Source organism: Varanus komodoensis, unplaced genomic scaffold, assembly GCF_004798865.1.
Source record: "Varanus komodoensis strain SLA01 unplaced genomic scaffold, ASM479886v1 scaffold12, whole genome shotgun sequence".
In the NCBI taxonomy this organism is placed as follows: Eukaryota; Metazoa; Chordata; class Lepidosauria; order Squamata; family Varanidae; genus Varanus; species Varanus komodoensis.
Window position 1 is genome coordinate 30058061 of NW_025335349.1, and position 143182 is coordinate 30201242.

The window sequence follows — 143182 nt, forward strand, 5'->3', positions numbered from 1 at the left end:
CGGTGTATGAATGGAAGTTCACACCTGCATGTTTATGGCTTTGTGGCAGTTAACACTGAGTGTGAGGAATGGGCATTGCCAGGCAGAGCTCTTCACAACTCCACGAACACAAAAGTCCTTATCTGGCTCTAGATGAGTGTACACAGAGAACAACTTAGAATTCCCAATGGACATGTGCATCAAAACACACATCTAATCAATTCAAAAGAATTTGATGAGCATAGCAATGCAGATGGAGCTGTACTTGCAGATTTCCTTTTCTGGACTGGCATGATACGTCTCTGTAGGTGCATTGGCCCAGTTCAGACACCACAGCAAACTCTTTTCGAATTTGATGAGAAAACATCACAGACAGTCTTGGGCTTCTTCTACCCCTTTCAGCTTGGCTGCACAGAGCTCAGAGAATTGTGCTTTTGGTTTAGATCAGCTCAAAAGAAGAGTTTTACTGGATCGGATCAAGAGTCCATCTTGTGCAGCATTTTGTTCACACAGCGGACGACCAGAAGTGGGCAACAGTTTCTCTGCTGAGGGCTGCACTCTCCGGTAGGTGACCTGTTTTAAACCCATGGTGCTGGTAGGCATGGCCTAAGCCACCCCTCTTCTCTTTCTCTTCCAAATCTTCCCCATTCTCTCTCCTCCTCTTCCTTCCTGCCCAGAGGAATAGGACAGATTACTGTTCCTAGAGGTCTGAACTCAAGGCATGCAGAAGGCTTTTGAAAGTAAGATGAAGGATGCCTGAACTTAGGCCAAGATCCTATGCTGGCCAAGGACAACAGTTTGCTCATCCCTGGATTAGATTAACTCCAGCTTGATCCATCACTGGGACCAAAAATCTTAGCTATGTTTCATTTGTAATGAGGCAAACTGGCTTTTCTCAACATGCCATAGTTAGCATTAATTAATTTATATGTATGTCTATCATTATATTCCCTAGACAACTCAATACAAAACTGGAAATCATTGAACATGGAATCCGTAGTTTCTAATCACGGGCACACCAAAGAAGAGTAGATCAGCGCACAGACCTGGGAGTTACTCCGGCTTAATCTCATCACACTAAACTATGGTAGAAACTGATGTGTGCATTCAGTGCTTGTGAGTCACTGCCTATCAAATGATGTCCGTGTGCATCAACCTAATTTCAGCAACAGCTAAAACATCCTCACTGGCACATTCGCCCATCCCCCGCCACCATTAAATCAGGCTATTTTTAAATGTGCTTCTTTGCCTCCCTTTTGCCCCAGACCAGCAAAGCCTTGCAGCCACAAATTTCACAAACGTAAATGAAAGAGGTGGCTGGGCGGGGGGGGGGGGGGGGGGCAGCAACCTCTCCTCTAGATGCCACCCTCCTAAAATTAGTTTGGGGTTTACTAGACACATTGACTTCACGCTGCGAACGCTGAGTTACTTTCTGTGTTAAAAAAATATTATTGTTTACCTAACTGTTCTTCAGTGAGAAATGTGTGTCTGTTACTTTAAACGGAGAGCGTTGCAGGCAGACAGAGTGGCTCCGGGTTTGTTTGCACCTCGAGATGAGGGAGGGAAAGGAGAGCAAAAGAACTGAAGAGAGCATCCTGTTGTTGAGTACAGAAGTGGGGTGGGGGGCGCATGAATGACAGAGAAGAGAAAAGACTCCAGTTAGGATCCAGGGAGGCCCAGAGCTGGACACACATAAAGGAGGCCCCGTGTTTTTCTAAAACCAGGTTCAGAGCAAATCCAGGTAAAACAGGTTTATGAGCCTTAACTAGGGCTGCCACGTTCCTTAAGGAGCTGTATTTTTATTTTCGAAGGGAAAAGCAATGGGTCGTGGCAGATATAGGCATTTTAGTAAGATTCCACGCAAAAGATGAGTTTTGATGGCTTTTTTTTTAAGGAATTCTCTGCTTTTTAGGGAGTATGGCTCTGTTTAATTTTGAAGGGGATCAGAGTTTTAAAAGAAATGTACAATTAACACACAACCTGTGCCATTCAGCAAAACAAAAGGGATAGAGTATACAGGCTAAGTTTACTTCTGACTCTCAAAGTGTATTAGTCAATGTATATTTTTGCTACAATTGTTCCATCTTTGGGGGCCTCTTAATTTACAAAGTGTGGTCCATAGCTGCCTCAGCAACTCATTTAATTGGGTAAATAATATTTTATTTCCTGATATGGAAGTGAGATGGAAAGGATATTTTGTGGGTGATGACATGGAGGTCTTGGGGCCGTTTCACACATTTTCTGGCAAAGCCAATTCTGTGTAAGAAACTACGCAAACCATATAGAGGTCTTTATAATGACCCTGCACATGTGTTCGTGATTGCACCCACGTTTTTTAGCACTAAAAAACACGGCCAACAATGGAAACAACTAATACGTAGGAATTTCATCACATGGTTAATTTCCAGGTAGCTTGAAATGTTTACCAAATTTCTAAACATACAACATACATAAATGCTAAACATTGGCTCCACCCCTTCACTTTCAATACCTGCTTGCAGACAACATGGCAAACTGGTTGCTGTTTTCACAGGCTTGTCATCACTTCTTGTCTTTCTCATCTGCATAGTCCTTCCTTTTCTTTCCACATATCTTGAGAGCCAATCTGAGGCTCTCTTGCCCCCTTGCAGCCTCACAGTGATGCCTTGAGTGACTATAGGGGGTTAGTCCTCTGGTTTCATGCCTGACACAGCTCTGACACTGGCTGACCTCCTGTACTATAAATGGCGATGACAGAGAAATTTGCAGTGGATTATTCATGTTTCTATGTATCCAATCTCTGGATTTTGCAGCAGACCAGCTTTTTCCAAGCAGAGCAGAAATATGCAGAGCAGTTTTGTTGTTTGAAAGGTAGGATTTGCACAGATGCATATTTGCACAAGTACACATTAGCATAAATGCACACTTTCAAACGGGAACAAAATTCTCCTGGAAAATATGCAGTTCCATCAACAAGTGGAGAATGGAATGAAAGATGCCTGAGAATCCACAAAACTCAGACAAAATGGAATAAACAAAATCTTTGCAGTACATCCCTAGTCCAGACACCTGGAACTTTGCTAGACCTTGCTTCTTCTATTTCACTTGCCCTTGAGTTGCTCTTTTTTGCCAGACCCAAGCTTCTATCTAAGACCCTGCTTTTGTGGACCACCCCAATACCTGACTGGCTTTGGCCAACCCATGTCTTAGGGGTGCAGGCTCACCTCAGCCTCTGCTAAGAAGGGGCTTGGCCTACGTAGGTCATGGGGTGAGAATGGCGATGAGGTTTTTATCCATACTGTATACTTCCTTGCTTTGAGCTATTTAATTTTGCGTCACTGAATTTGTGGCATATTCGTTATTTTACTGGAGGCTTTTAAAACTGATGCCAAATTATCACCTCATCACCTGTATATTCAGTAGTGGTCAATTCTTGGGGAGAAAAGGAGGAGAAGTTGTTATTTTCTTCTCCACACCCATTCAGGGGCATTTTCTATAATTTTGTAAGGGGGAAATGACAGCTAGAGCATTTGTCTGTCCAACCATCCATTCATCCATCCCAGTATTTTGTTGATGACAGTACCCAATTTTCAAAAGAGATGCAGTCATGTTTCCGGTTCCTTCCTCTCTGATCTAAGAATATAAGATGAGCTCTGCTTGGTCAGACCTAAGAAACAAGTTCAGTAACTCACCTTGCTGCTTCTGAAAACTTTGCCACTCCTAAAGTCAGTTTAATATTTGAATGGTTAGTCTCCAGTAAAAACAAGTACATGTCATAGGATGTGTTTATATGTATGAGTGCAGATATAGATACAGACGCTCTAAAACTCTGAACAAAAATGGCATCAAAAACATTGTAAAAACAAAATTAAAAAACACAGGGTCATAATGTACTCACATGCACAAGGACGTGCCTTCTAAAGCTGTGCATTTAAGGATGTCATAACAACCTGTGGCACAGAGAGACTTGAAATAGTAGGTGTTTTTCAGAAAAAAATAATTACCCATACAATGAAGAACACCTAAAAACTCTTATTTCAGCAGCTGGCCTGACTGAAAACATGTTACTGGAATCCAAATTATGTGGAACATGTGTTATAATTCCAAACTGATTCTTCTTGTGTGTTATTTCTCCATTTTTATGTAGATGCTGCAGATACAAAGCAGTATCTTTGTTAAAAACTAGTTACGTTTCAAAATAGGCAGGATATATTGCAATTGGATGATGGTGGTGAGGATAAAAAATAGGAGCAGAAGAAATCTGCCTTTCCAGATTACTGTAATCTGCTCAAACTGTTCTGTCTTTTGGTTTCTGCTCCAACCATTCCCTGCGTTGAAGAGGCAAGCTGCTTTTTGTACTTGGCAGCAGGTTTTGTCTTTCACAGCAACCCTGTGGCAGCAAAAACAGAAAATAAAGCTGCAGTTGTGTCCATATTTCATTTAAAAGTTAGACTGGGTGACTGTAGGAGGGTCCTTTTATTTTTCTCTTTGGTGCAAAACTGTCTAAATATTGAAATCCACACTGAACAAGAGTTTCGCTAGTTTCTGCACTGGGGAGAAAACAGCTCTATAGTATGTGCAGAACTCACCCCATGGCTGAATATGAAACATTCCCTATCACGTGCAGATCATTTAAAGCATGATTTTATGCAGAAAAGAAGAGCTAGATGCATGGATGTTTCATTTCAGTGATCAGTGCATTTGTGAAAATTGCAGGTTGAAGGGCCTAGTTTATTAACAGAATAGAAAGGCACAAATGAACATCAGCACAATACCTGGAACATGGCTGCTAGCTTTGGAACACCAGCTACAAATGCATCACAAGTTTAAACATGTGTCTGCAAACCCAACAGGTCCATAGCTTGGGAGTGCACTTTGATCCTACCTTGTTCCCGGATCTTCGGTGGCAGCGATGCAAAAAGTGTGTTTACACAATTGCAACAGCTGCAACTTCCCAACCTGGACTGACTTGGCGACAGTTTCTATGCCTGATCACATCACGAAGAGACTGCTACAATGCACCCCTGCATGCCTCACCTGGTGCAAAACGCAGCTGCCACACCATAAGGCCATCCCGCAGCCATCCTGGTTGCCAGTTGCTTTCCAGGCTCAGGGTGTTGGCTTTAAGCTTTAAAGCCCTGAATGGCTTAGGGTTGGGCTATTCAAGGGGCTGCCTGCCTCATTAGGAACCTTTTGGGTTTTAAGATCTGCAGCAGAGACCCTCCTAAAGGAGGCCCACCCATTCACAACGTCCCTTTTGTATGGGCAGTAAAACTAAGCAAGCTCTTGCAGCTTGCTCCATGCTGTTTTTTGCTGTGATGCTGCAGTTTCATTGTGTTGTTATCAGAGCTTTTGTTGTTATTTTAATAGCATAAGAACCACACAGAATCAGGCTCAGGACCCATCTACTCCAGTATCCTGCTTTCTGCTGAGTAGCCCATCTGAGGCCTCCTTTGGGAAGCCTACAAGCAGGTCATGTAGATACATCCTAATTTAACTCAGGGCCAAAACAGATACTACTTTAAACCTTATCTAGTGGCTGAGATCCTACGTGTTTAGACGATTTCCAGTGTGCCCCAGCCAACTTAAATTCCTGGAGTTGTAAGTCATTTTTCAGTCTAAACATGCATAGGATTTTGGCTCAATTCTTATTTTCCTCCATGTTTAAACTAGAGTAGGTATAAGGGCCCCATCAGATCAGGACTCTAGTGTGCCACATCATGGGGCTTTTAAGATCTAGTCTGAAGGCCCTGCACCTACTCTAAGTATGAAAATAGCCTTTTCTCTGAGTCCATGACTTTTGCCACATCTTGGGGCAGAAAGCCATGAATTCAATTCTGTTTGGTTTTAAGAGGTTCTTCCTTTTATCTCCTCTGAATTTCCTGCTAAACCCTTTCAGTGCATGACTCTGAATTCTAGGATTACACATGAGAAAGAAACATATCTTGACAAACCTCTACCATAGCCCCCATTAGTGAAATTTTCCCGGAAATTGAACGAAGTCTCATGAAGAGTCCCATTTCCTTATTGAAGCTCCCCCCACCCCATGATTTTTCCCCTGCCTGAAACATGGTGATCAGAACCATACACAGTTTCCCAAGTGTTAGGTAAAGGTAAAGGTAAAGCTTTCCCCTTGACATTACGTCCAGTCATGCCTGACTCTAGGGGGCGGTGCTCATCTCTGTTTCCTAGCCGAGGGAGCCAGCGTCCACAGACAGTCTCAGTGGTCATGTGGCCAGCATGACTAAACACCAAAGTGCACGGAACGCTGTTACCTGCCCACCGAAGTGGTACCTGTTTATCTACTTGCATTTGCATGCTTTCAAACTGCTGCAGGAGCTGGGACAGAACAATGGGAACTCATCCTGTTGTGCAGATTTGAACCGGCGACCTTTTGATCAACCAACCCAGCAGCATAGCAGTTTAAACCACTGCGCCATCTGCAGTCCCTTCCCCAGTGTTACCACAGCATAAATTTGTATACATTCATTTGAATGCTGCATTTTGGATATTTATTACTATCACTATTATTCTCTAGCGCTTTCCTAATCAAACCTTTTGCCTTTTTCACAGGTGCCTCTAAAAGCTGGACCTTGGGACTGAAGTCCAGGGCTTAACAGACCAGTTTCAACCCAATCACCATCTACAGATGAAGGGAGAAGTGGCAAATAGCCTCATAGTAGCCAGCCAGCATGGGCACATTTGAGCCCCCCACAGAAGACACTGCTCAGTGTAGCATCCTTTCACATTTTTAAAAGCATCATATAGTCAGGTAGAGGTTGGCCATGTAGAGTTATGCTCATTTTATTATTTTTAACTTGTATTTCACATCTAACTGTTATTTGCACATGAGAACATCTAATGAATTATGAGGCATAATTGATTGCTTGTATGTGGAGATTGACTGTTAATTGTTTGTACAATGTACAGATAGGTAATTGCAGCAAATTTGGAAGAAAAATCGATTCAGGAAAATTTCAAGAAGCAACAACTGTTATAATGCAGTGGTCATCTAAGGCTCATCCACCTCCCCACCTGCCAAGACCATGAACACCAGGACCTGAAAGGGTGTAGCTGAGCACTAGCTTGGCATTTTTAGTTGCCTCTCTCTTGCAGCTCCAAGATCTCTTTGTTAGTTAGGCATCACTATGTCAGACTCCATCAGTGTAGATTCGAAGTTCAGGTTCTCATGCTTTAGATGTGCCTCACTTTACACTCACTCACCCTTGAACCATATTTGCTTTTTTGTTGCTCAATCACCCAATTTACAGAGAACCTTCTGGAGCTCTTTGCAGTCTCTTTCAGTTTTCACCACTCAGAAATAAATTACCCTTGCTGACTGAGGGATTATGGGAGTTGCAGTCCAACAGATCTGAATGATACCTGGTTGAGGAAGGCTGCACTGAAATCTGTGGAACTTAACACCTGTGTTCAAGTGTTTTTCTGTACATATAATTAGTTAGAAAAGATTCTTAGATTCATATAACTAAGTATGAATCACAACCTGAATTGTTTTGAATCACCAACTTAATCTTAATCTTGATCTTAAGCAACAATGTTGTTGATGTTGTTGTTATTGCCAGATACCTAAGCAACAGTCCCAATACAGATCCTCAGAGAATTTCACTTCTCTCCATGGTCCATTCATTCCTATTCTCTGTTTCCTTTATTTAACCAACAGCTAGCCCATAAAAGAAGCTCTCCTCTTTTCCTATGATTGCTAAGTTTACTCAGGAATCTTTGGTGAGATACCTCTGTCCAAAGATTTTTGGAGGTCCAAAAAAGCTCATGCCCTATATAATGAATAATATAATGAGCCGCCCTGAGGCTTCGGCGAATGGGGCGGCATAGAAATGTTTTAATAAATAAATAAATAAATAAATAATCTTAATTTTAAACATAGTTTGTTTACACAGCCTGTTGATTTTAATCAACATGGGGACCCAATGGGTGAGATGCTAAACATTTATTAATTTATACATAGATTTTAGGATGACTGCTTATGAAGTGGTGAACAAAAATAAAACAACAGCATGTAATTCATCAAAAGCAAAGCAACATGAAAAAATAACAAAACAGCACAATTATAAAGTGTTCTTAAACATGATACACCCATGTTAAAACTAATCCTTAAAAACCTTACTAAATAAAAACATTGTCAAAGCAAAATTAAATGCATAGAGCAGGGGGCTCTATGTATTTGTAGCTTGTTGGATTTCCTCAGGAATGAAGTAACACTGATGGGGTGCTGCTTCAGAAAAGACCCTGTGAATACTCCCAAAATGGGTCTGATTTAGTAGGAGACCAGAGAGCAGGGTTTGAGATAAAGAACTCCAAACCTTGGTAGGTTCATAGGAGCCAAGGTGGTCCTTTGGATAAGAAGAAAGCAACTTTTGGGGGCCCATACACCCCCCCATCAATTTTTTCCAGGTCCAGAGACATAATTTGTCCTGCAGTCATTTGGGCCTGCACACATTTTATTCCAAATTTTCTCTTCATCCCACTTGTATCCTTTGCCAGCATCCTCTCTTTCTGGGCCCCCTTACTGGGATCCCACTTCCCTCTCCACCAGCAACCTAAGTGAGCACAGAGGCACCTGTGACCAAGCTGGGAGAGGGGTTGGGAATGAGGAAGAGGGGGACCAAGGTGGGAATGAGGAGCCAGAGGGGGTGAGAAAGGAGTTGTAGCAGGCACCCCTGGGCCTGCAGGCCCTGGGTTGTCAGCCCTCACCTCAGATTAATGGGTCCCGGACCACAGCGTTTAGAGGAGCATCTTAGATTGCACCTGAAGACACACTGGTAACCACAGTAGTGGATGTTGGATAGCTGTTTTATAATCTGACTGTGTTGCTTCTACCTACATCCTGGCAGCTGCTTTCTGAACCAAAGTCCCTGAGCATCTAATCTGGAAGTGTTACCCACACCCAGCAAATTAATTAAACAAATAAACAAAATAAGTCTAATAATACTAACCTACTTTACAGGATTGTAGTTTGGATTTCAGTACTAACGTGTATACCATAGTCTGAACACTTTAAGACAGCTGTGTTAATGCTTAGTGTCATTATCACCATATCAGATATTAACTTCTATTCCCTCTGGAGTTTCACCTAAGGAGGTTGTTTTAGGCCAGTCTTTGTGGGCTTTCTTTCTCTGTAACTGGCCTAAAAGCCAATATTCTGCTCTAGCCATCTTCCTATCGGCCTCTTCCTGTAGATACAGGGCACACAGCAGCAAAAGGAATGAAGTGGTCATTGTCCACATTCACATATTAATACAAATGTATTCAGCTTTAAAGTTGCCTATTGACTGGAATTTTGAGTTGGCTTAAAGCGTTCCCAGGAGAGAAAAAAATGGTCGTGGGGATAGTTTAATGATGTTGTGCCAGTCTCAACCAGCTTGCAAATCAACAATGAAGAACATTCCAGGGTCTCCTCACAAAACTGAACAATTTTGGTCAAAACCCACATGTCCTTACTTAACCTTAAATACTTGTCTGTGTACTTCCAGGAATGTGTTTCTTTGTGAAACATCTTTCTCCCCTTCTGAAGTCAGGAAAGTTTCATATTTAGAAAAGTGAGACACCAACGCATCCTACCCTGAGTAAGCCCCTTTGATCGGTCATGACACTGAATGAATAGTAAATACATCCTCAGACTTAGAGTAAATATCCAGTGGCATGTAACTCAGGTAGAAAGGAGGAAATTTTACACATGTTTGCCACAGACGCCTTGTCATTTCCCAGCAAATTAAAGGGTCTTCCATTGGACCTGTAAATTTAAATTTATCGTGCTAGTATTCTTCCATAATTAACAGCAATAGATGACCCCTGTTTTACTGCTGTATTCCATCCCTTGCAGATGAGAAGGGCTCCATGTTGTGCCCAAGAGACTGAAAAAGAAAGGGAGATTGAGGACCAGGCCTCTGATTTTGCTTGCTCTTCATGTTAGCCCTTCTTTAATACATTTTATTTTCCTTTTGCTAATATTTCTGTTAGAAAGATTATGCTCTTGTGGATCTTAATTAGCAGCTAGAAAGCCCTTTCCTGATACTGAAATCATCTCAGTAATGAAGGCCTCCCTCTCCCAAAAATGAATAAAAGGAAGCAACTCTGGGTGAGTAGCTTGAGTTTCCTCATTGTCTCATGAGGGTTGGAGTCTGAAAAAACTTGGCCTCGCTAATCGAATGTAACTTAGGGTGCCACCCCATGCGACTTCTGACAGAAAAAAGGCTTCAGGTTTGGTCCTTTCCTCCATTCCTTCCTCCTAAGGCTTAGCAACTGGCAGTAAGAGCTTGAAGCTACAACATGCTGCTTTTTTATTTATGTTGGGCCTCACCATCTTTGCCTTTGCTCCATCTATGACAGGAATGTGGCTCCCAAGAACTTCATCAAAACTGAATGTGGCCCTCATGCTGAAATCGGTTTCTTCTCCCTTTTCAGTGGCAGAGGTGACTTGAGTGAGACATGGTGTGATCCAGTATTCAGCAAAACCCTCTACTTGAATACAGTCCTGAACAGTCAGACAAATTGTATATACAATGCACAGTAATAAAGATTAATGTGTCAAAGAGGATTAGCTCAAAGATTAAGAAACTCCCCATCTAGGTTTTATATATAGGGTTCAATTTGATACATGAGAGTCTCTTGAGGCTAGTGGATATTATTGGTTTTTTTAATTTCATGCTTGGAGATGATGGATTGTACATTGTATTGTCTGAACCTTTTCAAGCCTGGCAGAGTAGTCAGTCGATAAAAATGTAAGTCAACAACTTGACGCAGGGCAAGCCTGCGAAATACGGCTTTTGGCTTCTGACCCAGGGACTGCATGCCTTAGTAAAGCAGAGGACAACATTCCAGCATAAAAATATCTTGCCACCCTGTGGCTTTTAAAGGAAGAAGTGTTGCTTCAGGGGCAGGAACTGGCTACTCTAGGAAATGCATTTCTCTATTGAGAATACATCTCATCAGTACTTAAAAGAGTGATCCTGCACTGGTCTGTTTCTGGGCACTGTCCAAAGTGGTGCTTGCTACCCAGAAAACTCTAAATAGCTTGGGCCCAGTTACTAGAAGGAGAGCCTCCTTCCACAGGTGCCTGCTCAAGCCCTCCCTTCACCATCTAAGGCCTTTCTTAAACCTTCTTCATGGGAAGTGAGCAGGGACAGCTTTTTTCTTTTTTAACATCTGTGGCACCCCCTCTCTGCCACACCATCCCCAGAGAAGCTCACCTAGTACCCACTATCCTGTTCTTTTGCCACCAGGCATCCCCATCCCTTCTTTCCCAAGCATTCCGGGAGTTTTGTAACTCACTTCAGTTTTACAATATGTCTCTGTACATTGGTATTTTTTGTCTCTCCCTGGGGATTGAACTAGGGACCTTCTGCATGCACTACCACTCAAATGATCTAAAGCAGACAGATCAAAATGGCACATGAAAGAAAAGCTGTGCAGTGGCATCATGGCTCAGTGTAGGAAAAACTGGACATCCCATGAGATGGACCCCCCCCCCCAATATGTAAGCTTCACGGTGGTGCACTACCCCCTGTTGGTTTGTTTAGGTATTTCTATACTGCTTTCCATGGCCAAAGTCCTCTAAAGGTAGTTCACAATTAAAGATGTATTCCCCCAAGGAAGATATTAAAGTTTCCTCTTTTAATTTTAAACTAACCAAAATTTCCTGTGATTCCCAGTTTGAGGAAGTGCAGTATGTTTAAATTATGGTTTGAGACAAAGCCACAGTTTGATTCTGGCTTTTTCACATTAACCATAATAATAATCTGAATTGTTAAAACATATGATCTGGCCAGGGCAACTTCTTCTTCCTTCTCTTTCTCCTCCTATATTTTTATTTACTTAAATTATACTGATAATTTTAATCTTATATTTGTAAACCAATGTATTTTTTGTATTTTGTATTTAATGGTAATTTATTATGTGCTATTGTATTTCATTGTATTTTATCGTGTTGTAAGCCGCCTCGAGGTTTCGGCAAGGGGCGGCATAGAAATGTTATAATAATAATAATAATAATAATAATAATAATAATAATAACCATAGCTTAAACAAATCACAGTTGCTTGAGTTCAGGCATCATTAGGAATGGTGGTTAACTTAAAAACAATAATGGATGCATCTGGCGCATAAAATACAGGAGGGGTTTCACACAAGTCTAAGGCATGTACATGTACCAGCCAACTGTGATGAAGCCTTGACATTTGTGTGCAGTCATTTATTGTGTATTCAGGTGAAATGTGTTTGCTTCCCACCATGCACACACACAAACTTTAACTTTTAAAAATTCCAAAGAGGTCTCAAACATGAAGAATTTTACTGCATGTATATGCAGTTTGACTATATAGAAAGACATTGTCAACCTCTCACCAAAAAAATAAAAATAAAATAGAGGTAAGATTTTATCAAGGCAGGTGCTGGAAAATGAATGATTTTTGTGCCTGAAATAGATTATTGATACTGATGCTCAAGACTGTTACTTCACAGAATAAATAACAAATTGTGGTGCTCAACAAGTGAATGCTTGAAATTGTCGAGAAGGGCCAGGTCCATATTCCATCAAAAGCACATGGAAATGTCCAGAAGTAATTGTTTTCAGGACAATTCCCTGTGCTGTTCAAGCCTTATAAAACCAAAGTTTACCTGTGGTTTATGGTGAGGATTATACAAAATGAAACCACTTAGAGGAGGAGGAGGAGGAGGTGGTAACTGATAACAGAACTCAGTGTTCTGTATGACATCTTGCTAATACTATACCAACCTAATTCATATGTTATTTTTAAGATGCTGTTTTCCATTGCAAAATGAAAGTAAACATTGGTAAGTTATAATGATTTTTTTCATAGCAGAGATAAGGGCTACATTATAGTCATGGGACACCGACAATTAAGTCTTTATTTTTTATGAAAATCTTGAGCTGAGCAGATTTTATTTGCATGCAGGAACACTGACATCTAGTGGACAACTTTCTAGAAGCAACTTTATTCTCTCTGCTTGTTGGTTTATCAACGTAGAAAGATACACCAGGCTAAAGGATCTAGGCAGAATGTGGAATATTTGGGGGCTGCTTCTCTCAAGTATGTTATCCACAGGGGAGTATCCATGCTGAATCATCCTCAGTTCCTGCCTAAACTAGCCAACAAAATGGAAGAGAAATTGGCATTCAGATTTTGACCACTCAGTTTTGACCATTCTAAGTCCTGCCCCAAAATTTCTGACGTTCATAATAAAATTAGCCATACTTTCAGCAGATCCTCCATATGTTCACAGTAGACTAGGTTTTGATTTCATTAAAGGTGCAATGCTATCCACATTTAGGTAGGGGGAAAGGCCCAGCATCCACCAACAAGCATTGTGTTTTAGGTATTCTTTGCACTATCTCCATTCCAATATTTTGAACCTTTTGTGGCAAAATCTGTTTCACCACAGCACACTGTCTTGAATGCAACCTTGAGTAAAGTACTCAAGTGTGAAAAAAATGAAGTGCCTACGTACACTTAAGACTACCAGTTCCATGGTGCGCTATGACCTAGAGCAAAATATGCATGCACAAGAATCCATTGCAGGTTGTATCTATGAGCCTAAGTTTGAATGCAGCCAAGACCATGGATTAAAGGAAATAATCACAAAAGTGCCAATTAAGGAATTAAAGTGCAGCTAGAGCTAGCTGAAATTCAAAATGGCCAATATGTCTGCTTAGAATATCTGTTGCTTGGGCCCAAAAAGCAGAACTGGAATAAAAGTTCCTCCTGCAGATTTTTCATTTCTTTCTGTTCTATCTCTAGAATATATTGCATTCTTCAGTATATTTTATCTCCATGCTGGTGGGCTACCATTGCTCTAAACCAAGGTTGATCTCCAGATGTTTTGGACTTCAGCTCCCAGAAACTCCTGCCAACATGACGAATAGTTAGAAATGCTGGAAATAGAATCCAAAATATCAGCAATCTGCCTCATCCACGTCTACCTCAAAGCCAAGAACACCCTGTTTTGTGAGGTAGGAACAGCGATGCATTCTTAATTAGAGGGGATTCTGCAGAAACCTTTTAAAAGAAGCAACCTGAATGCTTTATCAAGTGGAATTCTTCCATTAATTAAAACCATTTCAGGGGACCTCATTTAGGTGGAGCCTTTCTCTGTGACAGAATCCTTAGCATAATAGTAAATTCAAACATGCCCTTACTTGTTATACCAGGAAGGTTCAGTTGTTTCTGGGCAGCCTGCCCTGGAAAGGTTTCCCAGACATTGACATCCGATACAATTCCTGTACTATCTTCAGGGAAGGTCTTGCTGACCATACCATTATGCTGCTGAGTCCCACCGGGTAGCAAGACTGTATTGGGCCTTCTCCACTTTGGCACCCTCCCTCTGGAAGGACCTCTCTTGGTCCAAGGTGCTTCAGTCACTGATGCTCATGTGCTTTCCATGATTGTTAAACCTCATTTATCTATCCTGGTTTTTCTCAACCACGTCCAAATCCTGCGCTTTTATAATCATTTGTTTTATAATTTGAAGTAAACCACTTTTGGATTTTAAAAGATAAAATGACATATAAAAAATAAAAAATAAATTAAGCAAATTCATAAATGAATAATTATTGTCTAGATTAGTTTTGAATATCTGGCAACAGTGTGGAGCATGTGCTGTCTAATATTTTAGCAAAAACTGCCAGTGCACCTACAGTCATATTCTGTACCAACTCAAGTTTCCAGACCATTTTCAAAGGTATTTGATGCAATGATGTAATCCAACAGGGAGGCTTCCAGGGCATGGATTGCTAAACCCTGGTTATCACTGTCAGGTAAGCTTGTAGCTGGCATTCCTGCCTAAGCTGGTCAAAGGTACGTCAAGCTAGACAGGCCACTTATCTCTCCAGTGGCAAAGATGGATTGATGAGCCCCCTCGAACTATGAACCTTGTCCTTTACAGGGAGTGCAACTGCTCCAGAACTGCTTGAACAACATTCACCTGTGCAGGCAAACCACAGTGCCTGTACCTGGCCTGAACTTCCATTTGTGGACCCTCCTGGAGCCTAAGTCAGGCACCGATGTAGCGCTTCCACTGCCTCACTTGGGTATGATGGAGAACAAGAGTAAAATTGGGGGTCTTTCATCCACCACATGGTGATAATGCCATACTGTGTGTTCCTGGATGACCTTACCTGGCAGCTTCAAATAGATGTTAATCACAGTGGGGAAGTAGCATAGGTGCTGAGGAGTCAAGTGGAAGCCATCTGAACGTGGCCATCTGAACGTGGCCATCTTTGAGCAGAACACTTGCAAATAGTACCAGTTTGGGCTTGCCTCTCCAGAAAGATGCAGTACTCACTGACATTAAATGTTGCAGAGTTTATAGTTCCTATCTGCAGTTGGTTTTAGAACTATTCTGCCATACTCTTTCATGGACACTGTCCTCTTGACGAAATGGATAGAGTCCACAAAAGCAAACAACAGAATAAATGTGTTAGTTCTTAATACGGTTCTTTTGCTTCTCCTGCTACAAACCTACATGACCTCCATGTATCCAGATTTCAGTGGACATAAGTCATCTTTGTCTTTAACATCTCCCCTGGCTTCAGATTGCAGGGACTATGTGCTATGTTTGGGATATTTGTCCCCCCCCCCCCCATCCCCCTGCTAAAGATGTTTTTGAAGGCTTCAACCACACAGACACATTTACATGGCAAATATATCCTGGGTTGCTTCCAGCGGGATCCCAGCACTTACAATCAGAAGACATAGTGCAGCTATTGCCACTTCCTTTCCCTCATAGATTTTCTGTATTAAGAAAAAACACAGAAGCAGCAATGGGAAAACTTGGGAGAACTAGAAGTTGGAGATGCTGATGAAATTCCATAAATAGGGCAGGATAAAGCACAATAAAACTTCATCTGGAAACACCACAGTGACCTACCAGGAGTCCCTCCACGTATCCTCATGCATCAGGTTGCAAAAGATCCTGAACAGGTAAAAAAGCACCATCCTTTTCAAGCGGCTTTTCCCTACCAGGGGATCCCAAACAAGGTATGGACAACTCCTCTCCCCACCACTTCTGTCATTGTTGGGTATGCACCTGCTTTTTAATGCTACTTTTGTGAATTTAGTTCATAAAACATCATCTGACATCTTTCTCTGTGATTTTCCAGGGTTTCTCACAGATTCTTTTCTTTCTCACCTGAAACTTTCCATACCTGAAACTTTTCATGGGAAGTGTCAGGACTTGAAAGAAAGACCTGTGCTATGATCCCTTATCCATATTTTACAGGCAAATTACACCATGGCAGTCCCCACAGCCACACTCCCAAGGAGATCCCCAAATTCAAGTAGCTGTGTTGATCCAGATCAACAGTGCCCTTCTCGCAGTTTTCACCTCCACCAGGAGCAGGCCCTCTGTAAAGTCAATATGGTTTTAATTGCCCTTTCAAGACGAATCCCACCTACACCCCCACCCCCACCCCAAAAAAACTGCTTTGCAATGCAGAGAGCAAGATATTGCAGCTGGGCACATTCATTTCCCTCCAGCTTAAGCCCAGAGGCAACAGGAGCTTCCCAGGAGGAGTGGGTGGCAGCTAACATCAGCATCCCTGCTGATAACAGTACAAGTCAGGGGTCCCTGTGAACAGTCTCCTCACTACATCCCTGGAGAGGAGTTTCAGGACAAGCTGTTTCTGTACACGACATGTGGCAAGCTATTGCAAGCTGTCTTGGGCTCCTCACAAGACAGGGGAAAGACAGAATATTAATTTAATTAATTTAAGCCAGTTTTTATGCTCAGGATGATCTGGTGGAATAACTCAACAGTTCAGCTGTCAGAGAAGTGAGGAAATTATGCTGGGGGTGCTGAGGGAGAACGTTCTGAAACTTTATAGATTATTGTGTCATCACAGGAAGGTGTGTGTGAGGAAGCGGGGAGGGAGAGAGAGAACATTTGCAATTTGATCCATAAAGAAAACACACCCTCAAAAATGGAAGTACTTTTTTTTCAAGTATCTATTAAGTAAGGCAATTAGCATTGAGCAAACGGTTGCCTTTAATTACCAATGAATTAGCAAAACTGGGATACTGTTGCCTCATCTTCCAGTTCTTCAGTAAAAGTTTCTCATTCCCTCATATACCCAAATTAAAAATTTCTGATGTCAGGTGCAATTTTGTTCGAATCCATCCCTGAAATATGGAGGGGTGGGGTGTGTCTGTGGATGGAGGGACCTGAAAATGTTTGGTGTTAGGATGTGAGTTGAGCTAAAACTCTGAGGCCAACCTAAAATACTTTTAACAGTGTGATCTGATGTGTTTATTCAAATGTAAATCCCATTGTATTCAATGGGGCTTACTTCCACTTTAAGTGGGATTGGTTTGAATGAACCAGTTAAGCAGATATTTAACTCCCCCCCCCCCACCCCCTGAAATGTGCTTATTATGTCCTAGGGAGAAATGTAGACACCATGCTCTGGCAGGTTGCTGCTTCCAGAAACAGTAGTCTCCATGGTTAACCAGACTTACTCATGCTGTCCCCTTCCACGTAACTGGCTGGAGGGAAACGAAGAAAAATAGAACAAGGCCTGCCTACGTGTTATGGCATGGTGGAGCAACAGCTCACATGACGCTGCCATTTCCAGGGGCAGCCCCTTGTGAAGCATGCATGGTGCCCTTACTTTTAGAATCAGAAGAAAGTGCTGCAGCATTGAGGTTTTTCCGTTGAAGGCCTGAGTGATAGAAAACAGGGAGGGAAGGATCACAATTCTATTCACACTGATCTTGGAGTAGGTTTTATTAAACTGAGTGGGATTCACTACTGAGTAAATCAGGCATCAGGTAGGATTATACACGCAGAACAGTTTGTGTAAGCAAGAATGACAAGATGGATAGATCCCAATCCTGTGCAGGAAGTCCCCCCTCAGTTGAGCAGAGCTCAGTCCCAAGGAAGTGTGCATAGGATTGCAGACTGAAGGAATTATGCTGGAGACAGAAAGTCTGTATCCATGGGCTTCCATCCAAATTAATTCATACGTAGAATAAATTGGATTCAATGGGATTCAGCTTAGCACCAACTGAAGTCCCATTGTTCTCCATGGTCTTTCAGTTAGATCAAATCTGGATTCAGCCCAAAGTTACTAGAAGCCCTATCTGAATTACTGTTTTCTAACTGTTATACTGAAATTACCCATGCTTCAAAGGGCTTTGAAAAACAAATGATCAAGAATTTAATATACATGTCTACTAACAATTTACTATACATCTCTATTGTTTTCATTGTGGGTTAGATCGAAGTAGGTACCTAAGTGAAGGAAGATTTCGCAATGCCTTCCAAGCTATTTAATAAACATGAAGCTCTTATCAGTACTCCTTACAAAGAAAGCTCAGATAAATTGCTAAGATTGCAGGATAGTATCCATTCTTCCGAAGCCTTTGATGCTTTAGTTGCATGGAAATCTTTCTTGTTTCTTTTCATGTAGGTTGTTCCCCTTTTTCTGCACATAGAAGGATGACCTGAGATAGGAAGAAGATGTTATTCATACACAATTAATTTCAAAGCTCACTGCATTGCAGAAGTCATAAAATATATTTCCTTTTTAAAAGAAATACTGATTTTTATTTTAAATGCTTACTGTCAGAGGAGAAAGGAAGTCAGTCTTTAGACAGGATAAACTAAATCCCGGTTGCAGTGTGGATAGCAGTGTGGATTCAACCAATGCTCCAGAAATTGTTCTTCAGCTCTTTGTTCCAGTTATTGGAGGTAAAGCAAATATTCCTGTTTAAAACAATTTATCTTTTAATTAAACGTATCAGTCGTTTGCCATAGTAACACTTCCGTGTCTCTGGCCTTGTACTGATGTAATCTACTATACCTGTTGTACTGATTGTCTCCTACTGGCAAACCCATTCTCTGAGTGCACATCTTTAATAGCCGAAGTACTGCCCCCACAGTACTAACCTTGGCTTCAGGTATGTGAGGCTCCCAGCAAGGTGTTGCTCCAGTGTCACTTTGGGTTTTCCCACTCAAGATAAGCTTAGCATGTGGTAGGTGGCAGCATTCAAGTTAGCTACCACTCGTAAAATTAGGATAGTGGTTCTCTTCACCGTGCTGAGTTGAATGTTGCCCTTCTGGCACTCTCCTGGTAAGCAAGTTTAAAAAATCAGAAGAGGGAGGGAGGAAAAGAGGGGTGGGCTGGTTCAGAAAGAGTCAAAAGAGGTCCAGATGAAGTGGGGCTCTTCTGAAGCAGACCAAATCAAAATCTGAACGCTCCTGAAAGGATTTGAATTTGGAAGAACATAGAAATACAGATGGCAAAAGAAGGGGCGGCAGAGAATGAGGTGGCTAGATGGAGTCACTGAGGCAGTTGGTGTGAGCTTAGGTGGACTCCTATGTTGGGGGGTGGTGGAGGACAGGAAGGCCTGGAGGAATGTTGTCCATGGGGTTGGGATGGGTTGGCCACGACTTCACGACTAACAACAACAACAAGAAGAAATACAGAAAATGCATGCATTTCTCCCCAAGCAAACTATCAACTTTTCCCCATGAGGCTATTAAACTTCTGTATGTACTTTCAGTTTTGTTGCAGGAATTAGATTTAAGGACTCCACAAGAGAATTTTCCATTATTGCTTTTCTGATATATAACCTCTAGATGGCACTGTGGTATAGAAGAATAGCACAAATATGCAGGTGAAACAGGTTTTTCTTTGGCTTTTAAGAAATAATATCCCCCTTTCCCTAAAATAACCATTTACAAGAAAAGCAAAACTGATGGGTCACAATGGCACACTAAAGAACCTGCAAAAAACAGTAGGGAATAATGAGTGCACATAAATGCCTCCTATAGAAAAACTCAATATAAGGACAACACCAGTGAGGGAAGTGAGGGAAAGGGAGTGTAACATAGAAACACAGAAACAGAGCGAGTCAGAAGGGGCCTCCCGGGCCATCTAGTCTGACCTCCGGCACCAGCTGGCTCCACTCACGACATGCCCACCATGTGGACGTCCAGCCTATCCTTGAACACCCGCACCGATGGGGCCTCAACGACCTCTCCTGGAAGCCCATTCCACACCCTCGGGGTCCTGACTGTCAGGAAGTGCTTCCTGGCATCCAAATGGAACCTTGGCTCCCTGAGCTTTGCTCCGTTGGAGCTCGTCCTGCCTTCCTCTGCAGGGGAGAACAGGTCTCTACCCACCTCTGTGTGACATCCCCTCACATACCTGTATGTCACCAACAGATCCCCTCTGAGTCTCCTCTTCTCCAGGCTGAAGAGACCCAGTTCCCTCAGTCTCGCCTCATACAGCATCCCCTGCAAACCGGCCACCAACCTTGTGGCCCTACGCTGCACTGACTCCAACCTGGCTATATCCTTCCTGTAATCAGGCTCCCAAAACTGAACACAATACTGCAATTGCGGGCGCACCAGAGTTGTGTAGAGTGGTAGTAATACCTCTCTTGATCTAGAAGCCACACTTCTGGCTATGCAACCAAGGGTGGCGTTCACCCTCTTCACCACTGCATCACACTGCTGACTCATGTTTAGCCTGCAGTCAACCAGTACCCCGAGGTCCCTTTCACAAGTGCTGCTCTCCAGCCACTTGTCACCTAACCTGTACTTATGCCAGCTATTCCTATGCCCCAAGTGCAAGACCTTGCACTTATCCACATTGAACACCATCCTGTTGTCTCCTGCCCACTTCCATAGTCTGTCCAGATCCTTTTGGATCTGGAGTACCTGCTCCTCAGTTGTGGCCACTGCCCCAGTTTTAGTGTTGTCTGCGAATTTGATCAGCAGACTGTTCACCCCTTCTTCCATGTCATTAATGAAAAGATGAAACAGGATCGGCCCCAGGACAGAGCCCTGGGGGACCCCGCTTGTCACTGGCCGCCATCCCGATGATTCCCCTCTAATGGTTACCTTCTGCTTTTGGTCAGCCAACCATGCCCTAATCTACCGGACAGTGCTTTGGTGTATCCCAAAACTCCTCAGTTTCTCCACCAGGATATCATGGGGCACTTTGTCAAAGGTCTTGCTGAAATCCAGGTATACCACATCCACTGCATCCCCTCCATCTAGCCATCTTGAAACCTTGTCATAGAATTCCACAAGGTTTGTCTGGCAGGACCTGTTTTTGCGGAAGCTGTGTTGTGTGGCTGTCAGCCTCCCTTCCCTATCTAGCATCACTAGATCTCTCTCTATTATGAGCCTTTCCATTGTTTTTCCTACAATGGATGTAAGGCTAACTGGTCTATAATTCCCCATGTCATTTCTACTACCTTTTTTGAAAATTGGGACCACTGATGCCACCCTCCAGTCCTCTGGAACTTCACCCGTTCTCCATGAGGTCCCAAAAATGGAGGCCAGCGGGTGTGAGAGAACCCCTGCCAACTCTTTAAGTACTCTCGGGTGTAACCCATCAGGGCCTGGTGCCTTTGTAATGTCCAATGCCCTGAGGAGCCCCTCGACTCTAATCTGTGCCCCTAAATCCCCAGCCTCATCTAATCTCCTATGCAGATATCCCCCATCCTGCTTTGGGGAGAACACAGAGGCAAAATAGTCATTTAGCACCTGTGCCTGTTCCCTCATATCAGTCACTGGATCTCCTTCCTCCTTATTTAGTAGTCCCAGTACTTGTCTCCCCTTCCTCTTCCTATTTACATGCTGAAAGAAGCCCTTTTTGTTGCTCTTGATATTCTTGGCAAGTCTCAGCTAGTGATCAGCCTTAGCCTTGCGAAGAATCCTTCTGCAACGGGCCTCCTCCTCCCGGTATACCCTTTTGTCTATTTCCCCCAGTACCCATTTCCTACAGAGGTTCCTCTTTCATTTAATCCCTCTAACCACCTCCTTTCGCATCCATGGCGGCACTCTCCTCCACCTCCCCACCTTACTGACTAGAGGTATCATCCCTTTTGAGTGCTATCCACCCATCCTCAACTCGCTTACCTTCCAGTAACCCATCCCAGGAGACTCTCCCCAGTCTGGCCTTCAGTTGACCAAAGTTGGCCCTCTTGAAGTCCCAGCTTCTAGTGCTCGACCTGCTGCACGTCACGTGTAGTTTTCTAGTTGTCAGATGTAGCTTCAGATCACAGTGAATAGTTTTACCACAACTCTCCAACTGCAGTGTTTGGAGGAAGGATGCTGAACTAACAGATCCCAGGTCTTAATAAGTGCTCTCTCCCAGAAGCAGGAATGAATGAATGAATGAATGAATGAATGAATGAAATACACACACACACACATGGTTTGGTGCAGTCTGTGGAACCTAAGAAGCTATATCAGTTGAATTACTTTGGTTCTTACTAATCTTAGAGGCATTTTATACAGTGGTGCTATTTTATTGGTTTTAAATGTTGCATATTTTAATGTTGTTGTAAGATGCTTTGAGTAATTTTTCAGATGTCATTTTAAGATATTTTAACAACAACAACAACAACAACAACAACAACAACAACAACAACAACAACAGTATCCATTGCTCCAGGATTGTTGGAGTTAGTTTTATTCCGTTGTGAAAAGTGGCTAAGGCACAAAACCACCCCATGGAATTACTGCATGGAAATGCTACCATAAGCATTCATGGCTCCATGGTCTGAGGAAGAGTGGCAGAATGGAGTGGGAGAGTGAGAGTTATTAGAAACTGAGGTGAGGATGGGGGTCCCGGTGTGTGTATAGGACCCATCATGGAAAACCTAGAAGGCCTTGCTCTGTGTTGTGAGGAGATCCTCCTGAAGGTATCCATGATCACATCTTCCATGATTTCTTCTTTAAAAAGTGGGGGCCTGGCCAAAGACAGTAGGTGACAGTACTAGAGAGGAGTGGTCAAAAGAGAAAGGGTGAAGCGACACAAACAGCAAGGATAGCTGCAAGAAGTTCTTTCCTGCTTACACCACTAGTCCTGAGGCTCGGTTTCAAGTAGTGTACTTATTACTCACTTATTAAGAGAGATAACAGGAAATGGCATATTATGATTTAGTGTATCTTCTCTGAACAACAACAAGAAGAAATAGCATGAGACTACCATCTCTTTTATCCGCCATCTAGAAAATGATAAACTAATGGAAATTCTGAAACTAAGTGAAGGTAGGGAACAAGCCAAGTGAAAAACTCTTAGTTCCTTTTGTTAATTGTGTTGTGATGTTGTTATAAAATAAATTGAGGATTTATCATCTTTCTCTTGTATATTTACACACACACTAAAATCTTGCATAATAAATGTAACTGCTGAGAGATGAAATAGTCTTTCTTACAGTGCAGTCTTGTACATACTGTGCTGTAAGAACTCAGAAACAAGCTTCATTGAATTCAATAGCACATATATATGCCCAGGCAACTGTATTGCAACCTTAGCTAAAAACTGAATCCCCCTGTTAAAATGGGGAAATGTGCATACAATTATTCATATCCAAATCTGCACAAAGGTTGAGAAGAGCCATGCAGAATAGAGGTATAGTCATGCTATGACAGAAACGATCAAATTAAGATTATTTGGACAAATTATTTACAAACTTAATTATAGACATTTTATACTTATTTAACTGGGAAATTAACAGTCAGCAAAATCAAACAACAAAATGCCACAAACATGTATTATCTATTCAAAATATTTAAAAAAAAACAAAATTATGTTTAAAAAATCACCCTCATTGGTTCATCAGGGAAACCAGCTTTTCTTGGTCTATCTTCACGTCGGGTTCTCAAAAGCTGTTTGGCTTGTTTTTCTGGTAGTATCAGTGAAGCATCTTTTTAAAAAGTGAAATGAACAAGACTAGTTACAAGTTAAGCTTTTTGGATATGGGATAAAGTGTTTGGAAGAGAGAGAGAGAGAGAGACAATATACAAAGTGTTCTTTCATTACAGCACCTTCTCAAGAGGATATTACATTCCAGGAGGCATGAGTGGAATGAACCATTTTTAATAATAAATTAGAGCTTGTTTATAAGTTGGATAGGTTAAAGTAAACAAAACCTATACAGAACACAGCTCTTTACAAAGTGAGGAAAGCATAACAGCACCGTCTACTTGTGATCAAATTGATTTTTCCATCGGGCTTAATCCACAGGGATTTTTTTCGTCCTGTGCAAGCTCCGCTGAAATAAATAGTTGCAATGTGCTTGTACATCCCTCATACATTTAATGGGGCTCATGCCAGATCACATCCCAGCACATGTATAACACTTCAAAGGGTGCTGTAAATACTTTTGCTTTGACAATAGGGTCAAGCCAACAACCCTGTTTGAAATATCGAACAAAGCCATAGTAAAATGATGGCAGCAAAAAAGGCAAGCTGATAACATAAAAGGACCTTGTACAGCTTTATGCAGGAGTAAGTTCTCTAAATTGACAGGGACTTACTCCCAGGGAAGAGTAGAAAAGATTGAAGCCATGCAGCATGATCCTAAACATAGGGGGCTGCTTCTATTGAATTCAACAGACAGTAAGTACTAGCCCAGGAAATGTTTTTTGGATAACAGCCGGTAGTCTGTTAATTGATCGATGAATCTTACTATCCAGATGCTGAATCTTTTTAAGGCTGTGATCCTAAACATGCTTAAGAGCTATTGAATTCGTCTAGTGCTTACTACCAAATAAACATGCCCAAGATAGGTCTGATCTTGCTCTGCATTATTATTATTATTATTATTATTATTATAACATTTCTATGCCGCCCCTTGCCGAAACCTCGGGGAGGCTTACAACACATGGACTAACTCCTTCACAGTTGCTTAAGATGCCTGCATGAAAAAGCTGCAATGTAACCTGACAGCAGATTCCTTTGCTCAGAGGATCAGGCAGAACCATGGACAAAAAAAATAATACAAAACCACATGAGCCATTTTGTTGTCTACGGAGAGTTCCAACAGGTAGAAAAGAATATGCATAGCTTATACCTACCTACAGAAATTATTAGAAGGGTCAAAACAAGAACAAAAACTGTCTTCATTTTGATTCTGCTGTCTCTTGGTCTGCTCCTCCAAAGTGAATTACGCCCATGGAGGTATTAGCCTATTTGAGAGGCAGCTACGTCAGTCACAGATGTTTGTTTATCTTCGACTACTACGACTTAAAAGTATGGTTTAGAGGACATCTGGTCCTGGGGTTTGAATATGTCTATTGTAGGGTTCAAATTCTTTTAGTGCTAATGTGTTCCTCAGGAAAGGAAACAGTAAGGCCTTCTCTATAGCCTTATATTTTATTTATTTAACTTTTTTTAAAAAAAGAAGTAAACAAGGAGGTAGATGTCAAGCAAGTGCAAAGTACAAGTTGTGCTGTCTGAAGTGTGAGCACATTTATTGGGTCTGAAGTTAGTGCAAGCAACACGTGCACTGGAATTATTAGCAGCAATTGGTCCCAAAGAAGAATAGTTCCGCTCCAAAAAGAGGATGGATAGCAATATCCATGTCTCTTTCATTCTGATCATCTGCTCCACAGCACTGTTTTGACTTCCATCTCCCTATACTGAAAACAAGTTGCATTAAGCACCAGAGGTTTTCTAATGCAGAGGTTTAAAGAAGTCACTTGTTCTCCATTTGGCCTACAGCCATGGGAAAGGTTGTGGATGTGCCTGTGAGAAGCTCCACAAAAATATTTATTTCTCCCTTGGGTTGCCAGATTCAAAGCCAGGGAAAGGGAACAGTCATATGCCTTTACTTCTCCCAGTGAGCTACTGTAAGTGATAAGGCAAATAACCTTGGCTTTCCCTGCCTATTCCCTTTCCAACCCTATCATTCCACCTCCAATCTGCTTAAATTGATTAAAGCATTGGACTACTTCACAGCAAGAAGGTGACAGGGTGGATAATGAGGCTGGGGAAGAAAAAAGTTGATGAAACCTCAGTTGCCTATTCCCTGCCACACTGTGAGTAGGGTGGCCATGTGCTCACTACCAATGGGGTAGCCAGCTAATTTTGGGCCCTGTTCTGATGGGACACTCCACTTTAGACAGCCCTGTGTATTTCTTCATGTGGAAGCATACAATTTACATATCTTTTCTCCCCTCCCTACCACCATTTCATATTTTCCGATGGGAGGGTCAAACCAATATCTCTGGAGTGCTAAGCTGGGAAAGGATGCCCTAGAAGCTTTAATGCTGCAGTAAATGGGACTGAGATGGGGATCTAAGTAATTTTAGAAATCTTTTGTCTGTACTGTGGGTCTTGTAACTCACAGTGTTTGCATTACAGGAGAGAAGACTCTTCCCCTTACATTTTGTGACAGCTCCTCCAGCTACTGTTTTGAAAAGGGCACAAAGCAACATTCTTTGTGTGGGGAAGATGAAGGGTTCAGTCTTGCATTTCATAGAGTCCCCTTAACTTTCCTCTAATAATTCAAATATTGCTCATTTCTCCTCTCCCAGATTTGGAGTAAATTAGCAAGACTTCCTGATTCCCAGTGATTTACTAATAGGAAAAACAAAAGGCCTTCCTACAAGCACACCCATTGTCCTCAGCTTGCTTAAATCAAGAACACTTTAGAGGAAAGATGTAAATCTGTAATAATATTATGTGGGAACTCCAGTTCTGGCACTGAAACAAAACAAAATTCTTGGGCCATGTCCTCAGTAACAACTTAGTCCTTAATTCTTTGTCTTGGTCCAGAGTAATTGGCTGTTCACCAGTGGATTTTACAGACCACCCACAAGTATCATAATAAACTAATGCTAGTACTCTGCACACTGGAAGTGACTGAGGCCATTCACTTTCATCACTGAGGATTGCAACTTGCAGCCCCTAGGTGCATAACCATGAATAACCAGTATGTAGAACTCATCTACAGAGTTGGTACACCATATTGTTTAACCTGCAAGCCTATCAACTCAGAATCAATCTCAGTTCAGTCCACTGAACTCACTGTGACTTCTTCCTAAGCAGACATGCTTATGGCTGCACTATAAGAGAAGTCCTCACATAAAATCTCATTATAGTCACAAACTTACTAAGGCAATCCTCCAGTCTAAGTACAGTTATAACAAAGCTGATCTGTATTACAGATAGTTGTAAAGATGGCCAGAACAATGGAGGTAACATGTTTTCAGTGTTTTCAGTGCCATAGTAAAACATTTTAGTAGAAAGTTTCCAAAATCCCTATCACCATAATGCATTTATTAGGCCAAATCAAAGATGGGTGTGTATATATTGTGCAAAATTTTGATTTCTCTACGGCCCTTCATCAAACAAGATAGTGTGGGAGGAGGAATGCGGTTGAATAGTAAGAGTGAAGCCATACACATATTTATTTGACAGCAAAGCTCTCTGAACACAAAGGAACTGTTCTACTCAGTTTCTGGGGCTCCCTTCTGAGTAAGTTTGCAGAGGCTCGAGCTGCCTGCACCTCGGATTTATCCCTTTCCCGTGCTCCCCACTCTCTCGGTCTTTCCTCCCAGTCCTTAAGTCCCCTTCGCGGTTTCACGAACGCCACCGCAGCATCCTTTATCCTGCCGCTTTGTGACTACCGGCTGCTGATTGGCTGACCGTATCCTAGCAACCTCCTCAGCAGCCTCCCTTCGGCCACGCCTCCTCCTTCCTCTCTGGATCAGGCTGCTCAGCCGCGGCTCCCTCTTCCGCTTCCGCTGCTCGAGTTGCGCCTGATGTCGCGTGAGGCTGCCCGGCAGCCAGCCGGGGAGGTAGGGCTGTGGGTGTGAGGCTTCGTGTGGCCTGGGAGGGACGCTGGGGTGGGAACCGGGGCTGCAGGACACCAATAGGAGGAGGAAGAGGAGGAGGAGGAGGAGGAGAGAGGCCTCAATTGCCGCCCGTAGGAAATGCCCAAGAATGGCCAATTAGTACAGGGTCAAGTAACCATCCAGGGTCTGGGGGAGAAGAGGGCAGTGTGTTGAGGGGCGTTTCATATAATGGAAAAGCAGAGTTGGGGGTGTGCCTAGAAACTATATACAGTTCTGAGCTGAATGAAGAACAGAGCTTGATGGAGTCAGGCTGGACGAGTGGTGCCTGTGATTGTTTTAGAGTGTGTCTGCTTTTTTCTTAAGATAATTTATTTTTATTTCAGGTGGATTAATCTGTAGTAATCTGCTACAAAACCCTGATCCATGATTCATGAACTTAAATAGCAAGATGGTGGGGGGATCCACCCTTGTTGAGGGTCAAGGGATAGCTTAATTTGACCTCATAACTGGTTCTGAGCTTGTGTGTGAAATAAGAAACAAGGGAGCATTTTAAATATATAGCAAGGGGGAGAAAAAAGACAGAAAGTAGGTAGCATTTCTAACAAGGAGAGAATTTCTAACTTTATAGTTGTGCTTTTGGAAATGTTGTGGTTTAGGGTTGGGCTATTTGCTTTTGTAGAACTTTGAATAAACTACCAAAACAGAAGCATCTTTCTGACAGGTCCCAAGGGTTACAGCTCTCTAGCTTAATTTAGGGTTCACAGGAAAGAGGCTTGAAGCCAATGTGATCTTCTACTCCAATGTGAAACGAAAAGCACTGGACAGGTTGTTGAGTCGCACCCAACAATATTTCCTTGGGATTACTGAGAGCAAAATGCAATTGGAATTGCAAAATAAATTCCTCCCTAGACAGGTTGCTTAAAATTTGGGAAGAGGTTGGGAAGGTTAAGATTTTTTTTCAAATTCTCACATATGAGCTATAGGAAAAACAATAGGGGGTGAATTGATTAATAGGTCAGGTAATAAGACTGTACATAGTATTGGGATTGTAGGGACTTGTAGCTAACTTCATTTTTGAAGCCTTTAAGAAAAGGGATATACTTGATTTCAGGAAACAGATGTTTCAGCATTTTTTTAGGGGTGCCACAAATAAAAGGAAAAAGTGAAGTTTGTGCTACAAGACCTGATGAAGAACAGCCCAGCAAGGTGGAATGAGATGGTGATAAACTGGTGAAGACTACTAAACAAGCATCCTTCTGACTCATTTTGCTTTTGAGCCAAGCTATTGAAGGAATATAATAATAGTAGTAGCAGTAGAGCTCCAGTTTGCTACCTCATACATGGTTTAGTTTGACATCTAAAGAGGAGATCCAAAATCAGCAAAGGATGGAAGCAGCTGAAAGCAGCAGAACCATTGCATCTTCAGGACTGTTTGCAGAATGGGGTCTGGCCTTCTGGACTCTGTGCTCTGTCATGGTCCCAGTACTGATTACCTTGTGGTGCAGCTTCCGTCGATCTCGGAGGCAAGGACTGATGCAGGACATCTTGCGAAAGAGCAAGCACGACTGGCAGGACACCGATCTCTTTAGCCAGCCCACCTATTGCTGTGTCTGCTCTCAACACATCCTTCAAGGAGCCTTCTGCAACTGCTGTGGGCTGTGTGTGGATGAGGAGTGCCTGAAGAAGGCTGACCGCCGTTTCCTCTGCAAGGAGATCATAATGAGAGGCAGTGGTGGGATCCAGTCCTCTATGGTGCACCACTGGATCCGAGGCAATGTCCCGCTCTGCAGCCACTGCGTTGTATGCAAACAGCAGTGTGGCACCCAGCCCAAGCTGTGTGATTACAGGTAAAGCTGGCAGTGCAAATGTGATGGTTATGATAAGATAACACAGTGCTGGCAATACCGTTTGTCCCCTGTGTAAGCCTCAGACTCAACTAGTGCCCTATACAAGGCTCTATGCTGTAGTTGTTGCATCTTGCCTCACAACTCATGTCTTTTAGTTATTATATTTATAGCCTGACTTTCTTCCTACGAGACTACAAGGAACCCAAGGCTGCTTACATAATCCCCCTGCTCCTTTCTTTTTATTTTCACAACCTTGTGAGGTAGGCAAGCTGGAGAGTCAGCAGCTGTCCCAGAATTACCCACTGAGCTTTATGGCCCAGCGGAGACTAGAACCTGAATTCTATTCCAGCACTCTGACCACTACACAGAAATACACTACACATTTTCTCACTATGCACTGATACCTTCTGGCTTTCCAAGCATATGATATGGAATTTTGTACTATTACAGGAGGCATGTTTACCACAGGATTGTAAAACCCTTTATTTCAAACATCTAGTGGCTGGAGTTGAGCCAGGTTAAGGGATGAGGATTTATTTAGCATGCTTTATCTGACTTTGTTTATGCATGCTTCTCAGCTTGAGGTTACCCCACCCATAGGGTACTATAGTCTAGAACTTTTATTATATTCTAGACCATATTACTGTATTTGAATGAACTACCAAAACAGAAGCATCTTTCTGACAGGCCCCAAGGGTGACAGCTCTCTAGCTTAATTTAGGGTTCATGGGGAAGAGGCTTGGAGCCAATGTGATCTTCTACTCCAAGGTGAAACTAAGAGAACTAGACAGACAGGTTGCTGAGTTGCACTCAATAACATTTCCTTGGGATTACCAAGAGCAAAGTGCAGCTGGAATTGCAAAACATATTCCTCCCAGGACAAGTCAGCTAGAATTTGGGGAGGAGCTGGAGAGGTTAAGATTTTTTTAAACTCACATTTTTTATATGAGACAAATAGAATATGATTTAAATGTAGACATTAGCAAATCATCTTAGTTAAAAACCTATACACAAGTAGGAAGTGAGATTTATAGCACAGACTGTAAATGAAGCAAATTGTAAACTATTTATGACCGAAGCATGGAATGTTGACCACTTCAGGTTGTGAAAGTTTAAAATGCAGCATAAAGCAAAGAGGTGAAAACAAGGCATTAATATCTGTATATCACTTTCTATTTGGAGGCTCTGTTGCTGACCTATCAAGAAAGCTGGCATACTCAGTGACTATCCCCACGCAGGCTGAATGAAATCTAGTTTAGCTCTTACCATATGAAGTTTAATGTAGCATGTTTCTGAGCTCCCATTTCTTGCATGAAACATCTACAGATATTTGCTCTGCATGCGTTTCTGTATGCTGTACCTCTTGTCTGCTGTAGCTCGATCCATAACAGGTGTGGGGCCTGGATACCATCAAGTTCTAATGCTGCAACTCTGCCTTTTCCTTCCTTTGTATGACTTACCATTGTTATTCTTGGTACAGTGGCATTTTCACCTGTAATCTTGTGAAAGCCCCATTTATTTGTTCGTTTTGCCATATATTGTTGTTTGGGAGTTATTAACTTTTGTTAACTGCCCAAATTGAATTTCAGGTATTGAAAAGTATACAAATAAATAAATAGGTTCACTCTTCTCTTCATAGGGTGGCTAGATACAAAGGAGGAAAGAGCTGCTTTTCAATAATAAAATAGCATTTTAATCCTTGCCCAGAAGAAGAAATTTGGGCAGGTGGGTAGTTTGCCATGTAGGCAGAAGAAAAGCTGGGCTATAATCCCTGCTGCTTGTTTCTTTGTCTTTTAAAATGCATTCACTGATAGGCCCCTTGGTGAACATCTGTTCTGCACACGTTTTTTAGCTAGGTAGTCATGGGAAGGAGTGAAAAAGCTCTGCTTCACTCAGCCTCTGGAAATGCTTTTGATTGCCTCCTGTGGCTTCTCAGGGTTCCATAGGCATTGCCCACACACTTTCAGATATACCTTTCAGCCATAAGGAACATAAACCTTTTAAAAAGAAAAAGGAAAGAAAAAAAGAAAAGTCAAGATTCATGGCTTAATTTTGTGTTGAGCAACACATACTGGGGACCACAGCACAGTGTTGTGGGTGTTGCTAGTGCTTGCAAAGACTTCCCTTGGTACTTGACAGGCTGCTCCTCCTGATTTTGAAATCAGATTTAAAAAAAAATTATCTGGGAGGCTAGTATGCTACAAAGCACCATCTTTCTTTGCAGTAATGCTTCTGGGTCCCATATGAGCTATGTTTTGAAGCATGCAAGGCCATCTTGGAAAAACAGTTAAGTGGAGAGGCATTGAGGAGTAACTTGGGGAGCTAAAGGGGGTCACGCATAGCATCTTTGGGTCCTAGAGGGGTTGGGTGGGAACGAGGGTGGTATTCTCCCTGTACACGATTTGGCTTTTGGGGCTTGAACTGCCTATACGCAGTTTTTTGACCAAGTTCCTGTATCCCTGTGCTTCAGTGCTGTATGGCAGGCCACATCCAACGTGGCAGTCATTTTGTAAGAGCACCTATGACATACTCTCAAAATTCCAAACATGCCAGCAAAACTAATAAGAGTTTCATAACTGCATATAATGGGCCCTGGTGGATTTTCTCATAAGTGCAGAATAGGATTGAGACTCTGGCGGGCTTTTTTTAATTGCAGCAAGTGCAGAACAGGCAACATTTTAAAAAAATCTGAGTTGTGTACACCTGCTATTATCCTATATCTATTGAAGTTTTCAATCTTGAGCATTAATATCAGTCTGGAGCTAATTTCATCCATCTATCCCAGTATTCTGCCATTATTTAAAGACCCTCATTGAAAGTTTAATAACAAATGCCATTTGAAACATATCATCTGGTTATAAAACATAACAGTAGCAGCATATTAATTGCCCTTGTGAAAAGCAAAAGGAGTAAGTACCTTTGAAAAACATCTACTGTTTTCAAAGCTTGCTTACATAGGTGGATGGGGATCCTGTGGTTCTTCAGATATTGCTGGACTGTGACTCCCATCATTCCTGACCATTCACCATACTGACTGAGCCTGATGGGAGTAGGATCCCAGCAATAACAGCAAGACCACAGGTCCTCTGCTGCCAGTCTAGCAAGTTGTCAGCAGTACCTGGGGGAGACTGCACATGTCCTGTGCTACAAATGGAGATGTTCTCTTAAATTACAGGCATTGTGACAGGTGCATGAATGCACTGCGACAGCTCATTCCCCTGGTTTGCCTGGCAGACCTCTCCTTTTGGAATCTTTTCTAAAGCCAAAAGCAAGCGAAAGGCCCTTCTGTTCTCTCACCTCTAGTGATCCTTGGGCAAAACCGAAGAGAATGAAAGTGTGATTTTTGCAGTGCAAGCATAGTGCATTGTTGGATTAGGTGAATGAGTTAAGAAAGGTGAAAGGTAAAAAATAAAGGTGCTAGGGCAGAAGCCTAGAAGCCACATTTGGACCTTTGACCCTAAGCCCAGATGTACAAAAATCAAGTTATCCACTTGTGCTGAGGAGCATATGCTGCTCTCTAGTTCAGTGCTGAAGAAACCAGATGGATGCTGCAAAAAGCAGGTCCTTGGGCAAAACTCTGTTTGAAATTCATTTTTTCAAATTTGCTATCCTGCCTCTCCAAATACAGCTTTCCAAGGCAGCTAACAATAAAATACAGAGAAAATAATTGAGTCATAATTAAAATATTAAAACTCATCAAAAACAAATCAGTAAGAAAGAAGTAACCGCACTCACCAGATTAAAACCTACTTCAGCAACAAATCAGCTTAAATGCCAAAAGCTTGTCTGAATAAAAACCTGAAGACAGGAGAACAATAGAGATGGAACTAGCTTGACTTCCATTGGCAGAGAGCTCCAGAGCCTGGGAGCCACCACAGAGAAGGTCCTTCCCGTTACCTGACATATGTGCACCCAAGGGAGATGGGACAGAGATGGGCCTGCCACTGAGGTACTTTAAACCTAGTGGGCTCATACAGGAGAATGAAGTCTTTTGACTAGCCGCTCACTCCCCTTCTCGACTGCACCAAGGGGTAGCCCTCTTGATATATACCTCCCCTCTCTCTTTCTCCTGGCCTGGTAGAGTTCAAACAGTTGGGAAACTCAGCGAAAGCTATCACAGCTGCTAAACCACTGTACTGCAGCGTTCTTGCCCAGGAAAGTCTGATCGCTGAGCTGGACAAACAGCAGAGGGAGGGGTAGGAGCAACTTGTGATTAACCGCTGTCTATCCCAGTGCCGTTGCTCCCTTGTTATGCAGTCCCTATTCAGGTTCGCTCAGAAGTACCCACCATGATCAGTGGGGCTCATTCTTCAGTAGGTGTGTTTAAAACTCCTTGACAGGGTGCCTTAAGAGAGAAGAGAGGGTGTTCCATTTCTTCCCTTTCCAACTAAGGGCGCTCAAGACTGCATACAACCTCTTCCCAACAGTAAGAACTATAAACTTTCCTTTTTGAATCAAAACGTGGCTCTTTTTTCTGGGTTTTGTGCGATCCTAGAAAGGTACTGTGTTCACCTGGTGGGCCTTGCCGTGCCTTTCCGTGGCTTGCAGGGTGAAGCAGTTGCTTTTAGGAATGGCTTCTCATGGATTTTTGAAAAGTTCCCCCAACCAGGCAAACTGCTTGTTCAGATTTTAGTCAAGCTGGAGTTAACAGTTTCTTCTTAATAGCTGAGTCTGTTCCTTCTGAATTAAGGATCTCATTCACTCTTCTTCTCTGTGAATCCCAAATATGCAGCATTTTGCAGTCTTTTAATATTAATCAGTTTGTAGCGAAGTACGCAATGTGACTTCTCCAGCAAGAACACCCAAGACATTCATACATGTTTTTCCCTTCATAGGGGAACATATTTATTGCTAGGCACTGTATGTAAGATGAAAACAGCCTCAGTTGTCCCTGTTTATAGTTGATAACTGCATTTCTTTGTCGTTTAGGGATTCGTCTATACACACAACATGGCTCTGCAGCGCTGGTGTCAGACACATAAACATGCTTATTTCAGAGGGAGCAGGGTCCAAGTAAGGATGCCAACCAAGTGGAATTGGAGGATACATTAGCATGTTTCTTTTTTAAGGCACCTGTAGCAATATGCATATGAATGTAAAATAAGCCATTCAAAAATCCAGTAAAAACAATGAAACTTTAGCCCTAAGCTGAAATTTCCCCTTTTGGCCCAAAGACACAAATCAGCCTTTCTCCAGTGTAGCACCTTCCAGCCATTTTGAACTACAAAACCCACTGTGCTGGCTGGGCTAATAGGAGCAGAGTCCAAAACCTCTGGCAAGTACCAGTGTCAGAGAATGCTGACATTGATCTTGCAATGCCTGTAAAAGGTGCTGTGGCTTTGGTTTGTATGCTGTGGAAGGGGGTCCAAACTGGAATGGTAACTGCTAGGATCGCCTCTCTTGCTGCCTGAACTGAACATACAGATGGCATTCTAAATGCAATTTCCCTAGCGATGGTACTAGGAAGTGTGGGCAACTTTTGGACAGACACTTACTCTCAGCCTAACCTCCCTCATAGGAATGTTTTGAGGATAAAATAGAGAGCGGGAGACTTGTGTAAGCTATCTTGGGTTCCTTACATGAGGCAAAAAGGTTAGATACAAATATAATAATTTTTAAAATTTGTCTCAAGCCACTGGTTTCTTCAGGAGCTGATACGAGCTATCTAGCTTGGACTTCTCTTTTCCTGCCAAGGCACACATGCATGTAAGTAATCTTAGAAGGTTGGCAGAAAGCTACACCCATTGAGTTCTTTCTGGCAATTGGTGATCTCTTGAAGAATAGATAGTATGAACTTTCCTCTTCTGTTGTAATCAGTGCCTTGAATTATGACTAAGAGAAGATTTAGAGACAGTGTAGGCTCGTGTAGGAAGGAGATTTGTTTAGTCCTTCAAAATCGATGTGACTATTTTTTAAAAAAAGGAAGTAGCAGCCTTTGAGAGCTTCTTTCTTAATGGCACCCCAACCTCATCAATTTTTCTTGTCAAACCTATTGAAAATGTCAAAACGTGCAGCCGTTGTCCAGCACTGAAACAGCAATTGATGTTCAGACAGTCTTCATTCTTTTCAGGTGTGTTTGGTGCCAGCAAACTGTGCATGATGATTGTATGCAGAGCTCTCTGAAGCATGAGCAGTGTGAGTTTGGAGAATTTCGCAACCTCATTATCCCTCCATATTACTTATTCAGCATGAGTCAGATGCGTAAGGATAAACGAATGGACTACAGCAAGGTAGGCCCTGCCTGGTTTGTTGAGTCACTACAGATAAGGAAACTTGTTTTGCCAAGTCCAATGGACCCCCTGTTCTCTTGTCCCTTGCCCTCCATGGCTCGTTACATTTCATAAGGAGGGGATATTAAGCTGGGTCTTGGGGGTTGTAAACTTCTCCTTGAAAGAGGGAATGGTGTTAGCTTCTCTGAAGGTGGCAGTAATTAGGCCACTCCTCTGAGAGCATCATCTGAACCTGGATGGGGGATGATAGCAAGTGTAGGCCAGTAGCCAACATCTCTTTTCTCAGCAGTGCGGTTGAGCAGGTTGTTGCCATTCATCATCTCCAGGCACTCTTGAATGAAATGAATTATCTTTATCTATCTCAATAATGCTTCAGGCCTGCTTTTGGAATGGAAACTACTTTGGTCACCATGTTGGATTCCCTTTGCTAGGAAAGGGTTAGGGAATGTGCAATCCCATTGATTTTGTTGGGCTTCTCAGTACCATCAACCATGGTATCTTTTTAGGTTGTCTATGCTGAGAGTCTGAGGCACTGCAGTGGTTTTCCTCCTACTTAGAAACTTGATTCTAGAAGGTGATGCTGGGGATTATGGTTTTGTGCATTGTCACTATGGGCTCCCAGAGGGCTCTATTCCATCCCCCACCCCTCTGAAATTGCTGGGGGAGGTTATCTGGGGGTGTGGTCTGAGGTAACATCAAAATACGGGTAACACCCAGCTTTTTCTCTACTTTTATCCAATACAGATCAGGTGGGTATGGTACTGAATCGGGTCACAGGCTGTCTGTGTACCAGTGAACTGAGACTCAATTCAAGCAAGACAGAGATAATTTAGTAGATAGTTTGCCTGTCCATATGAGTGCTGCTCAACATAATTGAGGACAGGGGAGTTGCACTCCTGCTATAAAGGATCAGTGTGTGTAGTTGGAGAATGCTCTTGGCTCTGCTATTGTCATTCGAAGCACAGGTGGCCTTGGTAGCATGGAGCAGTTTTTATCACGTTAGGGTGACATTCCAACCATTTTCTTATCTGAACAGACATGGCCTAGCTACAGTTATCCATGTTCTGGTTAGCCCTTGCCTGGATTAATGCAATGCACTATGCACAGGGCTGCCTTTGAAAATAGTTGGGAAGTGTCAGCTGGTCCAGGATTGCTAACAGGGACTGGCCAATGTGATCCTGTTAAACCATTTTCCATCTGGCTTGCCAGTCCATGCCCAAGCTTGATTCAAAGTGCTGGTATTAACAGTCAAAGACCTAAACCGCTTTGGACCAGTGATGACCAGTTTGTCCTCAGTGGTCTTCCTCCAGGAATCCCTGCCCTAGGAAATGAGGTGGTGGCTACTAAGGAAAGGTTTTGTTGCCACATCCTGATGGTGGAATGAGCCTCCCAGAGAGGCTCACCTGGGAAGAGGCTCACATTGCACTCTTTCTGGCACCTGGGAAGAGCTTCCTATTTTCCCAGGCATTTTAGTCTGTTATATTTTACATTTTGCATGGCTGCTAGGTTTTACTTTGGATTTTACTTATATTTTAAACTGTAGTTTGAAACTTCTGAAGTGTACCTTATGTTGCATTTTATAGTTTTAATTGTTGTGAACCACAAGAGGACTCTGGCTCTCAGCTCTTGTAGGCATGAACTAAATAACCACTTGGAATGGCTCACCTGAGGGTTGCTTGAGCTTTGCCAGGGTGAGCATGGCTAGCTGAAGCAGTTGCTGTCAGTGTTGTTTCATGCCTTGAGCAAAGTCATCCAGACAAAGGAGTGAAAAGCAGAAACTTGTTTGGCCTTGAGATGCTTGCTATCAATGAGGAGAGACCCAAAGAAAGCAAAAGGCTTTACCAAAGGGGCCCTGTAGGTAAATAAACCACTAGGGACAGTACCTGTTTGAGGCAAGATCTAGCAGTGAATGAGAGTTTATCTTTTTGTGGAAGAAAATTAGCTTAAAGGTTAGCCACAGCTATGCAGCCCATGTTTATCAAAAAAGCAGAGTATAACCAAGGATCTCTCAAAGAAACTCTAAAGATTAAGTGTCTAGAGAAAAAACAGTATTTTGCTGTTATAGGTAGTAGTTTGAATCCTCAGATACAACATGTAGTTAAATTCACTATGTGATAACTGCTAATGATACCAAGTTCCTTCTTTCTGTTTTGTTTCTGTTCCAAGAAGAGATCAAATGTAACTAAAGTAACCTATAAGAAGCTATATTTATAACAGAATGGGGAGTTACTCCTTGCTGACTATGTTGGCACTCTGATGCTGATGAGCAGGTCAGGGACCTCTCCCTAAATATTGTAGAATTAATAAAAGTTTGCTTAGATTGTAGCTTCCTCTTAGATGGATTGGAGTTTCTTCACATTTAAAGTTTTTCCTTCCACAATTTATATTACTTAGCAGAAATGGTATGGGCTTTCTGTGACACTCGTATCAACAAAGAGCCAGCTATTGTGTCTTTTGATGTATTTGGCATGCTTATGGACCATACTCTAGAAGACCTTGGCCCTTTGAAGATGCAAGTAATAACTAGTAACTTCAACACAACAAAATTACTTGGGAGAAGCCAGTATTGGCCAGTACAAACAAAATTAGATCATATGCGAATCAGCCCTTATGACTTGGGTAGAACTTGGAAATTAGTCTTTTATGCAAACTGTGTATTATTTCCATACTGATTGCAAGGTTACATCCTTCCTTTATACATTTCCCAACAGTGAAATGAACTTGGATGCCTTTTCTCTACCTTAACATACTGGTGTAAAAGGGTCTTTTGTTCTGTTCTCTTCTGTTTTGTTTGCAGCTAGCTTCCTCCTGTGGAAAAAATTGGACTCCACTAATAGTTCTGGCTAATACACGGAGTGGAAACAATATGGGGGAAACATTGTTGGGACAGTTTAAGACTTTGCTAAACCCAATTCAGGTAACTGTTGATTCAATGAAATTGTAGTCAAGATGATCTTATTGCCTGAGTAAGAAATGGAATACATTTTCACATCACTTAAGGCACCCTGACAAGGAATTTTAAGCAGACTTACTAAAGAATAATCCCCATTGATCATGGTGGGTACTAGTTCTGAGCAAACTCACATAGGAATTGCATAATAAGGGAGCCAATGTGGCCTAGTGGTTAGATGGTCAGACTGGAATGCAGGAGTTCTGGTTCAAATCCTTGATCAGCCATAAAATCCACTGGGTGATCTTGGGGCACTATATCTCAGCTTCATCCAGTTCACAGGGTTGTTGAGAATTTGACAGGGGGGAGGTCATAAATACCACCCTGAGTGCCTGACATACCAGGCAAGATGGGAATGTCTCAACAGTGATGACTGTGGCTCGGCTGTATGAGAAAGCAGTGCTGTTTCACAATAAGAGCTGAGCTCGGAGTTGGTGTGTTAAGCCTGATCAATAAGTTTGCGGTGTTTTCCAGAAGTTGTACTGATACTTTGGAAATATATTTGCAAAACTTTTAACAGGCATCTTGCTGTATGCATGTGAATTTAGAAGATCATCAAGGGAGTGTGGGGGTACGCATCTCAGGCCCTAGAAAATAAAATCCAACTGTACCAGAACAGTACTTTTTTTAAAAAGGAGGGGGAACTAGGGTTTAAATTAAAAATTAAGATCAACATCTTGATGTTTTTGCAAATAGCATAACAGACTATTTAGAAAGCAAAGTATCCCCAGACCTTTCAGGAGTGCTCTCTCCATCATAGATAGTAAATGACTCAAGACAGAACAAAGATTCCCTTATAAACAGGCAGCTATTTATAAGGAAGTATTACAGGGCTCTACAAGGAAATGTTTACATCTCCTTAATGCCAGAGTTTGCTAGAAGCAGTTTGGTTTCATTGTTGGGGCTCAGCCTAAGAGCATGTGAAACAACAACAACAAAATCTCTGAAGTGCCTTTTTCACACACCAAGGAACCCTAAGCAAGTGTGGCTACGCCTTAAACTTCATACGAGACTGTTTCTATTCTGCTCTGTTTTCTTTTAAGGCCACTGCTTTGCTAAGAATCTGCCCGTGACTTAAACAGCTTATCAGATTTTTTTTCCCTTATGCCTCTGCTTCAGGATAAGGAAGAGGTTGCAGAGGGTGGGGGGACTTCCTTCTAAAGAGTACTGGCTTGACTATTCCATACAAAACTGAATGTGTATAGACTGGGTCTTCGCTTGAATGTGTGAATGTCTGTGGGTCAGGGGTGATCATAACCTGTCATTTATTAGGTTATGTCATTTTGTCATCTTCTGCTTCTAGCTGCCCAGGGGACTTTGGTTTCCCTTCTCTTGCAGGGTTTAACAAAGTGCTGCAAGGCTGCTAATCCAGTGCCCTGCAAGAAGTGCACTTGCGACTTGGAGACTGTGCCATTGTTGATAAACCTCCCTTGTGTGAATCTGGCAAGATGGAGCAAATGTTTATATGGACATGTAGGAAGAACCACACTTCCCACCTTTAGATATAAACTACCAATGTGAATTCCTTGTTGGAAACATAAAAATTGTTTTGTAAGCCGCCCCGAGGCTTCGGCAAATGGGGCGGCATAGAAATTTTTAAATAAATAAATAAATAAATAAATAAATAAATAAATAAGTTTAAAAGGAGCACCTGTTTTTTAGGTGCTGTTCATTTCCCTCCTCCACTTCATTGTGCATTTTCTTTCTTTACACTCTGTTGCTAAAATAGTCGACTCGCTTTTGAAAATACTTGCAGCCATCTCCCCCTGTTTTGTCACATGAGCTGAACTGGGAGATTGCACAGGATGCTGTGTTAGGAGCCTGCTGTTCCTTACGCTTCCTGTTTGGCTTTTCAATTCTCTTCCATTGAATTTCAAAATAATGCTTAAATCTGGGCGAGCCACGTTCTTGAAATTCTCCACATGAACAGACTGCATCTTAAATAGGTTCAGAGGATAACAGATCCGCTGTGTTCGGTATTTTCTCTCTGCCTGCCATGTCTTTGCAAGAGAGTGACAGCGGGGTCTCACTGCCTAAGTGAGATCAGGGCTAGGAATATGTGACTCTCCAGATGGTCTCTCAACTCCCATCAGTCCAAGCCAGCCAGGGCCACTGGCAGCTGCAGTTGAAAGCATCTGCAGGGCCACAGCTTGCCCATGCCTGATGTACATTCTGCTGAGGCTAATTTATATGGCAGTGTTCCTGTATCAGAGCATGTGTGCTTTCTTGTGCTTACAGTGTGCCATTTTGTCCTGTGAAATCAGGTGACTCCCGTTTTTCAAATAAGCTCTTCTTTCTAAAAATCTCTCTAGGTGTTTGAACTGACAAAAACAACTCCTGCAAAGGCACTTCAGCTTTGCACTTGGCTGCCCTGTAATTCAGCCAGGGTTCTCGTCTGTGGCGGAGATGGCACTGTGGGCTGGGTCTTGGATGCAATAGATGACATGAAGATAAAGGTATAGTGTTCCAGAATGACTTGGTAACATTCTTCTTTTTGATGCCATCCACATTTCTCAGTAGTTTTCTTTGCTCCCCATCTAAGCCAAGCAAGCCGTGCTTTTATCAGGCCTCCAGTTTAAATGTATAGTGTTCTGCTTTTTCATCATCTCCGCATCTACTTCTTTCTTTTTTTCAGGTGTACCATTTTACATTTGGGGAGGGGGTTTGATATTCTCAGCAAAGGATTAAAGGCCCAGTCTTGGATATAAGAAAGCATTTAATTGAAAAAAGGCCATTCCAGTGAAAAACATTTGTTGTAGCTGCCTTTTGATTTTTCCTAATAGGAATTTTGCAATTTCTTTGTACTTCTGTACAGCTAGCCACTTCTGTGGAACGACACATCATCAATCCCTTCCCACTCCTTTATTTATTTTAAGATCAAGAAATTGTGCCTTTGGCATGCCCATGCACACAGGCACTTTCATTGCACTGCAGTTGCTATATGTGTTCTGAAGCACACGAGGCCAAACAATACCTGGCTGTCTTGCCTGTATTTCATTTATTTGTTTTTGGAATTTCTAAACCATGTCAATAATCCTAAATGGGACTTTCTGGGAGGTGAACAGTTATAACCAATAAAACCAACAAAATGCAAAGGTACAAAATGGCATGATCATTTTTTCCTACATTTTTGTCAACAGAGAAATGCTGGGACTCAGATTTTCTTACAGACCATGTGCTCCATCTCTCACATAGGAATTGACCACATCCAGTCCATGCATGATAGATACTAAGTGCTGTCCTAGTGGTTGCCCTTGAGCAGCTGCTTCAAACTTCCATCATTCTTAACAATATTTTTTTCAGGTCTCCCTTGTTTGGTCACGAAAATCTATGTAACTGTACATCAGGAGGAGATGGTTCACTCCTGTCACAGTTTCTGTCATCAGTATTCCAAAAACCATATTAGTCTAACATCTTTATTAAGGCAACAGAAATCTCACCAAAAATGTACCAGCTTTTGAGCTCTCCAGATTTCTTCCTTGGACAAGATGCTGCAAAAAGCAGGTTGGGGTTAGAAGAGAGGTGACTTGATGTTCTCGTTAGCATGCGGCTTTGCCATCTGCTCTCATTAGGCTCCTGCCATTTAGCAATAGGCCTTGAATCAGATTTTCAATTAATGTTACTTAAGCCATCTTTTACATTCCAGGATTAAATGTGGAGAGGCAGGGAGCGGGCAGTCACATAAAATCAAGAGCCTTGACATTGCACGTTTGTTTCTGTATGGCAGGGACAAGAGCGATACATCCCACAGGTTGCAATCTTACCCTTGGGAACAGGTAATGACCTCTCTAATACCCTGGGCTGGGGTGCCGGCTATGCTGGAGAGGTCCCAGTGGAGCAGATTCTGCGCAATGTCATGGATTCTGATGGAATCAAGCTGGACAGGTGAGCCACAAAGCAAAAGATCTCCAAGATCACCAAAGGTTTCCCCTCGCTTCTGTGTAAAATACTACAATAAGAAACTGAATGCCTGTGTGTGTCGGGTGCTGCAATTTGCCTTTGACTGTGCATTGTTTAAAACATGGCTCTGAGTCACTGTTAACATGAACTGTTTTGCGTGACAAACATTATGCTATTGGTAATTATTATTAGCTTAGGAGAAAAGAGATTAAAAGGGAAAAAACTAACAGTTCCCATTTTAACAGCAGAATGGGTAAAAGGTCACATCAGAAGCAGCTGCACATAGAAGCAAAGCTCATGATGATTAAGGATCAGGGAGCCCTTGAGTAAGCAGCTTTGGAGAAACCTAACAGTTCAGGTTTAATTTAAACCCATGATGGCACAAGTGTAGTATTGCCAGTTTATGCAACGGCAGTAGGATCTTAATGCCTTCCACACTACATGCAGTCTGCGCTTACATAATTTGTTTTTTTAAAGAATAACATATACAACAAGCCCCTCAGACTGACTGACACTTATTCACATAAAAGAATCAACACAGTTTAAACCTACCTCAAATTATATGGACACTGTTACATTCATGAAACTATTAAAAAGGTAATAGCAGCATCACACTAACTTATGTCTGTCAGTTTATACTTCAGCCCTTTGCTTCAAAGGGCTTCCAAACCAATCTAAAATTATATTAAACAAATATATTTCTTCATCATGGCCTCTGTGCATCACACATATGGGTGCTGCGCCTGCATAGTGCCTGTAGCTGGGAAGATTCAAAAGCTTAATGGTTTTGGCAGGAACTCCGTGCCCCTTCCTCCCATAGTATAAGAACGCAGAGTGCCCGCCATTTCCCCAGTCTTCTTGGGACCACTGTTCACTGTGCCTCGAGCCTTTCATCTCTCAGTCTGTAGCTATATTGTTGTATCTCAATCCCTTTTTGACCATTGTTCTTCTATTCTCTTAGCTTTCTTGTAAGATTTCCAAGTTATTCATCCCTCCGCATTAGAAGTTTCTTCTAATTCCCCCTTTTTTCCCTTTTCCCCCAAAGGTGTGTGTGTGCGTGTATAAAGTTTATTCTCTTCTTATATTTCTCGGCTTTACTGTCTTCTCCTTTGATCTCGATGGCTCAGCATGCTGCTTTCTGCAAGTGTTCCCAGTGTGGGGCCAAGATGTCCCCCAGTGATCCGCACGATCTGTGCCTTCTCTGCCTTGGAGAAGGTCACAGGACGGATAAGTGCGGCCATTGCCAGGCCTTCACCAATCAGGCGCAAAAAACCCAGGAGAACCGCCTGCGGAAGCTTCTCCGGGACAAGGCCTTGGTCGCATCTGATCAACTGGCGGCCCAGTCTGCTGCGCAGCCTTCCTCTTTGGCTGCCCCTCCACCCTGCCCATCGGCCGATGGAGCTACTCTGCCAGAGGGCAAACGCTCCTCTAAGTCTCCTCACAAACAAAAGGAGAAGAGGAAGCACAGCAGATCCGACAAGTCCTCAGGCCATAAGAAGCCTAAAAAGGACAGGGCAGATAAGATGGCCCATAAGACCAAGAAGGTCGAGCAGCCACGTCATCGTAATTCAGGATCATCTGTCTCATTAGTCCCAATGGCTGCGTCGTTACCAACACCAGCTGGCCCAGCTCTTCAACTGGCCATGCAAGTGACTCCACCAGTGTCCCCCACAATGGGTAATCCTTTCAGCCCTGTCCTCACTGGATCATCCGGAGGCCGGATCATACTAGGATCGATTTCCAATGGAGAGATCCGGGACTCTCCACAGATGACCCCTCCGATGGCATGCTCACCTACTCCGCAGCCTTCACCTGAGGTTTCTCCAAGGGCCCCACCTCAGTAGATGTGGCGGCAGCAGCGTGTTTCTCCTTGTCCTTCCGGAGACTGGGTGCAAGTGCCCTATGAGTTTGCCCACCATGAACCATGGGACGACTATGCACCCTATAGATATTATCCATCAGTACGCCAGTATACACTGTCTCCGGTCCCGAGGGATGCTCCGTTGATGTCCGTGGCAGTTCAGTCGAGGTGCCCTTCCTCGCCGGCTGACTCCTCCTCCAGTCCTCCACTCTATTATAATTCGGAGTCAGAGGATTCGGATGCAGCGTCGTCCTCACCGGATGTGGTGATTACTACGCAAGGTCCCCGCTCACCCAAGGTGTCATATTCAATGTTTGAGGAACTGATGGCGAGATCGGCTAGGTCCCTGGAGATCAATACACAGCATCGCTTCAATCCCAGTACCGACAATTTCTATAACATCATGAAGAGAGAGCAATCCGCCGCCATCATTCTGCTACTCATCATGATGCTCCGCCAGGTGATGATGGAGTCGTGGAAGTTCCCCAACCAGCCGCAACTGACTTCATGGCGATACGAATCTATGTATCAAATTTGAGAACAGGACATTCCATTTCTCCTGTACCACCCGAAGCCGAACTTGATCGTCGTGGATTCGTCCCAGGGTTGAGAGTCGAGAGAACACTCCACTCCTTGCTACAAGGAAGGGCAAAAGGTTGACATGATGGCTCACCGTATTTACACCACCACAGGTCTCAGCATCCAGATCTCCAATTATGGGGTGACGCAGGCTCGCTACCAGTATTTCCTCATGCAAAAACTGGAGAACATTACAGCATCGCTTCCAGAGCAGCAGAGGGAGCCGGCTCACATCTTCACTAAGGAGGCGATACAGGTGGTGATTCAACAGCTGTCTATGGCAGACATCATGTCGACTACGACTCGAGGGCCCTCATTGGTGCTGTAGCCCTCCATCGCCATGCCTGGCTCCGGAACTGCAATTTCCTGGACAAGACCAAGCACCAGATAAAGAACATGCCCTTCGACAGCTTGGGGCTGTTCAGTGCCAGGACGGACCACAAGCTCAAGACCATCCACGAATCCCACGTTACAGCTCATCATATGGAAGTTCCTAATCAATCCAGACATAAGTGGTCCTGGTCTCGTCCCTCTTACTGATACCAACCATACCCTTAGTTTTCTGGCTAGCAGCAGTTCCAGCCTCATCAACAGCACCGAAAACAACCAGGGCAGTGCTATCAGCAGAGCCGTTGCTGGCCTGATTCCAATAAGCGCCAGCATTGACATGTTGAGCGAACCTTTTCTTCTCTCCTGAACCCACCCTCCCCTCTTCCTTTTGGGGATCAACTGCAAAGTCGACTCCCCATTTGGGAGTCCATCACATCTGATCAGTGGATTTTATACATTGTGGAGCACGGATATAGAATCGAGTTTGATACCGTACCCCATCGGGACTGATCCAATATACGTCTCGGTTGTCGATCCTCAAAGACGAAGTTCAACAACTTCGTCAAGGAGCGATTTGACAACTCTCATGCTCCAAGGAGCTACTCGAGATATTTTACGGTCCCGAAATGGAATGGTGGTCTTCACCCAATATTGGACTTACGTGGCATCAACAGGTTTATCAAAACTAAAAAGTTCCGAGTTCAAAAGTTCCCTTCAAAACATCCTTCTGCTGCTCAGGAGAGAGGATTGGTTCACTTGCTTGGACTTAAAGGATGCTTACTTATAGCTGCAAAAAGCAACTTCCTGCTATCATGGATACGAGGAACAGGTGATTCCCCTGTGCTCCCCACGACAAAAAAACCTCAAGCTCCACCGTAAGTTTCCGGGCATCAGGGACAAGAAGGCAATATGAGGCTGAGATCCAGCTTGGGTACATAAATGCTATTTGCAGAGTGCCGTCTGTCAGTCTGAGATAAAAGTGGGGCAGCATGCCAACTGCCCTGTGGCTGTTGCATTGCCAGGACTGGAGCAGGTCAAGGGCTGGGCCACAATGCATTCTCCATTGCATATACGAGCTCCTTGAAGTGGCAGTGATTCACTAAGCAGAGTTTGAGGAGAAGAAATGCTGTGCTCGTGGAAGTTCCTAGGCAACAGTTGTATATTTTCAGTTGCCACGAGGGCAGCTGGGGCCTCCTGCCCTGTGAGGCAAAGGCTAAAACTTTCTGAAAAAGTTGGAAAGACACGTGGATAACTTGGGGCATTGAGTCAGGAGTGGGTAGCTTTCTTTCTAACAGTCCGGATGCCTTGGACTTAAATACCTGACTGTTAGCCATGCTGTCAGGTCTTCCAAGAGTTGAAGTACACTGCTGACCACTTCTGCAAGTTCCAACTTATTTCCAGAAGAAAGGCTAGCTACTCATGTGTAAATAGAATTAATGTAAGATGTCTTGAAGCTTATGCTCAGGGACTGCCTCAGCAGCTGTTGTGCTTTCAAATATCAAAGTTTAAAAATTAACTTTTTTTATATTGGCAGCTTCAATATGCAGATCAAAGCAAAAGGGCGATGTATGAAGCACAGGTTCCTTCCACTGTTATTTATAAACTGCTTTGTGTCTTGCCATTTTCCTTTAGGTGGAAGGTCCAAGTAACAAATAAAGGATACTACAATTTAAGAAAGCTAAAGGTATGACTTGGAAATGTATGAACAGATACAGTGAGTAAATTAATCTTACTCCAGCAGTCACAGAAAGACCAATACACTGCAGTCAACCGTGGCCCACTTGAGAACATCTGGCAATCCATCTGGATCCTGCTGGCTGCTGAGTACCCTGTGAAGTGCGCTTGGTTACATGGACCCTGGACCCAGCAACGCATGTTTTGAGCAAGCTATGCATTATTCAGAGTCCTGAGCGAACCAGAGACAGCAGTCGTAATTGGGCTGTGGAGGGAGGGAAGGAAGGAGGTGAGGTTGTTGGTGGATTGTCTGCCATGTCCAAAGCTCTGCTGCAGGCTTACAAAAGCCAGGCAGGGTCATGGGCTCACTTTTCCTGTTTTATTTCCCCTCCCACTGAAACCAACAGGAAGGGGAACCCTGAGTCAGGTACAGGCAAGGAGCCCAGTCCTGGAGCCTCCTGGACAAGCAGGTGGCCTTGAATCAAAGAACAATGACCATTTCTAACCAAACCATAAAACATGGGCATCCGAGGTAGATGCAGCCCCATTGGCAGAATGGCGCTTTTGTCCCATTCTAACCCCACTAGCCAGTGGACTAGAGGTTATGATGGCACTGCTTGCTATGGCTTAACTGGCTATACATGGCTGTGTGTACTTCCTTTGTAAATATAATTGTAGAAGTAGATCATAAGACTTAAAAGCAGGGAGTGGCATCTAATTTTCAAGAGTATATCACAGAACCTTTACATTAGCTCATACCAAGATCTGAACTGCAGTGGCTGGTGCCTCCAATGTGATTGGGGTGGTGCAGCCAACCCCACATTTCTGTCTGAACTTTAAAGGAGCTACCCATGGTGCTGAGCCCTTTTTGGCACTAGAGTTTAGCACTGTGGATAACTCCTTGAACATTCAGATTCAGATATGGTGTGGATGCACCATCCTGCTCACATTGGAACTACCTGCCTCCACTTTATCTGGGGATAAAGCAGGATATAATTCTATCTTAGTCAACAGCTTCTCTTTCTATTCTGGAAACTAATTTTTAAACAGGATGTGTACCACAGGGTCTCATAAATCAGAAATTCTTGTCGCAGGAATGTATTATTTCAGGAGCTTAGAACTTGAACAGCCACTCTGGGGCCTAAACAGCAGGCAGATGAAGTGGCAAGTCTGTGTTTGTGAATTAATACTTCACCCCACAGGTAGGTATTCACACGGTAGAGTGCTCCTCCATTTTTTTGTAAAGTTCTGTGCTCACAGAGAACTAGAATTCAGGGAGAAGGTTAGGTTTGAAACCTTCAGCCTACCTAGTTCAAAAGGTGGGGTACAGTGATTTTGATAATGAAATGGAATATTTTCATGAAAGTCCATTCTACTATGTATGTCTTCACCTGCAGCCTGAAATGGGTCAGTGCAGAGACATGTTTACCATTTTATATGCTGCACCTGCATATGGCTCCCCAAGTCTTTTAATTTCACTTTCCATTCTGTGGGAGAATAAAACCATGAGACATACAAGGAGGTTATAATGCTGTCCTGGTAGAGTTCTGCTGAGATCTCCCAGCATTGCCCAAGTAGTCCTTGCACTGTACTACATAAGCTACAGTGTTAGCTACAGTGTTAGCTGCAGCTGGATTCTGTCTACTTTTCTTTGCAGTAAGTACAGTGGTATCTCAGTTCATGAACTTAATCCGTTCCACGATACTGGTTGCGAACCGAATTGGTTGCAAACCGAATCAAATTTCCCCATAAGGTTCAATCTAAAATAAGGTTAATTCATTCTGAACCATAGTATTTTTTTTAACCACAAAAATAGCAAACAAAGTACAGTCCGGTACAATATGAAGAGAGAGAACACTAACCTTGCTTGATGCAACCTCTGGCATGGAGGACAGGAAGGTGAGTGGGGAGGAGGTTATTGTTTGGAGGGAGAGTCTGTGAACACGATCTCAACTAGAGAAAGCCGCGACCCCATGTCAGAGTGGGGATGATGGCTGCGTTCGTGTTTGTGCAGGGAAGATGGCTGCGTTCGTGTTTGTCACCCGATGCAGAGTTCATGAACAGAAGCAACATTTTGCCGAACTTTCTGTTCACAAACAGAAGCATTCGTGAACCAAGGTATTACTGTACTGCTGTGTTCCATGGAAACTATTTCAAGTACCCATTCTCTAAAGTTATTATTTTAACAACAGCATCATTGTCATTTCTAGTATTTGCACAAAGGTGGTTCATTAAAGAACCCCAACCTTGTATGATAGAACAATGTTTAAATATTTGTTGTTTATACATGCTTTTGTTGTTTAACTTGGTTGCATTAACAGAGAATTTTCATGGTTCTTGTCCCCTCTTTTTGCAGGTCTTCACAATGAACAACTATTTTTCTATAGGCCCAGATGCTCTCATGGCTTTAAACTTTCACACACATCGTGAGAAATCTCCATCTTTATTTTCCAGTAGGATTATTAATAAGGTATGTTGGCCAGATCAAAAGTTTGCTTCCTATCATTGGGTTGGGTCATTATTGGAGAAATATTTTTTCTTTTTTTCCTTAAGTTGCACCTGCTAATTGCAAATGGTTAAGCTGGCTCAGTTAAGTTATGGAGATACCTAATCAATAGTTTGCTCATGTCATATAAAAATCAGCACTGAATTTCAGCCAGTTTAGGAGTAAAGTAGCTGTCAAGCCAGGCTGGAGGGAAATAAGAATTTGAGCTATGTGGTGTGCCAGTTGTCTTCGCGCGCGCGCGCGCGCGTGTGTGTGTTTAATATAGTGAAATCTGAAGCTGTTTTACTTCATGGCACACTGACTTCTAGTCAGAAACCTGGCAAGTGTCTGATCTATAGTTCAAAACCAGTGTTGTGGCAATCATTACAGGCTTATTTCTAGGTAGAGTGTGTGTGGGGGGGAGGGGGGGTAATAAACACTGCAAATGAACTCCTGAACTCCAGGTTTCTCATTCACCTCTTTCCCTGTGGTGCTTTGGTACATTTCAGGCACTGTGGTTTGTAGTAATCATGTAGATCCATTGGGCACAATTCATCAACACAGGTGACAGCTGTGCCCTGGCAATAGTTTGGGGAGAGCAAAATCTTTTCCTAAACATCAAGGCTTTAAAGGTCTGGCCTAAAGCTAAAGTCTAGTAACAGCCAAAACAAAGTGCTGTGGTGATATCTGTACAATCTAAATTTGCCCTTTTCATTAAAATAATTCCTATTGTCAGCCAACTAAAGTTTACCCCTCCCTTTTGTGGCTTTATTTTCAGACGGGATTGGCAGATTGTAGCAGTACCTAGGGATCTGGAATGCAGCTGACATCACATAAGCACTTGTACCCTGGCAAGCTTATAAAAACTAACATTTATGAGTTTCTGTCCAGCCCTTCCTTCAAGATGCTCGGCATGATGCATGTGGTACTTTCACCAGCCACATCATCCTTACAGCATTGCTGTGGCTAGGCTGAGAGATGACGATTGGCCAAAGCCACCCAGTCAGCTACCTGGCTAAAAAGGCGTTTGAAAAAGCGTCTTCGTAGTCCCACTCCAATACTCTACTCACTAGACCATACAGGAATCCTCTGTAATGCAGCTCATTCCTTTTCTGTCTGTCTCAGTTTAAGAGGGTTATTTTATCTTCCCAATGGAACTCGGCTCCTAGCAGAATAGGAGTGATAGATCTAGCATACAACTGTTGGAATTGTTCCAGCAGTAAGCAAATGATGCATGTTGTTTAGTATAGATGAGCCACAAATTAGGAAAATCTGACCAGAAATATCTGCAAAATAACTAGCGATTGTATAGAGTTGGTCCAAAGGCTTTGCTTCCAGAAAATATGACTATAGCTTGAAAGTTTCTAGAATATATAACTATTTTGCCAGTTGCAGAAAGGCTCATGTTTAATCTATAATAATTAATGAAGAAGTCTTTCTGAAAATTTGCATGCATGCTCGGGCTCCTAGGAGTGCAGACCTTAGAATAATTTTGTTTTCAGAACTCTGTTTTATGATTTTAGCTATTATTTATTTTTATCTGCATTTTCTATTTTATTCTGCATCACCATTTATGATTGCTAAGAGCCACCCCGACAGCCTCTGGCTATGGGGTGGCATACAAATGCATTAAATAAATATTAATTTAAATGCGTCCATGAGGTTGAAAGCTGCAGTAACTTCTTCCAGGCATTAGGGACTGAAGCTGGGGAGACCAGTAGGCCAAGTGCTTTTAGACTAAGTCTAGCATATGGTAACTTTTTCGAGGGTATTCTCTTAATATATGTCAATGAACAGTAATCCCATATGAAAGATTTGAAATTCAATGGATTTTTCATGTTGGGTGCTAGAATTTTACAAATTGGAATTGTAAAAGTTTGTGTCAGGTACTTGGCTTTTTCAGAATACAGACGTCTAAGAATGATAAAGTCTTAACATTAAATTGAGATGTAGGTCTGTGACAGGAAAAACATATCCACTGTATCCAAGGTTTTTCTTTCACAAGTCTCCTCTTTCTCACTCTTTTTTTTTTTAAGGCAGTGTATTTTTTCTATGGAACCAAAGATTGCTTAGTGCAGGAATGTAAAGATTTGAACAAAAAGATTGAGGTAAGAGGGTTATGTTTCCTTTTTCATTTCTTTATTTTGCTGTTTGCAAGGTAGCAGAGTCTGAAATGGAATGTAGCTAGAAGCTATTAAATCAGTATTTGCCAGGTGGCAAAATATCAGCTTCCTAAGCAGATGGGAGTCAAAAGCGTATGGTGCACCATTTCAGAGAGGTTAGTGCAGCGGCTGAGACCAAAAAATATTGAAAGTTTTGGTTTGCCCTTGCTCCCTCTTTGTCCCCATTTTCAAGGACATAATAAGCCACAAAATCCAGTTGCCCTGAAGCACTTGGATCTACCCTGTGCTATACAAAATGGCTCCTTGACTTCTTGAGGGACCCCTCTTCAGATGCCCAAAGAGCTAGCTTTGAATCGCATCTTGCCAGTGCAACTTACTAACAGTCTGTTGTATGTCCTTAAAGCTAGAGTTGGATGGAGAGAGAATCGACCTGCCCAGCTTGGAAGGAATCATAGTTCTGAACATTGCCTACTGGGGAGGTGGCTGTAGACTGTGGGAAGGAATGGGAGATGAACCTTATCCTCTGGCAAGGTAAGATGGTGCCTCTTGTATGTAACCTCTGTGCGTTTTGTCAACTGGGGGGTGGTTAATAAGGAAGCAGGACTGATTTGCACTACTGCAACATCATCCATCTGATGCCGCGGCCAGCGTCACAGGGCCCCCTGGCCAAAGGCCCCCACCGGCCCTTCTGCTGTCCGGATTGCTCTGCCGTCCTGGCTTTCTCTTCTCCTGTGGGATGGATGGAGTTTGTCAGATCTCATCCATCCATATCTTGTGGACTGTCTGGTATCTTTTGTCTCATTTTCTGCTCATGGATGGAATTGGATTTTTGTAGGAAATCCTTGTTCTACTTGCATGAATTTGCCTGAGCCTTACTGCGTACTTGGGCAACTGCATTATTCCACATTAGCTAACGAATGCAGAATGTTGCTAATGAGTATTAGTTAGCGTGCATTTTTACAAATCTTCCCAAAAATAAAAAGTACAAATCATTCAGTTTTAGCCTATGGGAGAAAACACATTTTTTGGTTGGTTTTTTTTTCTTCTTCACATTTTTGTACATCAGAAGTTGCATACAGTTCCCAGAAAATTCTGCAACAGCATGGAAACCATGCAGCTTGCAAACAGTCAACTTGCTGCAAAATCCATGGGTTGGATCCATAGAACTCTGAATTCATCTGAATCCATTGTAGTTTTTGCCACATCTTTACTCCTCTGGATTTCTCTCCAAGTCACACTGATGACTCTTTCTTTCCCCCACCCCTTATCAGGTGTCTTGGAGAACAAAATGCAAGTCCTTTTTCTCCCTCCCTCTTGTACTGTGTGACAACAGTGACAGGCCCTTTTGACTGTCTGTTTTCAGAAATAAACTTTCTATCCAGACGCTGGGCACACTGCAGAGCAGAGCAAAGCCCAGGTGCATCCCCACCTTCACTGGCCCCCAGATATGCTGAAGTGCCTCCTCCTCTGCCACTGCCATGCTGTCGTTCGGGGGAGCCGGGCCTGGGCTCTGTAGCCCAGCCTTGTGGTACCACTGGCTCAACTTCTGAAGCAGTGGAAGGAGTTGACTTCTAAAGCTGCTTTCTTGGTCACGGCTGCAGTGCCCTCCTTCTAATATGAAGCCTACTAAATGTGTGTGTTTATTGGTGACGAGCTCCCCTTCTTCTGTCTTAGGCATGGCGATGGGCTGCTGGAAGTTGTTGGAGTCAACGGCTCTTTTCACTGTGCGCAGATTCAAGTGAAGCTGTCAAATCCTGTCCGCCTGGGACAGGCCCATACTGTGAGGGTAAGTAATTCCACCCTGGGCACAGCTGCCTGGCTCTCCACACACCTGGGTGAGCCCACCGGCCCTCAGTCTGGAGCTACAAGAAGCATCCTGGAACAGGGCTGCCGCCTTAATTCACAGTTCATCCCCAAGCCAAATCCTCAGAGACCATCATGAGGACTACAGTCCTGTGGCTGATCCAGCAGATGGTTTAATTGCTGAGGGCCAGAACAGATGAGCTACATCTTGTATGAGGACACTGTATCCCTGTAGTAAGTGTGGGCAGGTGTGCTTTCGAGCTGCAGTTCATTTAACTAATGGCTAGCATTTCTAGGGCCGCTTCTTCTAGAGTGAGCAGCCAGCTGCACCTGGGTTAGTCCACTAACGTTCATGGGACACTGGGAGGGTTACATCCCACTGGGATGCTTCAATTCGTTTTTGAGTGGCATTCTAGGAACCACCAAACCATGTATATGAAGGTTTTCTCTCCGTCACTGACAAGCCTGAGGAATTAATAAACAGAATGCACAATTACAGTAATGTATCTTCTAGCCATAGATTTCTGACCTGCCCTATCTCATGAAGTAGGTACTTGTTTTAATTTTTGTTTTGAAAGAGCTCAACTCATATTGAAAAAGAAAGGAGTAGTAGGGAAACCCAAATCTCCTTCCATTAAGTTTATGTAACCCGCTGCTTTGACCCAGGGACACTTTCTTCAGATACAGATTGGCTCAATATCATGCTGTAACTTTCTTGTCTTGGACAGTCCACTCCCAAATTTACCTTTTTCCTCCACTCAGTTTTCTCTAAGCATAGTTCCGATCCTCCCAAATTTAGTTTTAAATCCCAGAGTAGCTTATGCTTGTCCCTAAGCTTATTTATTAAATGATGTGTGCTGATCTGCTAAAGCATCCTTGGAAATAAGCCCACAAAATGTCTCTTACCTGCTAAAGGCTAGTTGTGTGCAGGTAGATGCTGGCCTCAGGGTAGAGGAAGCACCCCCCCCCCCCGGCTGAGGCTGATTTTTTTTTTAAGCTTTCTTGCAAGAGGGCTGGCAGAGAAGGTTTACTGGCAACCAGCAGCCTCATGTAGGAAGGTGAACGGACTGGCAGAGGACAGGTGATCTTCTCCACTCCTCCTCCACACCCTGCTGCATTTTTCTGTTGGCTGCAAAAGAAGGGGCTTCCTTTCCTCAGCAGCCAGCACAGGAACCAAGCAGGCAGGTGGAGGAGGGATGGAGAGATCTACCCATCCTCTGCCAGTCTGCTCACCTTCCTGCATGGAACTGAGTTGCCTAAAGTTGCTTTGTAATGAGTTTCCTGTGCTTTGGGCTTCACCCGCTCAACAACTGTATGACTTTTCTTTTTTAAACATTCCAGTTGATCTTGAAGACTTCAAAGATGCCGATGCAGGTGGATGGAGAGCCCTGGGCCCAGGGGCCTTGCACTGTTACCATAACTCACAAGACTCATGCACTGATGCTCTATCACTCAGGAGAACAGACAGATGACGATGTGTCCAGCGTATCTGAGCAGGAGCTGGCAAGAGATCAGACCGATGAGGACACATAGGTTTGGGCAAGTTTTGTCAGGCAAAACGGCCGTGGTTTTTGCTGAAAGCCCTTAGCACTAAATATGAAGCCTCCAGCAAACCTCTTAATGCCAGACCATCTCTGTAGTTGCAAACAGCACAGGAGTAATAAAGCCATGCTTTCAGTGATTTAAGCAAGTTAATCCAAGCTTAAATTCAGCAAGCACTTTTGCTTTGGTGTAGAGCATAAAACTGAAGGGGCATGGAAACCTCTCATGATAACTTTAGATCAACAGCTCGGTAGGCTAAATGCCTTCTTCAGCAGGCTCTCAGAGTTTGTGGATAGTTCTGTGAAATAGCTGCCATTGTGTTCATGGTCTTAATAGTGTAGATCTAGTTTTGAAGACTAGCAAAAACCACATGCTGCCCTTTAGGGTCACCTGGTCAGCAACACCGCAGTGGCTCCTTTGCTCTCTCTTTTCCTCGCAAATTCCCTCTTGCCCATTTTGTTTCTGGCGCTAACTCTGGTATAGCATTATGTCATCTGCGGTATTATTGCCACCCACGGCTAGCTATGAAAATGAAAGGGAGTGTGAAATTTACATAGAAGAAGAGAAGGGTACACAAACCCACAGGAGATCCCCACTGGGTCAGACACAGACAAAATATCAAGCCATGGTGCTTTTCTGCTATTATTGATCTGTAGTGTTGTCTGAATCTAGTCATGGTATTTCGGCATTGGTCTTTAGACACTGTGATGAGAAACAACTGTTTGTTCTATGGTTTCTCCATACCATTATGGCTTGTTACATTGTCTGAACCCAGAACCATGGTTTCCACAGTCCTGGCATGCAGGTACAACAGAATCCCCTGGAAAGAGCAACAACTACAGGATCCACTCCAGCCATCCAGACTTGTATGTTTAGACCAATGAGGAAGATAGGAAATCATCCACCTTAAGATTGAATTTCTGGTGTGGTGGCTGAAGGGATACGTGTCAGTAGCAGAAGGCTTGAGCAGGGAGGATGGAAACTGCAATAACATAGAAATGACTGAATTGTCTATTGGGTTAAAAAAAAAAAAAGGTGAACCATGGTAACTATGCAGGATCACTTGTGTCATGTAAACCTAGCCAATATCTGTACCAGATCATGGGCAACTTCACTTTGAGCAGAATTGCACTGAATGCTACTAGATCTTATTGAGGATGCAAAATTCTGCATATCACAGCAGTGTATATGTTTACCACCCTAGGTGCTCAACAGAGAGGTCTAGAGTTGTATGTTTCTCAGCTGGCCAGTCCAGGCCCAGTATTTCTGTTATGTTCTGGTTTTTATGGAAAAGTGTTTGTGGTTCTCCAGTATATGTATCTTCTTCCTCCTTGATTAAAATAGCATTTTTGATTCCCGGGTCTGGGATATGGCAGACAATAGCTATGAACACTCTAGATTAAGGCAGGCAACTGTGTGCCCCCAAACACCTTTTGGGTGTTCACTGAGACACCCTCATCATCCTAATCTTGACATAACAGAATGTTTTTAATATATTCTTGCTGGCAGCTGGGATTGCCTTGTAGTTGATTGGGAGCTTCTAGATCCCAGCTTCTGCCATTTTAATTTCCTGTGGATGCTTCTGGGCAGTTTACTTTTTCTTTGGGACTTCTCCATGCTTACCTATGGCAGCCGTGTTATGGTTATTCTTAATTTCTTAAATTTCCAAACTGGCCCAAAAGGTTGCCTGCCCTTGTTCTAGATAAAATATTGTTCGGACTAACATAGACCTTTTACGTATACATGATGTAGATGTGATATGTTGTCCCAACTCTGCCCCCTACAGAGTAACCTTACATACATTCCTGAAAAATAGCAGTTTGCAAAATACAGTAACGAAGTATTACTAGTGATTTGACCATCCTTGGGATTGGAAAGAAATGGAGTTGAATGCCAGTATCAGAGAACTTCCAAACTTTAGATGATACACTGATTCTGCTCACATGTTCAACGTTGAAGCAGCAAATGAGAATTTCATGAGCTATCTCTGAATTGGATTGCGAGTTTTCATTTTGTGAAAGGAAGGGCTCCTTCTGTTTGTGGAAGGGGGTTGCAGTTTAGCAGAGGTTCTTGCTAGAAGAAAGTGTGGGGAGGAAGCAATTTCTACAAATTCTCCCTTCAACTCCACCACACATCCATCGCCCTCATATTCCAGGGGTCCCCCAGTTATTCAGAGCTGCTTTTCAGGGGACTAGATGGTGGAGAAGGTACTGGTATCTGCCAGTTTATGACCAGAACTCTGTTCTTGGGAGCTCTTGATCTAAGCCTATGTAACATAAGCATGCTTTAATTACATATGTCTGTCTGTCTGGTGTTTGTGGGAGTCCTTGGGTACAGTCTTGGGGTACTGTCTATCAGGAGTAGGTAGTAGATAAATCTACTAGATAGTAAATAGATGTCAAAGGTGGCATGCCTGCATACACCAAATGCTGAGTAGCTTGGGCAGGAAGAGATCTTGTACCCATCCTACTTGGGGGGATGCTGTGGGCAGCTAGTTTGCCACCATGTGAATGGAGTGCTGGACTGGTTGGACCTTGGGTCTGATCCAGCCTGGTGGTTCTTATGTTCTTAGGCATTTCCACGTACAAGTTGCACTGAAATGAACAAGGATAGCATTCCTTTTTTTAGGTGAAATGTATATAGGACACATCCCTGGCAGATTAAGCTCTTAGTCATTACACTGAATTATTATTGTCACTTTAGGAAGCATTTGCAAAGCCCTTTTGGTGTGTGTGCATATCTAACTTGGTTCTGATACAGGTTATCAGCTGGGTTGGTATAATTTCAAGTTCTTGGTGTTTACATTGACAGAAGAGTCAGTGGGACCATATTCTGACATGGACTTGCTGATTGTGCTTTGTTGTTCCCTCAAGTTTGTGTTAATATCAGATCATTACCTTGGAGGTGGCGCTATCTGCTCACTTTTGTTCTTCCATTATCTCAAGTGCTTCATTACAGCAGATCTGCTAGAAAAATTCCTGCTTGGGGTTGCTTTCTGTGCAATCCTAGTCGCTTTCATATAGCTGTCAAGGGAACAAGTAAAGCAGCAATTACTTTCTGTAGAATTAATTGTAGCACCCTCTAGTTCTGGGTGATACATTTTTCAGTACAGGGATCTTTTATATAGTGGGAGGCGGTAAGCAGACCCACCTCCCCTGTGTAATGCTCTGTGTGTGTGTGGGTGTGCGTGCGCATGCGCCTATGCCTGAATCTCCCAAATGCAATCTCTGCTGTCTTCTTCTTTTCCACCATGTTTCAAGGAAGAGGAATAGGCTGGTTTACATATAATGCCACACTGTGGTCCCTGAAAGGAGCCTGCGCACAGTCTCAGGCTGGTGTACAACTGCCCACTCCCTAAGGGGTGGGAGAAGGACTTTACTAGCATTAAGTTGCAATGTCAAGAGAGCCCTGGCTAGTTTTTGGGTGTGCACTAGATCGTGCGGTTTGCAACAAACCCTGCTTTGTTTGCAGCACTTGCATCTTCCAGTGCACAGCGAAAAGCTTCAGGCTGATAAGTATATAAAACATGTCCTTGTGTGTGTATTCTTATTTATTTCTATATTTATTTCAATATATTAAACACTGTCCTTCATTTTGAAATGCTAGGATAGTGTATAGAATCCAATAAAGCCACCCTTTTGCTTGTCACAATAGGTGTGTACTTCTGTAAATGTGCTGCAGAAAAAATTCTGAACAGGAAATAGCTGCTTAATTATTAAAACTCTGTTTAAACAGTAGTTGAAATGCTAAGGATTAGAAAGCTCCCCCAGTACTACAGTCAAACAATTGTCCAACAGGGGGTGCTCAGCTGCTGATTTCCAGCTACTTGCTCTTTAATTAACCTCATCCCACTCTGTAGTTTACATTACGGTCAAATTTGTAAGTGTTTCCTGAATGCTTTTTTTCTGACTTTATGTTTAGCTGAAAGGAACTAGGCTTCAGATCAGTTTGTAAAGATATCGGCTTCTTTGCAAAAGTTCTTATTGAAGTTTTGATTAAACGATTTGTATTGTCTCTGTGGCCGGTCAGTGTCCATTTCTCATACCCCCGTTTTCCTTGGGGCAGGTTTGGTTACTTATAGAAGCAGCTGGAAGGAGCCCCCCCCATCATGACTACTCCCCTTGACAGGTTATTGCGTTGTACCAGACCCTGTCCATTCCTTCTAGCATCTGTTAGTGAAGTAGTGGATCTGTGTGCCCGTGCGCTCTAGGCCACCACCGTTGCTGAACGGGGCAGGTGCCACTTGGAAACTCTGGTGGCTTTTGGTGAGCATAATAGGTAGGTTTGGCTCTCGGCTGCTAACCTCAGACTGTCAGTGAAAGCTTGAACCACAACTCCACGCAAGCTGCACTGGGGCAAGCAGATCGCCGCCCTTGCTGCACTCATAATATGGCAGGAGAGAGCTGTCCTGGAGGTGGCAAAATCGTCAACTTGTGCGTAACAACGCTGCAGCCAGGCACCCTCCTCTTTGTGATCTCAGATGACAGATCTGAGCTTGCTATTTTACTTCAGTAACCGGCATGGGAAAAAACAAGCAAAGTTCAACCTTTCCCACCTCTTCCCTACCCCAGCTACTTAGCTAAAGAAAAATCAAGTCTCTTGGTGGCTCTTTTTCCATGCTTTTAACTAATGTCAACTTCCCATTAGCCTTTAGCCAATCCAAGGGTGCAGTAAGTTCAGAATCGCTGCTCTCAGGTGAATGGGACTTTATGAACTAAGCTTTTAATCATGGAGAGGAGTCAGAACACAGAGACATGCATCCAGTCTTCTCTGAATCCCATTGCTTGCTTTATTTATTTATTTAAAGGGCTTTTCTTGTGTGAACCACTTGGTTATTAAAATAAAGTTCTGAAGCACTGAAGTTTGAAATCCAGATGCTGTTCAGGTCTCTTCTTTTTAGAATAATTGGCATGACATGGAATGCTTCTTAGTGTAGTTAGGAGAACTTAAGCCAATATGTGTATGTTTTGCCTAAGTTTTTGTTTTAACTTAGATTCATACTTGTATATGAACGCTTAGCATTGCTCTTTGTTCACTCCCCCATTCCCACATCCCTTCAAGTAGTGTTTAATCTTGTATAAAATTGTGCTTGCTCCATCAGTCTGCCCTATTCACATCAGTCAAGTAGGAAAGCTATGGGGAAAACGGCAAGAACAGAGGATTCTGTTAAAAGTGGACCTGTCAGATGCAAATTTTCATGGCACTGCTAAGCTCCCAGAAGTCACTCATAATTTCTGGATATCAGGCTGATAGTTCGTTTGTCACTGGGGATTTGTGACTTGAAGCATGAAAAAAATCTGCCGCAGTCAAAACCCACAGAACAGAGTTTATACTTGGGAGAACTTGCAGAGCTGCTCTCTCATCCAGAGGTGGCGCTCTAGTGCACACTCACAGCTGCTGTACACATACAGTCCCCATTCGTTTTTGTGGAGGAGCCTGTCTCCGAGCACAACAATGTGCCTGCAGAGAGGTCCCCTCTGCAGAAACAAATGGGAAAACTGTTGCCTCTAAGGAGACCGGCTGTGCGCTTTGGAGCCTCTGCCCCAGTACAGACTTTCTGGATTGGGAAGATACTCATCTTCCTGCACTGAAGAATATGATACGTTTAACTTGTGGGAATAATAGTGAGCTTGTATGGTGCGATTAAAGGTAGAGTTTGGTGTTGCATGAGAACTTCCTCCTTCCTCCCCCTCTGTAACATATAGCCCTGTTGGCCATGTGCATTGCATCGGGCATTGCCTGGCACTGCCTGCTGCGAGCAGGAAAGCCCTCAGCATAATGGTACAAAAGACGAGGAGGCGGGCATTCCAGAGTAGTCAAGGTGAGGGGACCATGGCACAGAGCTGCTGTTTTCCATGGCAGCCCTGTGGGTTCTGTGATGGTGAGTTTCACCCTTCACACTGTTCTGTGGTGTGCATCACTGTCAGCTGAGACAACAATGATGTGATTGTTTGGAGTGAAAACTCTTCTGCCTTGTAGTTCCCTACTGCAAATGAGATCTGTTTCTTCTTCAGGACAAGCTCCGCATCTTTCTCAGGTATCTTTTTGTAAATATTCACGTTGCTTGAAGTATCTGTATTCTAGGATGTATGTATTTCCGGATACACGCTTTTGTTAGTTGTCTTTAAATTCTCATCCACTGCCCAGAAACCGAAAAGAGGAATCCACTTTGGGGACGACTCCTAAAGGCAGAACACTAAGGGCAGCTTTACTGCCCAGGATGACTGCCAGCCTGAGTGAAGGGCTGTTCTTCTTCTCTGCTTTGCTGTTCTGCAGGAGTCTGCCCAGAGGTCCAGAGAAGCAACACCGGAGTGGTGTTGATCTTGGAATGCACGTGGCCCATTCCTTGTCTGAAAGCATTCCTACATTTTAAGAAACGCTTGCATATCCGAGAAAGGGCTAGGGTTGGATTTATTTTCATTCTAGCACATCTTGCTTCTTCAAGTAAGAGTTCTGGTCTGATCTTGTCACAAGCACTCTGCGATGACAGTTCCCATAAGGACCTGTCCCAAAATACTAGTGCGTTTGAATTTGATCCAGATCTCACCAGCGCAAATGCTTTTAATGTTTCCATATGTGTCAGCCAGGGTCTGGAGTTTAAGATGATTATTCCAAAGATTAATCATCGTTCATTCAGAAATCCTAGATCGTTGCTTGTAGGAGCATGTGGGGCCAGCAGCAGTTTAGGATGCTGTGGAAATGCTGTTTCTGTGACTCATGTGGGAACCTTAGCCGTGGCAACTCTGATTGCCATGTTGGGGTGCATTTTTCTGAGGAGGCATAGAAATGTGGAGTTGGGAGGAGAGATGTTTTCCCAGACAGAGGTACCAATTCACACAAATTATACCTTGCAAGGAATGTCTGCTTTTGTCTCTGTAAGATTTTAACTGAAGGAAAAGGTGTGGATTTGAATCCATGTGGTCTGCTCTTATGCAGGGGCAGTAATCTGAATGCTTGTCTGTTCCCATAAGCTGTAATAAAATAAGACTGGCACCTGATGTTTCTGTCCTTTTTGTTTTATATAACAAGGTCATAGGTTATTTTTAATTCTGATTATTTTACCTCATTTATGCCACCTACATTTCCAAAAATAGCACTGAGTCCAGTAGAACTAGGCCAAATTGATTCTTCGGGAAAGACAGCAACCACATCCAACGCTGGCCTTACTCCGCTATCTGGATCATCAAGTTTTCCCCACCCGCGGAACTTCCAGCTTAGTTCACTGGCCTTCACCTATCCCAAAACTGCCTCCAGACACAGTTTTCACAGCCTTCTTGAGACCAACTGAAGGTACCAAGAGGTAGAACTAAATGTCACCTCTGGGTGCTTTTTCCCAGATGCTGGAAGAATCTTTTTTTGCATCTGATGATTCTTTCATCCAGCCCCAGCCGCTGCCCCAGACCAATTAGGTGGGCCAGATGACACAAGCAAAGGTCAGGCCCTGCTGCCATGTGATATCCAGAGCACTGCACCTCACGACACAAAGATGGAGGCATGTCTGGCACACACCCCATCCTGCTTGGGGTGCATGGAAGGACTTGGCTGCACTTGGAGGGGTGGCACCACTAAAATATGCACTGCTCATTTTAGGATGGTGTGTTTTTTAAAAAAATTACATTTTGTATTATTAATCCGTCCCGAGACTTCAGTAATGGGACGGTCTACAAACATTTTAAACAAACAAACAAACAAATAATAGATTTGGGGCTTGTGCACTTTCCTCGCCTCTCCAGCACTGTTACGAGGAATTAATAAGCATTCAGTTCTGTTTTTAACTAACTTCAGCTTGTCATTAAGACTGAACTGGGACAAACTCAACGGTGGTTTGTCCAAACAAAGCAACTTCAGAGTAGAGGTTTATCATCCCATCTTGTTTAGCTAAACCATGGTTAAAGAACTAGCCTTAGTTTCTTGTCGATACATCAAAACAAACTCTGGGTAGTTCAAAAAAGTGGATACTTCTGGTCTGCTTGTGACTGAGCCAGAGGATCAGAGGTAGGACACGCTCATGAGCATGATGCTCGACTATGCTGCAGTGTGCTGTTCACACCAAATCACGGGCCTGCAATTTGTACGATCATGACAGCTATGGAAAGGCAAACTGTGATTGCACAAAGCGTGTGGCCACATGGGCTGTTACCCCACCCATTCAGGCAGCACCACCTCTGTGTGAGCCCCTGTTGCGGCTGCCAGTCCAGCATCACCAGCCGTATTTCCCAGAGGGCAGCTTTCTCCAACCTGGCGTGCTCTGGATGCGTGGAACTGCTAATTGCCCCATTGGAAAAGGTTGCTATAGGTGGCTGCACAGGTGGGGGGTGGATGGGAGGGTGAGTGTCTGAACCAGCCTGGCCTCTGAAAAGCATTTTCAAATATAACCCTTCCACCCTTTCAAAGCAGAATCGTGTGTTTGCCCTTCTCATGTGCACAGGTCTTGAGCTGGGAAAGTGTCCCACCAACACTTCCATGTGGCATGAACAAATCCTTTAACAGGGTTGTGGAATCGCTGGTGGTAGGATAGAAGTTCAGAGATCGTCCCTCAGTACCTTCTGATGGCACCAGATGGGCTGGTTCTGCGTGCGGGGGACCCGGGGGCTGAATGACTCCTTCCAGGGGGTCACTTCATCATGGTGTCAACATCCTTCCAACATCCTTTCCTTTCTGCTTCCCTGACTGACTCTACACAAAAGAAGAGCATCAGCATTTCAGAGCCTGATATTGTGTCCGTGATCAGACCTTTTAAAAGACTATTTGCATGTAGCTTTTGATTACAGAGTGAGGTCGGGTCAGTTACATTCAGCCTGCATTTTGCTCAGGCCAACAGCGTAATTGTCTCAACCCAACTGTGGAGATCATTACGCTGCCATTGTTAGCATGGGATTTTGGACGAGTTTTCCCCTTCTTTGCCAGCAACTGCAGAATTATTGTCATGCAACATATTACACTGATCTCAGAGTTTGCCATAAGAGAAACACAAGGTTTTCCCCTCTTCAGCTGCTTGGCCTTACAATACTTTTATTGACTCAGACAATGTTATTTATTTCCTATCATTTGTAGACTGCTTTTCTAGTTGCTGTTGCTTCTTCATCATGTGTAGAGAATCCTGCTTTCCCATTGCGTGTGAACTTAGCCTTTGCACAGGAAGAAAACACTTAGACTGTCCCGTGAAAATTGTAAGATCTGCTACAATTCATATATTCTGGAAGCTGTAGCAAAAGGTCTCATAGATTACCTGGACGACACACTTTTACTGCCTCTGAGAAATGAGAGCATAGGGTTAGAACCTGGTGAAAGGAAGTTATCATTAGACTGATTATTCAAGGAAACTGCAGCTCTTCCAGTCTACCAGTTATGTTCATCTTCTTTGCCATCAGCTGAATTGTGCTCCTCAATAAACGCTATCTCAATTCTTCTCTGTTGAGTGGGAAATCCTTTGGTCATGACAAGCCACTTGTTTTTGACCAAGGAGAAAAGAAAACCCAACCTTAAAGGGAAGGCTCGCAGAGATGATTAAAAGATTATGGATTAGCCAAAGCACGGCTGAACTCTCCCCAATGGTCTTAATGCACAGACTGTGCTTCAGCATGTGTTGACAACAACCAAACCTTAGTCTGTGTTCATACTGTCCCATGCTGGTCTCTACTAAGAAGCAACTGTCTGTGCCATCTGTTGATTTTACGTAGCATCGCCTGAAGGATGCTGTAAGGCTCCTTTCTTACTAGTTGCTGCTAATTCTTCCTCCCATTCAAGCCTGTAGGCCAGTCCTCAGCAGTTCTGAAGTATTCTGTTGATGAGGTTGCCATTGTCCCAGAGGTGTGAAAACATCTTATGGGGTATGCTTTGTGTTCCTATTTCAGACATTTCTAATTAGAACTGTGTCTTGAGCAATGCACACACAAATGCATAAGTTTCTTGATCATGTGAAAGATTTCTTGAGTCTCAGTCCAGCGCTCTTAACCCCTATACCACACTGGCTTACCATGTTGTGTGAACATGGCAAGGAAGGCTTATGTGAGGGTTAAAGAACCCGTGCATAACCCATGAACTGTTTTACTCAGGCATAAGACATCCATTCTGAGTTTACATGACATGATAAACCACATTGACCATCTACTGTAGCTCAAATGTTCAAAAGGGCAATCCACACATGCCAGAATCCAACACAGCATTAATAGTGGGCTGCAGTAGTAGCACAAAACCAGTTGTTAATAATGGGATGGCCCTTTAGGAGAACAACAACAACATCCAACAACAACAACAACCTTCACATTCTTAGGAGCACCAGTTCTGTTTCTTTTAAAGCACCTGATCCAAGCTAATGGTTTGGGAAGCTCTGGATGAGGGCTATTCCAGATGTATAATTCCAAAATTAAAGCACATGCAAGATTTCTCAGAGAATTCTTCTGTTTTAAAGACAGTTGGGGTGAATGATGTGATCCAGGAGCGTTCCATTTCCCCAGCTTCCTTCCTTCTCAACAACCCTGGGATGCCCCTTTCCCTCCTATTTTGTGATTTATAGCTGTGTAGGGATGCATTCCAGCAAGTCACGTTGACTGAATATGGCCATCTTACTTGATTTGTGCTCTGTGTTTAACATTAGATGGCCTTAAAAAGTGCAGCAGGTGGGTCACATCTGGGAGGCTACGACGGCCTATAAACTGACTTGGCAAGTGCAGCACACAGGAATCCCAATTTTAAGGAAGATATTCTACCATGATGGTATCCATCAATCCTGGTCCTGAACCCCTTCAAACGTTTGCTCAAATTCCAACCCAGCACAGCTGCCTATATTTTTTTCTAATACACAGACATGTACAAAATAACGCGCACTCGCACTCATTGCATACACTATAGAGCCCCTTCTCTCACTCAACAGTGAGCTTCGTCGTGGGCTGCTTCACTCCTGGGGTTCCAACAAGCATCTTGGTGCAAGACTAAGAATCGGAATACGTGGAGTTCATTGCTTCTGTGACAACCTCGTCCTATCATCATGCATGTTCTCCTTTCTGGGTCCCAACTTTATTTCAAAATGCAACCTCACGAAGGGGAAAAGAGCCTCTTTCTGAGCCAAAAGGTAACGTCCAGCTGCCTGAAACGCCGCGCTTGGGGCCGAGAGCAACAGGCAAGCTTGAGCAGCCACTCCCATCCCTCCGTGCAGCTGTGGACAATGTGAGAACATTCTGTTGGCAACGAGGTAACAGATGGCCTTAAAGTCTCGCTGCCCATGAGCCTCGTCTTATGGAGCGGGGGGCAAACAATAGCGCACAGAGCTGAGCATGTGCCACCCAACGGTGCACGCAGCCATTGTCGCTGTCCAAGTGCAAAATCCCAATTCCACGCTTAAAGGCGGCCCAAAAGGAGCCTCGCTTCCCCGGACCTGCAAAAGAGCAGCTCCCCATGTTGCACATTGAAACCAGGGAAGGGCAATGCATATAGAAATCTAATTATTGGCAAGCACAGAGCGAGCTTTTAGCATGATAATCACATGGCCCCTGGTGCTTTCTTGTGCACAGACCCCTGAAAGGTGATGCTGAAAGCAAAAGTTAAAGCCATTGAATTTCCATCAATCATTCAATGTTCGCTTTGATTGCGCTGACAAGATCCTGTTTTGTTGCCTCTTAAAGTGCAGTGAGAAACTCTTATTAATCACTTTAAGATATTTTTTATTTTAAGACAAAAGGAGGTTGTCTCCTCATTAGCCAGTCAGAGACAGAAGGGCTGAGAATAGAGCTTTGTGGAGCGAGATGGGCTCCAGCGCACGATGCGTTCGCTCAGGAACAGCTTCTCCGTGCACCAGTGTGGTCCTGCAGATGTCAACACCGTACAATAATTTCAAGAACAGAGGCTGATTTGCTGGGTATCATCCCAATTTTGTTCCCAGATGTGAACATCAAAGCCAGAAGACAAATGTGCCACATTTGTCATGATTCCTTCCTGCAACAGGACTCAGTAGTGGCTAAACTCCATGCTACTACTTAGACCAAAAATAGGGAACTCTTTTGGCTGAACTGGTCCCAAGCCGAATGTGTGGGGGCCACACACTAACAAGGGGGCAGCCACTGCTGGCATGCCCCCTCTCCACTCCCACACATTCAGTCTGTCTGTCCATCCGAGTTGGCTTCTCTTGCACCTCAGTGTGCGCACACACACCATTTGCGAGTCTTGGTCCTGGGCAAAGATTTTTCTCCCTGGCCGTGAGAATGTCCATTCGCTCCGTTCCATGATTCAAAGTCACTCCTCCACTGGCTCCGAAAGGCTTAGGGACAGCACCTTGCTCATCTCAACGGACCCCGTGCAAAAGTGCACCATGTTCTTGTGTGCTTCTGCACGAACAGCACTAGAAGATGGTCTGACTGAGCAAACACTAGAAATCCAGTGTAGGAGTGCAGTCCCGAAGGGGGTAGCAGTCAGTTCTGAAGGGCAGGCCTCCCGACATGGAAAATCCTCATGATCACACTCAGTGGCAGAGTCCTAAAATTCAGGCAGCTCTTTCTTAAAGACTAAGTCTGGGGGTCTAGCCAGAAGCTAACAGAAGCAGGGAGTTCAGACAACATAATGATGTTTCAACAACAGCTCTCAATTCAACAAGAGTCCCACACTCAGTTGTTGAGTATGGGTTTCCATGTTGTCTGAACAACTCAGTGTTCACAACCCAATGACAAGCAATGGGCTTTCTTCAAAGATTATTTGTGGTTCGCAAACCATGGTTTGTTAGTGCAGTTGTTTCAACCAATACAATAGCAGTAACCCACACTCAGCCCTACTCAATGCTCGAGTATAACTTACTGTGTTGTCTCCCTGCTCCAGGACTGGCCTAAGATGCTTCACTGCCTGACAGCTCAGCACCTCCTTCATTCCATGTACAAAATGTGATAAAATAAATAAATAGCCGGGTACTACCTTACACAACTGGCTGTTGGCAGTGGGACAACACAATGTACAAAGTAATCTGACCCCATCATCGATTTTCAGTGAAATCTTGTCAAAAGTGCTTTCGCATGGGTTGAATGCACATAATCATCTCTCGGTTCTAGTATCAAAATGGCATAAGTCTCTTGTTTATCAACAACATCTCTTATGATTTAAAACTATTTCAGCCTGGTTACTGAAATGTTCCTACAAGGGGCATTTGCAGCAAATGTTTTCCTACTCTTTCATGATTTTGGTTGGTAGGGCATATATATTTTATAAAAGGAATAAAGGAGCTTAATATTGGCAGATGGTGTCCTTTTCAGTCCCACACTGATTTCAGTGGAAGAGACTCACTTTACGACTAAAACGTAACCATAGGGGGCTACAAATTTGATCAGAGCAGTAGAGGGGTGAAAGCATTTAACCTCATTCCCACAGGCAATTTTTCTGGCCAAAATAATCCTCCTCAGACAGTCCACCCATAAAGGTTGCGGGGAGAGGGGAAAGGGACAAACGGCTTGGGAGAAAGGGCTAAGCAAGGCTGCATTTCAGTTTGTTTGCTTTTCGAGAGAGACGGTTCACAGACCTTCAGGGTTACGTCTAGTTTAGCCTTGGAACCTCTCCTTAAAATCATTGAGGCTTACACATACCCAAGAGTTGCACTCATGTGAGAATATAATGCACGTGACGCAAAAAACTGTCGACAAAGTTTTTAACATCGAATGCAACTGTTGACAGTGTAGGTTCGATGCTCCTATTGCAGACGTGGGAAAACCAACGCAGCCGCACACCCACCTCGGATTGCAGTTGGCAAAGAGGTGCAAACAGCAGGTGTGGCATCTAGTATTAAGTACACAATTGGGACTCGCAGCCTGTACATATTACAAGGGAACCAGGTACTTTGTGTAATAACGATCACAACCCCTTATAACTGCACTAGTTACATTCTATTCCGAGCAAAAACGTCAAGTGCAAACTACAGAGAGTTGCGCCTTCCTGGCATTTGGTTGTTGCTGGTTAGTTTTATATCCTTGTTTTCCGCTAATTTTATTGCTCTGTATTGCCCGTGTTTTTCTTATGGCCTTAGCTGTCCTGAGAGCATTCAAGTCGCAGGCTGCAAGAGATACACATAATAATCCAAAAATAATAAAGCGAGGCAAACCTGCATGCAAACATCCAGATTCTATATTCGCAAGAATATTTCGTGCTCCCATGTGCATGCAGGCTTGTCTGCATTTACGTAAGTACGCGGTGCAAACAAAGAAAAGCTCTGTCGTGATGCTCAGGAATAAAGTGGAAGCTCTTGAAAATAAGCGACATCTGTTAACTGAACCGCAGATTAGACTCCTTCCAATGCACCGGGGCGGGGCGGGAGGGTTGCCCATTTAATTCTCTCCTGCTGCTGCACAGAAAACCACGCCACTTCTACTGTTCCCCAAGGAGGCCGCTCACCCCCCCCCCCAAAAAAAACCCTTTTCCACCAGCCCAGCCGCTGCGCCCCGTTTTGCACAGGAGGAACCGTAGCAAGTCGCTCCACGCTGGCTCTAGCGGAGCTGCAAACGCCGCCTTATGTTCCCAGGGCGGGAGGGCCGGAGCAGGCGCTCTGAGGCCCCGCTGCTCCTCTCGCTACTGCTGCTGCTGCTGCAGCCATGCGCCGCCGACTACTGCAGCTGGAAGGGCAGGTAAGCCGGGCCGGGGAAGGAGCAGCCGAGCGCGCACTCGCCGGGTGGGAGACGCGAGGGGAAGCCCTGCTGCCCTTCGGGGCAGTTCTACCCCGAATAGGGCGGTTTGCTCCCAGGAAGAGCGCGAGCGCGAAGGGATTCCTCCGAGTTTTCCCAATATCCCCCGCCTTCGCGGGCAGGACGCGAAATCCAAATCTGCATTCATTCAAAGGAGGGACATGGATTGGCGCCGCTGCGGTCCTTTCTTATACCTGCCTACTCAGAAGTAAGACCCGTTGAGTTCAGTGAGGCTTATTTCCAGGTAAGTGGCTATAGGACTGCAGTTTTAAAAATTACAGACGAGACCTGCCTAAGGACAGGCATTTTTAACTGTCCTTAATTTTCTGGGAAAAGGCTTAAGCATGTGCTTAGCTCTGCCGTTCAAACGGTCGCCTGCCTAACTTTGGCTGGATTGTGTCACAGTTAATTTTACCACTGTTATTTGTAGGTAATTACAACTTATTTTCAACTGATTTGAAGGAATCTAAATGGCTTAATATACCTTAAAGGCATGTTTTAAGTATCTGGCAGATTTAAAGACACAATCCTGCCGAACTTAATTAAACCTGCCTTTCCCATTGAAATTAACGATTCTTTAAAAGGCTTGCTTTTTTCCTGCTGGATCATACCCTAACTCGGTGCAGTAATAATCCTTAAACAGTGACTTTATATCAAGCTAAGATGCAACTATAATCAAGCACACATGTGGATCCTAAGCATAATATAAAAAAGGAAATATTTGCTCATTTTTGAATGCTTCTTGACCCCTTGCTAAATAAAAATGTGTTCAGGGCTTTCTGACACCAGTAGACCTTTATTCATTCTGTTTATTTATTTATTTTATTTATTAAAACATTTTTATGCCGCCCCATTCGCCGAAGCCTCGGGGCGGCTTACAACAATAAATTAAAAGTAATTATAATATAAATTACAATATATCCTTCCTTTTTCTTGCAAGGAAGCCAAGGCAGCCAACATAATCCTCCTTCCCATTTTATCATTGTCCAAACCCTGTGAGGTAGGTAGGCCATCCTGAGAGGCAGTGACTGGGCTACAGTCACCAGGTGAGCTTCGTGGCCAAATGGGGCCTAGAACCTGGATCTCCCGAGTCCCGTGCAGCACTCTAACCACTTCGCCACATTGCCTTTCACTTGGCGCTAGCAAGTTGACCTTGCACCCATAAAAAGGCATTCTGATAGTTGAGGTTTACTTTGACTTTTAGATTTACCTGTAGGTTCTTGCCTACTTTGGATCCAAGATTGAATGTTTAAGTGTCTGTGAAGCACCTGCTATGCCATGCTGAGATACCTTCAAAGCAGAGATGCCTGAGTGAACATTTACACACAGGTTATCTACCTGAGTGAACATTTACACACAGGTTAGGGGGTCCAGGTGAACGGCTGTGCCTGCTCTTAAAGAGCTAGAATTCAGCGCTGCACTAAGAGTTCCAACTCAGTGACCAGCACTGCGTAACCAGAGCTAGCAGCAGATACGCAGCCCACAAGGAGCACTTGTACAGTGTGTGCTCAGTCGTGTGCTTTCCCTTCCAGCAAGAAAATCCACATGTGGAAGCTTACGCAGATCCCTTTAGCTGGTCCACAGTGAATAATATTAGATCTTCACTCTGCAGTCGCTTTTTGCCCAGTATAAGTGCCAATAAGCACAAGAAACGTGGGTGTAGGCAGCAGCAGTTGAGTGGGGGCGAAGCCACAATCTAGAGAAGGGTGCAGTAGGGTGTGGGCTTCCGTTTCCCCAGCAGCTGCTTCCCTGACCCCACCGTATGGCATGCTACTTTTGAAGTGTAGAGAGTGTGTGTGTGTGTGTGTGTGTGTAAACCTATTTTGTGGTGTGGCGCACAAGACTGGGAGGGGAAGGGCTGTTAGTATGAGTGGTGCAATTCATATGCATAAGGTTTTCCCATGGATCCTCCAAAATGGCCACCAGCCCTCGAGAATACTGTGACTGCTGCTTCCTGCCCCTGAAGCACAGTGATGGAAGAGACTACCCTTGGGGGGAGTGTGCAGTTAGAGATGCATTTAGGATCTGGGCCTGGGCATAGAACTGAAGCCCTCAGCTCTCTTTCTCCGTGACCTTGTAATGCACCACTGTGGTTCCTGACTTCTTCGTTTTACAGTGGCTTGAGCTGGGATCCCCACCCCCGTGCAGTGGAGCAGGTCCACCTGCGCTGCACCGAAGGCTTCCTGGAATGGATGTACCCGGCGCGAGCCCTCCGCGTCGTCTTGGAGCCCAACCTCTCAAGCGTGCGGCACTCCACCGTCTGCATCAAGCCGTCCAGCAACTTTCAGGGTGCCAGCATTTATGTGGAACGTGATGGGCAGCTGCACCTGCTGGTGAGCGAGGCGGAGGAACGCCGCCTGCACCACGTCTCCTGCTTCAGCACCCCCACCCCGCAGCGGGTGGCCCTCTTCTTACAGGCCAGTCCTCAGAGGGACATCAGTCGCAAGACAGCCAGTTTCCAGTATGAGCTGCTGAACAACCAGAGTGCCACAGGCCCAGACTTCCAGAAAATAGCTCTTGTCGAAGGTAGGCTGGGATGGGAAGTGGCTCTTGGCTTAGTGTTACTTTCCTGTCTTAGTTTGGATCAATGTTTTTGCATTGATATCGGTGAATGTTTTGGCCTCACTGTAAACTTCAAGGCAGTTTAAAGTAAACTCTATCTATCTGTTGGCTTTATAAAGCACATCAATTGTATGTATGTATGTATGTATGTATGTATTTATTTATTGGCTTTATAAAGCACATCAATAGTCCTAAATATCCAAAAACACAGTTTCAAAAGCTATTTTTAAAAACCAAACAAAGCCCTTTCCATGGACATTTCAGCATAAAATCAGCAAAGCACCATGGGAATGCAAAAGCCAATGTTAACACGTTGTCCAAAGTATAAAAATAATTAACGAATCAAAACATAACAGCAGCCATATCAGAATGGAGGGGCAAGTCACTGACGCAGTCATCCTTCTAGGACAGGCAACCTTTTGCTACTTTCCTCAGAGCTCTGAATGAGTATGCCTAGAAGCATATCAGGCAATAAATTCCACAGGCTGGTTGCCCTGAAAGGGCCTGGCTCCAACCTTATCTCTTAAAGGCCTGGGCAAGCATACAGTGCTGTCCAAAAAAGCAGTTTCTGATAGCATCATCCCAGAGCACCAGCGATGGGCACCCTTTTTGGTTGCACAACAAGCCTGAAGCATCCCAGGTTCCACTCCAGGGCTTGCTCTGGGGGAAGAGTCCCCTGCTCCTTGGCTCTGTTCCCTTTTTTGACGTATCACTTGCCTAAACTCTCTCTTGCTTTCCAGCTCGTGTTACCCACAAGCCCATTCCCCAGCAATAAAAAACATAAGGCAAGCTTGTGATCTAACCAGCGAATAGATCGCAAAGTGCAATATTCCATGAAGCCTCCGACATCCCATCCAAGCCCCATTCCCTATTGGAATGTGCAGTGTCATCTCACACATGAAAGCCAGACCTCGGCTATTCCCGTTTGCTGCCACTTCCCGTTCCCTCACCCTGGTCTCTTGTCTTGCTTGTGCCATTTTCTAGCTGGTAAGTGGGCCCCAAGTGGGTGGGACCTGGCCTCCCAGTTTCCTAATGAAGACATGGACTGATCCATTAGTTAGCAACCAGTTCTCTGGGAGAGCCGCTTCGGGACAGGAAAAGATAAGGAAAAAGAGACAGCCTACTACAGATACCATAATGTGAGCCCATTCTTTGAAAACAGTGATCCGCACATGCACAACTCTCGTGCCTCTAGGTTGATGTGTGAGGCCGATCAGCTAGTGGGGCTGATGTGGAATAAGGGTTTCTGGTTACTCAGACGAGACCCCTTTGCTCCTATCCAGGAGTGCCCAAACCCTCACCCTTTCCTACCTGTGGCACCCCTGCCTCAGACACTTTTGGAAAAAATGTCTAGATTTCAAAGAGAACAGGCTATGAGCATCCTTTTCTCTGAAATGAATCTGTCTAATCAGTTGATTTAACTCATTAATATCCTGCCTTTCCAAAAATGGTGCTAAAGGCACCTGTGAAATGAAATAATTAATATACAGTGAGTTAAGAAGATGTCCTTGATTAAATCACAGCATAGAAAGAGACTCACCAAAGTGCAATTAAAAAACAGAAAAGGAAGTCAGCAGCACCCCAAACCCTCTTTAAGAACTTAGCAGCTTACACAGCAATGGGCTCCCCAAAAAAACAGCTTTGCCTGCCAGGAGAAGGACAACAGAGAGAGAACCAAGCAAGTCTTTCTTGGTGGGGAGTCCCAGAACCTGCAGTAGCCCCCAGGAAGCCCTCGTGTCCTCACAAGCGCACCTCGGATGGGGGTATGTTGGAAAGAAGGTCCAACTCCAAATAGCTTTATAGCCAGGCAGTCATAAGGGAACCTTTCAGATAGTGTGGTCCCAAGCCATGTTGGGCTGTCTAAGCCAAAGCCAGCCATTCAAATTGTGCCCAGAAACAGACTAGTTGCCAGTAAAGCCTTTTAACCAAGGGACTCCCAGGCTTCCTGGTACCAACAGCCTGGCTGCAACATGCTGGACCAGCTGAAGTTTCCACAGCAGTTTCCATGGCAGTCCTCTCCAGAGCCTGTTATGGTAGTCTAAACTACTAGACTACCCTTCCTGTCATTCCTACAGATCATTGAAAATGCCAGCAGTTTTCCTGCCTGAGTCTGGAGCACTCTAGATCAGCCTTGCCAACCGTGTGCCTTCCAGGCATGTTTGGACTACAACATCCAGAATTCCCACTCAATGACCCTGCTGGATGGGAATTCTGGGAGTTGTGGTCTGAATGCCTCTGAAGGCCACCGGGTTGGGGAAGGCTGCTCAAGAACAAATGAGTTGGTGCTGAATGAACAGAAATGCCATGTTTCCATTTGATGAGGACTCCTGGGAAGTCAAACCCTCCCTGCCATGCAGCAGCTGGTCTTCCAGTTCTGTTGCGAGGGTCAGTAAAGGAAGGATTGGTCAGCTCTTTACACCTGTTGCCTGTGAATAGTTCTTGATGGAAAGGTAAGTGTTGGATGGATGGCTGTGCTCGAAGAGGCATGTCTTCATACTGGGCTTCCTGCAGATTCTCTTGAGGTCTCTGGAAAAGGCCCTCTGCCCTTGACTTGTTGAAGAGTCGGCTAGCAAAGCCCTTTATTCTTCCACCCGATCTCTCTCTTGTGTTCTCTAGCCATGTGCCGCCCTTGTGACCATATGGAGCTTCTCATGGCAATTTGCAGCAGTGATTTCGGTAAGTCAGCTCTGCGGAACTTCACGATGCTTGAATACGTGAACAGCTCCTTTGAGGGCAATGATGTTGGAGCAAGGACCTCACTTGGAGATTTACTCGTAAATGCAGTGTAGGGAGTGGGAGCGTGGTGACAGGTTAATACACACTGACACACTCCGCCTGCCATGTGCACGGCCAGTCTTCCCTGGGTTGTACAGAGTTGTGCAGAGAGCTCCATCGATTTAGGATCAAAGTGTCAGACTTGCTTTCAGCCACAAAGAAACAGAGCTGCACTGATGCTGCCATTGCCCTGCATGTTGCTGATCCGGTGAATTTTTGATTTTTTCCCCCTTATTCTCCAACTATATCCCACAATGTAGTTGTCATTGTTCTTCAATTTCATGTGGATTAAAAAGATTATATTGCAATTATACTAATTTTATTCCTTGGGAAGACCAGAGCTGCTTAGATAGGGCTCCAGGCAGTCTCCCAGCCACACCCTGGTCGAGTCCACACTGGTTGAACTCCAGCAGTGCTCCTGTGGCAGCTTACCCCAGCCTGATGCCCATCAGTCCCAACCAGCATTGCCACTGGTCAGAAATCCTGGGAATCGTAAACATCTGGAGGGCACAGTGCTGGAGAAGAATGCTGTCCTGGGGCACTGGACTTCAGCAGGTGCGTCTGGACCCAAGGTAGTGTGCAATAAAGGCCTCACCAGGTAGTGGTTTCTTTCTGTTTTTAAGGGGTTGCCTTTTAAAGAAAATGAGGATGAAAAGGCACAGAATTATGGGCATGGACAGTGCAACAGAAATCAAAAGTAGCACGTTGGGGCTAAAGGCAAATCCTGGGTCTGAAATATAGGTTAGTTGGCCAGTGGCTCAGCACAAGGTTAGCATGCAGAAAGTCCCTTGTGTTCAGTCCCAGGCACCTTCAGGCAGAAACACAGATGTGGCAGCAGGGCTTGGGATGGTCCGTTCGCTTCTGCCTCAGACCCCGAAGTGCGACTTGCCGGTCGGCATAAATAGCAAGATGGGCAAATATGGACACTGAGCTGCGGTGGTTCCAAATACGGACACTAGTGCCTTGGACCGTAAACCAAGCCAGTGTTTATTATGCGGCTAACGCTGGCTGTTTGTTTCCATTCTTTTGCTTGCCAAAGCAATCAGCCCCACTGTTTGCACTCGATTAAGTTACCAGGTCAAGGCACACTCCTTGGGGGCCCTGCCTCGCTAAGGCTGGCAGATGGGGCACCGAAAGACACATGGGGGGAGGGAGCAGCCCCTTAAATGTACAGCAGGAGCAGACCAGAAAAAATAGTCCTTTGGATTGACTCTAGTTATGGCTCGACACCCCTGCCCTAAGTTCACCAATCCCGAGCATCAAGTTTTTCTTGGATGAAGGAAATGGCTGCTAATGAAATTGTGAGTGACCCTGTTCACCTTCCAAGCAAATTGGAGCTTCCTGGTTTTTGAGGTGGAAGATCTTTGGTCACCTGACCACAGGCTGCACAGGAACAACCTGGAGCAGGAGGAACAAGGGCGCTATAGCGGGTCAACAGACTTGATGGCATCTGAGTAAAAAATGTCCATACAAAGCTAGCTTGGCTTTGGTGGGGGAAGGGGGCCGTGGAGGGACATCTCTGGTGCTCCAAGGCTAGCAGCTCCAGAAAATTGGATTAGCCAAGAAGGGTCCAGAAATCTTTGTAAGTTCTTTGTGCCCGTGACAGGAGCAAGATAACTATCCCCAAAGGGCAAGATCTTCGAACGAATTCCCTAATTGCCTATTGGAGTTTTGGGTGCTCCTTTGAACCACTCAGAGGGCTTCAGTTGCTGGGCAGTATAGAAATAAAATAAATAATAGTGCCATTTGTGACAGGACTAGGGTCATTTTCTTCAGCCAGAGGGTGTGCTTGCCAGGTAGAACCAAAAATGAGCAGGATGTGGTGGTTACCTAAACACGGTTTCGATTTAGAATCAAAATTTGGAACAGTGCTTTCCAGATGGCTTGGGCTACAACTTCCATCATCCTTGACTTCTGGCTATGCTAGCTAGGGCTGATGGGAGTTATAGTCCAAAACCAGTTTTAGCAAAAATGCAAAAATCACGGAAGCCAGATGCATGTGACAGATCATTCTAAAGGCCACTTTCCATATGAGATGGTAAAAATACCATCATTTCAGGGAGAAAATCGCTCAGATTCGTCACGAGCTGGACACCACTAGTGAATCAGAGGTTTCTGGGGAGACGCCAATGCTGCCGTCTGGTCCAGTATTATTGGATGAATTTCAGTTATTGCGGCCCAATGATGTGGACAAGGTGCTTGGACGAGTACGTCCCACCACTTGCCTATTGGACCCTTGCCCGTCTTGGTTAATAAATAATTCCAAGCACGGGATTGGGGTCTGGATCTTGGAAGTGGTTAACGCTTCTCTGAGGGAGGGTCGGGTGCCTGCCCCTTTAAAGGAGGCGGTAGTCCGACCGGTCCTGAAGAAAGCGTCACTGGATTCAGAGATGGCCACTAACTATAGACCAGTGGCCAACATCCCATTTCTGGGCAAGGTGTTAGAGCAGGTGGTGGTGGGACAACTCCAAGCGCTCTTGGATGAAACTGATTATCTGGACCCATTGCAGTCCGGCTTCAGACCCGGGTACGGTACTGAATCTACCTTGGTCGCCTTGTACGATGACCTGTGCAGGGAGAAGGACAGGGGGAGTGCGTCCCTGTTGGTTCTCCTGGACCTCTCAGCAGCTTTCGATACCATCGACCATGGTATCCTCCTGGATAGGCTAGTGGGATTGGGGGTCGGAGGCACTGCTCTGCAGTGGTTCCGCTCCTATCTCAATGGCCGATTCCAGAAGGTGGTGCTGGGGGACTATGGCTCTGCACCATGGCAGCTATGCCATGGAGTACCGCAGGGGTCCATTTTGTCCCCTTTGCTGTTTAACATCTACATGAAACCGCTGGGAGAGGTCATCAGGAGGTGTGGGCTGCGGAATCATCAGTACGCTGATGATACCCAGCTCTACCTCTCATTTTCCACCAATCCAGGTGAGGCAGTGGCTGTGCTGAACCGGTGCCTGGCCGAGGTAATGGGCTGGATGAGGGCCAATAAACTGAAGCTCAATCCAGACAAGACGGAGGTCCTGTTGGTTGGCGGATCGGGCTTCGGAGAGGGTGGATTTGACCTAGTCCTGAATGGGGTTGCACTCCCTCTTAGGGACAAGGTCCACAGCTTGGGAGTGCTCCTCAACCCGGAGCTTTCACTGGAAGCTCAGGTGACAGCGGTGGCGAGGAGCGCTTTCCTTCAGCTTCAGCTGATCCATCAGCTGCGCCCCTACCTGGAGTACGACTGCCTGGCGACAGTGACACATGCGCTGGTAACTTCCCGTCTGGACTTCTGTAACGTGCTTTACGTGGGGCTACCCGTGAAGACGGTCCGGATACTTCAATTGGTTCAAAATAGAGCTGCCAGGCTGCTGACGGGGACTGGGCGTTATGTTCACATGACTCCAGTCCTCTGTCAGCTTCACTGGCTTCCCATTGAAGTCCGGGCCCAATTCAAGGTGTTGGTGATGACCTATAAAGCCCTAAACGGCTTGGGTCCTGGTTACCTGAAGCAGCGCTTACATCCATATATGCCTGGCCGCCCCTTGAGATCTGCGGGAGAGGCCCTTCTCCGGGAACCCTCCGTGAAAGAAATTAGGAGGGTAGGTACTCGGAGGAGGGCGTTCTCTGCGGTGGCGCCCAATCTATGGAATGCGCTCCCCAGAGAAGTTTGCCTGGCACCGTTGTTATTTGTTTTTCGGCGCCAGGCGAAGACCTTTTTATTTAAGCGTCATTTTAATTGTTAACAGTATTTGCTTATTTATCTGGCCAGGGCGACTTCTTTTATATTGTTATTTATTTTATATTGTTATTTTTATATTGTTACTTTTGTATTTTATTTTATGTTGTGAGCCGCCCCGAGGCTTCGGCGAATGGGGCGGCATAGAAATGGGGGAATTGGAGTGGTGGGCTCCATGTTGAGGAATGCTGCATTAGAGTCCCTTGCCTGGGAAGTCCAAGGGCACAATCCAGTGCGCTCCATGTTCATTGCACATAAGGCTCCAAATGTGCATCCCAAGCAGGGGTTCACCTGCACCACCATGTGCTTCATGCCTCACATTTCAGTGAGGTGGCTGCTTCTGGCCACCTGGATGAAGCACAGTGGAGGGAGAGGGAGAGGAAGGCGGCTACAGTGGCAGTAGGATGTAGCGCAAGCCTTCAGTGCCAGCCTCTTTCTCTCTGCCGCTACATGTTTCCTTCTCTCCAAAGTCCGTTTCCAACCTTGGAGAGGCAGCCAGCATGAGTCTTTCTGCACTGGCTGCAGGTGAGGTGGGTGTTGGAGACTCATCACTGCAGTCACAGGACCTCTGAGCATGGGCTCTGAATAATCCTATCCACCCCCCCCCCACGCAATGTCAGGAGGCCATAGGATTAAGTCCTAATATAACATCATTTTAATTGTTAAAACATATGATCTGGCCAGGGCAACTTCTTCTTCCTTCTCTTTTCTCCTCCTATATTTTTATTTACTTATTTTAAACTGATAATTTTAATTTTATATTTGTAACTCAATGTATTTTTTGTATTTAATGGTAATTTATTATGTTCTGTTGTATTTCAATGTATTTTATTGTGTTGTAAGCCGCCCCGAGGTTTCGGCAAGGGGCGGCATAGAAATGTTATAATAATAATAATAATAATAATAATAATAATAATAATAATAATATTCTTGAAACAGCTGTGGGGGCTCAATTTAGATAGGGGCCAAGCCATATGCTCCAGTCCAATCCTCTACCCTGGAGAGCTGCTATTATCCACTGAGAAGAAAACATAACAAGCCCCCAAATTGTGGTTCGGTGTGGAGAACAGTTTAAGTTGGAGAAGTAGCCACGGTGCAGTAACTGCAGTTCCAGTTAGGACAATAGACTGGTTGTTCAAGATGAAAAACCATGTTGGAAGTCCAGGGTCATGTGTGGTAGGTCTTGAGAGCACTGCGTTAGGCAGGACTTTCAGTCCAGAGCTGCTTCCCTCTGTTGTTGTTGTTGTTAGTTGCGAAGTTGTGTCCAACCCATCGCAACCCCATGGACAACACTCCTCTAGGCCTTCCTGTCCTCCACCATCCCCCAGAATCCACTTAAGCTCACACCAACTGCTTCAGTGACTCCGTCTAGCCACCTCATCCTCTGCAGTCCCCTTCTTCTCTTACCGTCAGTTGTTCCCAGCATTAGGCTCTTCTCCAGGGAGTCCTTCCTTCTCATTAGGTGGCCAAAGTATTTGAGTTTCATCTTCACTATCTGGCCTTCTAAAGAGCAGTTAGGGTTGATCTCCTCTAGGACTGACTGGTTTGATCGCCTTGCGGTCCAAGGGACTCGCAGGAGTCTCCAGCATCCCTCTATTACAGATAGCAGTCAAATCAGTGCAGCAGATTGTTCACCCAGCCCTCTCTGTGTATTGCATTTACCTCTAGTGGTGAGAGGATCGATCCAAAATGTCACCCATGATGCAGAGAACCACATGTCACAGGTTGACGTTGGCGTGCAGCGAGTCTACAGGCAGAAAAACCGGGTCTTTCAGCAAGACGAAGCAACGGGGGAGTGGCAAGGGCCCATCAAAACCTTGCTGCAGTGTAAGGTGAAGAAAGGGCCAGGGGACTTCCTCTTTACGGGCAGTGAGCACTTCGGTGAAGCCTGGTTGGGTTGTGCCCCGAGATTTAAAGACTTCAGCGCTGTCTATCAAGCGGCGAGAGAGAGAGGGGCAAATCCCTGTGAGTTTCAATTTGAATGATGTGTCACCACTATTCTGCCAGGATCAAAAGAACCAATTTCAGGCTGGTTTTATGTATAGGATTTACATGCAGAAGAATGGCACTGATCTTGTCACAGTTGGAGAGGGTGGAATATTAAAAGTATGCACAGTGATTTGTTCGTTTTAGGGAAGAGAGTCGGTGTGCTCTGATGAATAGAGGCAGTTTGCACCAGGAAGTGTAAATGCCACATCTTACCTTTCATGGACTCAGTTATGAGCTCTTGGGCAGATTAAGTTCTTGACACCTCAAGTCCCCATCTCTGAAATGGGAAAGGTGGTGACCTACCTCACAGGGTTGTTGTGAGGACAAATTATGAAGTTAAGCACTTTGCAAATAAAAAGGTGAGTGCTAATTGCAATGCCTGTAAAAGTGGAAGCATGTGTTTTGAATTTTAAGGTAAAAATTGCCTGTTTTCATACAATAAAATCCTATTTTAATGTTGTCAGGAGGTCTCGCTGTGTACAAAAGAAGTGGATAAAGATGAACATTGTGTGTAAAGGTTTAAAAGTAGGGGTTAGCAATTTGTAGGCCAAACCATCTGGATGGTTTCAACTTCCGTCATCCCTCTGCCTTGGCCATACTGGCTGGGGCTGATAGGAGTTGTAGACAAACCCATCTAGAAAGCTGTACATGGTCCACACCTGGCTAAAATGAAAAGTATTTCCTTCCACATAAACAAAATACCCAAATACAGTGGTACCTTGGCTCAGGAACTTAATCCATTCCAAGATTCTGGTCATGACCCAAATTGGTCGTGAGCCAAGTTAAATTTCCCCATAAGGTTCAGTGTAAATAAGGTTAATCCATTCTGTAACCATTTTTTAAATCAGAAAAATGTGAAGCAAAGTGACAACAGCAAAGATCGTGGCCATCTACCCCTCCCCCCCCGAGCACAAACGCGACCATCTCCCCACCCCCCCTAGCATGACTGAGATTGCGCCTGTCATCCCTGCACAACTGAGATCACGCCCATCATCCCGGCACGCTGCGGTGGGGGGGGGATGGGCGCGATCGCAGGCACACTGGGGGATGGAGAGACGGGTGCGAACGGGTCATGCTGGGGGAGGGAGAGATGGGCATAATCTCGGCCATCTTCCCTGCCCCCAGCATGATTGTGGCCATCTCCCCACGCGGGGGGGGGGGGGGTGAAGATGGCTGCGATCATGCTGGTTTGGTGGGGGGAGATGGCCGAGAGTGCGCCCGTCTTTCCTGCAGGAGCACGCCTGTGATCACGCACGTCTTCCCTGCAAGAATGCAACTGCAATCGTGGCCATCTCCCCACTTGGGGCGGGAGGGAGATGGCTGCGATCTTGGTAGCCACCCAAGTCAAAATTTTCATGAAATGTTTGTCTGCGACCCAATTTGGTCATGAACCAAGGCGTTCATGAGCTGAGGTACCACTGTATGTTCCTGGCTGTAGATGCAGAGCTCCTGAGTAAACTGAGGTGTTTTTTTTTCCACAAAGCAAACATCTTCTATGTGTCGCTTTCTGCATACAAAAACCTTGTGTAGGTGGTTGTTGGGACACAATTTTTATACACACGTAACAGCTTTGGCTTGAACCAAAGTTCCCAATGGTGACTGCAGTCCAAGAACAGACTCAGCATCCTTGTGCTGGAGCTTCTTCCTCTGCCCTTCCTTGCCTGCTTGGTGCAAGAAATAGCCGAAAACACCCACCACACAGTGATGGCACAGCTGCCATTTTTCTTTCCAAGATCAAAAGAGGAGCTGGAGGCTTGCTGTTTTCTGCAGGGGCTACATAGCCACCCGAATTCCTCATTTCATCTGCATTTTTGAAACCAAGCAATGGTTGCAGGAGGTCCTCCTCCCATTCTCTGGCCATGAAGTCACTGAAAGACCAAACAGCCTTGAGAATCCATGAGTTTCTGAGTGACTAGGACCAACCCTATGAAGAGCAGACTTGTGTGCAGAAGAACATGCGGTCGGATTCCACTCTTGTCCTATAAAAGTGCTCTTACTGAGGTGAGAGCCTTCAGGATGCAAGCTTCATTTTTCACGCAGCCAGCAGAATTATTTGCTCAGTCATTGCAAACACACAGCTTGATGTGTCCATTCTGAGGATGGATGCAACTCTTTTAGTTTTACCCACCCTGTCCCCCCTCCGGCAAGTTTTTTCACTTTCTTTTCAGGCAGCACACTATACAGCCTAGCTCCTGACCGCAAAATGATTTTTGACCTTAGGTTGTGATCTTACACGCTTAACACAAGTCCCGTTGAACTCAGTAGAAAATGTTTCTCGAAACTCATGCACAGGTTTGCATTATTTGTCTTCTTTCTATGCTCGTGCGGCAATTTTAAATACCTCCTTGGGTACACATCACATTGCAGACCTCTTATGTACTCACATGCAGTCATTTAAAATAGATGTGAACGGCTTTTAAAGCAGTGCCACTCCAGGAACATTGCCATTTTGCATGGAGTAAACAGCATCGTAAATTAGGCAGTGGAAGCTGCTTTCCTTTAATCCATTCCTGGAGGCAGGAGGAGAAGCCCCAGGATGCCTCCAGCACTGGCACGGGGGCCCTTGATGAGGTGGGAGCCTTGGGAAGTTCCCAATAATACTGATCTCAAGAGCTGCCCTGGGCAGCATTCTGTTACTATCATGGGTTAAGCATACTGGGTTAGTCATGACTTAGCTCACATGGGATTCAGCAGGACTTTTCTATGTATTACTAAATCTAGATCCAGCTCACTGTTTTTTGGCATTACTTGAACAGTATGAGAGAACAGGCTAAAGCCATTATGGGAACTTCCTGAGGCCAAGGGTGCCAATCTAGCACCAAGTGTATACACGATCAGATGGAAACAGTCTTCATGTGTTACAGAAAATTCTCTGAATCCCCGGTGTAATGATAGAGGCAAAGCCATCAACACATGAAGCACCTCTTGGATTCACTCCACACAGCATTTATTCTCTGCAAGTATCTGCAAGACAGAGCGGGAATGCACTAGGTGCCCATGAGTTCAAAGTGTCATGTATGCACAGCACAGGAAAGAGACTGCTGTCTGCATCAGCGTCTCTCATCTAGCACACAAATTAGCTTGGCACCAGCTTTATGCATGCTTCTCCCACGCCCTATATGAAGAAAAGTCACATCACAAAGTAAAATGAGGGAGGGAGATAAATTAGACACTTCACAGTGGTAGAACCAGCAATAGTAAAATGCAGCTAGTGCTAGGGAGGTCTGCTGAATATTTCCTTTGCACAAGTGCTTGTGCAAACAAAGCACCAAGGCTGAGGCACTTGAAAAATGCGACAAGAGGCACCAGCTTAAAACAAAAACTCTTCACATGCAAAATGGCATAGGAAGCCAACATTGTGACAATGTTTAAACATTTTAATGAACCGATACTGAGCGCTTAGGCTGCAGCTCATCAAAGCAGAATTACAAGGTATTAAGTAAAATAAGGGTAACCCAATCATATTAAAATTGCTGAATTTTTAATACTCCATCTAGCTTTTAATAGAAGGTAAATTATAGTGATCTTTATTTTTGAAGCTAAAACTGTATTAATAGAGGAAGAAAAGCACTGTATAATATAAGTGTGGTATTATTTGAAGCAAAATCCTTTCAGGATATTTTGGCTAGCTTCTTTTTTGAGGTTCTTGTATGTGTGCATACACAGGGTCTCTTCGTGAATTATCTTGAATCATTTGGAACCGTGCTGGCATTTTCTCCTAAATTATCTCCTTCTTTTCAATTAGCTTTTATTATTTTAATCGAGAATCCTCCCTCCCTCCCACAGCTTTTGGAGCTTGCTCACATAATTGCCTATATTTTATGTAAATGGAATTGTTACACCGTAAAATGATATACAAATGTGTCTACCACACAAAGTCCAATAAGGGGCCTGAATAAACCCATTATTTACAATGTAACAGCCTCTGATAGCAGCCTGGGAAACAGAGGCCTGACAGATGCGGCCGGTGATGAGGCCTGAAAAAGTGAATGGGGAGGGCTCCAATAGACCACAATTAATTGACTTTTAAAATAACTCCTTTTTTCACAGTTCTACTTGGCTGAGCAGGATTCACAAATTGCTGTCTTGAACTTTTTAATGGGACAAAATAGCTGCCAATGAAAGTCTAAATGACATGGACTTTGAATGGGAACCGTACAATGACCACACCGTGACAAGTTTTTAACTGACATATTGATTATTTGAGAAGTCGCAGCCACTCAATTGAAGACAGAGGAGGTGAAAGACAGCCAGGGCAGGAACGGAAGCAACTGGGGTGGGGGAGCGATGCTATTTCTAAGGCCGAGCGTTCTTCCCAAATGTAGTGTAAAGTCCTAAAAAATGGACTCCAAAGTGAGTGGTTTCCAGCCAAGTCTCACTGGACTATCTGCTTTCAACAGGAGCACTTGTTCTACCTGCAGCTCAAAACTGAGATAACCAGATGAAGCTTAGCTTAAAAAGATAATCCTCTGCATAAAAACTAATGGGCAGTGTTGAAATCAGGACAGTCAAACCTATTGTTAGCTCCAAAAAAACATGGCAAGACCCTGCCCAAGGGAAGCATCACATAAGCTCAGACCATGCTTCCCAAGGATGACATCCATGCCAGATCCTGGCAAGGTAATGGCACTGAAGAGCCTTGAACAAAAGGATTCCTGTTTCACCATTGAGTTGTACACGGCAATGCCTGGCATGCTTTATCCATAGGTAACTCTCACTGAGTTCATGAGATTTGTTCCCAATTAAGTACTCTCCAATTGTAGCCTTAGTTCCTGCTCTACCTCAAAACTTTCATTTTGATGAAAGCCCCACCCTAAGGTTCAATTAACCTTTTTCCCTAAGTAAACCTATTTAGGAATTAACATGTCACCCATTTCAGTCCTGTAGCCCTGCTCCACGCAGAAGCAACAAGCTTACCTCTGTCCCCAGCAAATGTAACTCCATGGCAAATGATCACAATCAAAATTTATTGAATTGTCATGTAACAAGTCTGATCCACTACAAGAACAGGCTAGGTAATCTTGGATATATCACAGCTTTACAATTGAGACTGTCCAAGATGGCAACAGGCAGATTACAAACCGAAAAAGCAAGGTTAGGAGCTTAACAACAGTGTTTAAGAGACAACATTTATTTTTAATCTCTACTTCTTAAAGCAACCCACAGATCAATGTTACTCATCATAAGAAGCAGAAACTTTCACTACATGTTTTGATTACATAATTTTGCAAGATTCTACAGAGAAGCAGCTTGAATTTCTGTTTTCTGCTGTTTCGATATAAGCACCCATGTGTGCTGAAACCATTTCCTCACAGCTGTGCTTATAACCCAGATGGCTTTCATTTCCTATGCTGAAAGGGTTTGGCAGAAAATGTTAATCTACATGCTAGGTCATCATAATAGTTTAGTATGTATCCCATGCAAATGCAGCCATCAGGAAAGCATTGCTTCTCAGAGAAGGGTTCCACATAAAAAACTAGATTACACAGCAGGCCTCACTGAGCCAAGAAACCACTGGTTTCAAAGGCAAAGCATGAGGCTTCACCCCCTTACCCTGAAGCCAGCAAGGTGTATAATATGCGTAACTCCAGCTCAACAGATGCATCAGTATTATGCCACCAGCCATCTTGCCATGAGATTACAGCAATGCTACTCTTGGCTGAGAAGTGAGGCTGAGAAGTAAGGCTCAGCTACTCTTAGCTGAGTAAACCACAGTGTAAGAACAGGCTAACTTTCTATTAATAATCAAAAAGATCAATATTTAGCCAATGGACAATATCATGCCAGGCTAAAGACTAAACTCTGTTAAGGTAAAAGTAGTGATCTCTATAAACACAGAATTCCCTGTGAATCACAAAGATATTTCAAAATCCTTAGAACTATTCCAGTATCGCCATAAGACTTCATTATCTGGAAAAGACTTCAGTTGTGATCATATCCCCAGCACAAAGAAATACAGAAACTAGTTAAGTCACCATAGTGAACATATCCCAGATCACACAAAATGTGAGTAAGGAAAACTAGATCCAGGTGCCTTCCATCTTGTGGGATTTCTTTTAAGCACATGGAAAAGTGCATCAAAATCCCAACTATCATTTGTAATGAGAAAGCCTAAAGTAAGAGACAAAACTTCATTTGGGGGAACATAGTCCCAAAAGCATTACTAGTGACCTCCTAGTAGTCCTTGTGAGGAAATAGAACTACAGCTTTCTTCATAAAATGAGAAGTACTCACATCCCAGATCAAGTGTGCAAAGGCTTAATTGTGGAAGAAATATCACCTAGAGTTCCCATAGACTACGGAGCTTCAGTATATTGCAAGAGGCTACATTAGACCTTTATCCCAATCATTCTTTCTGCTGAGACCAACCAAGGCCCCAGTAGTGGTTTAGTGTTCTTTTGCTTCCTGTCAACACCACAGCTTGCTGTTTTTAGCTGTCCCATTTCTCCTTCATTTCTTCCCAACAGTGTTCTCTGACTGGACTCTATAACTATAGCAAGAAACTTATGACTTCTTACTTTAAAAACAAGAGCCAGCTTGTGGGAATCATACTTTGTGTTCATCTCAAACTTGCTCCACAGATCTGGGTTCATACTGAAAGCACTGACACTCCCTCAGTTCATTTAACTTCAGCCAGAATATAGGTACTTCTCTACACCTGATAGCATGTGTGCTTCCTAAAATGTGGGACTTCTTAAGCCACAATATTTGGATCAAGCTTCTTTCCAATTCTGTATTTTCCAGTACCAGGAAAAGACAGTTCTTGTTACCATTGGTGTGAAGTAAACAAGGTCTTAAGACCCCTTAGCAGGGTCTCTAGTTTGTCACTCTTTTCTGGTAAACGAGGAACAACTAAGTTGTCTTTGGTGGCCAGGATGCACAACAGCTAGAACCAGGATATATCAACTTCTGAAGAACCATCAAAGCCACAGGAAGGCTAAATAGGTTGTCCAAGAGACCAAGTCCTCCAGCTTTCTCAGGTTCTTTCCCACTTACTGTCTGCTTTTAAAAAGGAAAAAACAGACAGTTCATAGAATATGTTTGAAATGGCAGGTGGGAAGATTTGTGATTACATTTGATACACTGGTTGTTCACCCTTCTTGAAATCACACAAGTGATCCTTTGAGCATTTGCTCCACAGACAAACACTGTCAATGAATGCACCTGAAGGGCTACGTATGACAAGCGAAAGGGATAAGGGACTCCTCCCAACGGTGGCCAGTGGAAGATTCACGCTACAAGCCTAGCCTGAAGCATTCTGAACAACCCCCCCAACCTTCCTCCCAAGAGGCAAACCCTTGCAGCAAAGACTGAAAGACCAAGAGGAGAACTTTTTGTGTCACGCAATCACTCACACATAGGTGTTTAAAATGGATTAGTTGAGATAATTGGGGGGGTCATCTCCCCCACTTCCACCAAAGGCTGGTCTGAGAAGCACAACCACAGCCTGACAATCCCCCTTCTGACATTCCTGTCTCTGCCGGCAGAGTATTGCTGAAAGCCCTCTACAGCTTCAGCTCCTTATGCCTGCATTGCTTTGATAACTGAATCAGGCTAAGAGGGGCTTATCAAGTGGCACAAGAGGGACTTCCCAACATCTTCACATACGAAGAATAAGATGCCTTCAAAACATTGGAAGGAAAGAAGAGGAAGGGGCCCTTTTGAACACTGAAAGCAAGAAGAAACCCCACAATTCAATGTTCCACCTTCTCAGAAGGGCCCTTCCTCCCACTTGCAGTTTTATCAAAGTAGTACCTTCCCTGCTTTTCAAAAGTAGCATCAGCAGTGTTTGATACAAGAGAAGAAAAGTCCTCCCACCTTCTACATAGCTCCAGGCCTGTTCTCATTTATCAGAACCCAAGTCCCTTGTAGTTCCTGGCACAACCATCAAAACAAGTTCTTAAAAACCTACTTAGAAGGCTGATCACTACAAGAGAGAAAGTGGAAGTGGGACTGTGAGGCTTCGGTCCCTTTGCCCATATCCACACCACGGATGCGAAGAATTCTGAACTGAGTCATCTGCACAGAAGCGGCAGCAACAAGGGCACAGAAAGCACCATACTCTTTGTGCTCTGCACTTCTGGCTGCATGTTGAGGCATCCACTGGAGAAGAAGCAAAGAAGCCTCCTGCACAGAGATGCACTTGCTTCCCACTTCTGCAGAGTGACTTGGGGAAAGCGAAGAGTTCAGCCTGCCCAATGACTGCAGTCCACCAAGTTCTGCACGGGCTGCTTGCCCAAAGCACATTTCAATGAGGCTTGGGCAAGAGACTCTTGGTCTCACTAACAGCCCTGCAAAGCAAGTGAAGAGCATCCAAGTAGGAAACTTCATTTTGAAATCAACAAGAAAGCTACACACAAAACTGGCTTCTAACTTGGGGTGTGGGGAGAAGGGGGGGTATTGGCATGGGTTTGCTTGGGTGAGTCTGCAAGTGCTGACATGCCCAGCCCGTCATTTCAGTTGGCAGATCGAGATGGCCGCTTTGCTGGAGAACACCCAGAATGCAGGATAGAGTGCCTCTGTGAACTGCGCTTGGAATTTGTAGAGCAGGGTGGTTTTTGTACTGATGCCGAAGAAAATCAGAAAGCCGCCTTCGTAGTGCAACAGGACACCAATCTTCTTCACCTTGGTGGGGGGCAGGTTCTTTCCAACATCCTTGTGCCAGGCCGAGAGGTTGCCATTGCACCACTCAATGCACCACGAGCAGTCATTGCGCCCCAGGCGGCTTTCCACCCCATGCCTTGCCATGCTCCCGTAACAGACCCCGACTCCAGAGAAAGAGTTGTTCTCCACTTCCACCTCCCAGTAATGAATGCCCCTCTTGAAACACTGGAAAGCCACCACTTGGGAACAGTAGCTGAAGCGCTGGGGGTGGTACTGGTAGTTCTGGGGGGTATCTGCCACAGATACTTTGGTGTTCCTCTCTGATAAGAGCACTTTCTGATGGGCAGTTTTGTAATCCAGAGTGAATTGTGAAGCAACTATAAAGAAAAAATATCACTGGAAACTCAGAAGACACATGCTTAGAGAGCAAAAATAAAAAGTGGGAGGAAGGGAGGAGGGAAGACAATGGAATGATTTTGCTCTGGGTTATATGATGCTAATAGGGAACTCAGACATAAACCAATTTGTCACAAACAACATCATCTGACTCTAAGCAACGGTGGCATAAATCCTAGCTTCCTGGAGAAAAGCCCTGAAAAAAGATGCTGAAGACCATATAACAACTACAACTCGCCCGAGGAATTAGGGTGAAACTAGGGGCTTTCTCTTTAGTTTCCCTGCCCAAAAATGTTTCTTAAATACAAACAAACAAACAAACTTGCAAAAGTTATGTGAGGCAGGCCTTACCTTTGCAGGCAACAACATTAGTTGTTCTTTAGCAAGACTTGTTCTTCCAAAGGTTTGATAAGATTACTCTTATCTACCAATTCACATATAACAAACCTTAAGCCTTTACTTTCCTACTTGCCTACACCACCCCTTTTTAAATAATTGGTGTTACATTGGCTTGGTTCCCAAGCAAGTAGAATGGGACAGAAAGCAGGGAGGGAGGAACAAAATGCTTGGAACTGGATTCATAAAGTTCAGGCTGAAGCGTGTCACTCACTTACATTCCAAAAGTTCCTCTCTTGACTTTGCTAAAAAGCTTTCAAGGGTTGTTAACTGAGTCCTGCTGGAGCTTCTTCCTCTCTGGTTGGGACTTTGTGCTGTAGTTAAGGGATGAAGAGAGGAAAATGTAATTGTGTTTTAAAAGAACTAACCAGTTTTTACGTCAAGCAGGATAGCCCTATTTCCTGAATAATTTGATATAGTTTGTTTATTTATTTAGGGGACTTCTATGCCGCCCCATTCGCCGAAGCCTCGGGGCGGCTCACAGTAGGTCTACTACTGCATCTTGCAGCCTAACCCCAACTGTGTCCATTGGGTTGATTTCAACAGGGCTTACTTTCCCTGTAGTTGTACCGTCATTCCTGGAGAAAGAAACTTTGATCTGGCCTATCTTCAGAGCCAGAAGCCACCAAGTCCCATCTGCCCAGCAGAGGAATGTCCTGGCCCTTTACAGACACATTTTCTTTTCCCTGGGCTTCATGCTCACTCGCATTTGCAGGGAACGCCCTCCCCTGCTGCTGCTGCAACCTAAGCAGCGGAAGTGGTAAGACAGGTTTTCCCCTTTATCCATCTCCCAGAACCTCCTGGTGTTCCAAGAGCTACAGGTCACCAACAGGATGGCTGCATGAAGCCTACAAGGAAGGTGAATGGAGGCCTGAGCTGAAGTGATGAGTTTGTGTTTTTGAATTTTATTTTTACAATCCAAGCAACTCTGTGAACTTATATAAATAAATGAATAAATAAATGAATCCTAGCCCCAAGGGAGGTGGCATAATTGGTTGCTAACATGTATTTATAATGAGAAATCCACCCATCTCCAGGCACCCATCTTTGCTTCACCTGATCACAATCAGGCCCCAGGGCTCCCTCTGGTGGCTTTGTGTAGTTGCTGCTACATGCAATCAAGACCTCTCAATTTATGGTAACCCTATGAATGAATGTGCTGCTCAGTAATTGTAAACCTCTGGTTTACATTTGATTTGTGGCACAACCAAATGGAAATGGACTGTTGCCTTCAGAATTTATTCCTGCTACATGCTTTATTATGACCTGTGTTCCTAATGTTGGATGAAAGGTTGGGGTGAGGTAAGTAGCAGGTATCTGGAACGGCACAATGTCTTTGCTAAAGCTTTCACTTTGCATCTATCATGTAACCTTTATACTGCACTTTCACTGTACAACATTCTCAGTGTTTTTTTTTTCATTCATTTCTGCAAGGAGATTTCAATGTAGGCCACTGTTAGCTCCGTATTACAGAGGAGAAGAGGGGGTCAATAGATCTTGACTAAGGACTCCACTGCACATTAGAGATTCATATTTATTTATTACATTTATACCCCTCTTTTGTCCTGCAAGGAACCCAGGGCAGCTTACATGCTCCTCCTCTTCCTCCTCTCCCTTTTATCCACACAACAATCCTGTGGGGTAGGTCAGTCTGAGAATCAGTGACTGAGCTAATGTCACCCAGTCAGCTTCATGGTGGAATGGGGACTAGAACCCAGATCTCCTGAGTCCCAACCACTCTGCCACACTCTGGTTCTTTCATCTCCTTACACAATTAACTTTGCAGGCAGAAAGTGTAGGGATGCATCAGCTAACTCCACCCACTCTCTTGTGGCCCCAGTGCCCACCCATGTTGGAGGGAAGCGGTCTGCAGCAGAGACAGGTGTGCTAACATAGGCTCCTCATGAGATTTAGAATCCTGAGCAATCAGAACTCTAGGATGTTACCCACTGCAGATGCTTCTCCTAAAACACAGATAGCTAGAATATCTTCCCATCCACTTCACATTACTCTGCATTGTGTGAGGGAGTATAACACCTACCTGGGGCTCAAATCACAAACCAAACCATTCCTGAACCAATTCTGTTATCCTATACACATTATGGACAAAGAAGTATATTTTGCTGAACTTCCTTCTGAAGTGCTCAGAAACTAGGCTCTAAACACAGGCCACCTGTTCTCCAATTTTAAAATGGAGTAATATATGGGTGGCACAAGGGGAGAATTGCTACTTACACCGTTTAGCAGGTCGCCTTCTTGCCTCTGAAAAGGAAAGGAAAGATCAAGTTACTGGGGAACAAGATGATTATTTTTCCTAATTGCCTCCTCAGCATACGCAAAGAACATGGCATCAATGACTCATACTGAGAGGCTAACTGGAAACAGGATTGACTGAGCCTTATTTATTGGGGCTGAAAGAACAGCTCTAAGTAACAAAGTGCCTTTGGACAACCAGGTGCAGCAGGGTTGGTATCTGAAAGGCAACATACGAAAACCCATTGGTGTGGGGATTCTTTGCACCACACCCTAGATTTATATGGCTGGGTTGCACACACTCTGTGGGAAAGAAAATGCACTCTGCACATGCTCATGATTACCCTGCATGAAGGATTGACACTTATAATGGCTGATGATGGAGCCCTCACCAGTAACAAAACCCTTTTGGAGGTATTTTCTTGGCTCTGACAAAGAGGATGGGCCTTGAAATCCTTTTGCTTGACAACTAAAAACACGGCAAGGCTTTTTTTGGTTATGTATGGCTGTCGAACAGTACATAAAAGCAACAAAGCCTCAAACTAAGTCAGGCCACTAAAGTATCAAATGCAATACTGACTGGCAGTGCCTAGAGGAGAGAGAAACGGAGCCTGACACAGCACACCCGCACCTCTAGCACTAAGCGATGATTGGAGACTCATCCCTCTGCCTTTAGGGAAGGCAAGAAAACTCCTCCACTGCCACCACCCAGGAGAAAGCCAAGCGGGAGCAGAAAAAATAGCACTGGCTTATTCTATCATACATGGAACCACACCTAGGATCAGGACCATGGTCTGGCTATGTGACCAAAGTAAGGCTGAAACTAATCTCATCTTTTCAGCTGTGCAAGTGAATTAAACGTCTCACAACCGATGCCTGTGGATCAGAGCAAAATAGAAGTTGGAGAGCTGCAAAGAGGTGAGAGTCCCTGCACTGTCCGTCTGCAATGGTAACCTATCGGGGCAGCTCCTGCTTGGTCTACATGGAAAACAGGATGGGCTGCCTGAATGAGAGCACTTTATGATTTCCAGCTAGGTTTACTCAAAGCTGGGGACCATTTCGCAGTCAAACCAGGAGCAAGCTGACCTTAGACAGTATAAGACAGTGATGGCGAACCATTTAGAGACCGAGTGCCCCAACTGCAACCTAAAACCCACTTATTTATCGCAAAGTGCCAACACTGTACAAAACCTGAAAACTGAGGTTTTAGTTTAGAAAAAAACAACTCACAGCCAGGCCAAGCAATACACACACACACACATACATATATTCTTGACAGCGCACTGACCGGCCATGCGAAAGCCTGGACAAGTCACGGCTAATGAGTCAGGGTTTGTGACGACATTGCCTGGAGCCACTATTCCTTTCCAAGCATGCGCATGGCCCCTATGTGGGCTGTTATCTGATGCTTGGCTGCTGGGGCGATGCTGGGGTGACTTGGCTCGCGTGCCAACTGAGAGGGTTCTGCATGCCCCTTGTGGCACGCGTGCCATAGGTTCGCCATGACTGGTATAAGGTATGGACCATATATTACAGATTCATGTTCCTTGAATTTTTAAGGGAACTGGGGTGGAGTTGGAGGGGAGACACAAGGGCAAATACAAATTTTTGTCCAAAGGTAAGAAATTTACCCTTTCAAAGATCAAATGAGCTGTACTTTTCTCAGAAGAAATTCTTACAGAAGCTAAAGAGCAAACTCAAGTGGGCCCATTCTGATGATCAAACAGTTCACCATGAACCATGGTGGGCTGTAGTACATGCCCATGGCCTATCTGAGTATTTTTGGCATTACTGGGCTTGTTGTGCCTGCCACATAAGTCAGGCTGTGTGAGGGTTAAACTCCCCCCCACTTTTTGGCTGTTTAGCCCTTGCACGATCTTCCCCTGCTGGATCCTTCCTACCACCTCCCCTGCAGGACTACTCCAAGCAAATGAAGCCAATCTGCTGGGAATTCCCCTGCTTTCTTTTATCTCAACTACTCCATGAGAGAAACAGAACTGGTATTTATTTATCACTTCAATCAGCTCTCCACACTCACTGGATTCTGGAGCACCAGAAGCAGTCGCCTCTTCCGTGGCTTTCTCCTGTGATGAATCTGGTGGCTGATCATCTCCCTTTGCAGCCCCTTTGGGGAAAGGAGAGAGAGCATACAAAGTGAGATTCGGCAAATGAATATGCAAAGTACAATGCACAGCCCTTGCTGCTTCTGGAAGAGCCTCTCCCAGCCTGCAGTTACCCGGATGTTTTGGGCACAATTGTATTCCCATCAACTCCAACCAGCATGGCTGATGGTTAGGAATGCTGGAAGTTGAATATCAGGATGGGGGAGCAGTTGTATTTATTCATCCTCCCCACTCAGTACACAAATGGTGGCATCACTTGGCACAGCCCATCTGAATGTGGAAGGTGCCATTTAAGTTTCATAGTCAATAGCCACTGACTGAACTCTCGTCTCGTAAAGGTCTATTCTAGACAAGAGGCACCATTAACTATTTGATGCCAGATCCTGAACATGGGATACTCAACTTTTTATGGGTCAAAGAGTTAAAAAGGCCTTGATATCAAATAATAACCATGCATTAAGAGATGGCCTGATAAAAAAAAATTGGTATTCCATGAAAAAGGGAATTAGTCCTCCCATCTATTCTCTGATGTCCCTGGTAGAAGTGTGTGGAAAATACTCCAGGAAAAATGATGATTTCATAACCTATGGGAATATGATCAGCCAACGAGGAGGAGTCAAATCTCAGCAACAACTAAAAGATGAAGGAAAAAAAATATACAATGGTTTGTTTACCACCAATTGGTTTCAAGACTGAAAGGGGAAATACAATCAGGGAAAGGTATTGTAAGAAATTTGATAGATCTTGAAAAGTTGATTATACAACAAAATGATCATTTATTAGGAAGGCTTTATAAGCAGTTACTTCAGCATGACACTGAAAAAAGTTTTGGAAGCCGTCCTGAGGCTTTTTGCGAATGGACTGGCATATAGATGTTCCAAATAAATAAATAAAATCAGCAAGACAAGAAATGTATGACAGTTTGGAAGCAAAATCTCGGAGAAGAAGTATCACCTCATCAATGGGAAACTTTATGGAAGAAAGCCATTAAATTCACAACCAGCCAAGCACTAAGAGAAAATTCGTATAAGATGATTTCTCAATGGTATATTACTCCAAAAGATATAGGAAAAATAGATAAGAACTACAATGGAAAATGCTGGAAATGTAACAGAGTGGATGGGACTTTCTACCACATGTGGTGGACTCCTGAAACAAGTCAAAGATTCTGGAAATTGATACATGCAGAAATACAAAATACTTTTAAAACTAAGTTTCCTATGAGTCTTAAGAACATAATGCCAGAGACTTTTTCAAAGAATATGCCAGTTATTTAAATGCATGACAACTGCAGCAAGAATTTTAATTGCTTTTAAATGGAAAACACCAGAATGCCCAACAACTGAAGACTGGAAAAATAAGTTAGCAGAGTATGCAGTGATGGCAAGAGTAACTAATTATGTAAACAAGATCAAATGAAGAATTTAATGACAAATCAAAATTCTATCATACTTTTTAAAAAGTTGTTGATGATTTATAATCAATTTGAAGTGATTGGAAAATTTGTCAGTATGCAGAACAATAATTCTCCTTTTTCTGAATTTCTATAGAATATTGAAAGACAGAAAGAAAGACATTTCTGGTCTCTTTGAAATTTGTGGGCTTGAATGTATTGGTTATACTTGTTCAAAAATCTTTGGCAATTGTATTTTACTTTTTATATATCCATCTATCCTTCTTTTTCTGTATTGTATTTATGTTAAGAAAACAATTTAAAAATTATTAGATGTCATGAGATAGTTCGACTAACCAATCACCAAATAAATACACACTGAGTAGTGCAATACCGAGTGCCTTGCAGTGTAAGATGCCAAAAATGTCTATCTCATGGGCAGGTCTTCTACCAAGCTACCCTTCCAAGCAAATCAGGACAAAAAGGTTTCTAATTAAACTCTTTGTTAAGTTAAAACAGACCAACTGGGGTGGCTTTAGGATACAAAAGAGAAGTATTGGAGAAATCAGTAACCAAAGACACAAGCAAAGTTGGAACACTGGCCATTAGGGAAATGCCTTTAATGATGCAAAGTGGTGTCCAAAAGGGGTTGGCTCTACCTTCAGGGTAGTTCATAGTGCTTCTGGCCCAAAAGTCAGCAATCATTTGATCCAATGCTGTAGAAACAGACCAACAATGCTAAGTCCTCCGCAAACGAGCTTTGCCTGTTAAACAGTTTCCCACAAAACTTGACAGGGTTTGGTTCTTACCAGCTTCTTGGTTTATCTCTGGATCTGCTGGCCTTGGCTATTCAGCTAAGAATTCTGACCCTGCCTCTTCTTCCAGTTCTGATTTGGGACAAGCGGACCTAGTCTCCATATCCACATCTTTTCTGTAGAAACCCTTTTCTCTGTCCCTCTACTTAGATCACTCCAAAACCGTTTTTCCAGTATGACTTGCAATTACTGCAGGCTGGCATTCCATTAACCACTTTTTAACCTTGCATCTGATTGTAAAGTGTGCTTTTCTCCAAGCATATACCATTCCCAGTAAACCTAACATTCATTCATTGTGAGGACCAAAGTCCAAAAGATAGATAATTGGAGACAGATACCATCTTCTATGCACTTCCCAAAAGCTATGAAGAAATTATTTCCTGTTATGTGCACATTTCTGGTCAAAAACCTGGTCAAAATCCAGGTTTGCAGAGTTCTGTAGCATTTAAAAACCTGTTAAAGCTATGTGACCAATGACAGCATGACTAAAGAAACACACATTCACACTACAAAACCACTATGCTTCTATCAAACCATGGCCAGCCTCAGTTTAAGCAAGTTGGAAACAAACGTATTTGCTGTCATTAAAGGAATTCAGCTGTCAAGAACAGAACAGAATCATACAGCTGGAAGAGGCCTAGAAGGCCATCGGGTCCTACCCTCTGCTCAAGTCAGGACTCAAGTCTCCCATCCAAATACAAACCAGGCCTGACTTCTTTTAACCTCTGAGAATAGGCAGGATTAGGCAGTTGTGGAAGTTTTTATTTACTCACTTGATTCATTTTTTTTCTTTCCTGGTTGCAAGAAATTGGTCTGTGGTTTGAAGTTTGACTGTGTACTTCCTGAAAGGAGAATATATGGCATGTATCAACATAAATGACATTAATTTTAGCTATTATTACATGGGGAGGAGGGCAAAATGCCATGATGGCATTTATGGATCTGCTTTTTGTATACAGTTGGATTTTATCAGCATGGTCTTAATTCAACATAAACTAAAACTGACTTAGGTCAGTGGAAGCCATCAAGGACTGCTGAATTTAGAAGTTTGGAACTGTAATCACTAGGTTTCCCTACCACACTTACCTTCCCCTTGTAGACATGAAACACTATGCATTCTGCTGCCTATGAATCAAAAGACAGCAGTTCTACAATTTATGAAACATGGAAGGAGAAGGGAGGCGAGGGACAGAAGAAAGGACGAATGTACAGATGAAAGAACAAATGACCTATGGCACTTGAAAAAAAAAACAGATTTGTATGTTTGGGTGATGATGTGGAATGGCGATATTATAAACATAATCGGTTGGATAGAGACTATCCCATCCTCCACAAATGGAAGAGTTTCTTCTGTTTGCGGAGGACACCAGCATCAAGGAAAGGCTCCTTGCAGGAGGAAGGAGGCAAAGGAACAGCATTCCCACAATTCCTCCTTCCATGCTGTTCAGAGGCAAGGACATCCAGTTCACAGAGATCTGCTCCATGCAACTTTAGAACCAACCCAATCAAGTAATGGATTTCTGTATATAACGAATATCTGATCTTTGCTTCATGCTGTTCTCCAAATTAAGTCCAAATTAAATAAAGCATATGTTTGCTGTCCTGTGAGAAAAGGTGCTATACTGAATAAAGCTGTAGTCTAGACCATAAGAAAATAAGATTTTTCCCAACAGGTGGGACTCATCATCTGCATGTGCGGCTTCAAGTTATTTTCCCACCCCAGTTCTGTATTCTAAATGATATTGAGATATCATGCAATGGCATCCTCATTACCAGAGTGCACATACCATTGATATGCCCACATTATAGATGGAAGACTGAGACTTGGTGTTATCACTTTACCAAAAGCTTCCTACCAAGATCCCCTCTCCCTGAGTCATCTACTAGCCAGGATTCACACGTTCCAGCTCAATGTGCTGGCCCCAACTTTCACAATAATACTTTGTGACACCTCTATAACTCAAAAAACCAGGTTCCTTTTACAAGCAATAGTTGCACAAACCCTAAACCTGTGAACACCCATTCCTGTAATTTCCACCAAATGTAGTCTTTAAAACTTTAACACATGACACATGCCAGTAGGAGATGGGGGAAGAATAAGCACCTTCTGTATTCTTGTCTTTAGGATGAGTCAAAAACTGTTTCACACTTTCCTTGAGGCCAAAGGCCTTTTGATAAATGGCATGTATCAACTTTTGATCCAAATCTATTTTGGGAATGAATACGTCTTTGAAGGGTAACTGCCGCAGTTTTGCTGACTTCTGAAATAAAATGGAAGATTCGTGAGGATTCAAAGGCTCCATAGCAAGGGCTGCAACCACCTCCCACCTGGCGGGCAGGGCCGCTTCACACATTACATTGCACTCCAGTAGAGGGGCCCAGCCATCTCTCGTTTGTCAGCCACAGAATGCCACTGTCCTGCCACTATGGAAGCAAAGGCGGCATTCAGGGCCAGCCAGACCCTTCCTCAGCTAAGTGGAGCTCTACGCAGACCCCAGGAAAGCCAAGCAAAGGCTGAGATCCTAAACAGACAAACTTGGACGTTCTGAGCGAGAGGCTTAGGATCAGCCTACCTGAGCCATTTTACATATGACATTTTCCATAGATGAACTTATACCCATCCAGAGGAAAAGTTCATGAAGACTGATACACACTGTCACATGCAAAGACCACATCTTCCCTCTTTCAGAAGATGAGCTCTGAAATGGCTGTTGTGACCTCACTTCCAAGCACTGTTTCCCAGTGTAGGAAAAGTGAATGATCTTTACACAGAATCATGTATGCCATGAATAACAAGCTTGAGGAGGTTTTTCTGAGAGGTGGGAAGAACGGAGAACATCACTCCAACGTGAGCCCACTAATGTGCCAATTGGCTCTCCTTGTCAATTCAAACAGAGAATAATTATCTTTTTGTCCACAAAAGAAGCAACACTGGATAGCCAAAGCTATTTCTAGCCTTTCTTCCTGGTCTGAAATGACTTGATTTTAAAAAGAGGGAACAACTTCCCTAAAGAAGGAACTGTTGAGAAACGCTTTAACTGCCCTGCTCAGAAATTTAACAAACTGAGAATTACCTTTAAAAATGCGATATCATCAACTTCAGTCAAGGCCATTTCGATTTGGTCTCTTTCCCCTTGAATTTCATTTTTTTTCTTACCAAGGACTTTATATACAAAATCATATTTATCTCGGACTCTCTTCTCTTCTGCTAAGACCTTCTTGACAGATTCTTTTTCTTCTTCTTCAATTAAAGCAATCATTTCCAGGAATTCTGACTTCAGCAAGTCCAGCTTCCGTCTAGCTGTGTCCTGAAGAGGCAAGAACCATTTGGAAACCTTCAAAAATGTTATCTGGGTAACCAGCCCAAAGGGCTACTCTAGTTTCTCAGTACTGAAGTCAATGGAGGGCAATTTTATACAATGAGAGCATAAAAATGAGTTTCAGATGAATTCCAAGTAGTGCTTTCTGAACTGCTTTTTTTCATAAGATCCAAAATGCTTCAGGGGTTTTATAGAGGCAGAAATAATAATTTCACAATTCACAGTACTTCACACACAGAGAGAGAGAGAGAACTCAGAGGGTCAAGTGACTCTCAAATTAAAGCTGAAAGAGATCACCCAAAAATAAGGTAGGAAAGCTTTCTAGGTAAATTTAAAAATGAAAAAAAGTTTTAAAAATAGAATAGGGCTAATCTGCAGGCTTCAGGATATACAAAATGTTGAGAAGTCAGCTACGAAGTAAGAGAAAAGAAAACTTGAAGGGGCTGTGCAGAGAAAAGTTGTAACTGGAGCGCAGAACCCGCTGACAAGTTGTAAGAAATCACCAGGGGGTGCTTAGAGAGGGGGAACATGCACATTACACAGGGTCATTTCATGAGGAAAGGAAAGAGACATTTTTCCACGTTCCCAGTCCCCAGAACCAGCAGCTCATGAACAACCTACTATATAGGAATAAAATGGTTAGGTTCAAAGCGTGCAGCCTACTTCTGAACGTATTACTTCACAGTATGGTAAGCAAAGGCCTGTGAAAGGGATCCTTTCCCTTTTACTCTGAACCTGAAATTCTAGAGTCTGCCTATTAAGCCTAAACAGAACTACAAGGTTCCTATTCCAGAATGGTGTATGTCCTAGAAAGGAGCATTCCTCTTACTGGGTGCAAACATACCACAACATTTTGTTGCACACCTGATTTTAATAGAAAGACTTGATATTTCATCATTTTTGTGAGTCATAATTTTCAGTGGATAACAGAAAATGCCAGGTGCAACAAATCAACTATTACTATTGCAGTCAACCCCTGGCATTACAGGTCGATGTTATGTCCCACACAGACAGCTGGTGATGAAGTTCAGTTTATTTTTTTCCAGATTAATTGCTCACATCTACTTTCAGTTGAAACATTATTTTAAAGTGGTTATTAAAAGGCACATGGCACAAAGGAAATGTCCTCTGTTGGAATGGCCCAAGCTTTGTTTCAGTCACACTGCATGAAATATATTGCATCAAATAACCCATATGAACCAAGTGGAATAGGGAATGCTCTCCCCAATGGGGTCTGCCAGGCACCAGCATTGTCATATTTTAGGCACCCGTTAAGACATTCCTCTTTGCCTAGCGCTTAGATTTAGCACACTATCCTATGGCCTGCACCTCTGGCACATGGGGGCCTCCAAGGTGCCAATGCTCTCCTGGGCTGCAGTCGGCAGAGCAAAAGGAGCAACAGCGGCGGTTACCTCCTCCCGGTTTCTAATTTCCTGTACTTTTACAAGATAGGCTTTTCAACCCACACAGCAAGGGCACTTCAGAGGGGCAGGGAAGGAATTCAGAATAATTTATGGCCCAGCCTCTCCAATGTCTTCTCCTCACCACCCACCAGAGGGCTCCTTTCCTTCTTCAAGGTTGTACTGAGAGCCTCAGAGAAGGAGCTGGTGTGGTTCTTGGCTGTGAGGAGGCAGAGTCTGGGGATGGCTCGCCAATTCTATACTGTGAGACTGGAGCACTGTCTTGGACCTTGGAGGGGGTTTTCCAAGACTTTCTATAGCCTCTGAGGATTGCTCCTTTGGTTGTCATGAAGCCTTTGCTACTTTCAGTTGTTTTTAGCTGTTTTGCACTGTATGTTTTCAATTCCTTAGGTATTTTTCTCTTTTTATCTCTCTTAATTTTTTCTTTTTTTTTTCCTCTTAATTTTTTCTCTTGAGAAACCTAAAAAAGCAAAGTTAAACAGCTTATGCGAGAACCATTTACTCTCTAAACAAACACTGCACCAAATGGAGCCAGTGGCAATTTCCACTGTGTAAGCAGAACTCAAAGATGGGCATGATAAAGGACCAATATGGCAGGGACCTAACAGAGGCAGAGGAAATTAAAAAGAGGTGGCAAGATTACACAGAGGAACTATACAAGAAAGAGCTTAATGTCCCTGATAACCACGATGGGGTGGTCACTGACCTCGAGCCAGACATCCTGGAATGTGAAGTCATTAAAGGAATTCATTAACTGGGAGTAACTGTGGGCATTCGGAAAGCTCTTTTCATTTTATTTAAGAAATATGGAACTGAGAAATTGAACAACTTCAACTTTTATCCATCATAAATGTTCTACTATATGGAAACTCATCCACATCAGCTTGTGTCAGATTAAGTGTCCAACCAAAAATTTTTATGACACCCTTCCGTGTGACATCTAAGACAGCTCACATCAAAGGAGCAGACACATGGAAATAAAGACTGCTACACACATACTCCTGACTGCTCTTTCGGAGGACAGATACTGAAGCTGAAGCTCAAATACTTTGGCCACCTAATGAGAAGGACTCACTGAAAAAGACTCTGACGCTGGGAACAACTGACGGCAAAAGGAGAAGGGGATGGCAGAGGTGGCTGGATGGGGTCACTGGGGGAGAGGGTGTGGGGCTGGGTGGACTCCAGCAGATGGTGGAGGACAGGAGAACCTGGAGGAATGCTGTCTATGGGGTCATGAAGAGCTGGACACGACTTTGCGACTAAACAACATACACACATACTCCAAACAACAAAAGACAGTTAAAAGAAAAGAACAGATAAAGCATCACCTACAAGTCATTCTGACCAGATCAAATTAAAAGGTCTTTGCCGCCTTCAGGTGGCAGAATGGACCAGCTTGTGGCACAGAAGAGGGAGGGGCTGTAGCTCAGTGGTATGGCATGTGCTTTGCATACCAAAGGTCGCTGCTTCAACCCCTGGTACCTCCCAATTCTTCTGCAGGGCAGGATCTTACCTGAAACTGTGGTCAGCCCCTGCCAATCAGCATTCACAATGCTGGACTTGAGGATCTGACTCAGCCCAAGGCAGTTTCCTGTGTCAGATGCCTCGTCCCAGGCCGTTTTGGAACAGACTTCACAGAATATGACTCTTTGGTGTCATGAATGAGTGGCAACCCGTTAACAGTGGGCCAGTGTCTAGTGCTGCCCAGGCACATGAAAAACCCACGGCCAGAGCAACAGGAAGCTTGTGCTCCCTAAAAAGCAACTGGAAAGGCTTCCTTGCAGAACAGGTCAGTGGAGCTCTCAGAAGGGCTCTCTGCAGGTCTCCGGCTTGATGATCTAGTGTTACCTGGCAGTGGGTCTGGCTGGCACAACATGAACTACAAACAGAGGGGCAGGGAACACCTTGTCTTGGTTTCCTCTTCAACCTAGGCTGCGTGCACTACAGCAATGCACTTTCCCCTGAGCTGTCGCCATCATCTTTTTAAAATCTTCTCTTACACTGATTTGTTTCTGCTGCATCCGCACTTGGTTCAAGGACTGGTCAGCCTTCTCGTTCAGAGCATAGAGTTCAGTCAGCCTTTGCTTCAGCTGGGACTGTAGGAGAACAGAAGAGGGTATACTTCAGAGAACAGGGCAACCATTCCCATCCACTAAAAGGCATGCATCACCCTTGCCAGCACATAATATTCTTTTCTTCAAAAATGTGGGGTCACTTCAAATCCTTACATGCAGGGAATGAGAACCCGTGGGAGACATGCTTAGGAAACATTCAAGGAGCCCTGGAGGTGGGGGCAACAGTAGACACTATCCCCAAGCTATATAAATTCATTTTAACGCCTGCAAACTGTACATTGAAGAGGACTATCTTTGCATAGCCAGAGGCTTTTGAGGTTTGTGCCAAGAATACAGGTACAGCTGCATATATTAAGCTCTTCTGAAACCTATCTCATGTTAAGGTCAGAATTTCTCATTACAGTTCCCCAGCACGCATTCACTGAATGTGTGACGATGGTCTGCAGAGGGTCCCAGGTGGGTTTCCTCCTGGATATGCTTGCTTTGAGTTGGATTTTGTTTGTGTGGGGTCAGATACATACTCCTCAAAGGTTCTGGCACCCAAGGCCAAGTAAGACAGGGCCCCCATATTTTCAATAGCAGTATACTAAGTTTCAGCAAGCACAGTTTTTCTTGTCTGCACCAACAAGCGACACCTATCAGAATCTCCTCTTCTGCAAACTAACCCACAAATCCCTGCCCTCTTTCCAACAGACCAACCTTCCTTGTAACATTTAAGATCTACCCAAGTTTTTAGGCCATGAAAGCACAGGCCATTGCACCATTTATTTAGGAAAGCATTATACAGTTTTGCTGTCATCTAAAGTTGCCCAAAGCCTCTGACTGTTCTTGCTGCAATTTATATAGCAGCAAGGTCTCTCCCTCCAAGGTCCGTTTGCTCATCTGCATGTAATTACTTTCTCTGTGTAGCTGTCATGCAGGGAGGCGAGATGTTTTGGGTATGGTGTTGCAGCACATGAGAAAGGGCAGGATCCATCCTTCCTCTATCCAGATATATCCCCCCACCCCAGGAAATTGCCTCTTGCATGGCAAAGCCAAGAAAAAAGGAATCATTGTGGGTGAGTGAGCCGGAGGACATGGAGGATGGCCCAGCACAGAACCCAAAGACCTCCCCAGTGGGTGCTAATGACTCTGGGACACAGAAGCAGGCCGGGATTGCTTAAGCCCAAGCTTAGGAAAGGCTGGGCAATACTGGGATTCGAGAGTGCGCCTTTCAGAGGCATGCATGTGCATGGCAGAGCCTTCTCACCTCCTTCTCTTCCTTGGCCTCTTCCAAGGGGACGGTGACACACTTCTTGTGGGTGACCAGGCAGAAGCAGCAGATGCAGCTGCCGTGCTCCTTGCAGTAGAACTCCAGCAGTTTACTGTGGGCCTGGCACTTCCGCTGCTGGAGGTCCGCCACAGGCGAAGCCAACTGGTGGCTCTTGAAGGCCGGGCTCTCCAGGTGAGGTTTCAGGTGCTCCTGGCAGAATGAGGCCATGCAGGTGAAGCAAGTCTTGGTCGCAGCCGCCTGCAGGCAACTATCGCAGGCCACCGCGGGGGGACTGCTGCTGGCCCTCTGCTTCGCTTTCTCATCCTTCTTGGGCGGGCCACCCAGGGTGCCCTGGAACTCCTCCACCACCCGGCACAGCACCGTGTTCTTCTTCAGCTCCGGCCGGCTGTCGAAGCAGCTCCTGCACTGGGGGCAACTAAAATTCTTCTCCAGGTCGCCCCACGTCATCTCCAGGCAAGGCAAACAGAAGTTGTGCCCGCATGGCGTGGTGACCGGGCTCTCGAAGACGCAGAGGCAGATGGCGCAAGTCAACTCCTCTTCCAGCCCGACCAGGGTCGGAACGGAGGATGCTCTCAGCAGCTGCGACATCGCTGATTGACTGACCGGAATGGCGCCCGCCGCTGCTCGCGAGCCCACGGAGAAAGCGAAACTCAACGCGCCCTAGCGGCTCGTGCAGTTCCTGGAAATCACGTGAGCCGGGCGGGGCGGGGCGACCGAGGAGCCTTCGCTGGGCAAGCAAAGCCTCTCCCGCCGGCCCGGAAGCGACCCACCCCGCTGGGAGCTCGCCAAGCTCGGCCCCCAGTGCCTTTAATGCCCACATAGGTGCGACGGAAGTGCTCCCATGCCCCGCACCGGGAAAGAAAAGACTCCAGATTAACTCAGTTCAGCGGAGCCGGCTCCGTTGTTAGGGACACCCGATTTTGTGTACCAGGGATGCTTACAGATGCGGCCCTAAAGATGTCGTTTGACTAGGACTCCCATCAGAGCTTCGCCAACAGTGAAGGAGGATGGGTGTTGCAGTCCTGCAACCTGTGAGGGGCGCACGTTCCCCACCTCTACTTCCTATGGGTGCTTACTTTAAATAGAATCGCAGTGTCTGTAATAGGGCTTACTCCCCGAGAAAGGCGCGCAGAACAGCTCTGTTCAACGTTTCAGGAGCGTTCTCGGGGCCGGGTCCTAGCTAGTATTCCTACATTCAGATTTGCTCGGGACATCCTATAACGAGGCATGGAGAACTGGCCATTGAAATAGATCCATTAACGATTCCTTTCCAAATGGCCACTGAAATGCATTAAACCCAGAGCGAGTCTCCTCAAAAAATTAGGGCTGCTTTGATCATGTTTGATTATAATTGCCCAGCTTTAGGGGCACTACAGATATGTGGGGTTCCAGATATACTTTGCAAGTTGCACATACATTGGTTGCTCGATGACAGACAGCTTTCTCAGAGATACGCAGCATGCGTGAATGGGCTCTGCAGATGGCATGACAGTGATTCTCAGTGGGATCAAGTTCGTGCAGGCCCATTCTGCGGACAGCCCATGAATATACAGGCGGATCAAGAGCGAAAAAAAAATGACATACAAGCCATGCTGGATATACACTACCTCTAGTATATAAAAGACAGCATCACTTCTAAATACCCACTGGGGGCAAGTATGAGCAGGAGGGGGCTATCACTCAGATGGCTCTATTTACATGTTGATGAGCCAGTGCCTAGCTCAGGAGTTCAATGCATACACCACTGCATGGTCACCTGAGTTTATTTTTCTAGATGTACCATTGATGGGTCACCTCTGAATCCCTCTCTTCATGGCCCACTCTGGCAGTAGCACTCACACGATCTGAGTCTGGAGATACTGAGAAGGAAGATAGAGGTGGAAACATGATGGAGCACAACAAACTTTTCAAGGTGAGGACAAAGAGCCAAAGGAGGAGTGAGCACGGTGGGAAGTCTCCAAGAGCCATGACACATCCTGGGTCGGAAAAGAACAACAGAACAGTGCTGGGGGATGAGCAGGGAGAGATTAACTTGCACAGCTTCATCCCTTAACAGCCTATGTTGTGCAGCAAGGCATGGCTGCAGGACCCCCCCGCCCCAACACACACACACACACAAGCACCCCTACTAAGGGTTGAGGACACTATTAAAACATTGTTAGTGCTCTTATTTGTGCTTTAGGGTTCTTATGCATAGGCATCTTTCAAGACCAGGCACACATTCACACATAAGGCTTACACAGATGCACATAAAAATGTACAAAAACCTAGGAGAGAAAGCACAAATTGTCACTTCATGTGAGTCAGTGGTGAGCAATGTGTGGGCTTATTACAGGTGTACAGGGGCATTTTTATGATGACCTCTCATGGCATCTGGCATTGCTCTTGGACTTAACACTGATTAAGTCCTAGCTCAGAGCTAGGGCTGCCACATGCAAAACATTCTTGTGGCTCAGCATATGGAATCAAGAACCTTGATCTCACAGCTGGTTTGCACTGGTCGGTGACAAGAGCAACTATGTGCTTGCAACCTTTGCACTTGCAAACAGTGAGTAATACTGATATGACAGTATCATTATAAAGACAAACTGAATTTAGTCAAGTGCTCAGTTGCAGCCACACCCACACAATTCCTCCAACGAGTTCCGTATTTGTGCTTACGTGTCCTGTTATGCAAGGTGTACATTTTACATCTCTGAAATGTTGTTCACTGTATGGTGTAGCTTCTTAGACCCACTGGGAACAGCTGGGTTTTCACAGACATGTATTCCATGAATCACAAATGAAGAAAGGTAATTTCGCTAAATATTTTTGAAGCATGTCTAATTATTTCAAATGCCACAGTGAATCCATGTTTACAGTTAATTTGTCTATCACTGATACGAGTATAAAATTTCAAACCAATTGGTAAGATACCGTCCCTGCATATGAGCAAATTCTAGGGCAGAGGTGTGGAACCTGTGGCACCCCAAATGCTGTTGCACTGTAACTCCTATTGTCACAAACCATTATCATGCCCATCATTGGCTGGGGCTGATGGGAATGGAGCTCGACAACTTCTGGTGGCTAGAGCAGACCTGGGCATTGTAGGGCCTGCAGGCCACATCTGGCCCAATGACCAACCCTGACTGGCCCGCATGAGGTCACTGGCAAATTAAAAGTCAATGCAAATATATATCGTCATAATATAGATGCAAGCAATACAACTGCACTGCTTTTATTTTGAAGGATCTGCTAAATTAATAGTGTTGTTCTGTGCTCCAGTTTTCATTGTATCATTGTAATGTTTCATTTACTGTTTTTATAGAGATATGTACTGAGCAGAGCTGTAAGTGTATTGGTCCGGCCCTTAACAACTGTCAAAGTTTCTCATGTGGCCCCATAGGAAAATTAATTGCCCACCCCTGGGCTAGAGGTTCCAAAGCCCTGCCCTAGGGCAAGGGAGAGACTGGTCACTCAAGAGGAGGGCCAGCACAGATTTAATAAAGGACTCAACAGTTGTAGCAGTGGTGGCACCCAGGACCTGGTTGCCGTTCTGTGCATACAGACATTGGTTATTTGTTTATGGCTCATGCATGATGATACAGGGTCCAAATTTGGTGCTGCTAGTGCTCATTTCCTTACATGAAGATACACTGAAGTTTGGCAAAGGTACAGTTTTGTAACTAGAACTAGAATCACTCTTTTGTCTAATTTAAGTAGGGCTGAGTATTTCAGAGCAGCACCGATACTTAAAACAATTGCCGCAAAAACAAGATGACCAGTGGAACATTAAAAGCAAGAATCTTGTGGTATAAAGCCAACCCTTACACTGCCTTTATGTCGCCATTACTCTTTAGAGCAACACTGTCAGAGCCACAATAAAGCACACCTCCTTTGAATATTCTCATCATGAGGCTGTTTGCATTTGTGCATCTTAAAACCTTTGTTTACAACTGTCATTGGACTACAAGGACAGTGTTTAAGGGAGCAAAGTAATTAGTATTAAACTTTGGTATGTGCAAAGAGCAAGATAAGAACTAGGTCCATTAAATTGAGATAACATGCATAAGTGTTTACTGAGTAAGTATGTACATATATGTTGCTTGTTCCCCTTTATCACATCTTTTAAACAGGGAAGTTTAGACCTTGGGACTAAGGCACAAAAAGGGCCCTGTTGGATCTGACCAAAGGCCTAGTCCAGCATTTTGCTCCCACAGTGACAAACCAGATTCCAATCAGAAGTCCACAAGACAGAGAGAGTTTGCTAACTGGAGGAATTTAGAGTATGATGCAATACCTCTTTTCCTTCTGAAGATACTCGCAAACTGTTCTCCAAAGCACCCCCAGTCTAAAAACTAGTGGGGATGTTTGTTGTAAGAGTTTTTTGAAGGAGGTCTTTGTTTCCATCTTTTTAAAATTCTGGGACTAAATCAACAAACTGCTTTTCAAACATGGGTAAGCCTGAAGAGCTTTGGGAGCCCGTACTCAAGAGGAAAATGTGGCATGTGCTCTGGATGATGACCACTGCAGTTAATTTCATCATACAGTAAAAATCAAGCAGGAGAAATGACATTAGGCAAATATTAAGAGTTTTCATTAGACGGAATGTGGCAACAGTCTACAGTTTTATTTTACAGCCTGAGCAAGCAGTAACTGCACACTTTCTACTTCTTTACATTATTTTTCATAAAGTTTTTCACCTACTGCTGTTACCATACAAATAGAGCATACAAAAAAGGAGATAAATATTAAAAAATAAGTATATATTCTGCTACAGAATGGCTACTATGGCTCATATTCTGATAAGCCTTTCCCAAGCTGGTGCCCTCCTGGTTTTGGACAACTTTTCGAACTCCCCAGAATCTTGACCATGGGACATATTATCTGAGGCTGAATGGAATTGAAGTTGAAATCTAGAGGGTACCTGGTTGAGGAAAGCTTCTGTAGTACCTCAAAGTATCCAGACTACAAAAAAGCCATGTTAATCACCATTCCATTTTTCCTGGGCTCATTTGATGTTTATTCGTTTCTGGCACTTGGTAAGAATTCTAAAATCTTCTAAAATAATTCTTTTCTCTTGGATACTGTAATTTTTCAATATTTAGCATAGTCAACTTTGGCCACTACTAATACATTAACAGAACGATGGATCCATTCAGTTCATCCCCCTAAAATATCTGTTATTCTAGAATCTCTTTGCAACAGGAGTTGGCCCTCCATTATTGTAGGGGTTAGGGGTGCAGGACCCCTGCAAAAGTGGTAAAACTGCAAATATCTCTAGCTTGGCTAATCTAGGAGGAATCCCCTTCCCCATTTATGACATTCTTATACTTTTATTCCCTGTCCTCCCTTTCATTCACCAGTGCCTCCTCTTTGCACCATGAAAATGCCAGAGGGATTTCCCTCTCCAAACAGGCAGGGCAAGAAGGCATGCTTTGGAGGCCCCCCAATTATTCTTAAAATATTCCAGACTGGAAACCCCAGCTGAATCTACTAGGATGCAATACTGACCCCAGGATGAAACTTCTGGTCTAATAACCTTGAGTGCATGTTAATAGTACAACTTAGCATTATCTAAGCTTGGGGAGATTGTTTTCCCCTTGTTTTATATTATCCATCAGAGAGAGTCCAATGGATTCAGCTATTCTAGGGCTCTAAGTTACCTCCCTATTCAATTTAAGAGAAGTCCATTCATGTAAAGCCAGTTTAAACACTAAGAGCGTTTCTGCTGAAATGCACCAATCAGCCTTTTAAAAATAGAGCTGTGTGTGGCACAGATCACCTTCCTAAGTCACAGAACAACAGAGCGGATTCCTTGCAGCACAGCATGCTAGACTACATTTACAGACCTCTGCAGGATTTTCCGGTAATATAAAAAGGGAACACTAGGAGTTTTAAGGTTAACAAGTGAAATGGAAGATTTGCATTTTGATTTAGTGTTGATGCAGCAATGTAAAACTGCACAAGCTTCCAAAGCTGCTTATTAAGGCATGAGCCTCAACCCAATGGCCACCTATACACAGATGAAGCAAATCACAGATAGGCCCTACTTTTAAAAGTTGAGGCAAGCCACATGCCAGCCAAAATTTTGTATAGTAACTTTTTGTATTGTTCATTGTTCTCTGCATTTTATATGTTATTGTAAACCACCCAGAGAGCTTTGGCTATTGGGCAGTACAGAAATAAAATTAATAATGATGAGATGGCTGTTAACAGTTATGAAGCTGTTCTTAGTTGATTTTAGAAGTAAACAGAAGATTCTCCCTTGGGGGAAAAATATCAGATACATGGATTGGTATATATTCCTGATGTAACTGATTTTCTGAAACACTTATTTCTTAGTCATTTTGGTTCTCTTTGTTATGTTAGTCCCCTACAATTTACTTCTGAGTGAGCGTGCGCTGTTAGCCTTGTCATGATTCTTGTCTAACTTACCTCTGCAAGTTAGATTTCTCTCACATGGCCAGCTGTCATGCCTGGCAGTGGGGATGCAGGGGTGCTCCAAGCAAGCTCTACAGCAGTTGGGTTGCCTGGTGACTTCACATGCTTAATGGTCCCCACAGTGGGACTGGTGTGAAGTAAACATATGACTCCAGTGACTAAAATGAGACAGTGTTCGTGTACATTACATGGCCCATATGTGCAGGAGTGGCTTGGGGGTGTTAGCCATTCTGTGGAGGTTAGCACATAAGTGTCACCGCTGCTGCCACAAAGAGAAACTATTCCCATCTCACTAGAGACAACAGCAGCATAACCTCTATAAAACTCTGAAGTCCAGATGAAAATGTTTAACAAACTGGTCAAAGGAAATTTAGGCCAAGCCATTAACATAGGTTTGCAACAACCAAGTAACTGGGGATGTTAAACAGTGACTGGGCTCTTGTTTTACCAACTTTGTTACCAGTTCCAAGGGAATAATCCATCTTCCACTGTTTTCAATGCATTTCAGCTATTGATGTAAGTGAGACTAGGCAGCCAAAGATCTTTCACATGTCTAGTCAGAAGTAAGTCCCACTGCATTCATTAGGATATTCTTCCAGGAAAGCATGTACAGGATTGCAGCCGTAGGCTCTTACAAAGCCAAGGAGGAGAGGCAAAAATTTTGAGAAAGTATTAATGATCAAACTGCTTATGTTTCTTAGGCCTCATATCAACTTAGAAATCCTTTATTACAAAAACAGTGATGTGCATACATCCTCTTTAGAAACAGAGGGAAAACAATTTACAAGCTATTTACACATGGGACACACAAGGTCACATCTGAGGGATTCCCATTTTTAGGACTTGGTTGACTATTAGGAGGTTCAACTATTAGCCTTGGCTCAATCAATGCATCCCAGCTTTGAGTTATCTGAAAGATGAAACATACATGTCAGACTTAACATGGACACAGTGAGTACAAACAGTTTCAACAGCATTAAAACCCTATTCTATGTCAAAAGCCTTTCTCAAAACTTGCATTCAGCCAAGAAAGCCTAACTGAACAAAACTAGTGTAAACTACAAATGTTTGTATGGTTGCTTGGTCATTCTCTCTTATTATCTGTGATTAAGAGGAAAGGAAAGCATGTGTAAACTGAAAACCAAAAATAGATAATGAGTGAGTTTGCATGGTATGACAGCTTACCTTGAGGATAAGCTATGCAGCGTGGGTTCTTTGTGGAATAACCCATAGTATGCCCAATGGATGTTTAAGTTCAAAGGGTTGTCCCCCAATTCTTTGCCTCTTAGTTCATATGCAGCCATAAAAGCCATCAAAAACAACCCTGTTTGGCTCTTTTAGAAACCCTGCTTAAACAAAAAACCCCTTTCTTTTGACAGCTGTAGATCTTTTCAGAGTACTTAGAAGCTGAAGGAAGTGTGAAAGATGGAGGGGACTGAACAGTCCAGGTTACACTACATAACTAGAGGACTATATCAGAAGAAGGGAGAAGTAGTCACCACCTGCTTTAACAACACAGATCCCCTTGCAGCTTTACTTTTCTCTTGACAATGGTCAAATTGTGAGTGGCCGAGTGAGAACCATAGTAACATGACCTTTTTGCAGTCTTCCTTTGTCAATTTCCTTGGAAGTCGCCTCCTGCTCTTTACAAGACACACTGACTAATCAGTGGTGCACCTCCAAAATACTGATCCAAAAATAAAGTATTACAAGAACATTTATGCAGATTTCTGGCACCTAAAAATAATTTTAAAAGGTGGCAAACAAGTGACAGTTGCTCAATGGCAGACCTTGCAAAAAGGCTCTGAAAGAAAGAAAAGTAGCAGCACCACTCAAAAAGGGTCATGATCAGAGTGGAGGAAGGAAACCAGTGAGTCACTCCTCAGCACTGCTTGGGTGCTAGTGGAGTGGCTGATACAAACACAGGCAAACTTGCAAGAGCAGCAAGGTGGTTCAAACATTCTTATCAAGAGGCTTACTCACCACTTCCCTAGATCCATGATGGGACTGGTCTCCTGGGTTCAGATAACATAATCCATCATGTGGTCAAAAACCTCTACAAAAAGCGGTGGGGTTGTCCAGGTGGCTTGTTGCCCCCAAATAATCCACCCTGCAAGAAGCTGTCTGAACTGACAGGACATGACAACCAACTAGCCACAATAGGTCATGCCATGTCATGCGAGCCCAGTCAAAGGATGGGTTTGAACATCAGGCTATGCCAACTTGCAAATAAGCCATGATAGGTGGTTTGTTCAGTGAATGGCCAGTGGCCACAGAGCAGCCAACAGAGAATTGGTTTGCTCAGCTTGTTCTCCTTCTTCTCGGTCCTCCAGCTGGCTCTGACACACATCCCACATGCCTTTGCAGCAGAATCTGTTTGGTCTCCTTGCTTTGGCCTTCTCACTTCAATAACTACCAGTTTTTGCTTGCCACGTTTTGGTGCTTCTGGAGCACAAACATAACAATGCGTATTTCTGTTATCATTTGTTTTATGTTATCCCATCCTTCACAAGTACATTTACAGCTATCTGATACATGTAGTCTTGCCTTGTTTGCTTTAGTGGTCAATGAGAGCACCAAAATGAAGTAGGTAACATACAAGGAAACCTAAGAAAAGGCTGCACATAGGCTATGTTGCAAAGGACAGGGGTAAAATATATGAGAAAAGAGGGACCCATTCAGAAGTACTGAAAATAGAGGAAAAGTGCAAACTGAGTAAGTACTCCAACAGAAGGGAGAAAACTCCCTTTCTCTTGGCTATGTCATCCTCTGTCTTCAAGGGCTGAACTGAAATTTTCAAGAGTCCTCTACTTTTTCAACACTTCTCCAAATCTCCAGCTAGTCAAGAAAGTTGAGAGCTTAACTCCACCCCTCTTTTGCAGCTTGCTCTTAAAACAGTTACTCCTGCAATTACATCAGATGCTATGGTCTGCTCCCTGATTTCTCAGCAACAGGGTGGTGTTCTTTTGCCCTTCTTCTGGAAATCATGAAAAAAAGACACCAGAAAACATCTCTAAAGTCTGCAATTTTTCTTTCAAATGTCAATTCTTTTGGAATCACAGAAAAGCAGACAGCAGCTGCTCATAACTCAAGGGTTCCCTTCATGGGTTGTTTGCGGTCAACCGACCATGGTTTATTATTGCAGATGGGTTCACAGAATTATTCAACAACAGTCTATATTCAATCCTTGAGTGTAGGTTCCTGTGCAGTCTGATCCCAGCCACTACTGTCTTAAGTTGGAGATGCTCGGGGGAAATGCCTATACTTAAGCGGTATTTTGTACATGTACAATATATGAAATGGTGCACCTTTCTACAATGTTATTAAGTAGGCAAGTAAGTGAAGAATTTATAATGGCATGCCTTATGTTCTAAAACATCCTATGAAGACAATCCACTCGTAATGGGGGTGCAAGCCCTCAGACCCAGCGAAGTCCCACAAGGATCCATGAAGCCCTGCTGCTCCTCCTGCCTGTCACATACAATTTGGCACATGAATATGCCATGAAACGAGTGAATGCCACTGCAGGGAATAGGTGGTTTGAGCCACCTCCTCTCTCACCTTCTCACCAAGGGATGCAAAACTTCTGGAAAGCAGTCTCTCCCCCTCTCTGGTACCAGTGAAGGCTTTTAAGAAGCCTAATGGCTGCTTGCAGTATTTTTGGAGGGATACCAAATAGGAATGAAAGGGTTAAGCCTCCCCCCCACAGGCTGTTACCACCACCACCAAGCTGCAAATTGGCTTTTTTAAAGCCTTCACCGGAGCCCCCAGAGAGCTCTTTAAGCATAATTATCCATGTGACCAGAGGTGAGGGCGTTGTAGAAAGAGAGGTAATTAACGCTCCCTTCCCCATGGGCTGCACTGCAATTCAGCTTGTTAAAAAGCCTCCCTCTGTCAACAGTGGACAGGTTTTAATTCTAACTGCTCTGCCCGGGGTAAAGGGAAGGTAGAGAGAGATGGAGGAAGAAACAGGAAAGTGAGGGAGGGAAAGGAAGTTCAGGGGATGGTGTGTAAACAGGAGATTGAAATTATGTGTGAGAAGTGGTCAGTCAGTTAAGAGTGTGGTGTCTCCCTGACCATGTCCACCTGGGACTATTGCTCTACCCGCTGATGGCACATGACCCTTGAAAGGTTCCCCACAAGGGAATCTAGTTCTCAGTCTCAAGGTCTCCCATCCTTCAACTAGTCTGTTTTGATAGTATGGGGCAAGTAGCTTCTACAATAAGGGGTAGAAATCCTCCATGCACCGAGATCACATCCTATGAAAAAGTCAGTAATAAAAACCTACCAGAAGGCTGTTTAAAGTGTCTTCTACTGCAAAACCATTTCAAGAAAGTGCTACCTTACCTTTCTGTCTTGAGATACTGCATATTCTATTGTTTCAGCTCCATCTGCAGACTGGTAAACCAGATCAAACTTTCCTGGTTCTTTTGTCACTAAAATCCCACAACAAAGCAACATTAGTTTTGGGGTTCTTCAGACTACATTGTGAGTTCCAGGACTCATCTATGGGTGCTACCCAGTTAGCCTGCCCTATTGACAGAGTGGCTTTCATCAGTTGTATGACAGACAAATGATTCCCACCCACCTTATGTTTGGGTCCCTGACTGAACCTGTGTCACACACACATTTCTCAGTCAAGTTTGTTTCTGACCTCCTCAGTTTCTCTTCTGTAAAGTGGGTGTTAGAGCAGAAAACAGTGGTTTTAGGTGGTTTCTACAGTTCAGGCCACACCTCTGCCTTGGTCTTGGGCAATAACTTTCTTTCTACCTTGCCTTTTGGGTGCATTTTGTGACTGGCCTCAGCACCTGTTTTATGAGTGCACCGATGGCACTCTCAAAATTCCACATGTGCCCATCAGCCTTTGGGAGCCCCTGTGCAAGCATGACAATGCATTTTGCCCCATATTAGTTTTCCCCAACCTGGTGCCTCCGAGAAGTTTTAAACTACAACTCTCAGCATTTTGACCATTGGCCATACTGGCTCAGGCAGGTAGGAGTTGGAGTCCAAATCATATGAAAAACACTAGGCTGGGGAAAGCTGCACAATATAACTAACATCTATCTAAAGCCAGAATGATGTAAGCAAAATTAACACTGAAAGGGGGTGATGTGCTGCTCATGATCACAAGAGCAAAAAAATATTTTCATGTTGAACTCTGAAGCTGCGTAACACTTGCCTGATGAAAAGGAAAGTATTTCAAGTTCCAGTTGTTTGTTAGCAGGGTTCCAGCTGACAATTTTCCCTTCCTTAAAAACAAGAGTGGGAGGAGGAGTAAGGAGTGAAATTACATGTCAAGACTGATTTCATAAATTTAAATACCCACCTTACAAACAAAAAACCCTGCTCTACCATGAGATAGCTAGTTTCCTAGTTCACACAGCACAAGCACTTCTGCTTGGCTCCTGCGGCTAGTAGGACCAGCTAAACAGTCCTGGGCTGCTCAGTTCCTGTGCTGTTTAGCATGTCATCTGAACCGAGAGCTCTGGCCTGCCTCTCACAAAAAGCTAGCGCTGGAAACCAGGGCTTGATCATCTGATCTTGGGTGGGAAACCTCAGGCCTGGGGTGCCTGGGTGGCCCTTCTGGGCCCTCACATGAACACAAAATGTTTTTATCAACCCTGCTTTTATGCAGTTCCACACCCTTCAATTCTAGAAAGCTGAACTGACTCTCTTAAAGCTTGGTTGCTGGCAATGAAACCTTTAAACTACAGCATGTATTTTTTGGAAGTGTGACCCCTCCTCTTTTGCCTTTGCCCCTCTTCTTTTCAGCCCCATCCAGGACTGAAATGAACTCCCCTGAAATCATCTATGGAAATGAATTGGCCCTTGGGTTAAAAGAGGATACCCACCTGTTATGGATGTTCAGTTCCAATGGCATCCACTGTAAGTGCTTATTAAGATGGCACCTATGCAATACTGATTAATGTGGCAATGCTTTCTTTGGCTTGGAAACGTCACTTCGGCAAGCCAGAGTGAGAACGAGGGCGGCACAGGGGGATGTGCTGCTGTGTGCAGCCCTCAGCCACCACCCAGCTGCTTTTTGCCCTGCGCTCACACACGAGGGTGGCATGGGCGCATGCACTGCATCCCCCAGCCAGGCACCACTGCTGCCGCCACCCAGCGGCTTCTTCACCTGCTGTTCACACAGCAGCCCCCAGCAGGGCACCACCACACCTGCTTGTATAGCAGCAGCAGTGGGGGAATCGGCTGAGCAGCACTGCTCTTCTCCCAGCACCAACCAGCTGATTGCCCACTCCTGCCCCAAAGGCCACTGTGAGGGCAGGTGGAACGGGGACCCCTCCCGCCATTGCAGCAAAAGGCAGCTGTCAGTGGTGCTCTCTGGTTAGCCACTGGGCAAGAACATCAATGGGCATTCTTGCTAAGCAGTTCTATGGCTCTGACCTTGGTACTACCATTCTGAGTTGTGTTTTCCAGTGTGGACAACACAGGAAGCAGTTAAGGTTCTGGGAAACCATAGAATGGACCATAGTTTTTGTACTTGCTTTCCCAAAACCAAACATACCATGCCGATATACTGTGATGGGGTTTGGACCATATAACAGACTAAAAAAGTTACTTGCTGTGCAAATTGTCTCAATAATCTTTCCAACAACGCTGTAAAGCACACCACCATTACCATTACTATACTACCAAACAGAGCAAGTGGTGAGGGTTGACAAGAAGCAGTGGCTTCCCCAGTGAATTTAAGACTTAAACTGGAGACCACCTGCCTTTTGTCTTATTTCTTAACCAGTATTAAAGTAAGTACTGAGGAATCACAGCATTAACATACTAGTATGAAAGCAATAAGGAACTACCATAAATGTAGTTTATCAAGAAGTAAACTACAATACCTTATAATCAGATACTTCAGGAGTATAGTTTTCAGTCAGTTCCAGCAGCTGTTAAAAGAGGAGGAAAGTATCTGTTAAGCATTAGGGATAGGAGCAATCTCAAAAGAGTACATCATTCAACAAAGACCTTCTTCTTCACTCCATAAATGCAAGGTCAGCAACCAAAGGTTTTGGCAGCCAGCTCTTAAATCCAACTATTCTCCAAGTGACTTTGACAGTATTCAGTGAATTGTTTTTCTTTAAACTCCACTTGACCTAAAGGGGATGGAGTGGTGCAGCAAGTTAAACCACTGAGCCGCTGGGTTGCTGATAAAAAGGTTGGGAGTTTGAAGCTGCACAACGGGGAGAGCCCCCCACTGCCTTGTCCCTAGCTCTTGCCAACCTAGCAATTCAGAAGCATGTAATGTGAGTTGATAAATAGGTACCACTTCAGTGGGGAGGAAACAGCACCCCATGACATCATGCTGGCCACATGACCATGGGAACATCTTTGGATAGTGCTGACTCATGGTTTTTGAAATGGAGATGAATGCCATCCCCATTTTGGCTAGCAGAGTAAAATCCGCAGGGCTTCCCCTCCCCTCCCCACCCCACCTAAGAGTGTCAGGCTTGATAACATGCTACTAGGTGCAATTGAATTGAACAGATCAATAGCCCCTGAAAATGTGAAGTGAAAGAATAAGGAATTCCAAAATATAAATTGGGGTGGCAGTGAGGGACAGATTGCACACACACCTTTCTTCTTCTAAAAGCAGGGTATCCACTGATCAAGATGTTAGCAGAACAGGAGCTCTGGTTTGGTTTTGCGTGCAATAGGGTTCCAGGGTCAATCCCAGCATATTATGCTAAGCATCTCAGCAGGCAAGACAAGGGAAACTTTATGTCTGAGACCCAGAAGACAATCAAACAATATAATCAGGGATAGGTGGGTGAATCCATATAACAGCTGCTAATCTTCAGGTGCTGTTGGCTTTTGCTTAGAATACAGCTGTTTGCACATGAGGGTGGTGTCTCAATCGGCCCCTCCCTTTCCAGGAAACTCCTTCACTGGATTAGTACTAATACCTATCCCAATCTATTTATGCATGTTTAGTCTGAGTTTGGATCAGCAAAAAAAAAAAAAAAAAAAAACCAGCACTGACAGGTCAGCTTCCTCTATATTGGCTTCTGTTTTTTACTTGTTCTGGATTTTAGAAAATGTATTTCAGCTTCCTTTTAGCCACTCGGCATTTTGTAATGTTGTTTTTCCAGTTTAATATGTATTCTTTAAGTTATCTACCTGAATATTGGTAAAGGCAGCTTTTTCCTTACAGTTTCTTTCAAATTATTATATAGCCTATGACTATGTTCTTTTCCATCCTCAACAAGCCTAAACAGATTGCAAGAGGCAAGGCAATCCACCCAAGGGATCAAGTTAGCAAGTCTTAAAGAACATCTTGCTCTAGCCACATTTCTGCCATATTTTTTTTACTTGTTTAACTGCTGATGCTAATTAATCCCCTATTGCTGTTTTATTCTTTTCATAATCTGTAACGTTCGATATTGTTATTCATAACTGATCATACTGTGAGCCACCTTATGAGGAAAGACACTCAGAAAGGCAGGGTAGAAATCTATCAAATAATAGTTACCTTGCTTATAAGCAACACAGACTTGGCAGCTTGGAGACTTCACATTAGAACTAAGAAAATTAATATATTTCACTTGACAAAATATGTATTATATATACTCCACCTTTTTCCATGGAAGGAACTCAAGGTAGCTTACATAATTCTCATCCTCCTCTCAATCTTATCCTTACAACAACTACCCTGTGAGGTAGGGCGGGCTGACTGTGACTGGCCCAAATTCACCCAGTGAGCTCCATGGCTGGTTGGGGACTAGAACCCAGATCTCCAGAGTCCCAGTGACATGCTCTTAACCACTACACCCCACTGGTAACTAGGGATGTGTGAGGAATCCATTTTGAACAGAAAATCCACTAGGCTCCCTGGTTTCAGTTTCCTAGATTGAGCCTGCTTTACCATGGCCTAGCATCTGACTTCCTGGAAAGTGTGCCCAGGGTTTGTACAGAGCTTGCAAGACTCAAACCCCACACACTGTGCAAGCAGCACTATTTTTCCATGTTCACCACGGATGCTAACAGCAGCAAGCAGAAAAGGGTAGTTGCCAGGAATGGCAGGGAATGCCAGGAAAGGGTGCTTGCCAGGAATGGCCAGTTGTGCAGCTAGGGGTCTGAGTGAACTTCCTCTTGGAGAGGCTTATTTTGCAGGACCAGGCCGAGTACATGAGGAAATCCATGGATTCTGGAGGGATGGCATCCAAAAGGGTTTTTGTCCCAATCCCGATGGTAACACAATCCATGTCCCCCACCCCATAGTTTTAACTCCATCCATTAAATTCCTGGTAATACTTCCAGCTGATAAGATGTGGTACAAGAGTATTTTTAAGAATTCAAACCTTAAAGGCAATTTTCTCTCCAACTTGTGGAGGGGCAGCCAAGAGAGGCAGGATGCTGTAGTCCTTCTTTGGAGCTTCCAATGGATTCTATGAACAAAGATTACAATTGTTATAATTAAAAAGTTGTACTGCAATGCCAAACTCCTCCCACCTGGCCCGGTTTTTTTCCCTTCAGGAGTACATGTACAACTGCCAGGATAAATGATACCCATAGCAGACTTAAAATACCTCATGTCTTTCCTGTGAAACCTTTTGATGTATTAAGAATACAATATCCTAGACACATCTATTTGGAAGGACAAAACTGTAAGTCTACCAGAGACAATTTCAATTAATACCCTTTTAGGCCATCTTGTAGACCCAAAGGGTAGGAAGATATGTATTTTGGGATTGGGTAAGCCTCAATAACTAGCCCTGCCTTAACACCATCTCTGCATTCCACTGTCACCACTTCTCCAAATATCTGAAGATGCTGGAAACAGAATGCCAAACTGAAAAGCTATTTTTTCAGGTAATCTAGAATACAAGCACCACAGCTATATACTTTGTACCAGCTGCTATCATGTAATTTTATGAGTTATGCATCATGGGACAAAAGCAGTCTCCAGACTCACCTGGATAATAACAGAAGTGTTTGTTGCTGTTTCATTCAGCTGTTGTTGCTTTTGGTGTTCACTGTTGTAATTATAGAAGTAGTTAGCATTTTCTCCTCTGCCTCTTCCCCGACCCCTGATCATCCCACGACATCCACGAATCCTAGGTCCTCTCCAAAAGGGATTTTCTCCTCTCCCACGTCCCCTTTGACTGTTACTCAAATTTGTAGTTGGTCCATAAATGCCTGCTGGCAGTTGTTTGCCACTGTTCTCTGCAAAGGATGGACTAACTATGGCATTTGTCTTGGGCTTCTTAATGCAAGTCTCTGATTCTGAACTATCTGAATCTGAAGAGGTTTTAGGTTTGGTCTTTGAAGTCAGAGCTGTCACAGTTCCTTGTCTATTATGTGGTAGTTTATTTTTCAAGTTACTGTTCTGCTGCTCCCCCAATTCCCCTGAACTAGAATCAGAATCTGAACTAGATGACTGGCTCTTCACCATTTTACTTTGGGTTTTATTAAGAGAATTTGTGTTTTGACATTTAGCAGCAGGTTTATCAGCACAAATAGATTTTACAGAAGCCAGCTGTGATTTGTCTATGGGTTCAGATGCCACTTTAGTTTTAGGCGTGGGCTTTTGTTTTGCACCTGTATTACTATGGTCACTGTCAGATGAGGATGTTGAGGAGTCACTTGAGGTTCCATCTTTCTTTGTGCTGGAGTTTGCTTTTGTGTTTTCTGTTGTGCTTTTGTGTCTTGGACTCAAAATAAAAGTCTTGGTCTTCTGTGAAGTGCCCTTTGTTTTAAGTACCCTTGTTTTTGTCTTCCTTTTGTCTCTTTCTGCTTTCTGTTTTTTTTCCTTGTTAGCTTGTTTCTTAAGCTTTTTGGAATTAGAAGTGTTATCAGTCTTACTACCTGTAGTCACTACTTTTTTTCTTTTCCTAAGTGTTGCAGAATCTTCAATATTTGTACAGCTCTCTGCTTGACTGGAAAGATGCTCAGCATTCTGTTTTCTCTTCCTTTTTTGGTATTTTCCATCTTCACTTTCAGATTCCTTTGCTTCCAAAGTTTGCCAGTGTCGTTTCCTTTGCTTTTTTGAAAGGTTACTGAAACCATTGGTGAATTCATTGTAATTGTCTTCTCTGACAACTTCTTCCAGTTTGACTCTGTCAAAATGCAAGAGAAACACTAATGCCATTCTGATTTATAAATTATTATTCTAAAAACAAAATATATCACCTGATCAGAACTTTAATACTACAAAGTATAAGGAAATAAATAAAGTGAGACTAATAAGATATGTCTACATGCACTTGAAAGTAAATTTCATTGTGTTCAGGGCTTCTTCCCCAGTGTGATTATGATTGCAACTGTACACTGAAATCCTGCACATGTTTCTACTCAGAAGTAAGTCCCACTGGTTTCAAGAGGTCTTACTCCCAAGTAAATGTGTGTAGAATTTCAGCCTTAAAGAACTAAGCATTGCTACACTGAAAGCTATAAACCCTAATGTATGCATGCTTATTCCCAAGTTATGTATGTTTATTATGTTGACTTTACCTTATTTTCAAGTAGAGTTGCAATTGTGCACACACTTTACGCCACTGCAACTTGCTCCCAAGGAACAGTATAGTCGCAGACTACTACTGACCACCCAATCAAGGAGAAGATGAGGTAGTAATTTTTTAAAGCAAATTACCAATATTCCAAGGAAGTGTGATGTGGCGATAATGGGCGGCTCATTTACCCCAATAACAGTGGGAGATACATTTTGCCAAATGAGGCCCCTCCAAATAAATGCTTAACATGCATGGTGGATACCGCTATTTTACAGAAAGTGGGAAAAAAGAACTATTTAGTTGGACCTTCAACATCAACCTGTAAGTTCCTGCCTCAGTTCCTGTATCAACTATCAGCTAGGAACAGGGAAAGAGTCAGGCCTGCTGTCACACCTTTGATGCAATGACTAGATATAGTGGAACCTTATCCCAACTTCAGATTCTCTAAGTGTCTTGGACAACATCTCCTAGCAACGTTCAGCCAGTTATGAGAGCTGGTGTGAGGCTTAAGGATTTGATCTGGGGGACCCAGGTTCTAATCCCTTTTTGCCCATGAAGCTTACTGCGTGATTCTGGAACAGCGCCTGGCCCCCAACCTAACCTACCTCACTGGGCTGTTGTGAGAACAACGGGGGGGGGGGGAGAAAGAGGATCCCGTACACTACTTTCGGCTGCACGATGGCAAGGTAGGGCCTACATGTCACAAATTAAATCTAAATAATTAAAACCCAACTGGCGGTCATCAGGCTAGGGAAGGCGAGAACCAAAGCATCCCGGCCGACCGGCCGCCCCTCTCTGCACCACGCCTGAGGGGGCCGCAGGGCTCCTACCGGAGGGAGTCGTTATCCCGCACGAGCCGCGCGCTCTCGGTGGGCGGCAGCAGCGCGCCATCAAGAAAGAGGCTGAGCTGGCTGTGGCGACTGAAGCCGAATTTATGGCGGATGAGGCTGATGATATCGGTGACGAGGCGCACCTGACTGGGCTCCAGCAGCAGCCAGCAGAGCCCGCAGGCCGGACTTCCCGGCGGCGGGTAGTCGAACAGCAGCCGAAGCCGCAGAGGGGCTTCGCCAATACCAGCGGCCGCCGCCATCTTGCCAAGAGGCGGCTGTTACGGCGCACCGCATGGGACAAAAAGGGAGAAAGGGGAAGCGAGCGAAGCTTCCCCTTTCAACCCCTTTCAACCCGCTAGCGCCACCTTTCGGGAAAGGTCTGAATAGCTCCGGTGGTGGAAAGCTATTCAACAAAAATTTATTTGCCAACGTTAGAATCGTTATACTTAGAACCATTGAATTAAAAACAGAAAGGCAGATGCAGATATAGGCGGAAGCCGACATTTATTTATTTCTGCCCTTTGCACAGCTGTTAAAGAGACTTCTAGACTGACAGATTTTAAAAGTGGCCGGCAGGAGATTGTGTTCATGCTTGTTTAGCAGATTGCCCACTGGCTAACATTGGAAATGAACTATCAGTGGTTCCGTGTCCAGTTCTCTCATATTGCAATTCCCACTTTCCTCCCCTTGTTTGAAAATAGATACAAGAACAATGCTAACACTTAAATTTGAAACATCGAATTGTGCCCTGGGTTTATTTCAATAATGGCAATAAAATGGCAAAAGTCAGGACAAGCATATCAAAGGCTTCACTTTGCTTCACCCCTCCAAAAAAACCCCCTGATGATAATAGAGATAATTTTATTCAAAAAAAGGAACCAAACTAGGAACAAAAGTGTTCTGTCAGTGGTTGGAATTAGGGAATTTCTTACCAAACAAGAAACAGAAAGTCAGAGATGCAAGAGCTGTTAAAGTTATACAGTATAAGTCTGGCTGTTATGCACCCTTGCCTCTCTGCATAATTTATATGATTTATAGCATCACCTAATGACATTAGAAATCTTCCATATCCATGCCTTGTTTCTCTGGAAACAGGCCACTGCAGCTGAATTGTAATTTTTCCTCTTCATTTGTCCAGGATTGAGAAGCAATGCGGAGTTTGAATTGTAAGAATCAAATCCTTGCATCTGAACTTTTCTACAGTTTTCAGCAGTTTTGATTTCTGACTCAAATCTTTTTGCAAAGAAAGAGCTGTGGTTCAGGCAAGGCACTCCCATTGTGCAATTCGGAGGAAAGAATTTGATGCCTAGTGACTTCTGCTTCACCCTGTGGTGGTAAGACCTGCTTGGATACTCAGTACTGCAGAAGGATTTGTGGCAACTGATTGCCAGCTGACCAGAAGAAAAAAACTGGCTTGCTCTTGTGCCGTTAACAATGCCTTGATGTGCTGAAACCAGCAAGTCAAGTCTTTCATGGCATAGAGATTTGCTCCGTATCTGCTAATGCCTTTCCATTTAGCTGCTGTTAAAAGCATAGATAAAGAGGAAAAAAGATTTGGCAGGCCTAGAATTACTGGATTTAAACTGAGATCTCCTCACATTGCCAAGGTCAGCATGCCATCCACCACAGGAGCATACTGACCCACTGTATATACAAAGATTAAAACTAGAGACAGCAAGTTGCTTGTTTGGACTGTCTATAGGATGTTTAAACAATGTGAGATCTCGTGGCTCCATGAAAATGTGCAAACAAAATTCTCCTTGGTGGAGATGCAGGCTCTCTTTTCTCATTCTTTCTTTTTTTTTTTCTTAATTTTCTTTTCCAAGCTGATGTCATGCCTACTATTATCTCTGTCTTCCTGGCCTTATTCCAGAGTCTTTAGGAGCACTCTGAAAGCTAGACATTAACAGCCCTATCTCATGCCAAGTTAGGCACTTTTGGGGTGCAGTCCTATGGTAGTCGAGGAATGCTGAGAGTTGTAGGACTTTTTGTGTCTAAACATGCATAGGACGGCACCATTAGAGCAACCGGGCTTAACTCTGCATAGGATCAGGCGGTAAACTCTTTCCCCACCACTTTCCTTCATTAGTGTGGCAAGTGCTGGACCTGGGGTTGATGTCCAGAACTCTGCAACCCATGGGGTGGCCTTCAAATGACCACCCCATAAGTGACGGGTGCAGAAACAGACCTCTATTCTTGTAGTCCCTGAAATTGTAACATTTAAGTGAATTTAAAATGCCAGCCTGTGCATGCTTAGAGTGTTCTTTATAAAACCAGTCTTGGCTAATGGCCTTGTTCTAACAGAAAAGGAATGCAGGAGATTTCAAAGCATGGAGCGGCAGGAGGAAGAGCAATGCATGGCATATGCTGAAGTAATGTATATGGCCATCTAGAGAGGGTTGTTGTAGATAAATTTTATTTTGGTCAAAGACCAGCTCCGTTCAATAAATACATAGATTAAAAAAGGAAATACATAAAACATTATATTAAAACCCCACTCGGATTAACAAATGTTTCAACACAATATCAGTCATCTTAAATTGGTGACAATCCCAGACTTTGTCCTTTTCCAACAAGGTAGAGCCGCCATCCCCCAGGATCTGTCTTCGGACACCCATCAAGGCAAGGAATTTGGCGACACTATATGTTATTGCTGGGTTAGTGTCAGACAGCAATATATAAATATATTGTTGTTCCATACAGCTCAGGAAGCAATTCGGGCTGTTGTAAGACCATTTTGTCTGGGGTCTGAAATTACCTAGGTGTGTAGGAAATGAAATCCCAGTAGTGTTGATACGGAGGCAAAGTACAAAGCAGTAATAGTTTAATACATTCTTGCAAGAGCGGGCGCCCACCACACAGGCAGCGCACCGCTTTCACACAAGACATTGCTTTTTATTCCCTTTTCCCAGCTCGCAGACCCTACCTCTTTTCTCCCATTGACTGGGTTACTAAGAAGTCACAATCTTCTCTGTCCGCCTACATCATACTACCCCTCGATAGGTTCCCCCTCCCATTCATACCTCCCATGTTCATGCTAATGAGCCCATTACCTATGAGAGGTGTGTCAGTTACTATTCATGACCCTACTAAGCATGCGCACTACCTTCTGAGAGTTCAACAGGTCGGCTTGGCGTTGGAGCCTCTCGCTTGATACCAACTTGTTTCCTAAATCTTGTGGGAGGATGAGATCGGACAAACAGGCCTTCCTCCAGGCTCATTACGGCCAGCTGTAAAAGACAATCAATTTCCTGCTCTCTTCCACTGAAGGTGACAGTTTTACCACTGTCCCCCAATTTCACCCCCTAGTGTTCTTCAGGACTTTGATGTAAGAAGCTCTATCACTTTTATTACAACTATCTATATCCTCAGGCCCTTTGGCCTTAAGGGACTTCAATGATCCTGTCCTAGCCCTGTATTTCACCCTTTCTTTGGTTTTCACCTTACCACTTAGTAACGGCAATTTTTCATTTCTCACAGCTGCACCACAGCTCACTGCTGTGCTGGATCACCATCCCTTGGCCATGAGCACCTTCACTAGTCATAGATGCTTTTTCAGCCATACGCACTCAGGCTTTTCCAATACGAAAGGCATTTTCAAAAGTGAGGTTGTTCTTGTTGTCACTTTTATTTGCACAGTGCTGAGATTGGCTACCTCGATTCACATACAAGAATGTGTCTGTTGCCGCAGCTTTGCCTGGTAAACATGATGGATGATTGTATCGTAAGGCAAGGGATGGATGTCTTTAATCATTTGAGCTTTTAGTATGTAATGTAGGGGAAGGGCAGAGAGATGGCTAGTTTTTTTAATGTGGCCAGAGAAAGAAACCTCATTCTCAGTGAGGCAGACACTCTGTGTGGGTTGTGCCACGTGAAAGCACAATTGGGTGCTCACAGGATTGAACACTCTTTCCATAATAGGAGAAACATCTGCACATGGAAAACTAGTGTGTCAGGGCAAAGGCTAGGCAAAGCTCCTTCTTGACAGCTGTTGCATTTCTATGTGCAGGGATTTTTATGCTTGGCTTATTTGGTATGGTGAAGTATTTCATATTTCACTTGGAGCCCAACAAAGAAGAGCTGAGGTTCAGGGGTACCCTGTTGCCCAATCCCTTTTTGTTTTGTTTTTGTTGTGTGTGTGTGTGTGTGTGTGTGTGTGAGAGAGAGAGAGAGAGGGAGAGGGAGAGGGAGAGGGAGAGAGGGAGAGATGGTTAGCCTGAAGGCAGGGATCGGATTTTTTAAAAAATCTTTGTTAACCAGTCTGGGAGCCTTTTTCCCTGGGAAGAGCAGGGAGAAAATGCTGTATAGAAATAATAATCTAGACTGGAAAGAATAATACAGTACACCAGGAACATGATGAGTTGGCAGGAGATAACTCACTTTGGAGTAATGTTGTTATGTTTGGTATTCAGTGAATGATTAAAACTTGTGCTCTGCTTTAGAGACTCTGGTTGATTCCAAAGTGCCCTGCCTATATTTGTAAGCAGTGCATGGGCTTAGCTTCGCAGATTGGTACAGCCTGCACTTTGATACTGCAGATCCTTCAAAGCAAGCATACAAAGCTGTCAAGTTGGACACACCAGGGTCACCCCATCTTACATGAACCCACGGCTGCTAGTACCTCCAGGTATGTCCCCTGCCATAATACACTCTTAGAGACCCCTGATGGAGGGGTCTGTCCACTCCATTACCCTGAGGATGGCGCTACCCCAGAGCAGTGGGAAGGGGCAGGTATATAACGCTGGTTGACTAATTTCCCTGGTCTCAAATTCTACAGGCTGAAAAGCAATCTGCTAGTAAGTGAAGTTTGCCCCTAGCAGCTGAAGATACCACTGAAACCTTTAACCATGGAGACACATTAATTAAGATTAATGTGTTGTAAAATTAAATACCCCAGAGGTGCTCAGCCCTAGGATTCCCTTAGCAGGCATGCCAAGTTTCAGTTTCTAAGTTTCACAGTCCTGCCATCAACAGGGAGACAGATACCATCTATTATTACTATAGAAGAAACACATATTGCAAAGACACCAGAAGCATCCTGTATCCTCTTTCATCCAAGAGACACCAAACATCAACATCTACATGAAACAGATGGGAGAGGTCATCAGGAGGTTAGGGCTGCAGTATCAACAGCATGCTGATGATACCCAGCTCTACCTTCCATTTGCATCGGATCCAGGTGAGGTAGTGACAGTTCTGAAGCAGTGTCTGGCTAGGGCGATGGACTGGATGAGGGCCAACAAATTGAAATTTAATCCACACAAGACAGAAGTACTATTGATAGGTGGAACCTTAGTCCAGAGGGAAGATATCCATCCTGTCCTGAACGGGGTTGCACTTCCCCTAAAGGACAGAGTGCAGAGTTTGGGGTGCTCCTGAACTCCCTGGAGTTTCAGGTGCAATCAGTGGTTAGGAGCACCTTCTATCAACTTCTGTCGAAATACCAACTACACCCCTATCTGGATGGGCAGAACCTAGCAATGGTAATCCACACTCTGGTAACCTCGTAGTTAGGCTACTGTGGGGTTGCCTTTGAAAATGGTCTGGAGATGCAAATAGGTACAAAATAGGACAGCCAGACAGGCAGGAACAAACAGGTAAGTCCTGCTCTCTGTCTATTGCACTGGTTACCAGTTGAAGTCTGGACCCACTTCAAGGTGCTTACATTAACCTGTGAAGCTCTAAACAGTTTAGGGCCTGGATATCTAAAAGGAGCCACAAGGGTAAGGGCTTCTCAGTTGCGGCGCCCTTATGGAAAGGGCTTTTTAGAGAGGTTCAGTTGGTGCCAACATTGTACCTATTTCAGCACGGAGTTAAAACCTTTTTGTTTTTCCAGCATTTTAATTGTTAATGTACTATTAGTTAATTCTTAAATTCATGGATTATGTATTAGTTTTTCTCTTACTTGTCATCAGCATGGTGTGATTTGGTTTTAGCATATCTTACTATATTTATTGTTCTTGTGGTAGCCTTTGTAACTGCCCTCTGTTATACTGCAATTGGTTGTGATTTTTTGTAATATATTTTATATGTTCTGTTTTAGAGTATTTATTATTTATTTAATATTATTTATTTATTTGATGTATATGCTGCCTGTTTAGCCATACAGCTCTCTGGGAGGCTTACAATATAATCACTATGACAGTACAAAAAAACCCAGCAATTGCAATACAACTAATAGTAAGAGAACAATAGATAAGAGTAAATAAACAGTTAATAAATAAAGGAAATAAATTAAAATGAAATGCAATGAAATGAAATAATTTGTAAATTGCTGATTTGTAAACCATTCTGAGAGCCAATCCAGCTAATTGAACAAGTTATAAAAACCTTAAAATAAATAAATCAATACACGTGCAGCTCTGTTCTTGGTGGAAGAGGACATCAAGTGAACAATATACGTTGTAGATAGGTTTGAGCAGCAGGGACAGAATCTGTGTATCTGCTCCAGAAGCGGTGCTCCTTACAAGTGGTTTTCGGGGCGCACACAGCCCAGGAAGGCCATGCTCCCACCCCTGTACTTTGGAGAGCTGCCTATAACACCAGCTTATGGCATTAATCTGTCTCCAACGTTAGCGCAGCGTACGCGGAGGCCCCCCTGTGGTCCCCCGTCCGGCGTAGACTCTCCAAGCTTCACCAAGGTGGCAGCATCATTTTCCTCCAGGCCGTGCTCTAGGGTGCTGCAGCCTGCCCAGTCAGGGAGCTCCTGGGGTGTTTATGGGACACCACCATCAATGGGGAGTCAGCCTCCGTTGGCTGAGCATCAGCCACGCCATTGTGCTGTGGCTGTTGCGGGCAGTCCTTTTCCGTCTCTCCGTGTGTGGTCCCTTTGCCCTGGTCCTGTGCTCATGCCGGTCTACTTGCTAGTGGCTTCTGTTTCTGCACTGAGATCACTCAGCTGCAGTGTTGCTTTTGGGCAGGCAGACCCCTTGTCTTGCCCAAAGGAGTTCATGTGGACTTAGGAGTGCCTCTGTGTCTGGGGGACTCAGTTTCAGGAAGTGCTGATGGAGGAGGGAGAATTATATTCTCGTCACTAGTGTGTGTGCTAGAGCATAGGACACACTCCAAGGCACAGGGCAGTGTTGTGTGCACAGAGATGGCCCTTCCTCGTACTTCAGACTTGTGCCACTTTGGACCAAGGAAGGCTGGCCAGCAATGCCTAATCCGTTTAAAATCCCAATATATCTATCTGAATATGGGGATCGCAGCGCAGCATAACTGAGTGAAACAGGTGAGGCAAATTGGCTCCAACAAGAAGGACGTTGGTATTACAATACTGCATGCAAGAAATGCTTCAATATTGTTGTGAAATGCTCTCCGATTTGCACACCTAGACGGCTGCTAGTTTCATGAATAGCTGCGTTTTCAACACCCTCCGTCCAAACTTGTGGGCACTCAACATTACCACTGGTTGAGCTCACGGAGTGTAAAATGCTTTCCCCCTTCTAAATTTTTAGATGCGAAATTTTCGGGAACTGGCCGTGAAAATATTGGCTGCACTTCTCAGGATTAACGGAAAGGGGGCGCCCTGGTGCAGGCCGTACCAGTTCCCTTTATAAAGGGAGCGGAGCTCGTGATTTTCCTATTCTCAGAAGCAGCTGACAAGGAACTGGAGTCATATGATTTCTACCCAGGAAATCGCCCTATTGTTGCTAAGATGTTGCTGAAACAGAATTATATTCTACTGTTCTGTCTGATAACTGTGAGCTTCGGTAAGACTTAAAGGGAATGAACCTTTCTCTGTGTATAATATAGATATATTTTTATATTATTGTATTAAAAGCTCTTAGGAGAGGTAACTGCATGATTCATACCCCAGTTAAATTGGAGAATGTAGGTGTAATTTGATGGTGCCTCTAGGCTTAGTACATGTAGGTTAGTCATAGAATGCACGGATATATGTAAAATCTATCAAGTCAAGTTGCTTAGACTGCTTTTCGAGAGACTTTTTGGAATTGTGGAGTGGTAGCTGTTCTACTTGCTTGCACGAAGTAGCAACCAAGAGACTCTGCTAGACTAATCTATGCTGGCACAAACATTTGTGTACCCTGCTTGCTTCGTTAAATGCCTGAAGTTTTAACCTCAGTTTGGCAGATTTATGTACACTTCCGGGCTGCACGGGATGGAAGAGAATGTAAACTATTTTGAGAGGGAAGTGAAATGCAAAGTACAGACAATGATGGCAAGTTTACTTTAACAGTTGTCACTCCCTGAATAGGCTGAAGTGATGGCTCCTTAGGAGAACATGCAGAGCTCACTGCCACGAGGAGCCGATTAACGCATGTGGCTTTTTAGAGTGTCTGCTACACTTTCTAGATTATCTGCAAAATGGTGTTCTCTGCAAGTCCTGGACTGCAGGGTGCCATTTAAATGAGTAGCTGAAATTGGTTCCTCTTCTGTTCATTTCAGCCACCCTCATCTCTGGTTAAATGCAGGGAAAATGAGGAAGGAGCTCTTTTAACCCATAATAACTAGGCAGAAAAAAAGGAATATTAGTAGATCCAGACCTGTCTCATACACCTGCTAAAATTCTCTTGCAATGTTCATGAGGGTTGTCTTCCTTTGCACTCTATCCCTGCCTTCTAGACATTCTTCTGGAAAATATTTTACAGGCCTTGACTTAAGATAGCAGCCTGCTAAAGAAATGACTGATTTTGTGTGTGGAACCGAGAATTCTGAGCATGTATGTTGAGAATCACAGGCTGAAATGTTTCACCTCTTCACTGGTTCCTGGTTTTTAGTTGACTGAAAATGTACTTCATGTTAATCAGGCAGAATATGATTTTTTAAAATAATATTTTAAATATAAAGTTGCCAAGCTTGCAGATGGTAAGAGCCATCTTAAAACGGACATGTGGGTGTGTTGCAGCAGGTACTAACTGAAGCAGTGAAAAAATGCATGGATTTTGCTTCAGCATGAGCGGTTTTACTTCATAAGCATCCTGTGCATGTCAACTCAAAAGTAAGACCCCTGAGTTTAATGGGAATTCTTCCCACAATTACCTGCCTCAAGTAAGCTGTACACCGCTCTGTACCAGTTACGGGGGAACATGAGTTGCAGAGGGAGATAGTGTTAGGCCTCGCTTGTGACCTTCCACAGACATCTGGAGGCAGAATGCTGGATCGAATAGGCCTTTGGTCTGATCCTGCACAGCCCTCTTAACAATGAACTGACTTCTGAGTAAATTTCTGTTTGAGATCTTTAATCAGGTGGCAGCCCTAAGAGAGAGATTCAACTAAAATCTAGGATACTTCTAAATCAGTCTGTTTAGGATCAGATTGCACCAGTCCTATTCAAATCAGTGGTGAGAAAACTTGCTTAAATCTTAGTTTCAGCAGGTATTTGTTGTCTGATTCCAGTGAGGTGTCAGAATGGTGCTCCACAGAATTGTGTATGGTGGTGACTTTTAGATTCAGGGACAATTTTAGTAGCTGGTGAAATAGAAAGGCACATCATAAATGTATGTAGAATAACAGAAGGGTAGGATATGGTCACCGCAGATGAGACACAAGAACGTCAAGTAATACTTCCATGTCAGATGTATTAAACATCAGAAAATTGAGTGCATGAACATTAACAACTGATTTACAAGAAACCCTGAGAGCTATTGCTCTCTCTTGCAGTCCCCGACTTTCTCTTCTACTGTCTCCTGATCACATCTAATTGTACCAATACCTGGTAGAACTGTTTTGGTTCAGTGTGCTAGGTGTAGTATGGATGTGTATGATGATCACCAAGAAGTATTTTTAAGATAAACATGTGACTTAAACATCATAAGTTATGCTTGTTAGAAGAGGTCTTTTTAAATCTAAAACCTCTTGAGATTTTTTAATGAATATATTGTAAATAAATAAATGCATAAAATAAGTCACCCCTTGGGCTTTTCACCCTGCTTAACACCCCCCCACCCCCAGTTAATGATGACTGGAAGTGTATTTCTTTGATATTTAATATAAAAGGAGAGTTCTTCTAATTACAGAAAGGGAGCTTCCTCAGTTCTGAGGAACCCTGAGCACTGAATTGGACTGAAGAGTGAACCTGAGGTGCTGAAGTTCTGTATGCTTGCAGGAAATGGTGTATGCACTGTGTCTGGGCTGATTTTACTTAGCATAAGTGATTTCTGGTGAAACAGCAGTAGAATTTAGTGGTACAATGGGTTTAGCTGGAAAACCTGCTGTGCCAGCAAATGCTAGAGGCCATTTATGCTAGTGAAATATAACTTACATTAGCAATAGTAACAATTTGTATGTCTAAAGTACAACCCTATGCACACTTGTGTGTGTTAATCCTACTGAGTATGAGGAAACTGATTTCTGAGTAAGCATGCACAGAATCATACATTATTATTATTATTATTATAACATTTCTATGCCGCCCCTTGCCGAAACCTCGGGGCGGCTTACAACATGATAAAATACATTGAAATACAATAGTACATAATAAATTACCATTAAATATAAAAATACAAAAAATACATTGATTTACAAATACAAAATTAAAATTATCAGTATAAAATAAAAATATAGGAGGAGAAAGAGAAGGAAGAAGAAGTTGCCCAGGCCAGATCATATGTTTTAACAATTGAAATGATGTTTAAATAAAAAGGTCTTTACCTGGCGCCGAAAAACCAGTAACGACGGTGCCAGGCGGACCTCTTTGGGGAGTGAATTCCATAGGTTGGGTGCCACCGCAGAGAAAGCACTCCTCCGGGTACTTACTCTCCTAATTTCTTTCATGGAGGGTTCCCGGAGAAGGGACTCTCCCGCAGATCTCAAAGGGCGGTCGGGCATATACGGACGTAAGCGCTCGTTCAGGTAGCCAGGACCCAAGCCGTTTAGGGTTTTGTAGGTCATAATCAACACCTTGAATTGGGCCCGGGCTTCAATGGGAAGCCAGTGAAGCTGGTGGAGGACTGGAGTCATGTGAGCATAACGCCCCGTCCCCGTCAGCAACCTGGCAGCTCTATTTTGCACCAATTGAAGTGTTCGGACTGTCTTCAGGGGAAGCCCCACGTAAAGCGCGTTACAGAAGTCTAGGCAGGAAGTCACCTCTGGAATATGATTGATTACCACCTTTTTTTCCTCCTGTTCTCTTCTTGCTTAACAATTAACTGCATAGCAAGCAGAAATTCAACAGGGGAAACCATTCCCAGTATAGAGATGCAGTAGTGCAGGACCATGTGTTGAATTCTGCTCAAGGCATCTAGAACAGCCAGGGGGAGGAAAGGTGGCAATATTTTTCTGGGAGTAGGTTATTGCAAGGCTAGTTTTACACCTACGGATGGGTGGAGAAACTGCTGTCTCCTGGAGGAGTAGAATTGGTGTCAGCAGGGCTACTGTGGGGTAAGTTGCTGGAGAACTACTTCCTGTTAGTGGCAGGTGATGCAAGATATAGGAGAGTGTATTGGAAACTTACAGAACAGATTAAGGTTTTGCATAGGAATTGGTTTCTGTGCCCACCTCTGCTTCCTAGTTCTTGGGGCTGTGGTGTGTGTTGCCAGAGTGAAACCTGGAGAGACTTCCCGATTGCTTAACAGCTCTCCAGCAATCAATAGTGATGTTGCTGGAGCCATTCCTGTTGTGTTGCCGTCACTTCTCCCCACTGGAAAGGAAAGGCAAACAGGCTGTTTGCATCTTTTTAATGATGATGATAAAAAACAACCCCAGTAGTGATGACAACAGAAGTCTCTGCTTCTACCTACTGGAGTAAGTAGGGTGGAGCAGAAGGTCTTAAAGACAGGGATTTCTGGGTCACTGGCACCAGGTATAGCAGATACGACGTCTCTTCTACAGAAGGACTACTAGGGGTGCATCCTGTATTTGAAGGCATCCTCATTTCATGGGGCTTTCCAGTCACATTCTGATTTAAAGATCATGAACCTTGAGACTTGTTGTGCATCATCAACGTGTACCTGTACAGGTAGACCCACATACAAGTCACCTGATTGCAGTCTGCAGCATTAGGGTGAGAGAGATTGCATTTCTATTTAGATGAATGCAATTGTGCAGATATTTATGAACATCCAAGTCCTGTCGTTTTGGAGATACATTTCCTCTTTTTTGGACATTCCTGAGTGCCTGCCTTAAGAGGCTTTAGTCATGGGATGCCAACTCGCAGCTGTCAGCCATTCTGCATATGACTCATATCAGGCCTACAAACGGCCACGGCAGAGGTGGTTATGCGCAAGAGGAGGACGAAACCTTTCCCAGTTGTGCAGAAGGAGGAGTCTGACATATCTCATGCATTTGCTGAAGTTTCCTTCTCTGCACGTAGCTGACAATGCAGATGGTCTGCCTGTCTTGCCATGATGCATACAAGGCTCAGTCTGTGCTCAGGGAAGCCAAGTCCCGTGCCATGGGACTGTAGGCCAAGACTGGGTTCTCCTTTGCGTGTGCGATTTAATCGTTGCAAGCAGAAAATAAGCACAAAAATAGAGTTTTTCTATTCCATCTGTTAGATTTGCCCTCAGAGGAGATTCTTAGGAAGGGGAAGAGAATTTTTAAAAATGGAGACTGAAAAGGTAGGACCAGCTTAGTCTGTGGCATGTACAGGCCAGGCCATTGTCTCTCCACATCCTACACCATCTCTAGTGACAGGATGTGTGTGGGTGACTCCTGTTGATATGAGTGGGGCTTATTGTAGAGTAACAGTGCCAAGGATCGGGATGCCAGAAGATGGTATGCAACTTCCTGGGTGTAGGCAAAACACCCTCCAAGTGATACTGGGAGAAATTCTGATGTAAGACTAAATCCAAATGAACTTACATAGCTCTGGGATGGAGGGCACATAAGAGTCTTCCTTTCTTATATTTGCTTTGCTATTAACATTGCTGACCGGTGCAGGATTCTTCTGCCTTTGTGAGGCCACTAAAAGGACGGAATTATGTTGTAACAGTATTTGCAGACGGTGCGGGAGAAGAGGAATTATGGCCTCTCATATTGCATGTTATTCCTCAAAAGCACTTACATTTTCAGCTCACTCAGTAGTTCCACACTCCATGTCAGTTGCTGTCTGCAGTTTAATGGTATGCTTGCTAGCAAGCACAAATTCTTTTGAATCAGAAAAAAGTACTAATTTGGTGGTGTGTCCTGGCGTGACAACAATAGTTATTACATATTTATTTATTTATTTATTTATTTAAAACATTTCTATGCCGCCCCATTCGCCGAAGCCTCGGGGCGGCTCACAACATAAAGTTAAAATACAAAAAATAACAATATAAAATAAGTCGCCCTGGCCAGATAAAATAAGCAAATAATATTAACAATTAAAATGACGCTTAAATAAAAAGGTCTTCGCCTGGCGCCGAAAAGCAAATAACGACGGCGCCAGGCGGACCTCTCTGGGGAGCGCACTCCATAGATTGGGCGCCACCGCAGAGAAAGCCCTCCTCCGAGTACCTACCCTCCTACTTTCTTTCACGGAGGGTTCCCGGAGAAGGGCCTCTCCCGCAGATCTCAAGGGGCGGCCAGGCGTATATGGATGTAAGCGCTCCTTCAGGTAACCAGGACCCAAGCCGTATAGGGCTTTATAGGTCATCACCAACACCTTGAATTGGGCCCGGACTTCAATGGGACATTGAAGACATAGGGCTTTTAAAAAAGCGGCAAATATCATTTCCAAAATTTGACCTTGAACATACCCTGGAGCAGGCCTTTGGACCTCTCAAGTGCTACCTGAACTTTTACAATTGAGCAGGGGTGAAGTACAGTTTTATCCAAGCTTGCCTTAGCCTTTGCAAGGCAGTACCCATTTTTCTAGCAAGAAACCAGCATGCAAATACTTTAGTGTATTTCAGTGGACCACATAAAGTTGGCAAATCTAATTGTCCAAGAAGATTGTCCAGACATTTTAATAACTGATTTTACAATATTCCATTTTAGGGTATATAGTTTTTCATTGTTCCATAGTTTTAACATACTATTTTAACCTATTCACCCCTAATCTCTCTGCTGCATGTTGCATATTTTATTGTATCTTGTTATTGTATATGGTACTATATGATTTTATTGTGCATCGTTATGGTATATTGCTATGCATGTATTTTTGTTTTATTGTTGCTATTGTTTATTTATATTTTTTACTGTTTTTATTTTCCAGTAATCTGCTTAGAGAGACCTTTGAACAAATTAGTGCAGAATATAAGAGAAATAAATTATCAGTTGCAAGAATGATGCATTGGTGTTGAAGGAAAAGATGGCTCTGCTGTATATCTTGAGAATACGATAAACATGTGTCTTCTGTAGTCAGGTGTTCTGTTCCTATTTACCATGGTAAATGCATGCCATGCCTTCATGATTTCTGGGGCTTTCCCTTTCAGGTTTTTTGATAAAGGAACCTAAAGAGCCAAAGCAGGCATGGGGGTACACTCCCGTCAGAAGCAATGCGAGCATGTTTTGGTGGCTGTACTATGCAGACAACCCTTCCCGGAATTTCACAGAGCTTCCTCTGATCATGTGGCTTCAGGTAAGTTGGAGCAGGGTGTGGGGTGTGATTTGTGAAAGCAGTTTGCTTGCTTTGCTTTCCCACAGGCTAGGGTGCTTTCAGGTGGCGTGGTCCTGGTGTTGACAGTCCAACAGCATTATGCAGCAATTCTGCGTTTCCTACCTTCGCAGTGAGGAGAAAGATGAAGGATGTGGTAGAAAAACATTAGAATGTTATGAGTGGAAGATAGGACTTGTTCTCAGTCAACTTTTTTTCACTCTTACTCCTTCTTAATCCTGCCCTGTATTTTCTTCTCCTGTACATACTGCGACCCTGTTAGATACTTCATAGTGGAATAGTATAAATTGGTGTCCAGCAGCGGCGGCGGCGGGTTGAACCTGATGGCCTTCTCAGCCCCTTCCAACTCTATCATAAGTCACATATAGAATTGCCAACTTTTTACTCAGCCTCTACTCCTGAGCTTTTAATGGCTTTATCTGTGATAATAGGTAATGACATCCATCAGCTGCTAATTGCTGCAATCAACCAGTTAAAGCAGGGGCTTCTGCATGTTTTGGCTTATACCTCTCATCATCCTTTACTATTGGCTATGCATGATGGAACTTGTGGCACTCCAGATTTGTTTGTTTTCGTAGCTTGGAAATTGCCCTCCTTATGCGGAAGGTTCATCAGGGAGGACTGATTGAAAAATTGGCAGCTCTGCTCATATGTGTTAGAGAAATGCATGCTGTCCTCTCTCCTACTGTGCTGAGTGAATCCTCAGGGGCACGGCGCTTGCATCCCTTGGCTAAGATTTTCTCTGGCAAAAGCCTAGGGAGCCTATACAAGGAGGATCAGAAGCACTGGTGTGTGTACTGTAGGTGGAGGATCAGCAGCAAGTCAAGGTGCAGGAACAGTGAAGGAAAGAGAGAAACCATGGCAAAAGCATCCGCCTGGCTTGTTTGGCCTTTCATGTGTTGGGCAGGGGGCCTTTCTGCTGAGGAGGTCTATGAGAAGCAGAAGTTCAGTTGGTGTGCCTTTCCCCATTACTGCTTGCTCAGGCTGTGTAAAGCTGCAGCTGTTGAAATGCTGCTTGCTAAAGGCAAAGACTCCCTTTCAGCCGGGTTGGTGGGTGGGGGATTGGCAGCCCCAATTTTTTGGTCATTGTGCAAGTCAAGCTTCAAATGTTGTTGTGATTTCTGAGCAAAGCAAATCCTTGTTTAGCTATGGATAGGCAAACTAGGTAAAAGGTCTGCCTACATCATAGGGTGTTTTTGGAGATAAACAAGCAAAAGACTATATCAAATGTTTCTGCTTCAATTCTCATCTGCTTCCTTTCCGATCTGTGTTTTTTTTTTTTTAGGGAGGCCCAGGGGCTTCAGGTTGTGGATATGGGAACTTTGAAGAGATTGGCCCTTTGGATGTTGATCTAAAACCACGAAGGACAACTTGGGTAGGTATCATGGCTTATGAATAGAAGATACAGCATTTTCCTGCTGGCAAGGAACTGATCATTCATATAAACACATGCTTAAAGTATGAAGTGTTCCCTACTATTTAAGCTGAAGGGCTCTTCCAGGTCACAATCCCTAAATGTTGCGGTTAGTTGTGTTACTATTGCAATACTTCTATATATGCTTGTTTTGTTTAGTTGATGAGATTCAGGATCCTTCCTGTGTTTTTTCCCCTAACAGCCAATATATACCACCAAAGTGACCACTTCTTAAACCCTCCTATGTCTTTTATGGACTAACAAGGTGAAACTTTTCCCACTGCTTACTGCCATGCCAGGAAAAGCTTTTTAATTGCTTTATATTGTTTTAATAATTAATGTTTTACATTTATTGTATTTTTATATCTCGTAAGCCGTCCTGAGTGCTTGAAGCAATAGGACGGGTATAAATGTATGTAATAAATAATAATAAATAAATCAACTTGTGATATAGCTGTGGTGAAGATCATGGGTGCCACAAGATTATTCTGTGCATCTGTTTTGTAACTGACAAGTCCAAAGTATATCTTTGAATATACTGAAAGCTAAACTGCAGCAGATATATTTATTGTAATGTGCTTGCTATACCACCAGCAGAGGACCTTGGGGTGCTGTATAATCATGCAAATAAAAACATGTGTATTAAGAGGATTTCGTGTGATATTTATATTTATATTTACACATCACCTCGAAACATTAAAATGTTGTTGATGAAAAGTGATTGCTCAGAACAGTCAAGCCATGAACTAGCAAAACTCCTTTCTTGTTAGAACTATGCAGGGGCCGAATCTGTCCATTGCAAGATCGAAAGGTGAAACTAAAGGGAAATGCGGAACATTCTGCCAGGCTTTATTTATGTATTTATACTGAATGTAGCCATGTTTTGCGCTATTGCCAGGACAACACACAACCACACTGCTGTCCTGTGTGTGTTTCTGTACGTGGTGCCGATGTGAATAAAGGCGCCTCTTCCTTTCTTTTGGTGGTGCAGCTGCAGGTAGCAAGCGTGCTGTTTGTTGATAACCCCGTTGGCACGGGGTACAGTTACGTGAACGACACCCTCGCATACGCCACAGACCTCTGCACTGTCACTTCGGACATGATGGTGGTTCTCGGAGAGTTCTTCAAGTCTAAGGCAGAATTCCAGGCAAGTCCTGCTGGTGGCTCACTTCCCCCGATCAGACAGAAAAGAAGACCTTTAGCCATGCCCAGGAGAGTGCCATTGCTATAACTAGCATTGGAGATAGTCCTCCAAGTCGTCCCATCAGCTCAGAATGTAGCGGTTAAGAGCATGGGACTGGGACTCAGACAATCTGGGTTCTAGTCCCTGCTCAGCCATGGAGCCAACTGGGTGACTTTGGGCCAGCCACAGACTCTCAGCCCAGCCCTACCTCACAGGGTTGTTGTTGTGGGGATAAGATGGAGGAGTAGAATGATGTAAGCTGCCTTGAGCCCTTTGTAGGAAAAAGGCAGGATATAAATCGAAATGAATGAAATACCCAGCACTTGTCATTCTAAGGCCATGGTTGCTGTTGCTTGTAATCTCCTCATGATGTTGCATGAAGTGAAGTGGGTGACATGATGCCATTGTGTTGAGACTTTCCTTGCCCCTGCAAGCATTGGAAAAACGAAGTGGGGAAGTGCTCCTGCCTGAGAATCGCTGCTTGTTCTAAGCTTCTAGCCCCCATTACCATTCGAAAAAGAGCAGTCCCCAGCAAGGGTTTCAGCACCAACAAAAGACTGAGTGAGTTTTCTTAGGTAATTCTCCCAGTTCAGTTCAGTACACTGCCCAGCAACCTTGTTTTTTTTCTGTTGTGCACTACGGTTTGAGTTGTGTGTGTGTCTACTGGAAGATGTACAATGCTTTAACACCTTCACTGTTTGTGTGTTGCTTCCCTTGCAGACAATTCCTTTCTACATCTTTTCTGAATCTTATGGAGGAAAAATGGCGGCTGCCATTGCTTTGGAGCTTCATAAGGTAAAGCAAAGCCATCCCTGCTCAAGCAAACGGTCTTCAGCATCTGTTCAGCACTCTCAGTTCAATCTGATAAAAAAATCTGTGAGATCTTCTTGGCATTTGGCAAAAATTTTAAAAAAGTACAATATTTGTACATGAAGGCAATTGAAGTACTATCAGATTGCCTTGGCCGCAATGAAAATGTTGTGTAACTCATTGGTGAAAATCTCAGTTTACACAAGCTCTTTTTCTTATAGGCAATTCAAGCTAAGACAATAAAGTGCAATTTTCTTGGAGTGGCTCTTGGTGATTCCTGGATTTCTCCTTTAGGTATGTTAAGGTGAGCCTTTCTGGCATAGTTCTTAGGCTGACTTGTGTGTGGGTGTGCAGGTGAGACAGAGGGAGAGTGCAGGAAATAGCTCTTGCTCCCATTTCACAGATGTTCAAGGATATCTCTTTCCTTGGTAAAAATAATTTTGTGTTTCAGGTGCAAATTTCAGATGTTCTAAAATAGTTCTTTGAACATTTTAAATTGGCAGAGCAGATTAATATAAATAGCAAGAGAATCCCTAAATGCCACTTAAGGTATTATCCTACCCTTGTTCAGGCAGAAAAAAAGTCCCAGATCTCCCAGCATTCCTCAGCCAGCCATACAGCTGGGAATGTTGGGTATTGTTGGCATTTTGTGATTTAACTGTTAGCCTTGATACCGAGCCCTTTTCATGAAGGCTTAAGAATGAAACTTCCTTTCTTTTGTATTCACCAGAAGAGGTGGAGCCCTGCAATAATTTCTTACAGTGTTTCCTTCCAGTGGATGTGTTACTTGAGACTTGGTGGGGACTATGAAAAAACAAGTCTGCATCTGAGATGACTGAGAAAAACTTAGGTCTTCATGTGCAATGTATAATTTTTAGTTTTCAAAAAAGCAGTCTAGGTGCAAAGCAGGTGTGGCCTTGCATAGCTTGCATTGCATATTTATTATTTTATTGTAAGCTTACAAAAATATCAATATAAATAACAATAAAATAATACAAAACTCAATAAAAACAATCAATGAACAATATATAATACAATAAATAATCAGTAAAAATAAATCAAATCAAACAAATCAAAAGCGACTACTAAAAGCTATTTAAAATACTAATTTTTAAAATGCTACATGTACAGGAAAAACTCCTAGTGATGATGTCTACTTTTCTACCTTGCCATTAATAAAGTTTATTGCATCATGAAAACTCTTAATTTTTCTACCGTTTAGATTCTGTGCTTTCCTGGGGGCCTTACCTTTACAGCACTGTAAGTATTTAATTCATCAATGCTATTGGTGGCTTTTTAGTCTTTAGTTGTCTACTCTGCGCTTTCACTTTTCATGAGAATTGTCACAGTGGAGCAGACCAAAGATTCATAGACTTCAGGTCTTTGTTGCCCAAAGCCACCCACTTTGGTACATTTGTGAAGCTTAAACACTGTTCCCACTTTTTCAACTTGAGCATCCAGTAGAATTCTAATCAAAAAGTTTGATATTTGATCCAGTAAATTTGTATTGCTTGTAACCTTAGGTCTTTTCATATAACACAAATAAAGAAAACATCTGAAACATATGGAAATTAAACATAAACAGTGGTCAACCAGTGAGGCTGCCCACAACCCTCCAGACTTGGAGGTCACCTCTATACTTCTTCTGCCCTGCAAAGACTTAGTTGGCTGACACTTTGAAGTTATAGGATTGTACCTTAAGCGTCCCGGTGCTCCTCTAGAATGCTCAGAGCAACTAAAATAGTCCATAATGGTAATTTCCAAAGATTTCCTTTTCTTTCCTCAAACTAATGAATCACTTTACAATCCACTGATATTAAAAATACTGGCACAGATAACGCAAATAATGCTCGTTGGTTAAGATACAACCTTGTACTCGTCTGCAAGTAAATGTACCGCAAT

At 43.8% G+C, this 143182-nt stretch overlaps 6 protein-coding genes and 1 long non-coding RNA gene across 8 annotated transcripts in view; 3 read left to right on the plus strand and 4 right to left on the minus strand.

Moving 5' to 3' along the window:
• Positions 1–18103: 18103 nt before the first annotated feature.
• CUNH17orf67 (chromosome unknown C17orf67 homolog) lies at positions 18104–24947 on the minus strand. Its single transcript, XM_044422068.1, is given in 4 exon segments — positions 18104–18452; positions 18572–18714; positions 23581–23681; positions 24835–24947. Coding segments are annotated over 3 exon segments (267 nt in total). The 5' UTR covers positions 24884–24947; the 3' UTR covers positions 18104–18452; positions 18572–18597.
• Positions 24948–27816: 2869 nt separating this feature from the next.
• On the plus strand, positions 27817–61880 carry DGKE (diacylglycerol kinase epsilon). Its single transcript, XM_044422067.1, has 11 exons — positions 27817–29405; positions 35476–35635; positions 38433–38552; positions 40898–41041; positions 42313–42470; positions 46888–46939; positions 49286–49399; positions 51451–51522; positions 51941–52068; positions 53212–53323; positions 54682–61880. The coding sequence occupies exons 1-11, from the start codon at positions 28945–28947 to the stop codon at positions 54871–54873; spliced, it is 1713 nt and encodes a 570-aa protein (XP_044278002.1). The 5' UTR covers positions 27817–28944; the 3' UTR covers positions 54874–61880.
• LOC123019284 lies at positions 54772–64834 on the minus strand. The gene is made up of 3 exons (XR_006413896.1): positions 63426–64834; positions 57780–57905; positions 54772–54840 (listed from the first exon to the last, which is right to left on the minus strand). It is a non-coding gene; the product is annotated as an uncharacterized LOC123019284 (long non-coding RNA).
• A 4526-nt stretch (positions 64835–69360) lies between these two features.
• Positions 69361–81065, plus strand: LOC123019323 (meteorin-like protein). The gene is made up of 4 exons (XM_044422160.1): positions 69361–69473; positions 71647–72056; positions 74709–74768; positions 80260–81065. The coding sequence occupies exons 1-4, from the start codon at positions 69361–69363 to the stop codon at positions 80574–80576; spliced, it is 900 nt and encodes a 299-aa protein (XP_044278095.1). The 3' UTR covers positions 80577–81065.
• A 4463-nt stretch (positions 81066–85528) lies between these two features.
• LOC123019285 (E3 ubiquitin/ISG15 ligase TRIM25-like) lies at positions 85529–105300 on the minus strand. Of its 2 annotated transcripts, XM_044422069.1 has the most exons (10): positions 104626–105300; positions 103302–103397; positions 99635–99868; positions 98665–98821; positions 97334–97402; positions 96405–96461; positions 94268–94354; positions 92212–92238; positions 90195–90290; positions 85529–89561 (listed from the first exon to the last, which is right to left on the minus strand). In XM_044422069.1, exons 1-10 carry the CDS (start codon positions 105235–105237, stop codon positions 89032–89034), a joined length of 1965 nt encoding a protein of 654 aa, XP_044278004.1. In that variant the 5' UTR covers positions 105238–105300; the 3' UTR covers positions 85529–89031. The 2 variants fall into 2 exon arrangements, with proteins under 2 accessions (XP_044278004.1, XP_044278005.1); XM_044422070.1 differs by lacking the exon at positions 96405–96461 and having other exon boundaries at positions 104626–105298.
• A 6481-nt stretch (positions 105301–111781) lies between these two features.
• COIL (coilin) lies at positions 111782–123668 on the minus strand. The gene is made up of 7 exons (XM_044422071.1): positions 123371–123668; positions 121004–122147; positions 120390–120476; positions 117930–117977; positions 116252–116321; positions 115420–115508; positions 111782–111982 (listed from the first exon to the last, which is right to left on the minus strand). The coding sequence occupies exons 1-7, from the start codon at positions 123628–123630 to the stop codon at positions 111854–111856; spliced, it is 1827 nt and encodes a 608-aa protein (XP_044278006.1). The 5' UTR covers positions 123631–123668; the 3' UTR covers positions 111782–111853.
• Positions 123669–130964: 7296 nt separating this feature from the next.
• SCPEP1 (serine carboxypeptidase 1) overlaps positions 130965–143182 on the plus strand; it is a 24205-nt gene continuing 11987 nt past the window's right edge. Inside the window, exons 1-7 of the mRNA XM_044422073.1 lie at positions 130965–131082; positions 137692–137837; positions 139159–139248; positions 140279–140434; positions 141191–141265; positions 141502–141574; positions 142503–142540. Of these exons, the coding sequence (XP_044278008.1) occupies positions 131028–131082; positions 137692–137837; positions 139159–139248; positions 140279–140434; positions 141191–141265; positions 141502–141574; positions 142503–142540 (633 nt within the window). The 5' untranslated portion in view covers positions 130965–131027. The remainder of the gene's footprint in view (positions 131083–137691; positions 137838–139158; positions 139249–140278; positions 140435–141190; positions 141266–141501; positions 141575–142502; positions 142541–143182) is intronic.

Coding starts and splice junctions, on each gene's coding strand:
- COIL (XM_044422071.1), bottom strand. CDS start 123,630: ATGGCGGCGGCCGCTGGTATTGGCGAAGCCCCTCTGCGGCTTCGGCTG. Junction 120,477..121,003: donor ACACTTCTGTTATTATCCAG/GTGAGTCTGGAG, acceptor CTTTGTTCATAG/AATCCATTGGAAGCTCCAAA. Junction 116,322..117,929: donor CTGAAGTATCTGATTATAAG/GTATTGTAGTTT, acceptor CTTGTTTTTAAG/GAAGGGAAAATTGTCAGCTG.
- LOC123019285 (XM_044422069.1), bottom strand. CDS start 105,237: ATGTCGCAGCTGCTGAGAGCATCCTCCGTTCCGACCCTGGTCGGGCTG. Junction 103,398..104,625: donor AGGCCAAGGAAGAGAAGGAG/GTGAGAAGGCTC, acceptor GTTCTCCTACAG/TCCCAGCTGAAGCAAAGGCT. Junction 94,355..96,404: donor CACTATGAACTACCCTGAAG/GTAGAGCCAACC, acceptor CTTTCCCCAAAG/GGGCTGCAAAGGGAGATGAT.
- DGKE (XM_044422067.1), top strand. CDS start 28,945: ATGGAAGCAGCTGAAAGCAGCAGAACCATTGCATCTTCAGGACTGTTT. Junction 35,636..38,432: donor AACGAATGGACTACAGCAAG/GTAGGCCCTGCC, acceptor TTTTGTTTGCAG/CTAGCTTCCTCCTGTGGAAA. Junction 52,069..53,211: donor GAACCTTATCCTCTGGCAAG/GTAAGATGGTGC, acceptor CTTCTGTCTTAG/GCATGGCGATGGGCTGCTGG.
- LOC123019323 (XM_044422160.1), top strand. CDS start 69,361: ATGTTCCCAGGGCGGGAGGGCCGGAGCAGGCGCTCTGAGGCCCCGCTG. Junction 72,057..74,708: donor GAAAATAGCTCTTGTCGAAG/GTAGGCTGGGAT, acceptor TGTGTTCTCTAG/CCATGTGCCGCCCTTGTGAC. Junction 74,769..80,259: donor AATTTGCAGCAGTGATTTCG/GTAAGTCAGCTC, acceptor ATTTACCTCTAG/TGGTGAGAGGATCGATCCAA.